General features: G+C 43.4%; 4 protein-coding genes across 6 annotated transcripts; 2 read left to right on the top strand and 2 right to left on the bottom strand.

The window, feature by feature from the left end:
- Positions 1 to 33,563: 33,563 nt before the first annotated feature.
- On the top strand, positions 33,564 to 44,892 carry ACOD1 (aconitate decarboxylase 1). The gene is made up of 5 exons (XM_054011526.1): positions 33,564 to 34,272; positions 37,104 to 37,265; positions 38,075 to 38,164; positions 40,736 to 40,941; positions 42,500 to 44,892. The coding sequence occupies exons 1-5, from the start codon at positions 34,261 to 34,263 to the stop codon at positions 43,449 to 43,451; spliced, it is 1,422 nt and encodes a 473-aa protein (XP_053867501.1). The 5' UTR covers positions 33,564 to 34,260; the 3' UTR covers positions 43,452 to 44,892.
- Positions 44,893 to 48,449: 3,557 nt separating this feature from the next.
- LOC128827631 (glutamine amidotransferase-like class 1 domain-containing protein 3, mitochondrial) lies at positions 48,450 to 55,599 on the bottom strand. Its single transcript, XM_054011581.1, has 4 exons — positions 55,397 to 55,599; positions 53,535 to 53,706; positions 50,495 to 50,699; positions 48,450 to 48,744 (listed from the first exon to the last, which is right to left on the bottom strand). Exons 1-4 carry the CDS (start codon positions 55,502 to 55,504, stop codon positions 48,552 to 48,554), a joined length of 678 nt encoding a protein of 225 aa, XP_053867556.1. The 5' UTR covers positions 55,505 to 55,599; the 3' UTR covers positions 48,450 to 48,551.
- Positions 55,600 to 66,524: 10,925 nt separating this feature from the next.
- On the top strand, positions 66,525 to 87,404 carry CLN5 (CLN5 intracellular trafficking protein). The gene is made up of 4 exons (XM_054011569.1): positions 66,525 to 66,837; positions 70,650 to 70,815; positions 73,750 to 73,975; positions 82,653 to 87,404. Exons 1-4 carry the CDS (start codon positions 66,725 to 66,727, stop codon positions 83,162 to 83,164), a joined length of 1,017 nt encoding a protein of 338 aa, XP_053867544.1. The 5' UTR covers positions 66,525 to 66,724; the 3' UTR covers positions 83,165 to 87,404.
- A 6,100-nt stretch (positions 87,405 to 93,504) lies between these two features.
- FBXL3 (F-box and leucine rich repeat protein 3) lies at positions 93,505 to 121,024 on the bottom strand. Of its 3 annotated transcripts, none has more exons than XM_054011558.1 (6): positions 120,839 to 121,024; positions 118,933 to 118,990; positions 116,381 to 116,747; positions 105,642 to 105,764; positions 100,608 to 100,779; positions 93,505 to 95,544 (listed from the first exon to the last, which is right to left on the bottom strand). In XM_054011558.1, exons 3-6 carry the CDS (start codon positions 116,744 to 116,746, stop codon positions 94,901 to 94,903), a joined length of 1,305 nt encoding a protein of 434 aa, XP_053867533.1. In that variant the 5' UTR covers position 116,747; positions 118,933 to 118,990; positions 120,839 to 121,024; the 3' UTR covers positions 93,505 to 94,900. The 3 variants fall into 3 exon arrangements, with proteins under 3 accessions (XP_053867533.1, XP_053867516.1, XP_053867524.1); XM_054011541.1 differs by having other exon boundaries at positions 105,639 to 105,764; XM_054011549.1 differs by lacking the exon at positions 118,933 to 118,990 and having other exon boundaries at positions 105,639 to 105,764.
- Between the last annotated feature and the right edge of the window lie 3,120 nt (positions 121,025 to 124,144).

The raw sequence follows: 124,144 nt of genomic DNA on the forward strand, positions 1-124,144 counted from the left end.
TTCTCTAGCAGTTGCACAAATTAATAAGTTATATTGCTCCCTCACATGCTACCCCTTATAAATGTTCATTGTTTCCAAACCTAGCACCTGCTAGGAAGCAGCATTTCACTGGTTCACTGTATCATTATATAGCACTGTTTTGAGTACATGGCACTGCACACTAAGGGATGGGAGTTGTGCCAGACAAATTTATCCAGATCTCTGCCACAGAAGGCTAACTATCTCTGGGTACAAGGTGGTAAAATACAGTAAAATGTAATATAAACCAGGACTTATGCAGAGTGTGGTATGGTATCTATAAAGTGAAGAAAGAGTCTTCTAAGGGGAAGCCTCTGCTAGTACAGACTGTATCACAAAATACTGGACCATGACACAAGTTGTGTTTGAAGCCTGTCTCGGTGAAATAGCGATCATTTTATGTGATAAATGTGCTTCACATCATGATATCTAGAGCTATAGACACAATTGTAAAGCAATGTCTGTTCAAAAATATTACACTCTCTGTGTATTTTCCAAGTGGGATTGCTTTCAGTTGTTCTAATATATCCTGAAAAGAAAGGGACAGTAGCTATTTCAACATTCTCTTCACTAGTTCAAGCTGGTGAATCTTGGGTAGGAATGGAGTATCATCATTTTCCATCTCTTCTCTCCCACTTTGAAATATTTCCATGAAATGGAATTGGATTCCACTTCAAATAACCTATTTTAAAAATGGATAACAAATACATCACATTGATATGGCAGATAAATATTCAGTCGCTTGGTTGCACAACGCTATCGTAATCTCAGTATTTTACACTCATTTCATTTTACGTAGGAGACACAATTAGAGTATTAGTAAATATAACACTCAAAATGCTACATTTGGAACAAAATGTCTTATTAGGAAATATACATCATCATTTAAAAGAGCTAAATATGGAGTAATGGACAGCCTGGGTTCTGTAAAGATAAACAAGTCTGCGAACTTCTATAGTTGTATAGTGACCCGTCATTTCCAAATGAGTAACAGTGACTTGAAAGAAGACCAGCAAGTATTTTTGTTTGTTATTGTTAGCGTCGTATCAGGACTGACTGTGCTATTTTAATCTGTGTTCCAATAATTTTACTGGTTACATTATAGGAAAGATGCAACACTATGTCAAGTGATATTGATTAGTTGGGGTTTTTTAATCCTTGTATCAGAGCTTAGAAGGATGTTTCCATCATGTTCCCCACCAATAATCATTAATAAAAATCAGTCTAATTGTATTCAGATAGCACAGAGGAAACTGGGAATCAAGATTAGTTTTCACTCAAAACAGTCTTCTTCATAAAGGAGATTCACCTATGATAGAGAAAGGGAGGCACCTAGTGGTATGAGATTTAAGTTGCAGCCAAAATGGAAGTTGGCTCAAAGGCTCCAAACCATTGACAATAGAACATCTATAGTAAAGAGAAAATTATAACCTTTTTATCATAAGAATAGCTGTAAATTAGCTAGTGTAACTACATCCAGAATTTTCCCCATTAGAATTGACAAAAAAATAAACTTGACCCTCTGCTCCTATACCAATATGGAGGTTAGTGTCTAATGTTTCACAAATAAAGATGTGTTGCATATGATTTTACTGTTTTATATTACTTTAATTAGCAGATGGCACCTTTCAATATGCTTGAATTGCTTCTGAAGCAAAATATTTAACTTTTACTAACTACAGAAAATGCTACTAGATGAATAGGGCTATTTACTGAACTGAAAGCTTATCAAGTGTCACTATTTTAAGCTTGACAATGCATGGTTAAAGAATGAAGTGGTGGGGATGACAATAGGGATTCCCTTATCTACTGCAGTTCATTCAGTAAGTGAAAACATGCACAGTTTAATTGCTAAAGCTTGGGGATTGTTAGAGTTTTGTATTTTGATGGTTCTGACTGTATCTGTGCTCTTGAGATATTTGAAGTTCTGTAGGTTTGACTTTTACAGTCAAAACCGCCCATTATCTTCAGTTGAATAGCACATTATCATCATCGGTAGTATTCACAGATGGCCATTAAGTATGCTGTTCATAAAATCTCTCACATTGTACCCAAGTGTTGGGTATGTGGTGGCAAAAAAATTGAAGTATAAGTTATCTGAACCAGAAAAAAATAAAATAGATCACTTCTTGCAACCCCCCTCCTAAACTGCTTTATATGGCTCCACAGCTAACATGGGAGTGTTTATAGATTTCACAGGAGCAATAGTGGAAGTTATCTGTATATTCATCCCCTGTGCATCAATAAAGAATGTTGTGAGAGCATTTGTCTTTATCTGATGGCATATTGTAAAAAGGCCAGACATTATGAAAAAATGTTTTACATAAGTCATGCATTGAACAGACCCCAAATATTTTTATCACAATTGACAATCACCTAGAACTTAATAGTGGTCTGGAGCTCTACCTTCCGTAGGTGAGGGTAGAGCTCCCACTGCCAATGTGGAGAGGAGGAGATGTCACCTCAGGAACATCAGCTCCTCTCAGAACCCGATGGAGAGGTGGAGAGAGGGAAATCAGTAATCTGCAGGGTAGCACTGAGAGCATCCAGCCACTCTCTGAATCACTGTCCCATACAGACCCACCAGATTTTGTGTGTGAAACTCTAGTCAGCAGTTAACACAGTTCAGAGTTGTATTAACTCCCTCTGAGTACCCTCAGTGACCACCAGACAGAATGGTAACTCAGTTCCCGGGCCCCAGTGAGATTTGCAAACTAGGCATTCCCCCATCTATCTTGCCTTTTGGGCCCAATCTAGCAGATGAGTGGTGAGGAGGCCCTGTTATAACCTTTAGCCCAGTGCTTACACCACACTCACCCAGGATGTGGGGGAGATGTCTACACTTCAGTTGGGAGCAAGCCTGCCTCCGTCCCTGGGTAGACAGACTTGCGCTAGAGGGGCTCGAGTTAGCGTACTAAAATAGCAATCCACATGTTCCAGCTCTGAAGTTCAGCCTCTCAAGCCTAGGGGGTCAGGTGGGCTAGAGAGCCAGAGTCTTCACCTTGGTGTTTGTATCACATATCTGTCTGCTGAGAGGCTCACTTCCAGCAGCAGTGTAGATATAGTCTAACAAATTCAGGTTTAATTCATTCCTCCACCTGAGGCAAGGAACTGATTTGAACAGGGATCTCCCACTGCTTATGCAAGTGCGCTAACAACTGGACTACAGAGTCACTCAGACTCTTGCTAGCGCAATGCATATTCATTTATGCACAGGGGAACAGTTTCAACAGGACAGACTGAGAAACCCATACCAGGATATCCCACCGGGGAGGGCATTCACTCAAATTCATATCCCTTTTCCACTGCCAGCAGAGAGGGGGAACTAAGCCCAAGTCTTCTATGTTTACAGTGCTGTAAACATTGGGTTACAGTTGTTGCTGCTGCTATGGCATTTCTTACAAAAGAACATCTTCGACTCATAACTCCAGGAGAAGGTACAGATTACAAATCCCAAACAGAGTTAGGCCCCAACACCTCTCATTTGCATTGGCTAGCTAGCACCTGCAAGTTGATGACAAAATTAAGATCACTTGGACATATAATTATCTGATATGTGGGTTCACTCAGTGAGGCATGTAAACTGTCTTAGCTGCACCTGTAAATAGTTGCAGGTGCAAAAAGGGAGGCCAGTTTGAGGATGGTCTGAAAATCAAGCTATGTCTACACTACAGCTTTTATGATAACTGATGTCGCTCAGGGTTGTGAATAAACAATCTTTCTGAGTGACATAAGTTACACCAACATAAGTGCTCGTGTGCACAGCGCTACATCAGTGGGAGAGCTTCTCCCAACAACATAGCTTCTGTCGTTCACAGAGCTGCTGTTCACAGAGGAGGTCGGCATACAGTGTCTTCATCAGACATGCTGTAGTGGCACTGCTGCAGCGCTGTATGTGTAGGCATGGCCTCAGACTCTTCATGCTTATATATACGTGCATGTACGCATGTCTATGATATGCGCCACAAAATGATGTTTGATTGTATGTCACTGCTACAGCTTATTAGCTTGAGGGTGTTCTGTTAAGGGAAAAGCTCTGTTTTATTTTAACTTTAAAATATTTATGTGAATGTTGTGCTTATGTAAATGCTGGACTGACAGCCCTGGAGAATGGAATCTTTTATTTAATGTCATTTTTAAAAAACTATGCTACACACACAAATAAAGCAAAAAGAGAAATCCATTCTTCTTAAGCCTTGAAACAGACTAGGGACATTAAGTCACACAGAGACAGGATGAGATTGCAGGATGGCTTCTGGTAAAAAGGAAGATTATCTAAAGGGCAGAGGCTGTAAATGAAGCCCGCAAGAAAAGTGACAAAAAGCTCAAGAGATAACAAAAGAGCCTCTTGTCAGAGCCAGAAAAAGAAAAGTTAAAAACAAAACAGCTGAGAACAAATCTTGTTGGGGTGGGGGGGAGGAGAAGGGAAGAAAAGAAACAAAACATAAAATAGAAACAGCAGCATGACTGTAGCATGTAGGCTACACACTCTTTAAATAAAAGAACAGGAGTACTTGTGGCACCTTAGAGACTAACAAATTTATTAGAGCATAAGCTTTCGTGGACTACAGCCCACTTCTTCGGATGCATATAGCTAATACATTTGTTAGTCTCTAAGGTGCCACAAGTACTCCTGTTCTTTTTGCGGATACAGACTAACACGGCTGCTACTCTGATGCCACTCTTTAAATAGTTAGCAAGCCCTCTAGTGGCTCTCACCGTCTTCTATGTTTCAAAAGCCACCAGAACCCTGCCAGAACAAGAGTATATGTATGTAGACTGGTCTTGCATACTGTATGTAGTTAGCAAAGATAGTTATTTCGATCTCATTGTGCTCTTATGGCTGCTTCATATTACTTTTATTGTATAAAGAGCAAGACACACAAAAATAACCCAAACACATGACCTGTCTCCTTCACTGTTCCTCTTTAAAGATCAACTTCTGCCCTTATATATGCATATGAAACTTCCCTTGACTTCAATAGGAAGTGAATACGTATGTGAGGGTAGAATTTGGCTCACTGTCTTTGGATAGAAGTAACTGGTCGTGTTTGTTAGAACTTACTGTTTACTTTTGTCAGACACTATTAGAGACAATACCTCATTGTTTTTATAGTGATAATAGCTTTTCGTCATTTAGAGTAAGCATATGCACTAACCTATCTATTTATCAATTAAGAATAAAGGATATAATAAGTGATGATAAGAATTCCTATAGAAGGAATGATGGAGGGGGGAGAGGAATGCTGTGTAATGGGTATCAGTAGTTAAAGTACACTAGGTCAGGGGTTCTCAAACTTCATTGCACCGTGACCCCCTTCTGACAATAAAAATTACTACATGGCCCCAGGAGGGGGGACTGAAGCCCAAACCCCACTGCACTGAGTGGGAGGGGGGGGGCATAGCCAAAGCCCAAGGGCTTCAGCCCCTGGCAGGGGGCTTGTAACCTGAGCCCCATCACCCAGGGCTGAACCCCCCATGCTCCAGCTTTGGCCCCAGACCCCAGCAAGTCTAAGCCAGCCCTTGAAACCCCATTAAAACAGGGTCAAGATCCACTTTGGGGTCCTGAGACCGCTGCACTAGGTCAATTCTTAGGCCTAGTGACCTTGTCTGTAGTAGTGCTGAATGAGGTATGCTTCAGGCAGCCAGAGTAGTAAGGAGCAAGAAGGTCCACAGAAACAGGAATAGAGAGCTCCCTGGAGCTAGATGGGAAGGGGAAGTCCTTTAGACAGCTATTCAAAGAAAAAAATGTTTTAATATGTTATTAATAGGAAGAGTTTTGAACTTTTAAAAGTGAGTTCTGCAATGGGTTGGCTATGTTTCAGTGATGCATAACTTGTATGTCAGTAATACGTTTGCAAAGCAATTTGAGATCCTTCAGGGTGGTATCATATATAGAAACTATGGTGACTGATTCTATAAGCCACATTTGGTAGCAAAAAAAGCACTATATGGCCAGTTTCCCTAAGCTGAACAGGATTGTTTCTCTCTGTGTAACCCTTTTACCATCCACTGAGCAAAGCCACAGGTTTGCCAGCATTGCACTTCTACAGAATAACATTTTGACTCACCCAAAGCTGAATACTGTCAGTAAGCATATTTAGTGTTTAAACCATATAGATCACACCAACTTAAATTAACACTCCTATTTAGTTCCTTTCTGGCACTTCTGTTTGTGTTCCTTATCTTGGGTTTTCCTGCAGGATTTAAACTTTTATTGTACTGTTCAGTATTCAGCCTTTCCGTTGACCCCAAACACCAATACCTGATGCTATAAACAGTGGCATGCCACTGTAATGAACCTAAGTTGAAATTTTCAAAGTCAACTAGGGGATCTGGCCACACAACTCCCACCAAAATTAATGGGAGCTATGTAGCTAAATCCACTAATCAGTTTGAAAATCTCAATCTTTGATTGTATAATGCAGAGATACCATAGTTACTTAGAAAACTCTTGCAGAGAATGAGAGTATAATTAATGAATTTCTACTCCTAAAGCATATGCTTCTGTCACTTGAGCTAAAGGAGGGTCTTCTGTTTGTTAGTCTGTTAGTGGTCATATACTCCTTCAAGCTATTCTACTGGCGAGTGAGAGAATAACATATTCCTAAACACATGAGAGAGCTTGATACATTCTGCTTACTAGTGCTGCACACGCACTTTCAGTAATTTAACAAGCATGACTGGTATGTTAACTTCCATCCCTCCATCTCCATGCTGCAAGTCTGAATTTCATAGTCACGTTTCCTATTACCACTTCATCACATATTCAGTGGTTTCTGGGTTTCTGGTTTTTTGGGGGGGGGTTGGTTTTTTGGGTTTTTTTTTTTCATGTGCATTTTGAGAGATGGGCAAGGCCTAATAATTTTAGCTATATTAAGAGAGTCACATTGTTAGGATTTTTTATTGTACTTTTGACTAGCATGAAAAGTTACTAGTGTCACCAGATCATGGGGTATATGTACCGTGTGACAGGTTGTCACCCCTGGGGTGCAGTTTGGGAGCCAGGGGAACTGCTGCACCCCTCTAACCTCCCAGCTGGGTTGGCCTTTCCTACAGTGCTCTGTAGGTGACTCACAGCCTCTTCAGGCCCTGTGGTCACCCATCATGACACTGGGTGACACTACACACCCAAACGGAACTACCTGAGTGCCTGACTCAGACAAGCAGGAGACAACGACCAATTTCCCAGCTCCTCCACCCTGCACTCTTGCTGGAGTATAAACCCCAAATTGTACCATCTTGCGCTGCACAGGGATCTGTACAATATAAGCTCATAAAGTTCACCCTCCCCTCGATGTGGGAAAGATATGCACTATACACTTGTGAAATTTTTCCCCAGACACTTCACTCAAAGGTATACTGGTTTAGATAAAGCAAAAACAAGTCTATTAACTACAAAAAAGATAGATTATAAGTGATAGCAAACAGGTCAAAACAGATTACCTAGTAAATAAACAAAAACGCAAACTAAGCCTAAAATACTAGAAAGATTGGATACGAATTAGCAATTTCTCACCCTGACTTATGATACAAGCAGGCTTGCAGATTCTTAAGGCACAAGCTGCATTTGCTTTGCAGTTTGGGCTCCCAACCCCTGTTCCAAGTCCTTTTCTTTCAGAGCTTCTCTCAGATGCTGAGTTGTGGGGAGTGAAGAACAGATGATGTCACTCCCTGCCTTTTATAGCTTTTCCATAGGGCGGGAACCCTTTGTTTTAAACTTGGTTCCCAAACCAATTTGTGGAAAAATACAGGTACCCAAATTGGAGTTCAGAGTCATGTGGCCTGGTCACATGCCCTTGCAAAGTCATAGCAGCCATTACTTACAGGCTGGCCGAAACGTTTACAGGAAGGCTAAACTATTCCACAGCCCATTGACTTTGTTGATGAGCCATTAGCACAGTCTGGCTTCTTCATTATTGTACCTGAGAGGCTGTCTGTGGGTGTTTTCCAGAGAAAGCCCATTTGAAATACAGATCCATAGTCAATATTTATAATTTCAGATACAAAAATGATACATGCACACAAATAGGATGATCATATTCAACAAATCATAACTTTTCCAATGACACCTTACATGACCCATCTTGTACAAAATGCTTCATAATTATGCCATAATCATATCCTACTAATATTACTATAACGAATATAGGGTGTAGTGTCACATACCCCATGCTGGCCCAGCAACCAAAAGGTTAACACAGGCACTGCCAGTGCTGGCTGATTGGCAACCTCACAGCAGCTCGGAGGATAAAAGGACTGGGAAGCAGACGGGGGGGGCAGCTACCAGAGGAGTGAGCAGCCTGGAGAAGGGAACACCCACCAGCAAGCTGCTGAAGAGCCACTCAGGGACAACACCCTAAAATGAGATGACAAGACCACAGGCTGAAGAGCCTCCAGAAACCCAGGGGAGGGTAGGAAGGAGCTCAGGGCATAGCTGGAGTCAATGAACCCTTATCTAGCTTGAGGGCCCTGAGCTGGAACCCAGTGGAGTGGGTGGGCCTGGGTTCTCCCATCAACTCCTTGATGGACGTAAGAGCAGAGAGGGTTTTCAGATGCCTGAGCATCAAGAATTAGACTAAGGGTATGTCTACACTATGAAATTAGGTCGACTTTATAGAAGCCGGTTTTATAGACATCGGTTTTATACAGTCGATTGTGTGTGTCCCTACATAAAATGCTCTAAGTGCATTAAGTCGGCGAACCGTGTCCACAGTACCTAGGCTAGCGTCGACTTCCGGAGCGTTGCACTGTGGGTAGCTATCCCATTGGAATTTTGGGTTGAGATCCCAATGCCTGATGATGCAAAAACAATGTCGCGGGGGGTTCTGGGTACATGTCGTCAGGCCCCTCCCCCTCCGTCAGAGCAACGGCAGACAATCAATTCACGCCTTTTTACCTGGGTTACCTGTGCAGACAACATACCACAGCAAGCATGGAGCCCGCTCAGCTCACCGTCACCATATGTCATCTGGGTGCCGGCAGACGTGGTACTGCATTGCTACACAGCAGCAGCTCCTTGCCTTTTGGCAGTGGATGGTGTATTACGATTGGTATCCATCATCGTCGTATTCCTTAGTGAGTTTGGTCAGAGGCACCTGGGCAGACATGTTTTGTCTCCTGGAGACTCAGTCCTGCCAGCAGTCCTATTGAACCGTCTTGACGATGATGGCTAGCAATCGTAATACAGCATCTTCTGCCAAGCACCCAGAAGATGCCGATGGCTATCAGTCATGCTGCACCGTCTGCTGCCAGCCTAAGATGTAAAAGATAGATAGACCAGATTTGTTCTGTATTCATTTGCTTCCCCCTCCCTCCGTGAAATCAACGGCCTGCTAAACCCAGGGTTTTGAGTTCAATCTTTGGGGGGTAGCATTCTGTGTGACAGTTGTTTGTTTCTCCCTGATGCACAGCCACCTTTGCTGATTTTAATTCCCTGTAAGCCATGTCGTCACTCGCCCTTCCCTCCCTCCGTCAGACAATAGTTTCGTGCCTTTTTTCAGCCCAGACACCATAGCACTGGGATCATGGAGCCCGCTCAGATCACCGCGGCAATTATGAGCACTATGAACACCACGCGCATTGTCCTGGAGTATATGCAGAGGCAGAACATGCCAAAGCAAAACCAAGCGAGGAGGCGATTGCGGCGATTGCAGCGCGGCGATGAGAGTGATGAGGAAATTGACATGGACATAGACCTCTCACAAAGTACAGGCCCCAGCAGTGTGCAAATCATAGTGTTACTGGGGGAAGTTCATGGCATGGAACACCGATTCTGAGCCTGGGAAACAAGCTGGTGGGACCACATTGTGTTGCAGATGTGGGACAATTCCCAGTGGCTGCGAAACTTTCATGGAACTTTGTGACTTGCTTTCCCCTGCCCTGAAGCGCCAGAATACCAGGATCAGAGCAGCCCTCACAGTTGAGAAGCGAGTGGCGATAGCCCTGTGGAAGCTTGCAACGCCAGACAGCTACTGGTCAGTCAGGAATCAATTTGGAGTGAGCAAATCTACTGTGGGGGCTGCTGTGATCCAAGTAGCCAACGCAATCAAAGACCTGCTGATATCAAGAGTAGTGACTCTGGGAAATGTGCAGGTCATAGTGGATGGCTTTGCTGCAATGGGATTCCCAAACTGTGGTGGGTCAATAGACAGAACTCATATCCCTATCTTGTCACCGGAGCACCAAGCCACTGAGTACATAAACGGCAAGGGGTACTTTTCAATGCTGCTGCAAGCCCTGGTGGATCACAAGGGACGTTTCACTAACATCAACGTGGGATGGCCGGGAAAGGTACATGATGCTCGCGTCCTCAGGAACTCTGGTCTGTTTCAAAAGCTGGAGGAAGGGACTTTCTTCCCGGACAAGAAAATAACCGTTGGGGATGTTGAAATGCCTATCGTCATCCTTGGGGACCCAGCCTACCCCTTAATGCCATGGCTCATGAAGCCGTACGCAGGCAGCCTGGACAGTAGTCAGGACCTGTTCAACTATAGGCTGAGCAAGTGCAGAATGGTGGTAGAATGTGCGTTTGGACGTTTAAAAGCACGCTGGCGCAGTTTACTGACTTGGATAGACCTCAGCAAAGCCAATATTCCAATTGTTATTGCTGCTTGCTGTGCACTCCACAATATCTGTGACAGTAAGGGGGAGACATTTATGGCAGAGTGGGAGGTTGAGGCAAATTGCCTGGCCGCTGATTACGCGCATCCAGACACCAGGGCGGTTAGAGGAGTACAGCAGGGCACGGTGCGCATCAGAGAAGCTTTGAAAACCAGTTTTGTGACTGGCCAGGCTACGGTGTGAAACTTCTGTTTGTTTCTCCTTGATGAACCCTCCCCCCCCCGCCCGGTTCACTCTACTTCCCTGTAAACTAACCACCCTCCCCTCCCCCCTTCAAGCACCGCTTGCAGAGGCAGTAAAGTCATTGTTACTTCACATTCATGCATTCTTTATTAATTCATCACACAACTAGAGGGAGAACTGCCAAGGTAGCCCGGCAGGGGTGGGGAAGGAGGGAAGGGAAAGACACACTGCAGTTTAAAACTTTAAACCTTCTGATGCTTGGGCAATCATCTGGGGTGGAGTGGCTGGGTGGCCGGAGGCCCCCCCCCCACTGTGTTCTTGGGCGTCTGAGTGAGGAGGCTATGGAACTTGGGGAGGAGGGCTGTTGGTTACACAGGGGCTGTAGCGGCGGTCTCTGCTCCTGCTGCCTTTCCTGCAGCTCAACCATACGCTGGAGCATATCAGTTTGATGCTCCAGCAGCCGGAGCATCGACTCTTGCCTTCTGTCAGCAAGCTGACGCCACCTATCCTCTTCAGCCCGCCACTTGCTCACTTCAGCCCGCGATTCAGCCCACCACCTCTCCTCTCGTTCATATTGTGCTTTTTTGCACTCTGACATTGACTGCCTCCATGCATTCTGCTGTGCTCTGTCAGCGTGGGAGGACATCTGGAGCTCCGAGAACATATCATCCCGAGTCTGCTGTTTTCTCCTTCTAATCTTCACTAGCCTCTGCGAAGGAGAAACATTTGCAGCTGGTGGAAGAGAAGGGAGAGATGGTTAAAAAAAGACACATTTTAGAGAACAATGGGTACACTCTTTCACGTTAAATTTTGCTGTTCACATTACACAGCACATGTGCTTTCGTTACAAGGTTGCATTTTTCCTCTTATATTGAGGGCCTGCCGGTTTGGTGCGCCAGGCAACAGAATTCGGCTTGCAGGCAGCCATGGTAAGCCACAGTCTTTTGGCTTTTTTAACCTTCATAACATGTGAGAATGGTTTCAAACAGCAGCGCCCTCATTTCCCATACCAAGCACCCGTTGGGTTGGCCATTTAAAATGGGTTTGCAATGTAAAAGGAGGGGCTGTGGTTTCCGAGTTAACATGCAGCACACACCCAACTACCTCCCCACACACACACCCAATTCTCTGGGATGATCACTTCACCCCACCGCGTGGCTAACAGCGGGGAACATTTCTGTTCAGCCGAGCAGGAACGGGCACCTCTGAATGTCCCCTTAATAAAATCACCCCATTTCAACCAGGTGACCGTGAATGATATCACTCTCCTGAGGATAACAAAGAGAGATAAGGAATGGATATTGTCTGCATGCCAGCAAACACCGGGACCATATGCTGCCATGCTTTGTTATGCAATGATTCCAGACTATGTGCTACTGGCCTGGCGTAGTAAAGTGTCCTACCATGGCGGACGGGATAAGGCAGCCCTCCCCAGAAACCTTTTGCAAAGGCTTTAGGAGTACATGAAGGAGAGCTTTCTGGAGATGTCCCTGGAGGATTTCCGCTCCATCCCCATACACGTTAACAGACTTTTCCAGTAGCTGTACTGGCCACGATTGCCAGGGCAAATTAATCATTAATCATTAAACACGCTTGCTTTTAAACCATGTGTAATATTTACAAAGGTACACTCACCAGAGGGCCCTTGTGTGCCCTCAGGGTCTGGGAGCACTCCTTGGATGAGTTCGGGGGTTACTGGTTTCAGGTCCAGGGTGATAAACATATCCTGGCTGTTGGGGAAACTGGTTTCTCCGCTTCCTTGCTGTGAGCTATCTTCATTGTCTTCATCATCATCTTCCTCGTACCCCGAACCCGCTTCCCTGTTGCGTGATTCTCCATTGATGGAGTCAAAGCACATGGTTGGGGTAGTGGTGGCTGCACCCCCTAGCATGGCATGCAGCTCTGCGTAGAAGCGGCATGTTTGCGGCTCTACCCCGGACCTTCCATTTGCCTCTCTGGCTTTGTGGTAGGCTTGCCTTAGCTCCTTAATTTTCACGCGGCACTGCTGTGCATCCCTGTTATGGCCTCTGTCCTTCATGGCCTTTGAGACTTTTTCTAATATTTTGCCATTTCGTTTACTGCTACGGAGTTCAGCTAGCACTGATTTGTCTCCCCATATGGCGAGCAGATCCCGTACCTCCCGTTTGGTCCATGCTGGAGCTCTTTTGCGATCCTGGGACTCCATCATGGTTACCTGTGCTGATGAGCCTTGCGTGGTCACCTGTGCTCTCCAAGCTGGGCAAACAGGAAATGAAATTCAAAAATTCGCGAGGCTTTTCCTGTCTACCTGGTCAGTGCATCTGAGTTGAGAGTGCTGTCCAGAGCGGTCACAATGAAGCACTGTGGGATAGCTCCCGGAGGCCAATACCGTCGAATTCCGTCCACACTACCCCAAATCCGACCCGGAAAGGCCGATTTCAGCGCTAATCCCCTTGTTGGAGGTGGAGTAAAGAAACCGGTTTAAAGGGTCCTTTAAGTCGAAAAAAAGGGCTTCGTTGTGTGGACGTGTCCAGACTTATTTCGATTTAATGCTGCTAAATTCGACCTAAACTCATATAGACCAGTCCTGACTGCCTTGCCTGGCTGAGTGAGCTCAGGTGCCATGCCCAGCCTGGCCAAAAGAGGGCATTGTTGCACCAATTCACACACCCTTAGTGGTTAGTTATTGTATATGCTACAAATTGATGATAACAAAGATGGGTTCAGGAAAGGTGTGCTTGTACCAGACCCTGTGCTAAATATTATATTTAATTGTAGAAATAGATTCTGAAGATTCTTATAAGCATCCATTGGACATTTATTCCAAGAGACTGAACCCAAACCTTGTCTATACAAACCTATGCACAAATTCACACTTCGTTTAAATATACTGGGTGAAATCCTGGCTTCACTGAAGTCAATGGCAAAACTGACTTAAATGGGGCCAGGAATCACCTACCATGCATGTCTAATTGCTTGCTTCGTGAATATTGCATGCATTTCTCTTTGTACGTTTCTCACTTTCCAGTTGTGTATCTCCTATGAGAAATTTTGAATATGCAACTCAAAGTCCATTTTCCCTATTCAACGTTGTTATTTTCCCTAAAATGTTTGAATAGTTTGTTTTTAAAGCAAGATTCCATTTTGCAGATCCATACTAACCACTGTCAATTTAAACATAATTTTTCTCATATTCCTGCTTTTTGATCCTGACCGAGGTCTCTAGTAAAGTCTCACTTAGCGGTCTTTAGGTCCCAGGTCTGCTTCTTAAAACTGTGAGGTTAACTCCTTTACAGTTAATGTTAGAGGGTCTATTTGAGCTGCCCTCCAGCAATGCTGCTACTTCTGAGTGCCCTTCACACTGAGTTAGCACTGCTGAAAACTGTGCCTCCTGTCCATCACAAACATGCATTACAAGTCCCCTATTTCTAGAGAGTTTTAAAATATTATTTTTATTTGTTTAGTGCCAGCAATGTGCTCTTTTACTATTTCCTTCTAAATGCTGTGAAACTTCCCATATGATCTTAGAGTGTAAACACTCTTCAGGCATTTTTCTGATAATGGTTGAATCTACTGTGATGTCTGCCATGGGCAATGCTTTGCAGATTTAAACTGGTTGTTCAGCTCTTCGATATATTATGGTGACAGATGCTATAGAAAAACCTTACACAGATTCTCACTGCTCGTTCACCTACTATAACATGATCTTGATTTTCTTTTGTATTCTCTTCCTTTCTGGCAAAATTACATTTTTCTGGCACTGTCCATCAAATCTTCCTTTGAGAATAGTTTTAGCAGTATAAAACATGAGCCTCATTCCTGGGAGGTGCTGAGCATACTCAAATCCCATTGATGGGGTTGAGAGTGCACTGCCCCTTAAAGACTACACATTGCACCGCAAAAAGTATTAATGTCTAGGTGCATTTCTAAGTGACAAAATAAGAGACAGAGAGGTTGCCCATTTTACTTCTGAAATGTTATAAAGGACTTTCCTGATGTAGAATTTGTCCCAGGATGTTTGGCAAAGGGCATAGTTGATATTTATTGTAATCGTTAAAGTCTGATAAGGGATTCCTACTGTCTGTGCTGGAGATTTTGTTTAACTTGTGATTCTCCTGGCAAGAGGAAGACCAATGCTTTTTGAGGACAGTAGGTGGCAGTGTTGTCTCTGTTCCCAAGTGTCAAAGCAGTGAACTATCACAGCTCAGAGAAGCCATTTCATGCAATATGCTAAGGGGTAGGCAACCTATGGCTGCGGCACGCGAGCTGATTGTCAGTGGCACTCACACTGCCCAGGTCCTGGCCACCGGGCTGGGGGGGCTCTGCATTTTAATTTAATTTTAAATGAAGCTTCTTAAACATTTTAAAAACCCTCTTTACTTTACATACAACTAATAGTTTAGTTATATATTATAGACTTATAGAAAGAGCCCTTCTAAAAACATTAAAATGAATTACTCGCACGCAAAACCTTAAATCAGAGTGAATAAATGAAGACTCGGCACACCACTTTGGAAAGGTTGCCGACCCCTGCAAAGTTCCAGCAATCATAGGTACTTCTGCCCACAAGCAGTGGAAAGATTCACTGGAGTAGCTGTCAACATCCCCTCCAAATTTGGAGTGAAACTATATAAATGTTTTTAACCAGTGACAGCTTTGGTATGTTTTTGCTCCACTATGTAGTGTTTTTGTGTGTTTTTATTATTTGGATCCTTCAGCTTTTAAAAAGGGAAAATATTATAATGCTCGTATTAATTTTATTTTTAATTGTGCTTTTCTTTGCTTAAAAAATGAGGACCTTGAACAGCATTAATCATGCTGCTGACTCCCCTCTTTGGCAGCTGGTTAGTTCCAAACTCGCATCCTTTGCCTTAAGGTGAAGATCCCTCCTGGACCCTTTGGGGAGGTAGGAATTAATTCAGAATCAGTCCAACGCACATCTGTTACAACACATTTATCAGCATAGATTGAATCACAGCATCCTTAAAAGCAACAGAATTAAATAATTATTCCTGCTGTAGAATTCTATAGAGTGGTTTTTAAAAAACCTATAGAAAGGGTATAATTTATTAAATATATGAATTTTAAAGTAATTTGTATAGACTCCTATTACATTTCTATAAAACAGTATTGGTAATGCATCTACTACATACACTATAGGGTAAAAGCCTGGCCCCATTGAAGTTTGCCATTTATTTCAGTAGGGCCAGCATTTCACCCTAGGATTTTCCCATAGGGGAGTTGTACAAAGTTTGGTTGTTTAAGAAGATAGTGGTGGTTGATCCACAGAGTGCATGTGAAGAAACATTGATAACTGCACTTACTGAATGAAAAAGCTAAATTAACTTCAATGTTTTCCAAGTCTGTTTCACTGGTTCTTAGCATGTCATTTCTGGATAAGGCGTAGGCGTGTGCATGCGGGTGCATGCGTGTGTGTGTGTGTGTGTACGCGCGTGCCTATGAAGTGAAAATCAGTGGTCTGGATACTATATTAATTACACTGGAAAGCATGACCTCTGTGCTAGCTGTGCTAATTCAGAAAGTGTTTCAATGTATGAAGCAGATTATGAAAAGGAGCCTGTGGATATAAGGCTAAAGCTGTCTTTCACAAAATATTGGTTAATCTGTTCAACAATGTGATTTTTTTTAAAAATCGCTGATTATGTACAGAGAGAATCCTAGAATGTACATCTTTCATTCAGTGTCTTGTTACAGCTCCTCCTACAGGCACCAAAATCCTGTGACACAAGATCAGTTCTTGCACTGCATCACTGCCTTTCCCTGGCTGCTGAGAGGGAACTAGTGTGACCAGACAGCAAATGTGAAAAATCTGGACCGGGATGGGGGGTAATAGATGCCTATATAAAAAAAAGGCCCCAAAATCGGGACTGTCAGGACATCTGGTCATCCTAGAGGGAACGCCCCATCCCCACCGCTACCCTTAGGCTAGGGGAGATGCCATCCAATCCCTCCATCTCCCACCTACCCCATCACTGTCCTCTGTGCCCACTCAGCCTCCCTCCTGCACCCCATATCCCCCTGCACCCCATATCCCCCTGCTCCCGCTCACTCTCCAAATCCACCATTCACACACTCTGCTGCTCCTTGCAGTCCCTGTGTCCTGTCCATCCCCCTGAAACATAGAGATAGACACCTAAATTCAGGCACAGGGAGGTGCCTACCTCTACTAGTGATCCCCAGCCAAGAATCCCTTGCCAGGAGTCAGGCGGCTTAAGTGCTTAAACTGTTTCTTGTGAAAATGTGTTAGCTACCTGCCTCACTGCACCTGAAACAGCACTGAGATGAAGAGGTGATTGTGCCCATCTTAGGACTTCCAGCCTAGTGGCTAGTGCACTCCCTCAAGATGGAGGAGACCCAGGTTCAATTCCCCCCCTTTGCCTGGGAGAGGGAAAGGATTTGAACAGTCGTCTCCCACCTCTCAGAAGCATGCTCGAGCCACTGGGATATGGGATATTGTAAGTCTCCCTTGCGCTCCCCTGTTGAAGCTATTCCACTGTGGATAAATAATGAACAAATAATTGGACTAAAGGGACCTGAGTCTGAGTCACCCACTTCCTGGGTGGGTGCCCTAACCACAGTCTATAGAGTAACATTCTCTCTCTCTCTGGCCTGAGGACTCTTGAAATGGCAAAAATATCTCAATTGAGGGCCTCCAATTTGTATAAAGTTCTCACCACTTCTAAAACTAAATTTCTCAGAACCATGATGATGTGTGAATAAACAAACTTTTCCTTTGTAGAAGTTTACAAACTGTTACCAATTAAACGCAGGTGAAAACTCAGCAAAATCTGTGAGCAGGTAACTGAAAATGGCACTAATGGTGTTCTCTCCTGATTTCTTATAGTCTTGCCCTGTTTCTCAGATCATAGAATCATAGAATATCAGGGTTGGAAGGGACCTCAGAAGGTCATCTAGTCCAACCCCCTGCTCAAAGCAGGACCAATTCCCAACTAAATCATCCCAGCCAGGGCTTTGTCAAGCCTGACCTTAAAAACCTCTAAGGAAGGAGATTCCACCACCTCCCTAGGTAAACCACTAGTGCTTCACCACCCCCCTAGTGAAAAAGTTTTTTCTAATATCCAACCTAAACCTTCCCCACTGCAACTTGAGACCATTACTCCTTGTTCTGTCATCAGCTATCACTGAGAACAGTCTAGATCCATCCTCTTTGGAACCCCCTATCAGGTAGTTGAAAGCAGCTATCAAATCCCCCCTCATTCTTCTCTTCTGCAGACTAAACAATCCCAGGTCCCTCAGCCTCTCCTCATAAGTCATGTGCTCCAGACCCCTAATCATTTTTGTTGCCCTCCGTTGGACTCTTTCCAATTTTTCCACATCCTTCTTGTAATGTGGGGCCCAAAACTGTACTGACACAGTACTCCAGATGAGGCCTCACCAATGTCGAATAGAGGGGAATGATCACGTCCCTTGATCTGCTGGCAATGGCCCTACTTATACAGCCCAAATTGCCGTTAGCCTTCTTGGCAACAAGGGCACACTGTTGACTCATATCCAGCTTCTCGTCCACTGTAACCCCTAGGTCCTTTTCTGCAGAACTGCTTCCTAGCCATTCGGTCCCTAGTCTGTAACAGTGAATGGGATTCTTTCATCCTAAGTGCAGGACTCTGCACTTGTCCTTGTTGAACCTCATCAGGTTTCTTTTGGCCCAATCCTCTAATTTGTCTAGGTCCCTCTGTATCCTATCCCTACCCTCCAGCGTATCTACCACTCCTCCCAGTTTAGTGTCATCTGCAAACTTGCTGAGAGTGCAGTCCATGCCATCCTCCAGATCATTAATGACATCCTCCAGACTTTACTTTGCAGTACCTTGTTACTTTTTAATATTAAATTGAAACCAATCCATCTTAATCAAACTCTTATGTATACTGTGTAGATTATGAAACATTAGCTTCAGAAGTCCATTCTTCAGATAAGAACCCAATGCACAATTTAATGAGGGAAATCTACTACTGTCTCTTTTTGTCCTGGCCTAAAATATTTTTTTCTTTACCTGGAGGAGATTTGGATACTGATATTAATAAAAAACTAATGACCACTAACAGATTCATTTGCTGTTAAGAAGTAGGCAGCATGGTAGAGTGGGCACCCTGATTTGTTCTTGGAGTGCTCACGGATTTTTTTTTTATCTGGTCTTCCATATAGCTGCTATCTTATTTTCTTAGGATTAAGGAAGTAGCTATTTGTCACAGGGTAATGATGTGGCATAGCATTTCTTTCAGGTCATTCATAATTGGCAGATTTTAGAAGAGGGGGAAAGTCATTGGTTCATTGGTTAGAGCTCAAGACTGAGAGTCAGGAGATCTGGATTATATAGTGTGACAGACCCAGACCAGTGGGGTACAGGAGTCTGGTAGAGGGCAAATATACTGGTCACTGGATGAGTAGTTTTCTGTTCCCTGAGTGACCAGAGCAGGGGCTGCACTAGAGTAATCAGGAACCTGCTAGAACCAGTTAAGGCAGGCAGGCTAATTAGGACACCTGGAGCCAATTAAGAAGAAGCTTCTAGAATCAATTAAGGCAGGCTAATCAGGGCACCTGGGTTTTAAAAAGGAGCTCACTTCAGTTTGTGGTGTGACTGTGAGGAACTGGGAGCAAGAGGTGCAAGGAGCTGAGAGTGAGAGGGTGTGCTGCCAATAAGCGCAGGACCCACTAAGATAGAGGAGGAACTTTGTCACAATACCTATTATGATACCAATTTGCTGTGTGGCACTGGGGAAGCCAGTTAACCATTCTGCACCTCAGTTTCCCCATCTATCTAATGGGGTTAAGCTACATCTATTTTACAGGAACATTCTATCGCTTAATTAAAAGTTTAGAAATGTTTTGAGACTCTCAAATGGAAGGCACTATAGAAGTGCAATGCATTGTTGTAAAATGTGGGGGATTTAAATTGAGGAATGTTTGAAACTTGTTATGCATTCAACTGTATGAACATAAATGATCCAGAAGAGAGCATAAGCATCTATAGCTCCACAATTGTTGTGTAATTTTGCACACATTTGCATGCCCAGTTTGTGTATAAAATTACTTTGGTTGTGCATGCAGGTGCATTAACTGTGGTCATAAGATAGGCATGTAAATGTGTGCATGCCATCTTGAAAAGCTAGCTAAAATAGGAGACTCATTCATGATCTAATATTGTGATCTTTCCTGTGCTCCTGCTCATGTGCCCATCTAATTACAAGGTTTCAGTTTAATTTAAGACAAAGTCAAAATTTGAAACAAACTTCAATCAAAGCTCTACAAAGGAGGAGAACTTGATTTTCTTCAACTTCCCTTCAGCTTTTCCATGCAACTACACTGACATTATTTGGTAGTGTAGCCTATGACAAGCACAGAGGCAGCCCTAAAGCTAAACTGAACTCTTTCTAGGCTGACAATCTAACACAAATATTACTATGCAACCAGCTACTGGGATGAAGCTTAAAGACCCCTGAAGTATTTAGGTTCCAGAGTTCCAGAAGCTTGACCATGTACTTAACACAGCCCGCTAATATATTACAGGCTTCCTTAAGTCTACTCAAGTCAACAGCCTCTGCATCTTTGTAGGCACTGTTCTACCTGATATATGTCAGGACATTGCTAGTAGAGTAGAGCACACAAGGCAATGCACAAATCCAAGATATCCACTATATGATGTAACACCGATGCTGAGTCAACTGAAGTCACGTCAAAGTTTTCTTGCCACTGTTAAAATTCTAATGTTCTCACCCAAACAGACAAGGATTCAGTTATGGCAAATGAGTTGAGAGCAACCCTGTAGCCTGTACACTCTGGCTCCCACCAGTTGAGCACCTACCCTCTTGTTCAGATCACCCTGGACTATATGTCATCGCCTTAATCTATTCCACACTGGAGTTGGCCAGTCTAGAACCATGACGATCAAGTGGGGTTACATCCCTGGGCCCTAATATCTGTTAATCCAGCAGAGAGCTTCAAAATATGAAGCATCTCCTGCAGCGTGAGCTGCTTGAGCGAGAAGACTCTTCTAGTGATCTGGTGGAGTATAATCACTGGGCAATGCATGTGTACAGATATGGCGAGAAGCAGTGTGAGGACACAATAAGTGCTGCTGGCGTCAGAATCTGATCACTAGTGATCAGAGAGCAGAGAACGTGGCCTACCTGCTGGAGCCGTGAAATTAACAAGAAAGCCGGGCCGTCACTGGCACAGTTGGGGGGCTACAGCTAGAGCCAAGGTGCCCCCCAGGCTCCCCGCTTCTAGCCCGGGTGCACCCATTCCGCTTGGAGCCGGGCTGTACCCCACCTGCTTGGAGCCCACCTGCTGCCTGGGCTCCCCACAGGGAGCCTGGCTGCTGCCTGGAAGATCCTGGCTCCCCACCAGAGCCCAGGCGCCACCTGGACTCCAGGCACAAAGCTCCCCACCAGGAGCCAAAGGGGGCAGCTGGGCTCCCAGTGGGGACTGCATGTGGAGCTACACTGCCCCTCTTCAGTAGGTGAAAACACTCCTGGTGAGGATGCACGCCACCAACCCCAGGAGGGTAGTGAGGACATCAACCACCACAGTAGTTACTGCAGTGGCTGTAAGTTGACCTAACATAGGTCGACTTAAGTTTCTAGTGTAGACATGCTCTGTTTCTCACAGATATGATCAGCTCATCAGAGTGACTTTAACGATTGTAATATCCCTGTTGGGTGTTTCGTGGGCTGAGTGTTGCTATTCAATATCCTGCAGTGGTATTTCTGTTGATGGAGTTCTAGAATGAACCAAAACATTCCAACTCTCCGGCTTTTGCGGCTTAAATCAAGCTCTTAATAAAGCAGATACAATAGAAATATGGCATCTTCTCCTGAATCTTATTAACAATTAATGCAAAACATAATGATCAGCGGGGCTAATCATTTTAAATTGCAACAACACCAATACTACTTGAGTTGCTTGAGTTTATCATTTCTGCATTTTTAAAATCTGATACTCTTTACTAGAAATAATGGTTCATGTACACTGTAAATATAAAAGGGGGACAATGTTTTAATGCTTTGGAATGATCCTGTGTGTGCGCTGGTTTGATTAATACAGAGAGCCAGATAATGGAGGCTCGGATAAATGGGGCTCTACTGTATTTGCCTCAAATGTAACCTTCCTTCTAATTTTAGCAGTTATTTCTTCATTATGCAAATATTTGTCTAATGCTGAATGTTTTCTCTTCAGAAATTAATACTTAGTATGACTGACTTTCCATAGTGTGAATTATGATCTACAACACTAATTCTTTAGACTATTCCTAATAACAACCAAGACATGTCATGTTATTAAACCATATCTCACACACTGTCAGTCTTATTGCAAAGCAGCCTGAAAATAAAGCAAATATTGCTTGGGGCATTTTTATACTCATCCAAAGACTGATAACATATAGGCCTCTGATGTTAGTACCTTAGACATGTACATTGCCTCATACCATCTTACCATATGTAGTTGCAGAATGCAACTGTGACATTATCTGATTAAAATATGACCACAGATCATTGTTGCCACCGCTGTTCTATATTTGCAACAGATCTTGTACAAAGGTTGTCAAGTGAGGTGTCTGTGGAAAGGTTATGACTCACTGAATATAATTCTGCTATTTGTATGCATGTATCATATTTGTATTTGAAGTTATAAGTATTGGCTCTATACCTGGATTTCAAATGTTTGCTCCTGGGGTAACGCCCACAAGGTAGTTAGCCAGCACATCTTGGAGGGACTATTCAAATTGAATGGCCCATCAAAAGAACATTTAACTGACAATGAACCATGGGAGATGCCTGTTACACTTAATGGAATTTCCTGCTGTGACTAGGCGAAATGCATGGATATGTGACTTGTCCATGTGACTCCAACCGCCATCTTGTTACTGTACTTTTCCACAGTAAGAACAATGGGTTTCCCTCCACATGGCAGAAGAGATAAAGGGCCCTGGAAACTCCTCCATTTTGCCTCTATCCTGCTGCAGCCTTTTTCCTGAGCAAGCCTCTGGTCTATGAACTTATACTAATGGGAGCATTCTAACCAATGGACTGAGGACCTTCCAATGTTTTGGAAGCAGCCAGAGACTTGACTTAAGCCAGCAGTTTATTCCATCACTGCTACAACCTGAACCAAGAACTTTGCAATTACTGTATGTATTTGATTCCTCTCACCTCTTTCTTTCTTTTTATGAATAAACCTTTAGATTTTACATACTAAAGGATTACCAACAGCATGATTTTGGGGTAAGATCTGGGTGTGTGGCTGGTCTTTTGGGATCAGGATAACCTTTTATTTCATGAGACTCGTTGTAAAGAACCACTCACCTTTAAATCCATTGTTTTTGGGGTATGATACAAGGACTGGAATACCTAAGGAAACTGCTTTTATGACTTCTTGTTAGCCAGTGTGGTGAGACAGAAGTTTACTTTTATTGCTGGCTCGGTATATCTTATTGAAAACTAACTGCCAGTTTTGGGATGTAGCTGCCCTATTTCAAGCGGTTTGTCCTGTTTGGTGTTCTCAGTTGTGACCCACAAAGAGACAGTTACAGCAACAAATTTTCTTTTTCTCAAATTACTTGAATGTACCTGGACAGACCACAATGTACAGTGCTTGCAATGCTTTTATGGTGTTAGGCTGTATATTGTACATGGAGCTGCTTCTGGCATCTCATTGAGAAAATGTTTATGTTCAATAAATGTTGTTGTCCTCAGTGTACCAGAACCTAGAGCACATGTAAAAAGACTGACTTCAGCAATGTACCTACTATTGATACTAGTCAGTATATTTCTTAAGACTAACAAAGAGTTAGGACTTGATTCAAGAGAGTTAGGCCTAATTAGTATTAATTATCTGCACCTTCTTTAGAGAAGATCAAGAAAAGGCCATATATATATATAGCTGAAATTGGGGAAGTAATTTATTATGATCAAGTACAACAGTTTAAGTCAGTAAGATTTTCACAGGGTTGGGTTGGAATTTCATGGAATTGTGGTGTCACCTTTTGTTGTCAGTCACTGTTCTCTCAAGGCAAGTCATACTGTTCCATTAACACTATTAAATGGGTTCTCTTGTTAGTCCAACAATGCATTCTTTGGCTCACCTCAAACACACCTCTGTTCCTAAGTGAGAACCAGGTATCCAGTTCATGATATCCTGTTTTAAATCTGCTGAGATTATTGCTCAGTCCCCTTTGGGCAAGATGCTATGCACAGAATGTTACAGCCACATCTGGTTGCCATCTGTAAATTAGCACTGGCTATCTCATAGTTAGTGCTAGTTGTAAATTTAAATCCTTTTTGAAAGATTACCTCTTTATATATATGTGCTATTTCTAAAGAGGAAGGAGAAGAACATATCCTGGACTTATTGCACTGACCTCGGTAAACACTTACTGGTATAGGGCATGGTGATTCTGATATTTGTTTTGAAGAAGTTGGAAATGGGAAACTCAGATGTTGCAAGTAACTTGTAGATTTTGTTTCAGTTGTCTTCAGTTTCGCAACTGAGTGAATAACAGAGCTACAAGTAAGGGAAGTTTTCCTTCAACATTTCACATGATTTCAAAAGTTAAACATGTCAGGTGGTCCTTTGTGGTGTAATCAGTGCGGGTACCTCTTTTGCTATTCCCTTCTGCGGTTGTCTGCTTGAGCAGGCTAACTCAGCAGTTTCTCCTTAGTACTACTGTGAAAATGGGAGGGCTGTCTGTGACATGAATTAAAGAATCCAAGGATTTATAGCTGTAAGTCTAACTATAGACTAATACAGCTAATTCAGATCATTCACAGAGACTCTATCTGAGGAGAAGGCCAAAGTGTGGCAACATTCCTACCCCAACACCATGGCTAAAATGTCCTCGCAAAGCCATTAAACACACCAACATGTAGCAACAGAGCATATAAGCATTTGCTTCCATGTACTCCTGTTGTCACAACCAATGAACAGAGACAAGTACGTAGGTAACCTGGGGCAAAGCAAAATTGACTTGTGTATTTTATGCCAAAAGCATAAGATTCAGGGGCCAGATTCTGCCTCTATTATCTACATGCAATTCCCACTGACTGTATGTTTTGTACCTGTGAGCAGAGTTCAGCCCTAAGTCAGCAGTGTTAAAATGAAGAGTAAACAACTTAAAAACAAAATGTCAGTAGGAGACAAGCAACTATGGGACATTGGCAGCCCAAAGCCTCTGTCTATAACAGGGATTGGCACCCTTTCGCACGTAGCCCATCAGGGAAATCCGCTGTCGGGCCAGGACGGTTTGTTTGTTTGTGGGAAGCAGAGGCCAGCATATCCCTTGGCCCATGCCACTTCTCGCAGCCTCCATTGGCCTGAAATGGCAAACCGCGGCCAGTGGGAGCTGCGATCAGCTGAACCTGCAGACGCTGCTGGTAAAAAAAAACCGTCCCAGCCTGATAGTGGATTTCCCTGATGGGCTGCATGCCAAAGGTTGCAGATCCCTGGTCTATAATTAGCATGTGACTCATGTATAGCTGTCTGTGCTGTTGAACGTTGAAATTAAACTATGCCTTCAGTCTGACGAAGTGGGCATTCACCCACGAAAGCTTATGCTCCAATACATCTGTTAGTCTTAAAGGTGCCACAGGACCCTCTGCTGAAATTAAACTAGTGCATTTTTGCCTTTCCGGTTTGTTCACTTCTTAGCAGTTTTCAACCAAAACTGCAGAACCACTTAAGGTTTAAAAGTCCATTTCATATAAATGGCTAAATCTGTTCCTGGTATAACTCCACTGAAGTGCTGAACAATGTATCCTACCAGTGATCTTACAGAAGGAAGGTAAGTTATATCAGAAATCAGTGTGACTGGAGACCAGTGAAAAAGTTTACCCTGTGCCAGAGGGCCAGCACAAGGCTTATGCTCCACTTAAGTCCCATTTAAACCCTATTTTGAGAGCTTAAGTGGTGTATAGGCCTTGTACAAGCCTCTGCACAGGGGAAAATTTCACCCTTTGCCTGAAATTACAGGTGTTTGAAAGTATTATGCAGTAATATTGCCTTATAGGCTGTAGCTTATGATACTTATCTTCCTTTGTAAAATCCTTCTGAGAGTCCATAGAGTTACGCTTAGTATATACCCACAGGCTGGGATTCTATGCTGTGCCGCCTGGAGACACAGCACAGAAGATGCAGCTCACCGGGAAGGGGGGCAATGGTGGCTGACACTCTTGCACCATCCCAGTTTGGGCTTTGTTCCCTAGCACAGCGGTGCACAAATGGGGTCATGCCCTCTGGGGGGGTGGGGTGGGGTCAAGGGTTTCTTGGGAAGGGGGGCCATGAAGAAATATCAGATTTTGGCCCTTTTAAAAAACAAAAGTGATATTTGTGTTTCACAGCACTTACTAGTGCCCCTTGCCACCCTTACTTCGGCGCTGCTGCCTTCAGAGCTGGGCAGCTGGAGAACAGTGGCTGCTGGCCAGGGCATTCGTGTTGTTTGCGGTACGGGAGGATCATATTTTTTAATCCTGCTCCCATCTTGCCCCGCAATACCCGCTCCCACATTGTTTGTTGAAATTTTTATCCCACTCCCACTATTATGGCAGCAGGTCCTATGGGATCCCAGTCCCAGAGGGGAAGGGCATGACAAATTCTATCAATGATAACGGGGGGCATGACTGGAGAAGTTTGCACACCACTTCCCTAGCATAAATGAGAACAGTCAGGAGTGGCTCTACTTTATGGTCTTCTTCTGCCCAGGGCTGCCTATGGACTAGTCATCTGAGTTCAGTATGAAGCATTCCCCTCATGACCATGGCATGCCCTTGCAATGGAGTCATGAGGAGAACTGCACAGTGACTGCACTGGGGAAATTCTCCCCCATGTGGCTGTGGGGCTTTTATTGTTAGTCAACACCCTTTGTGCTGGCACAGGGGCATAGAGAGGCCATAGTGAAAGCTAGAATTTCACTTAGATCAGACTCTATCCCAGATGGAAAGAATGAAAATGAGATAAGAGCATGGGGATTAAAAATGTCAAAAGGAAAAGGAAAAAAAAAAAGAATGACACACATTTAAGGTTAATGACCTTTTTATTTAATTCAAGCTCTTACATTTTATTGTATATTCCTGGCAGGAAAGTGGGAATTGAAAGAGGAAGAAAAGTGTGGATTTTATTAATTTAATCCTCATAACATCCCCTTTTTCAGTCTTCTGCCATCTTGAATAGCTGACAGAATTTCTCTGTTACCATTTGGCTTGATAATTTTTGTCAATTTTTGAAAATAAGGCTGATCCAGTTAGATGAGGTAGGGTGATGTGATTTGCAAGGTCCAATGTTAGGACTGTAAGGACCCCTCATCACGTTAAGTGGCCCATGGGAGGATATGGATGACTGTGGTGTACTCTGGTATATTTAGCTGGTAACTGTTCTGGCTTTTTTTTTTTTTAGTCTACAGAGGCAGCTATCATTTTGTAGGGCAGAAGTGATGCACTGCACTACAGAGGGGACATACATTGTTGTCACTTTACATGTATTCATTCTTTTGTTTTGTTGTTTCCATTTTAGCCAAAAGAAAGTCATGTTGTTCTTTGTATACGGAAAAAAAAAGCTGTCAATTAATCGCAGTTATCTCAAACAATTAACATAAAACAAATTAACTCATTTAAAAAATTAATCACGATTAATCACAGTTTTAATTGCACTGTTAAACAATACTAGAATATCAATTACAATTTATTATAAATATTTTTGGATGCTTTTCTACATTTTCAAATATATTGATTTCAATTACAATACAGAATACAAAGTGAACAGTGCTCACTTTATAATATTTTTGATTATAAAAATAATGTAATAAACACTGTAATAAAGATAAACAAAAGAAATAGTATTTTCAATTCCACTAATACAAGTACTGTAATGCAATTTCTTTATCATGAAAGTGCAACATACAAATGTAGAATTCTTTTATATATATAACTGCACTGAAAAACAAAACAGGGTAAAACTTTAGAGCCTACAAGTCCACTCAGTCCTACTTCTTGTTCAGTCAATTGCTAAGACAAACAAGTTTGTTTACATTTACAGGAGATAATGCTGCCTGCTTCTTATTTACAATGTCACCTGAAAGTGAGAATAGGTGTTCGCATGGCACTGTTGTAGCCGGCGTTGCAAGGTATTTGCATGCCAGATATGCTAAACATTCATATACCCCTTCATGCTTCAACTTGTAGATTGCACTATATTTTGTTTATCTTTTTTTACAGTGGAAATATTTTTAATGGTGCAATTAAAACTGCGATTAATTTTTTAATTTTTTGGAACCCTAAAAAAAAATACTAACAAACTATATTCCTATATTGCTGTTACTTAGAAAAATGCAGTCCCAAATTTTCAACTGACCTTGCACATGATGCATAAGTTAGGACTCCAAGCAAAACTTGCTACACTTTTTTAAGAATATTGTGATGGGGTCTGCTTACCCCGCACTAGTCCAGACAGGGTTAAGCTATTATTATTGACAGCGGAAGTCACGCCTCCCTGGCGATACTGGGCATGCTCCAAATGCTCTAGCAGTATAAAGGAGGGAGCCCAGCTCATTCTGGGCTGGAGGCCTCAGGGGAAGGACCTGTCTGGGAAGCTCCTGCGGAGGGTCAGCCACAGCCCCTCACTGCACTGGGAATCAGAGCTGCCATGGGCCCGCCTGCACCCCGGCGACTGGAGGAGCCATCAGAGGCGAAGAGCCCCGCTGACCACAGAGAACCCGACATCTCAAGGGAGACCCCAATGCAGACTCTGGTAGGAAGTGACCCAGGTAGGGTGACGGAGTGGTACCTCCCACCTCAGCGTGTTTTGGTAGGACCCCCCGACTGAATCAGTGGCAAGTTGTTACACCACTGTTAGGGCCCTGGGTTGGGGCCTGAAGGAGTTGGGTGGGCCTGGGCCCCCCTACTGGGGCTGCCACACCCCTTGGTGGGTGCCCCCAACTTTATAGACTCTGGCCGCTAGGACATGCTGCCCTGCACCAAAGGGCCGCTTTACAGACTCTGGCTGTTAGGCCATGCTGCCCTGACTCTAGGGGCGTGGACCGTCACAAATATATTAATCAGTCCTACATGAATGAGCCCAGCAATTTGGGTTCATATGTATCAGTCAAGAGTCCACTTTAAATTTCCTATACTTTTAATTAGTAGAAATAAGGGTTTTGTTTATAAAATAGTGTCTTGTCTTCATTTTGTTCAGAAATTATTTGTAACCATATTTGTTTCAATTGTCACCATCCAGTATTTTGTTGATTTTTTTTTTTTTGTAATGATTTCAGTAGTAATTTGTAATATTGTGTTATAGCTCAGCATCATACATTTGTAATGTAATAAAAAGTGTCCTGGGGTATTCACCTTAATTACTTTTTAACTTGCAATGACACATCATATCAAGTACCCCATATAAAACAAATTGTATTCCACTGTGGTTCAGATTTTCTGACTGCACTTGAAGCAAGGATGGTCTGAAAACTTATGCTTTGTAAACTGTAATAACACTGGACATTATAACAAATACTGCAGTAAATAAATGCCGCACAGTCAAGTGGTGGATCCCCAATGGCTGGAAGCCACTGGACAAGATTTGCAGGAGGGCAAGGTGCCAGCAGCCATTGTAATCCCACAAATTTATACAGGATCATTTTAGGGGTTAAGGCAAAGATGCCACATTTATTAGTAATACATGTATTCATTAACACTGTATTATATGCATATAATATATTACACTTACACTCACACACACACAAACACACTCCGTCTTGCTGTTACCAATTAGTTGCTCCCCTTAACTTCACTGGCCAGGTGAGTTAGATGGAGGAGGGGGTGGAGCCGGGCTTCTGCCGATACGGATCGATGCTCCCATGTTGACAAGACGAGACCCGGGGTCCTCTGCAAGACACCTTACTTTTATAGCAGCTTTTTTCTTATGCAAATCTATACCAGATTCAAACTCTGTGTTTGTGTCCATTGGTCCTTTGTGCTGCTTTCTTTTGAGTGTTGTCCCAATGCTGCAAAGAGGGTGTTTCCAAAAGAAGGTGCTCGCTTCTAACCCCCGAGGCCGTCAGTATGTCTGCTTGTCTTTAATGAGCCCACTTGACACGTTTTATTGTCCTTGGGTCTGGCTCCCAGCCCCTCTCCAACAGTTGAGGCTGTCTGGAGGTGCTGCCTTTTATGCCTTGCTCATCCACACCTCATTCATTCAACAGGGCAATTGTTTAAGAGTGGGGGGAGAGCTCTTGTTCTACTGCTAGAAGAAAAATTTATTTTTGCTATCTTATTCTATCCTTAGGGGCTATAATATTATACCAAGAGTAATGCAAAGTTTCTAAATGAGGCTTTGATACAAAGTCCCATGAAAACAGAGGTCACATGTGGGTAGGCCCGCCACAAGGTTATATGAAGAGGCACAATGTAAAGTCATATGAAAATTATCAGAGATTTATCTACATTGTCCCCCTTTTGACCTCTCAAGAACAATTCTTGAGTGGTCACCATATAAATTTTTTGTATTTGTTGCAAACAAACCAAACAATTATAACCAGGTGAATATAACTAAAACCATTACAATTGACTAAACACCAGATATAACATAAACACAAATGCAAACAATTATAATTATAATAATTGGAAATACAACAAAACCATTACCATTACAATAATTGGGTACATTGACAAACAAAATGAGGCCCAAGTTTGATGCTGCAATAGCCATCAAACAATAAAAGTCACTGAGGTCAGGACCTTCTTAAGCATACACAACAAATAAGATTTTGTAGGAGTACCACAGTTGTTATGCAAGGTTAAGCTGATTTGGACTTAAACTAACATTCAGTTGCTAAAATGTTGTAGAATTTCCTATTTTTAACAGTTGTTTTTAGAGGTTTCTGGGGACCTGAAAGATGGGGCCATACAATTATGGGCCAAGGTTTTACAGGTTATGGGGGCCCAAGAACTACCCTTCAGGGCTTAGGGAAATAGAACCAGAGTGCATAGAGGAAAGTGTGGAATTAACAATACAATCAAATGTAACTAACAATACAAATGTATTAATAACAAAAATTAACAACAAAATGACTATTAGAGAACCTAACAAAAAATAAACCTGATGCATTGGGGACCAAAGTGTTTTGGACACAAGGGGTGATTGATAAATTGGATGGACATGGGTAAAGTAGAGAGAGGAAAAGACATTTGCCCTGTCTAGTGTAGTAATTCCCTCTCTCTCTGGACCAAATGCTAACACAGGACACCACTAGAGACAGACACAGAACATGCAACACCGAACACTGAACACAGACTTTCTCATGACACTATAACCATGGTATTTTATAACTCTTCAGCTGGTACCAGCTCTTCTGATGTTCTGGTTCAGAGCCTGAAAGATAGAAGCTTGGAAACAAATTAGCACAGTGCTTTTACCCTGGCAGAACCTGCTTAGTCTCTGCCACAGTGTGTTTGGTACTTGGGGCTGCACAAATGCTAATTAAATGGTGCATTTTTTGTGAGTGTAAATTCTTCCTTTCTTTTAGTAAAAGGGCGTTAACACCTCATTTAGAAAAAAAAATTTTGTTTTAAAATCTTCAGCCATTTTGCCATGGCCTGGAGATCTGAGGCAGAAGCAGGCACTGTTGTTAACTGTTTTAATGGCATTTTGGCCCTGGGAGGAGGAATTTACCCAAATATTTCAAATATCCCCCTTCCCAATCTCCAGAGGGGTCCCAAAGGTCTGCCCCCTTCTGGGGTCTTAAATGTTTCTTCTCCTGATGTTACTGCTGCTGTAAGATTTGAGAGTGCTGTTTTAACTTTCTGTACCCAACCTGTTTTTCAGTTTCTTTATTTATTGCTTGCCTGGGCCCGATTCTGCTTTTTCCAATAAACAGGTTTTTTTTATGGGCACAAGCCTTGTTTCACTACCAATTTAGCAAGGAGGGTGGGCTTTCCAACTAGCCCCCACCCTTCCTGGTCCCATTCCTTAAACATTTTTTTAAAAATTGTGAAATTACCACAATATTACTTACAAAAAAAAAAAAAGAAACCAAACCAAAACAAACAAACATACACCACACTACACTGCCCAAACTCCTATATTCTTCAGAGTTTGGTTTAACAGAATAAGATCTGTATTTTATGTTTTTAACCCACTCTGGGCCAGAGGGAGAGACGCTAAGCCTCCCTCTGTATTACTCGGTCTGCTACCACCGAGGGTTTATACACCAATTATACAAATCCTTCCCCGGATCAGAGTGAGAAACACTAAGTTCTCCTCTTTAGCTCAGTCTTGCTACGGCTGAGGGTGTATGTACCTTTATAACACAATTTAAACCTAAACTCCTATATCCTTCAGAGCTTGGTTAATCCTTCCCCGGATCAGAGTGAGAAACACTAAGTTCTCCTCTTTAGCTTAGTCATGAACACAATTTAAACCTAAACTCCTATATCCTTCAGAGTTTGGTTAATTAACTGAAAGTTTACACTCTTTTTCCTATAGTGCCAGGCTTGCTAAAGCTGGCGGTGTGCACACCAGTTTTATAATAACTGTGGATTCTATGCTTGCTCCCCCTTTCGCATTCTCCACCAAAATGTAATCCCACAAACTTATACAGGATCATTTTAGGGGTCAAGGCAAAGATGCCACATTTACTAGTAATACATGTATTCATTAACACTGTTTATATGCATATAATATATTACACTTACACTCACACACACACACACAAACACACTCCGTCTTGTTGTTACCAATTAGTTGCTCCCCTTAACTTCACTGGCCAGGTGAGTTAGATGGGGGAGGGGGTGGAGCCGGGCTTCTGCCGATCCGGATCGATGCTCCCATGTTGATAAGACGAGACCCGGGGTCCTCTGGAAGACACCTTACTTTTATAGCAGCTTTTCTCTTATGCAAATCTATACCAGATTCAAACTCTGTGTTTGTGTCCATTGGTCCTTTGTGCTGCTTTCTTTTGAGTGTTGTCCCAACGCTGCAAAGAGGGTGTTTCCAAAAGAAGGTGCTCGCTTCTACCCCCCCCCCCCAGGCCGTCAGTATGTCTGCTTGTCTTTAATGAGCCCACTTGACATGTTTTATTGTCCTTGGGTCTGGCTCCCAGCCCCTCTCCAACAGTTGAGGCTGTCTGGAGGTGCTGCCTTCCATGCCTTGCTCATCCACACCTCATTCATTCAACAGGGCAATTGTTTAAGAGTGGGGGGGGGGGGGGAGAGCTCTTGTTCTACTGCTAGCAAAAAGAAATTTTTCTTCTATCTTATTCTATCCTTAGGGGCTATAATATTATACCAAGAGTAATGCAAAGTTTCTAAATGAGGCTTTGATACAAAGTCCCATGAAAACAGAGGTCACATGTGGGTAGACCCGCCACAAGGTTATATGAAGAGGCACAATGTAAAGTCATATGAAAATTATCAGAGATTTATCTACACCATCCTCTTTCACTGGTATTGAACCAGCCAGTGCAGCCTAGAAAGTCAGCAAGAGTCGTAGGTTTGGCCAGGGCAGCCAAAAGATGCCTTTATTCAAGCCATCTTCTGAACAGCCTTGACTACCAGGACTCCTGTAGAACCTTGGAGCCCCCTACCCAGGTTGAACCTATGAAGGCGGTGATGTCAGGAATGGTCTAGTTAATACTTAGCCCTGTCTTAAATGCAGGGGACTGGACTAGAGGACCTACTGAGGTCCCTTCCAATCCTATGATTCTATGGAATGAACAATGCCTGCCCTTACCTGGGGAGAGGAATCCTTGTCTGGGGTGCAGCAGCCCACTTGGGTGCAAGGGGGTAATACCCATCCCCACTGCACTCACTGTGATGACTCAATCTGAAAAAGGGTAGTTTAAATGCAAACAGCTGTCTTAATGCAACATTCTGGATGAGCTTCTAATTGCACAAAGCTCAGAGTACCAAGTTACATAAAGTACAAAGCCAGAGGAATATAGCAGGACAAAACGTAACAGGATTATGTAAATTATGACTATGACAGGACCTGATTCTCCTCTCACATGTTTGACAGTAATGTAACTGCACTACTTTCAAGTTGAGTTACTCATGATTTATGCTGATGGAAGTGAGGTCAGGATAAGGCCGACACACATTAACTGACATCTTCCATGGGCTCCAAGCGTAAATTACCCCAATTTATACTCGTATGCCCATATAACAATGTAACATATGCCAATTTGGACATGACGTATGAACTTGCCCCACACTGTGCTGTAACCAGGAGTCTCAGCAATTTATGGTGTGGAGGAAGTTAGTCAAGGAAGACTGGAAGTTATGAAAGGGGGAAATTTCTGGGTAGAAGGAAGTGGGTGGGTCAGGGTGACAAGTACAGAAGCCCAGAGCTACTTATATATAAAGAAAGCTTCCTACTAGCTTCCCCATTGCCGTTCCTTTGATAGCATCACTCCAGGGACTAGTTGTCATCCATTGCAACATGTGGGCAAAGGTATTGCTTTGTTTTTCTGCATTTTAAGTCTGTCTCTTCATTTTAACCTTTTGTATCTTTGCTGTACATTCTTCAGTAGGCTCATGTGGGGCTTGTAGTTCATCTGCTTTAGGTTTCTTGTGTTATTTAACAAAGAAAAGAAAAGATGGAGAAAATCACACAGATTTGATACACAAGTGTATTCCTTCTTCGTTCCATCAATATATTAGCCAGAGTGAATCCTGTTATTCCGAGACATGGATTTCTGAGAAGATAGTGGGTAAGAGGAGTAATCAGGGAGCTGCGGCTGTTGGGGGATTTTGCTCTGTTGGTGTAATGGGGAATTCTGCTCAACTGAATGATTTAATCATTATGCTGTAAATTAGACCCATCTTGGAAAACAAGGAACCCTAATCAGAAATATTTTTTGCAGCGTTATATTTCACCTTTCCTTTTTAAAGTATTTTTTAATGACTATAACTCTTGGGGAAGGTACCAGGGTGACAGCCCTGGTGAATGACGTACGCTATTTATTCTCAAAACATCAGGTCCCCAGAGACAGCAGCAATGGAAGCCCATCCACAACACCCTCACAATGTCAGTCCTTTTCTGGAAAGAACACCTCGAGGGTTGAAAAGTGTCTGTGCATTTTATCACTGGTCTTTTCTACTACAACTGACCAATAGGGTCTCAATTCCTACCAACTGTCATGATGGTTTCTGTGATACAGACAATTGGCCTCCAAGATCTGGACTGATACCACCAAACTAGTTTCACATCTATCTGGTAGTTATAGCCCCGGTTACCAGAGTATCTGAGCATCTCACTATCTTTAATGCATTTATCCTCACAACACCCTTGTAAGGTAAGGAAGTGCTATTCATCCCAATTTACAGATGGGGAACTGGAGCACAGAGAGACTAAGGCCCAGATTTTTAAAGGTATTGAGATATTGCTCTGCTCAGCATTACAAGGTCCAAGTGACTTAGGGTCTGTCTATACTGCAGCCAACATTGTAAATTCTAATTCAGGCAGCCATGTGTGCACTAGCTTCCATCGCACTCTATCTGTGGCAGTGTGGGCAGCTGGGTATAGGAGGAACCATGAAGAGCATCTGTCCCTCTGATAAAGTGCATTTTTTCAGAACTATTGATCCCGCTCTGAAAAGTATACATCGTAATGTGAGAATTTCTGTCTGAAGTACTGTAATAGCATTGAGATGCTATTGACCCAATGGCTCGTGATGGGCAGCTGCACCTCCATGCCAAGACCTCTTGTATCACCCAAGGTTCTATCCTCACCCCAATCCAAGTTAACACTGGGGGGAGATTCTGAGGTGTCACTGATTTCAGTGCCAGCAATAGCTGGATGAAGCCAATCTCTGCTTGGGATGTTGAAGGAAATGCAAACAACTCCTACCTCTCCCAGTGCTAGAACCAGATTAACACCTGAATTAAGACTGAAACTAAACCTGGGCAAGATAGAGATGATGGGCTGGAACCTCCACTCTGCTTATGCAGTGCAACGTGAACTTAGACAGCCTAGAGAAACCCCCTGGAGAATTTGCTAGGTGTAGGGAGAATCTCCAGCTGGTATAAAGCAGGCAGAGGGGGCTTTACTTTCTCCGGCACAGGCTCTACCACCCACTATGACACTTCCTCCACCAAAGCTGCATTGTCTGGCGTAAATGGAGGAGGGGCCATGTTGTGGGCAGGGAGAGGGTGTGTTGGCTGAGGGCAGGTAAGGCGTAGGGCAAAGGGAACGAAGGGGTCAGGTGAGGAGATATGCTGGAGTGAGGTGCTGTTGCACCTGATTCTCTGTTAAAGTTACTCCCCCTGCAGCCTAAAGTTATGCCAGGGTTGGACAGAGCAAAATCAGGGAGCTGACATCAGATCCCTGTCAGCCCCCCCCTCCACCCCACCCCCAGTCTGTCCTGCACCTGAGCTTTGCTTGGGCACAGGGGAGAATTGAACCCATTTCTGGGATGGGGGGGGGGAGGGAATATTTTGAAGAACCAGCCAACATCATAATCTCACCCTCAATTGAAAGGTCTACCCTAAAGATGGCACGCAGGTTTACAGACTCTCTGTTATTAGATGCACAAAGACCAACAACTACTAGAAATTCCTCCTTCCATCTAAAGCTAGCCAAGCAACTATGTTCTAGTTTGACAGATGCAGACTTGACCACAGTGATTTATGCAATCACAACTGGTTCTCTTAACCACTCTGGTGCACTGAGAATGAAAGCAGGGTCCTCATCACCTCAAGGATTAAATTTCTATTTCGTCTCCATAACTTCCCCACAATAAAACCCATCACCCAATAAAAATAACTAACTAAAGGATATGAAAGGGACAAGGTGGGTGAGGTAATATCTTTTATTTGGCCAACTTCTGTTGGTGAAAGAAATGAGCTTTTGAGCTCCACAGAGCTCTGCAAAACTTTCACAAACAGAAGTTGGTCTAATAAAAGATATTACCTCCCCCAACCTTGTCTCTATTATCCTGGGACATACATGCCTACAACAACACTGCAAACATACATTGAAGTTTGACAATGAGAGAAAGAAGGAAGCAAGAATGGGTGTTGGAAGTAAGAATACTTACTGGAAAAGAGGGGAAGTGAATCAAAGCTCAGCTATCTTAAACCTTTGGTTGACTTTATGTAATTTGTGTAAGTCAGTCATCTACAAAGTGATGGAGCAATATAAATTATTGGTGAGTAAAGCCAGAACATTAAAAGTGCCATATTTTAGACTTGAAAGAATAAAAGCAAAACAATTTAGTAGAAATAAAATGTTGGAGTTTTTTAATGTTTTCTTTTAAATTAAGATCTCTATTTTTTCCCCAGACCGTCACTGAAAATTTTGCTAATGTTATCCATGGTTTGAAAGCGAGCCACCTGACAGATCTAGTCATTCAGAGAAGCAAACGGATGATCCTGGATACTCTGGGAGTGGGGCTGCTGGGTACCAGCACGGAGGTCTTCCACAAAGTTATACAATACAGTAAAGTAAGATCTTTGAACTTCACATTATAGAAAAGTTGTGGCTAAAAGAAAATTGAGGAAAAAGTAAATTTAAGATATTAAGGAAAAATTCCCAGTGGTGAGCTCTATTAGATAGTGGAATAGTTCCCTTGGAGGTAGAGAAGCTCCATTGCTTGAGTTACTTAAACTTACGCTGGACAAAGCACTAGAAAGTATGCTATATGGTAAATCCCTGCACAGAAAGCAGAGCCTGGGAGTTGTGGCCGGTGGAGCTTGATGGAGAAGATACCAATGACTAAAGACACTATGGAGGCACAGAATTTACATACTGATGGCCCTGGCCTCCTGTGATCCCCTGAGATCTACAGGGTAGAGGGGTAGGTCCCACGGTTTAGTTTGCAGGACAGCAAACTTTCTCACCACATCTCCTGATTGAACACTGTAGTGGAGTCACAATGAGGCAACATTCTTGGGGATTTCCTCTCCCATGGGAGGGTGCAAATTCAGTCCCAAAAGATCAGATTCTGATGTTAGTTACAGCAGCATGGATGCAGATTAACTACATTACTAAAACTAACTCCATTACCAAAATATTCTATTACCTTCAAGGAAATTACTCTGCATGTAATTTGGTAATCTGGTGTTACTGTGATCAAAATCTGGCCCTATGTTTCTGCACCCTTCGGTTATTCTGATTATTCCACGGATTTAATCTCAACAGCTGGTAAAGATAATTCCCTTGTAAATAATGAAAACAGTAAGAGTGAGGCACAATGTATTGTCTTATGCTTGAGCTCAGTATTTTGCAGTAAATGATATCAAATTACTCCCAGATCTACCGTTCAGATGCATCCAGCACGGTTTGGGGTCACTCGGATTTCAGACTTCCTCCTCTGTATGCGGCTTTTGTGAATGGAGTAGCTGTAAGAAACATCTTCTTTCTCTATTCTACATCTGCTTTTATATGCTATATGCAGTGATATTTTACATTTATTTTCACTACATTTGTTAATTTACTTCATCCTTGTGGCTGATGCCAGATTTACAGCCACTATAAAACACCCCTAGACTGTCCTACCAATGTGCCTCAACTTTATTCCAGGGACCAATTTTTAAGGGTGAAATAGGATACTTCGTTGTCCATCTTATGACACTTATTATTGTGGTAGTATGTAGGGGCCATAAGCAAAGGTGAGGACCCCCATTGTGCTAGGCACTGTACTTACATGTCACAAAAAAAAAAAAATCTAGCTCCCATTGATTTCAATGAGACCTAGATTTCACACACAGCAGGCAATAATATAGAAATACATTATACACACACTGTATCATAACAATCACAAATATATACAAGAAAATATTCTAATCTTCAGTCACACATGTTGAGAAAAACTATATATTTTGTACATACTTCATTTTATCAATAAGTAATGATTGGCTCCTCAGAAATTTAGCCCAAATTCAGACCCAATCTGAAGTTAATGGCATTCCACTTATACCAGATTTGAATTAGACCTATTTTGAATTATACAAAGCTAGTGAAGGTGCCAGTCTGGGGAAATGGTATATTAGGAATGCCCAAACTAGTGTGACAATCAGGTCATAAGTCAAATCAGACCTCTCATTTCAAATGGAGGAAAAATTATTTTTGAAATGACACTTAGCACCTCTAATGGTCTAGGAGGTATTCAAGTCTGACAGTTAATACATTCAGAATGTCCAAATCCTATATATGATAATTCCTCATGCCTCAAGGTCATAGGTCAAACATAAGACCTCACTGAACATCAAAGGAAAATTGCTTTACCAGTAGCATAAGGTATAACCTTCAGCTCCCATTAGGACAGGATGTTTTCATAGCTGACCTCAAAACTCTTCAGGGCAGGAACAGTGTCTACTTCTGTTTGTACAGCATGTAACACAACAAGTACCTGACAGGCTCTCTGTGTTACCATAATGATAGGGGGCATTGGTAGTGACCCCTGTATTTGGATTGCCTGACATATTCCATTATAAAAGATTCTTGCCACCTTTCTTGAAATGGGCTAATACAGCCTTTGTCTGCAGCAGGCCTTTGGAATGTGGCAAGGTAATAGCCCGCAAGCAAGAGAAGTGTCTTTTGTCCCTTAAATTCTGTCCAGGTTTTGCTGAGATATAAATTATTAAAAACATCCTTTCCCTGTGTGGCTGAAGTTCCTGAGGGAAAACTTTGGCAACCTGCCAGAATAATAACTGAAGACACAAACATTCTAAAGTACAGGACTCATGCTGCCGCTAAAGCAGCAGCAACAGCGCAAACTGTACCTGGGAATACCTGTGAGCTGCCAGGGCAGCTGGAATGGGGTTGAGGAACCAGGCCAGACTGCGTTGGACCCTCCCCTCCTCAGCCCCAAATGCCCCATGGATGCAGCACATGACCCTACGGGGCTAGTGGCCCATCCTAACTCTGGGATAACAGCCTTCTCCTGATACCAGCTGTTGCTCAAGTGGTAGAAATCTGTTGTGAGGGGCTGAAATCCCACTGATTATACAAGTTGGGGAGGTTGCTACAGTTACACATAGCAGGTTTTTTTCACCTTTTCCCCAGACCTAAGCAATTACATAGAAAAGGCTACATTGTTTAGAATGCAAAGCCAAGCATTCATGAGCTAGGAGATGCCAGATTACAGTTGCCCATGCCATTTTAATTCTAGCCTTTATTCATAAACATGATACAGTCTTTCAGTGCATGGTCACATATTATTCTCCTACTAAAACTCTGCCTCCTTCAGTGCACAGAATGAATTCACAAAGGGACAGAAATACGATTGCACAAGGCAACTGTAAATCTGACATTTCCTAACTTTCAAGTGTTTTGAAACTGAAATAATATTCTTTTGGTATGTAATATAAATATTACATAAATAATGTCTGCATTCATAAGCCTACTTCTGTTGTCACTTAGGGCTGGTCTACACTAGAAACATTTTACCGGCATAGCTATGTCAGTTAGGGTTGTGAGTTTTTATAGATATACCAGTATAAGCTCTAGTGTGCAAGTAGTTATATGTGGAGTCCATCCCTATACTTATACAGCTTATTTCACTTCCTGAACCAAAATAAGCTATGCCAGTATAAGTAATTTTATACCGGTATAACTATGCCCTCACAAAGATTTTTTTTTTTTCTGCTTAAATTATACCCATATATTTAAACCGGCAAAGCTTTCTAGAGTAGACAAGCCTGTAGAGTTATATTGCTTTAAAGCTGTTGAAATCAAGCCCCCTCTCTGCAATATATATATATATATATATTCTCATTTTTCATGATCATTTTTGTGCATAGCTCAATAAAAAGAAAGCATAAGTAAAAATAAAGATTATCCTGAAAGAAAATTAAATTCTTCAATGTTTATATATATTTAGTTAAAATCTTTTCATTTGGGATTAGCTGATCTTGTCAAGACAGACAGTGAATCTCTGATTACAAATCGAGGCCTCTCGCTTTCCCACAAGGTTCACTCAATGGATTTTGATGATACATGGCATCCAGCCACACACCCATCTGGCGCTGTGCTTCCTGCTCTGCTTGCTCTATCAGAAGTCCTGCCTCAAAAGCAAAAATTCTCTGGCCTCGACCTGCTCTTAGCTTTCAACGTAGGGATTGAAGTACAAGGCAGACTTATGCGCTTTTCCAATGAAGCCAGCAATGTTCCAAAAAGGTATGTAAAAGATATTTGAAATATAGTATTTGGGTTGAATGGAGATGCTATATTTATTCATTTTTTAATATAATTAAGACTAAGAGGTGAAAGCAATGCTCATTTCCAATCTCCAATTACTCTATCAGAAACTTCTCCCGAACTGCCTTTTTGTGACACTTTTTTCAAAGTCTGAATAAATTAATTTCTTTCATAGCTAGAGACAACTGGCCACTATCATCTATTCCACTTCAGGATTCAAAGTCATGAAAGTTGCACAGCTAATCTCATTTTCTATGCAGTTCCATCCAGAAATTCAAAAAAAGAATTGAAGCCAACCTTTAAAAACAAAACAAAACAAAAACACTCTATTGTAATTTTTGCCTTTTTGAAGCACAATAAATGGCATTGTCTTTTTAGTGTGGGGGCACTGTTTGCTGTGCAGTCAGTGTGACATTTGAAAAGACTCCATTAGCCTTTATATTGATTCAAAATGGTGAAAAAAGAACGATGCTGGGGAGGGGGGATCTCAGTCTGTCGGTTTTAATCGGACATGGGAATGCATCTGATCAGGTCTTAATATGCAAACAGAAGACCATCGCTTGCTCCCACAAATGAGGATTCATCTCTCCCTAGGACAAACCTTGGGCTCAGTATAATCCCAGAGTAAACAGGCTATAGACTGAAGATGGCCTCAAAGCAGTTCAGGGACAAAAAAATTCCCTTCCACCAGGATTTACGCTTTGCTGTTGCTACCACAGCCTTAGAGTTCTCTTGCTGCTCACTACACACGGAGTAGGAGAGATAGTGATATATGATAAAGCAGTCACAAAGGGCCACATTCATGCAGGTACTTAGGTGTTGGCCCTATGCACTGGGCTATTGGTATTCTGGACACAGATGGACACACTTTTTCATGAGAGATCCAAGCCTGTAGGCATGTTCTGAGAATGCCTACAGAATTGGACCCCATTGGCAAGATTGGATGAGGGGACAGACCTAGCTTGAGAAGTCTGCTTCAGTGCCTTGGGGCTTCTGCTTGCACTAGGGCTCCATGCAGCTAATTAGCTGTTGGTGGTGTCAGGACTTAGTTGGTTTTTCACATGCCTGTCAGTGCTAATTCAGATGCCTGCAACGTAAGTTGGCATCTGAGCACAGTTTTTTTAAGAATGCCAGTGGTCCTCAATTTTGGTTAGATGCCTAAAGAGGCAGCTAGCCACCTCAGTACCTTGGTGAATCTAGTCCAAAGCCATTAAGCCTGCCCTAAAGACTTTTGTGTTCTTCCACCCCACAACAGAACTGCACTCATTCCACTGTGTTTGAAGGTTCTGAAGAGCTTTGCCTCTGCATTAATAATAATAATATACAGCATTTTGGTTCAACATCTAGGCAAAACAGGAGCTTCTCTGGAGTTAGGGACTGGACCCTGAGCTTTTAAATATATGTTGATTTATGGTCTGATCCAACTCTTACTGATGTTAGTGGGAGTTGGGTGAGGCGATTACAGTGAGTTATTTCCTAAAATTCATGTCTCTCCCTCTGAAATCTGGTAATGAAGAGCTGTTTTTTGTTTTCTCAGGTTTCATCCACCAGCTGTGGTTGGTACCATAGGGAGTGCGGCAGCTACTGCTAAATTGTTAGCATTTGATCAGTTTAAATGTAAAGCAGCTTTGGCTGTTGCTGCTTCTTATGCAGGTGCCCCAATGGCTAATGCAGCAACACAAACCAAACCCCTCCACATTGGCAATGCAGCTAGGCATGGCCTGGAAGCAGCTTGCTTAGCGTCACTGAGCCTTCAAGGAAACAAACAGATCTTGGACATGGAGTCAGGGTTGGGTGCTTTTTATACAGACTATACCCCCCGGTTTCTGCCAACTTTACAATCTTATTCCTGGCTCTTGGATCAACAAGACGTGGCCATCAAGCGCTTTCCTGCTCATCTTGGAACACACTGGGTGGCAGATGCAGCCTCTTCACTGAGGAAGCACCTCGTGGAGAGTGATGACTTAGTCCCCATTAGTAGAATTAAGAGAATTGTTGTCAAAGTCCCAGATGTTAGATACGTGAACAGACCTTTCCCTAACTCTGAACACGAAGCCCGGCATTCTTTCCAGTTTGCTGCATGCTCTGCTCTGCTGGACGGCAGTATCTCCGTTCAGTCATTCAGTGATCAGAACATTTCTAGGCCAGAGTTAAAGGAGCTGCTCAGCAAAACGAAGCTAGAGCATCCTGCTGATAACAAGCCTAGCTTTGATAACCTTTATTGCGAGGTGAATGTCACTCTTCAGGACGGTAAGGTGTTTAGTGAACGCTGCGATACATTCTATGGACATTGGAGGAAACCCTTGAGTACAGAAGACCTGAAGAAAAAGTTTCACTCCAATGCTTCCAGCGTGCTCTCCGTGGAAGCTACAGAAGGCATTATAGAGACTGTAGATAATTTAGAAAAAGTAGAAGACTGTTTTGTGTTAAGTGCATTTCTAAAAGGGACCCAGTCAACCAAAGTACTTTCAAAAATGTGCTTACCTTGAAAAACAGACATTTATTGACAAACATCCTCATAGTTACTCCTATGCGCTTAAAACAAATCAGGAATAGAAAACTCCTATCATATTGCACTCCTGTAACGTGAGCAGCATTTTAAGTCCAATATTGTGGCTCAAGTTACAAAGATTGTGTTCTGCTGTAGCTGTGCCTTGCCCCTGGCTGGAAGGAAGATCCTGTGCTGGCAGTGTCCCCCTTGATTATCCTTATACCATTAGTAGAAAAGTGTTGTCTGCAGGCTCCACAGAGTACACTGCTGCTGTGGGATTCCTGTTACCAAGTTCTCTGCTATCCTGGTGCCAGAAACAAAAGCCTCTTCCTAAATATCTTGCTTCTATCAGAGGATTTGGTAGTGCAGACCTGAATTTTGGAGGGATAGGGCAGTGACTGCTTCTGGGAGGGAAGCAGTTGACAGAAGGTCAGGTAGAGAATAAGCAATTTATAGCTAAAATATATAAAAATTCTATCTATGCCAAAAGAAAAACCCAAGACACCAAAGTTGGTGCTTTGTATTCTCCAAGAAACATCGCTATTTCCCCATTAAACTTGGTCTTTGTATAAGCCGGGTTGACAATCACATCAATGGTAAACAATAAGATACCTCTTTAGTTTCCATATTTGGCTGCTCTAAAAACATAAGGACTCACTTTTGACAATCTGTTTCTTACTGTAGCTGAAAATTACACTCCTGTTTCGCAGGTATGTGGCGCTGGCTCTTTGTAACTCTGAGGTTGCCTTCACTATACCTTCCCTAACATCAGTCAAGTCACATTTCTCCAGCTGCAGTGTAGCTGACCAGACTTGTTAAGGAATGTATCCTTACGATGCTTCCCTTGTCATTCATTGTCAGTACACAAGACTTGCATCATTGACAGGGACTGCCTAATCTGTCATTACAGGAAAGTTTTAGAGGGGGGTTTTACTTTTAAAAGGACACAATCAAGATTTAAATATTTTAAATTAACATAACACCGCTACTCATACATCCTTGCACATTTTATACTGAAGTCTATCAAATCAGATTTGTCTTTCTCCCATACAGAAATGTACATTTTAAGTCAGTGACTGTGACAATGCAGGCAGATGGATAAGATCTTGGTTCATGTGCTTAACAGAGCTTGTGCTTTACTGAAGAAGTCATGTGCACCATCTGTTTTCTGCTTTAAGGGACTAATTTGCATAGTTGAGGATCTAAAAATAGGCATCTAGAGCTGTATTTAGGTACCTGTAATAGCATTTGAGTCTAGATTGCATATTTAGGTATCTACATTTTAAAATCAGGCTAGTTTAGGAGGAATGTTTGATACGCTCTTCATGTTACTGTTACATCTTGAAAAAGGCGTGGATGTTAATGTGTCTGTAGTAATACAACTTTTAAAAGCTGTAACTATTTGTATGATTTTACTAAATATAACAACACTTTCTGTGATGTTTAAATTTTATATATGAGCTATTTCTTCATAGGGGCAGATCTCTTCCACCCCTCAGCCACTTTCATATCCAGCCTGCACTGATCACTCACGATGTTATGCCTTTTGGAATTAAAGCCTGTGTTTAAGTAGATTTTGTTATGGTAGACAGAGGCCTTTCAGCACAGCTACCACCACATTAGAATCTAATCACTTATTATACTAAAAGAATGACCAGCTTCTGTGTATCTACAGTCGGCTCAGCTAGATGAGTGACTTCTGCAGGGCACCATACAAATGGCTGTTAGAGTGCACATCACTAGTTACATAAGCCTGGATCCACAAAGGGACTTAGGCATTGCAACACTGAGTGTTGCGGCATCTTTTAGGCACCTAGGAAAAAAAAAAAAAAATCCACAGGAACACCATGGTGATCCACAAAGCCCAAGTTGGGCACCTGGGCTCCCTGTACAATGAATCGAGGGAGAGAGGAACCTTAGAATGTGAGCCTTAAAAGCCAGCACACTAGGCCGGGAGCTGCCTAAACTAGGCAAGATGGCAACGAGAGGTATGAACTAAGCCCCTCCTCTCTCTCTCAGAGGGAAGCATCTATCTCTGCTTAGTAACCCACACACAGGAACCTGTCTCCTGGAATAGGGTGGCTTTGGTGCCTAAGCGGTTTCTTGAAGGAATGAGAGAGGTGCCTGCTTTGCTGGAGGAGGCAGCAGTAGCATCTCCCACCTTATAACTCAGTGGTTAGAGCGCTTACCTGGGATGTGGGAGAGCCTGGTTCAATTGCCCCCTCTCTGCCATGGGGAGAAAGAATTTGAACATGGGTATCCCACTTTCCAATAGAGTGCTCTAAGCATCTGAGGTGTAGGCTATTCTGCTGTGGGGCTACTGTTACAGCTTCAGGGTAACTGCACCTGTGTGACTCCTCTGTCTCTGGAAGGCACCCACATAAGGTTTCCAGCTCCAGCTGTCACCTCTCTCCAGCCTGGTCATGGTTTTAAGGCTGCACAGCTCCCTATCTCATACCATGATGTGCCCAGCAAGCCACTCTGCCTAAGGGCCAGTGCCTGTGTGTTGCTTTCTCTGAGGGCTATGAACAGGGTGGTGCCAGCCAGTTACAAGTGACCACACTGCACCTTCTAAGCAAGCACCTTTGTTCTTAAGGGAAAAGCATTACAGAGAAAATTATTAAATAACAGAAGTTTCTATACACATGCTAAAAGCTTACTAGAGGTTACCAGTCTGTCTTATGGGTGCTTGAAAGCCAAAGGCCTTCCACCCCTTCTGCAAAGGTTGGGGCTCTTGGACAGAAGGTCCTGTCCATTTGCTGGATCAGAAAGAAGGTTCTGAGTCTGCCTAAGCAGGCCCTTTTTAAGGAAAAAGCCCTTTCTTTCAAATTTCCTAGTCTCTGGGAACTCAGCTTGAACAAGTATCTGTGAACCTTTACTAGGAGGTACTACCTTCTGGGGTGTCTATAATGTCAGTGATTCGCCTTAATCTCCCCCTCCAACACACACACACTCTCTCTCTCTCTGAGAGAGCTGCAGTAACCCTCCTCCCAGAGAATAAAACACACTCAACTAATCCCTGGCCCACAGTACTACAATATACAACCACCTCCCCCCAAAGATACTGCATGTGGTTGCAATACTTGTCACAGGGCTCCTTCAATCTCTCGGTGAAGCTGTTCCTCTGTGGATAAATAATGAATAATTGCAGCAGGGGACCAAGATCCTGGCTCTCCGGTGGCCCAGCTGGGTACCCCTACCTCCAGGCTACAAAGTCATTCTGTCTCTTCCTCTGTGGCCCAATGACTTTTCCCCTGTGGATAAATAAATACTTTACAGTAATTAAGTATTTATCCACAGGGGAAAAGTCATTGGAGCAGAGAGAGGGGTGGTTAGGGCACCCACACAGGAGATGGGCAACCCAGGGTCCAGTCCCCCTTGTCCAATCACTCTTTCATTATTTATCCAAAACAGTTTTAACATGAGATTGAGGGAGATCCACATCAGAATAGCTCAGTGATTAGAGCACTCTCCTGTGAGTTAGGAGACTCCTGTTCAAATACTTTCTTCCTGTCAGGCACAGGGGGAAATCGAATCTTTGTCTCCCATATCCCAGGCAAGTGTTTTAACCACTGGGTTAAAAGGTATAAGGTGGGCACTGCCCTCTCCTCCAGCTAGATTGTGAAAGGTGCTGATCTGGTAGGTGGCCTCAGCACGCCTGGCTTGGCCCTGCCCATGAGATAGGCATCTGCCAATCTTCCCCAATTAGTGGATTGCTCTAGGGCTTAGGCTAGAGATAGGGGTCCAAATACCTAGAGTTAGTATGCATGCTCAGAGACTGAAACTTAGGTGTCAAGGGAACTTTCACCAAAAAACTTGGGTGCTGGAGGAATTTAGGCACTGAGAGGGTTTGACAGCAGTTTTGTGGATTGCAGTAGAGCCTAAACATGAGACTGAGGCACTTAAGTACCTTTGTGGATTGGGGCCATGGAACCCAATCGGGTCAAGTTTTTAGTGCCCTCAACACCTACTGAAGTTAACATCTCTTGAAGGATTGTGCCTAGAAGAAATGCTGACTTCTGCCCCCACATCTTAGATGAAAACAGATGGTTTTGAGTTTTTATAATCCACTTAGTTGAGTAAGTCTTGCCCTTGCAATTTGTGTGTGCAAACATCTATAACTGAATTAATTCCTCCTAACTGAATCCTTCACTATTTCATTTAAAAACAGCAAAGATAGTGTAACTTGACTGTAAAATAAAGATGATTTTCAACAAAATAAATTGTGTTAAATTGCAAACACATCATCCACGCATGAAGCTAGTTTGTCTTGCTCAGGGGTTCTCAAACTTCATTGCATGCCACCCCCTTCTGACAACAATTACTATATGACCCCAGGAGGAGGGACCAAGACCTGAGCTTGCCCAGGCCCACCATCCCAGGCAGGGGGCCCGAAGCCCATCTCCCTGGGTGGGGGAGCCAAAGTTGAAGCTCAACGGCTTCAGCCCCAAGCAGGGGGGCTGTAATCTGAGCCCCGCCACCCAGGGCTGAAGCCCTCTGGCTTTGGTCCTAGCACTGGGAGGCTCGGCTCGGGCTTCGGTCCTGGGCCCCAGCAAGTCTAATGCCAGCCTTGGTGATCCTATTAAAATGGGGTCGTGACCCCACTTTGGAGTCCCGACCCAGTTTGAGAACCGCTGGTCTAACTGGTGTAACAAATATTAGCGTTAGGCTTGTTTAAAGAGTCACAGGAACACAAATCCCAGATTATTTCCCTGTTTTTGCTATACTGATTTAATTCTTCTGCCTGATTTAAATCTGTCTGTCACACTTTCAACCTAGATGAGTAATTCACTCATCTTTTCTGCTGTCACATTTTATTATACTTGGGTATTACAAAAACCCATTTAGGCAAGGAGGATTCCTACCCAAGTCTCTGAGCACATTTAGACTCACAATAAAACTCAAGAGATGCTGTCTATATTTCAAATAAAGGAAGAAAAAGTGATAAAAAGTTCTAGAGATGGTGTGACGTAGAATTTAAAAATCAGACTGAAGCTCACTAACTGCATTATTTTATTAATATAGTTAAGTACAGGTAAATGTTTTATATTTACTGGTAGTCATTTCACTGCAGGGGACAGCAGACGTCAGAGTTCCCTCAGCTGAGTTTCAGGACTTCTGCCACCATTGTTCCTACTCCATCAAAGATTTCATGCAAAGGAGCTTTGCACATGAAAGCACAAGTAGTGACTATTTTGTTGGTGGCATCCACGTGGGATTCAGTTACATCTTTACAAATGTGCTTGCATCCAAGTTCTACTATAGCAGATGCTGTTTCAGCATCAGGAAACCTGTTAACATTAAACAGAAAAACATTGCAGCCATATGATTTTGGCAACCCACTTCAGTGAGAGAGTTACAGAAATAGTCAAACCATTTCTAGCAGTGATGACAAAGGCTGTGATTTAGTTACAGAGGTTGTGGAAGTCATGGAATCTGTGACTTCCAGTGACCTCCATGACTTCAGCCTGCTGCAGTTGGGAGCTGCAGGGTGCCCCAATGCCGGGGTGGGGGGGGAAGAGGGGCAGGGAGCTGCAGCGTACCTCTTCTGCCTGGCAGCCCCCACAGCTTCAAGCCACTGCAGGAGGTGGGAGGGTACCGCAGCTCCTGCCGCCGCAGGAACCCAGAGCTGAAGGCGGCAGGGGAACCCCTAGAACTGCAGGCAGCAGGGGAACCCCGCAGCTCCCAGTCATGGGCGGTGGAGGACCCTGGAACTCTGACACTCAACCCATGGTGAGGGCCCCCGGAGCTCCTAGCCACCACACAGCTGCCCCGGTGCAGGCAGTGTGGGGACCTGCAGATCCCCATTTCTTCACAGCTATTTTTAGTAAAAGTCATGGACAGGTCACTGCTTCTGTGAACTTTTCTTTATTGCCCGTGACCTGTCCATGACTTTTACTAAAAATATCCATGACAAAAATCTTAGCCTTAGTGATGACATGAAGGGATCTTGGAGAGCCAGATTTGAGATTTACAGAGACTTCAGCAAAGAACAGTACTCCTTCTCCACACCTTATTTACCACTGATCTGATATATTGCCAGATCAAGATGTTTTGCCATCTACAGTACAGATCCATGATCTGAATAACTGCAAAACTCTAACAACAATCTTTTGATGAATTTATGAGGAGATGCCAATCATAACAACGTTTGGCACTCAGAAGTATGTTCTCCTGAGGGGCCTGGAGGAAAGGTTAGGCTCCCAGCAACTTTAGATCCTCTTCCAGTCTAGACCTTCTACCACATCTGCAGGGAACTGATTTTGTTCTAAGGAGAGGGATGAAACAGCTGGTTTGCCCATCATCACTCTTGGCTGGCTCTATAGAATTCCATTCAGATATCCTATCTGAGTTAACATTACCTGAAGAAGCATTAACTTCTGCTAGGTTTCCTTCTCAGCTACTACCTGCCCATGCCCAGGCCTTCAAAACCGTCCAACCAGAAACAGCAATTAAAACAATGACAGCAAGGAGAATGGCAAAGGCATGATATGGGCCTAAGATTCTGTTAAAATTATTTAGTGTTATCATTTGGATGTCTGCCAGCAGCCAAGTTTAACATCCTGAAACAGAGAACTGCCATACCGAATCAGACCAATCCAGCAGTGGCCCAGTAGCAGATGTTTTAGAGAAGACACAAGAACAATACAAACTGTACAATTCTGGAATATCATGCCAAGAGGGGAAGTTGCTGTCTTACCATAGGCACCTAGTAACCTGATTGTGCTCTGAAGCATATATCCCTTAGACAGAATTAAAAAAAACAGTGTAACGCAACTATGGAAGTTGTTAGCAGACAAGTACCGGGCCAGTGTATTTCTTGATTAGGGGTAAATTACTATTCCCCCTCAAGCGTATGACAAGCCAACCAGCCTCAAACATTCAGCCCTCTTGCTCCAAAAGTGAATTTCCTACCGCTATTATGAAATGGACAGCGTAAAATAAGAAAGGATGTGACTAGTGCATTCTCTGGGAATGCTGACATCATAGGCCTGTGATTTTTTGTGCACATAAAATAAAATGTCTGTAACCCTTTCTTACCTTCCATCTACATTTTTATCATGGCCAACTGTGACTTCACAACCTGGGAAGACTTTAGCTGCCAGCACTGGGGATATACAGCACAAACCAATGGGCTTCTTAGCACTATGGAAAGCCTGAAGAGTGGACTTCACAAGCTCATTGATGCTACAGTTCTTTCCATCTACTGCCCAGGAACACAGATTCTTTGCTACACCAAATCCACCTTGGGGGGGAAAAAAAAGGCATACCTTCACATTTAAGGAAGTCTGAAGAGCGATTAGCTAGCTGCTACAGCACCAGAAGGACACTGCACCACCACCACCCCTTTTTTTTAAGCCAAAGCAGAGTTTTTAATCATAGCCTTATCTACATTTTTTGAAGTTAGTGGGCTGTAACCATTCAGCATGCAAAATGTGATGGATTTACAACATTAACAATTGAAATCCTTGATTGTATAGACAGCAGGCATGCAAGCACTCCCACATGTCCCAGCAAGGAGGCTCAACCCTCTTCAGGAGGTGAGAGAACAATTTAATCTTCAGACCCACCCAACAGAGGCCTCTCCCCACTAGGTTTTACTACTTGATCTGCACCTACCAACACATAAGAAGGAACTAAAAAACAAGAATGATGATACATTAAACCAAGAATTGGACAATACTTGTGTAGTTCATGAGTATAGGGGGAAATCAAGCCTCCATTCAGCTTATAAATATGATTAAGCATTCTTGTTGTGGGCTAGGCTACTTTATGAGGCAGGAATCCTTTGTCCCAATCCCTGCTGGTTTTCTTTGGTACAAGAAGCATGAGTCTTCTAGACATTCCAGATGAAGAAAATGGAGATTGATGAAGCCAATATATTTTATCCCCCAAATTTCTTTTGGAAGTTTTAGTTCAGGATATAAACAATTATAAAAAATGTTTTTCTTTGAACTCTTTCCGGCCTTTATAGTTTTTATTGAGATAACCCAGTATGTCTCATTTTTTTTAAAGACACTGCAGTACTAGGAGCTTTGGGCTGTATCTCTTGTGAATTATAAAGCAATTTGCTATTATAAAAAAAAAAAAAAAAAAAAAAAAAAAAAAAAGACTGCATCTTTGGAGATACGCTATAATAAGCAACCGTGTCTGCACTTAATCCTCATTTCTTGGTAGAAATAGATTAAATTTTACTGCATTTTCATTTGCTGGATTTACACTAGTTTAAATTATCAAAAGTAATAAAAAGTTATTACCAGGTGTAATCATCCAGTAATATTTGATTCATTGTGGAATGCACACAACCATTGGCATTCCTATCATAAATGATGATAGTGCTGCAAGAACTATTTTAAGGGACAATATTTTAATTTCTTGCTTTCAGCCTATTCCCATTATTCAAAACAGTGAGTATTATCTTGGAAGTTCCAAAGAAATATTTTAATCTTAAAGTTTACATTGTTTCCCTTTGATGGTCATTCTTCCCAGCCCCCTCCACCAGGTTTCTAATGGAGCAATAACTTCATATGGAATTTGTTAACTTGCCTATGCACCTGCAGCAGTGATGATGTTACCAACTCACCACAGCCCTGGGAAATGGGTTTATTAATACAGTAGAAGCTGTCTTATCTGGCATGTTGGGGGAATGGAGGGTGCCGGTAAGTGAAAAATGCTGGTGAAGTAAGAGGGAGGGAGTTTGGGTGCGGGAGGGAGTGCGGGACTGAGGTGCAAGCTCTGGGAGGGGGTTCAGGGCAGCAGGTTGGGGCACAGGATCCGTGGTGCACTCACCTACACAGAGGCGTGGCAGGCGGCTCTGTGTGCTGCCTCTGCCTGCAGGCGCTACCCCCGGGGCTCCCATTGGCCATGGTTCCCAGACAATGGGAGCTGCGGAGCTAGCACTCGAGGCAGGGCGGGGGCGTGTGGAGCTGCCTGCCGCGCCTCCAGCTAGGAGCAGCCGGGACAGGTTGCTGCTTGCGGGGAGTGACCCAGAGGTGAGCGCCCCCCAGCTCCAGCACCCCCTCCCACGCCCCAACCCGCTGCCCTGAGCCCCCTCCCAGAGCTTGTGCCCCAGCTCTGCACTCCCTCCTGCACCCAAACTCCCTCCCTCTTAGTTCACCAGCATTTTTCATTTACTGGCACCCCCCATTCCCCCAACATGCCAGAGCCCGCACTCCACATCCCCTCCCACACTCCAACCCTCTGCTGGCCCAGTGCCAACTGGACTATAAACTGGAAATTCCATGAAGATCAGAAATGCCGGTTTATAGAGCTTTCTGCTTGGTGAAGTGCCAGATAAAACAGCTTTTTCTGTACTGTATTATACTTGTGCTCCCTCTACTGGCTCTACTGCAGAAAACGCTATCATGATTTAAAAACAAATACTGCTAATGGCCAATTGAGGTGCTAGTACTTTAAATTTTGTTGAAGTGTTTCTGGAAAGTGATCTTGAGCAAGTCACATAATGTTTGTGTGGTTTGATTTCCCCACCTGTAAAATGGAAATAATAATTACCCACATTTGTAAAGCATCTTAAGATCAGTGAATGAAAGAAGTTATACAGTGCTAAGTGTTGCTTTGTCAGCAGCAAAGTGGAGCTATAATTTCAACAAAATGTCAGACAGGGAATGTCATCCAGCTCGCAATCACAGACACTCTGGCAACCATTTTAGTCACTAAAGTACAGCAAGTGTTGCATAATGGCAAGTTCTATCATTGCTCTGCTCTTCCTCTGTTCTTGTCCGTAGGAAGGGAATTGGGAGTTTACAAGACTTTTAGGGAGAAGGAAGGAACAATGCGACGTGTATGCTAACATTAAACCCAGCATCCTGACACCTATACATTGGGATAACAATACTTGCCTAACAATGAGGGCTATATGGAGTAACTTTTATTTAAAAGTATTTTGAGACCCTCTACAAAATTCACGTTTATAAGAAAGATTCTCAAGTTGGACAGGTCTAAAATGTCCTTTATTTAAAGGGATTTGTAAAAAATTAGCTACAGAAAATTAAAATAATTACTTGTAATTACAGTTTATGGGGGTGGGGCATTTTCTGTTTATTTTTAAAACAAAACTCACCTGGAAAAATGACTGCATCAAATTCACCAACTTTCAGTTCAGCCAGATCTTCAATGTTGCCTCTTGCTAGTCTGGCACTTTCAACTAACACATTTCTCTTCTCTTCTGTTGGACCTCCTCTTAAATGATCCACTACATGCATCTGCTCTATGTTAGGTGCAAATATCCTTACCTAAAATACAGATACAGAACAAAATAGGTTGTATATAGAAACAAATTAAGTCTAGGAAAGCATATTGTAGCTGCAAAGCTACAGGGATCATATCAATTCAACAACTTCACTAACAAACTAGAGACACTTACCCAAGAATGTTGGATTGGGAGAGAGACATGTCTGAGAATCAGACCACAAAAGCCAGCATGCTAGGAGGGGAAACACCTAAAATAGCCAATGGGTGATGCAAAGGACAGGGGTGTGTCCAAAACCCCAACCCTTTCACAGAGTAAGGTACTGGGCTTCAGGGAGCTGTCTCTCTCTGTTTGTGATCCACAGTTGGGAATCCTTTCCCAGAGACAGGCAGCTTAGGTGCCTGCCTCACTCCACACCAAATGGCAGGAGGAGGAAGAGAAGAAGGAGAAGTGGTCGTGGTGCCCAATTTATAACTTTTAACCCAGTGGTTAGAACAGTCACCTGTCATTGGACCACAGAGAATGGCTCTATAGCTGAGTGGTTAGGGCACCCACTTCTAAGAGGTGGGGGGACCCAGAGTCTAGTCTAGTCTTTGCACGGCTTCCTGCAGCTTCTATTGTCCGGGAATGGCAAACCGCGGCCACTGGGAGCTGCGGGGAGCCGTGCCTGCAGGCAGTCAACATAAACAAAATGTCTCGTGGCCCGCCAGCGGATTACCCTGATGGGCTGTGTGCCGAAGGTTGCCGACCCCTGTATTAGAGAAAAAATTTTAAAAATGTTTCTAGAAAGAGCAATTTTATTGGCTGATATTTTTCTGCTTTTCTCTGTCTGAAAATGTGCTTTCTACCTCACAGTCAGCTCACTGCCACAGGAATTGCATTTTCATCCAGCAGCCTATCTTTTTGTTGAAAGATTAAAGAAGAAGAACAAAATGGTTTTAAAAGAACACATTTCTTCAACAAGCCTTTAGAAGTCAACATGAAAAACCATGAAGCCTCAAAAAAGTGGCATATTTTTACATAACTGCTATTTACACCTTTGATCGGTTGCATTTATTGCATTTTGTACAACCGTGACAAATATCTAATTTTTAGTCCATTAATTGGTCTCAAATCTGTACCCAGGCCCCTGATTGTGATGGACTCCCAATGCTGTTGCCTAGGCCAGGTACTTTGTTATCTGTTATGCACAACTGAGATGGGGCCATTCTCTGCTGTCTGAATACAGCAGTGGGACCCAGGCACAAAATTTGGATCAGGTTCAAATGGCTCCCAATAAATCTGACTTAGCCCAAGATAAAGGCTAGCAGCAAAAATTGGATCCAAAGTTGGGGGGAAGCAGGTATTTGGATCAGAGTTTTTAAACGCAGGCCCACCTCTACTTTTCACGCTCTTTCTGTACCTGGGCCGGGAAGGGGGCCATGAGAGGAGGAGGCAGGTGGCAGACAGGGGGACTTTCACTGCAGTCCCCTGGCTCACCACAGCTGAGCGTCTGCAGCGTGCAGGGAAGGGTCCCTGTGCCAAAGGCCCCAGCCAGAAGTTACTTTGGACTGAGACACGAAGGGTCCCACCCGCGCTGCAGCAGCAGCAACTACCCCGGGGCTCCCGTGGGGATCAGGCCCCGCCAAGGGGCGGCGGCCGTTCCGGCGTAGCGGCCTGCAGCCCGGCCTCCCCCGCTGCGGGGCTGCTCCAGAGCCGGGGACCTGGCCCGTGCAGCGCGGCTCCGCTCTCACCTGCGCTCCGCCCCTGCTGAGGTGAACCAGGGCGGCCGAGGCCTCGTGCACCTCGCTGCCATCAAACACCCCGCAGCCGGCCAGCACCAGGGCCACCCGCTTCCCCATGCCTCGCTCGGTCAGAGCTGCCCGGCTGCCTGCTCCGCGCCGCCAGCCACCCGCGCCTGCTGCAGGCCGCTTCGGGAACTGCGGGCGCCGGAAACCTGGGACGACACGCCCGGCGGTGCAGGCAGCAGGTCCCTGTACGCCGCCGTGTACACACGCTGCTGCCCGGTGGCCCTTGTGTTAAGCACTGCAGGGGACGGGCAGGGAGCGGGGATTTGTTGATTTGGAGTCAAGTCAATAGGAAAGGACCAACCATAATGTCCGTAAAGGGACTATGCCTGAAAAGTGCGTCACCCGCTTCTGATTGTAATCACGTTATCGTTTGTATTCCTGAAGCAGCTAGCAACGCCAAAGAGCAGGGCCCCATGGTGCCAGGTGCTGCGCAGAAAAGTAGCAAAGAAGCTGGTCCCCTACCCTAGAGAACTTAACATCTACATGTCATGCAGTGCTCAACAGGTGGCCCTTAACAGTGTTATGGGCGCTGTACGGTCTCTATCTCATGTTACACAAACTTGTTCCCTGAGACAAATTATGAGTATCCAGCTACAGTTGATGCTCAGTAAATATGCATAAGCCAATTTTTCAAAGGGCTTCCAGTTTTCATGCACACACAATCCATGTTCATATTATGGCCCTGATCCTGCAGAGATTTATGCTCATACTGATTTCAATGGGACTACACAGTGCTTAAATTAAGCATGTACAGGAAACTTTACAGGATTAAGGCCTATATGTGCAAAACTGGGTCTTTCCAGTTATAAATCAAGTACCTGACTGCCTGATCTGCTACGGGACAAATGGGTTTTGCATGTGAAAGAGTGAGTTTTGTAAATGAGAAATCCTTTAGAAATATGCCCATAAAGTTCTTTTCCTGGTTACAAAATTAGAATTAAGGCAGGATGCAACCTGGTTTATAGTATTTAACCCTTAGCTAGGGTTACCATATAGCAGTCCTGGAAAAAGAGGACACTCCAAGGGCCCTCGGCCCTGTCCCAACTCTGCCCCTTCCCCAAAGTCCCCGCCACAACTCCGCCTCCTCCCCTGAATGCTGCTCCCCCCTGCTCCTCCCCCCGCCCCCTGCTTCCCGCAAATCAAATGTTCGCGGGAAGCCTGAAACAGGCAGGCAGGCAGCAGGTAAGCTGGGGCAGGGGCGTGAGGAGGCGCGGCCCAGTCCGGCCCCCTGGCCAAGCGGCTCCCTCCGGCCAAGAGGCTCTGGCCCCTGCGGCTCCGGCCTGGCTTGGATTGGGCCCTGGCTGGGGCGCTGGCCCCGGCCGAGCACCCCTGGTCCCGGCCCTAGCGACTCCAGCTCGGCTCGGGTCCTGGGGCACGGCCCTGGCCCCGGGTGAGTGGCTCCGGCCCTGGCTGAGCGGTGCCGGCCAGTGGCCAAGCACCCCCAGCCCTGGTCGCTCCAGCCCGGCCCGGTTCGGGTCCTGGTTCCGGCTGAGCGGCTCCGGCCCGGCCACCGGCCAAGCACCCCCAGCCCCGGATACAACCTGGTTTATAGTCTTTAACCCTGAGCTAGGCTGCCCAGCGGCCCTTGTGTTAAGCGCTGCAGGGGCCCCCTCCAATCCGAGCCTCAGGGGCTGCGGGGACGGGCAGGGAGCAGGGAGTCGGCGGCCGAGCACCCCCAGCCCCGGTCCCAGCAGCTCCGGCCGGGCTCGGCTCGGGCCTCGGTTCCGGCCAAGCAGCTCTGGCCTGGCCCCGGCCGGCGGCCAAGCACCCCCAGCCCCAGTCCCAGTGGTTCCAGCCCAGCTCGGGCCCCGGTTCCGGCTGCTGCGCTGGGGAGAGCGGCGGGAGCCGGGAAAGTTGGAGCCCGGGGAGGAGGTGGTGCCCTTACCATGCCTCCCTATTTTCCCGGACATTTTCCCGCTTTTTGGAAATTCCTCCCGGACGGGGATTTGAGGACCAAAAAGCCAGACATGTCCGGGAAAATCCAGACGTATGGTAACCCTATCCTGAGCCCCCATAGTGCTGGTGTCCGACGTGATGTCACTTTTCATTAAGATGATGCTGGCGGATTTAAATATTATACCTTTAATTACAGACTTTGTAGACAAATTAAATTTCCATTCTACACGTGGCAACAAATAATTCTTACTATATGATTTTTCCACCTGCTGTGATGGAGTGAAAATAGAGAATGAATCCAGCTTTTTGTAAGAAAAAAAGAAATTATGCTCTTTTCCATTGCATTTATGTTCACACTTATAGAATAACTCTATCAGTATGATAAACTATTACCTGAATCAACTTAAATGTATGACTGGAAGGAGGTAATTAAACTCATAAAAGGATTGATCAGTATTGTCAACTAATGGGTTCTTTTTGTAGCCTATAGGAAATTTGCCTATAAATTAAATCATGTCTTTCTTTGGCAGACATACTTTTCATGGTAAATCAACACACTTGCCCAAACCATTCCAATCCTCCTGACCATGTTCTTATAATATTGAATAAAACTATGTATATAATAATGAGCATGATCCATGCACTGTAAATAGATCTCATTTTTTTACTTTTCTTTCTTTGTTTGGCTTATCACAATATACAGAAAACGCTAAAGGATTTGTATTTTGATTAGCATGAGCAGTTTACATTACTACAATATGTACATGTAATATGTACATACTCAGGTGCTTTTCAGTGTGGCTCCACTACCAAAAACATAGATTCCTAATTTCAGTTCAGTTTGAGTTAATATAAAATGTCACTGGCAACTAGGACTGAATAGCTCCGGAATACCTGTTCCTTTGGTTCTATATGAGAAACACTTCCATCTTTATTTATTCTGCATTCCTTGTCCAACCTTCTCAATACAGTGGGGTGGTAGCACCACTAGAGTTAAGGCTGAGAACTTTTAACAATTTTTAGCCAGTTTTCCTAGGTGCTGTAAAATCCATATTATTATTTGGATTGTCTTGAAAATTGTGGTGCATCTTGAGGTCTGGGGTAGGGCTAGTGGCCCAAATTAGAGGTTATTTCTGAGATACAGCTCCAAGGTAAAACAAATTTAAGCCTCTCAAAACCAGGAATTACACAACAACTCCATGCCATAACCTTAACTCTGCCCTGCTGGAGCAATGCCCCAACCTGCCCCTGTCAGACATCCTTCTAGATATGAAGCACTGTGCAGACATAACACATAGGAGAAACTGTCAGACTGTGCCCTCACTAAGGCAAAAGTTGTCTGTAGAGTGGGCTTTGCAAACACCAGCTGGATATGCCTGGCCTAATGTTGACGACTTCACCTACTCTTCACAAACCACCCAAGAGTCACCAGATGTTATGACTCCTTGACCATTGTCCTAAGGATTCCTTTTGGAACAACACCTGCACTTACACTTCTGCATCATAGTGCACTGTCAGGTGTGCTTCGAGGCTGCTACAATCCCCGTGGCAAGAATAGACTATTTTGCTCCCCTTCTTGCACAACCAACATAACTCAGCACAGAAACAAGAGGTTCATGACCCCTTTGGCTGCAGATGCACTTCTCATATCACTGTGGCAGGTAACCTGCTCCAGGTAATCCCTTTACCAGTCAATGCAGCTGTCCCTAACACAGTGAAGGGCCATTGGAATGCATGCAGAAGAATAAGAGAATACAATTCTGTAGGACACACCATACCACATAAAACAGCACATTTACTTAGTCATTCTTCACATCTGCTTATTATAGGGGATCCCTACCTGAAATATACCGGTACTTACAGTATACATCATTTAAGAACAGATTCTCAAAGGTAATTAGGCCTCTAAAGATGCAGATAGGTGTCTAGTGGAATTGTCAAAAACACTTAAGAAGGTTAAGCACTAACCCACTTAGGTGCTTTTGAAAATCCCAGTAGGTGTATATCTGCTTCTTTAGGCTACCTTTGAAAATCTGACCCTTCATCTCTTTTTGCCTCAATTCTCCTCACCATTAGGATAATAATACTTTCCAACTCCTTGTCCATCTTGTCATATGTATTGTAAGCTTTTTGAGGCAGGGATTGTCTCTTACTATCTTGATACAGTGCCCAATACAATGCAATCTCAATTGGGGCCTTTAGAAGCTACTATAATATAAATAATAATACAAATAATATATTGTACTCACATAGCACTTTTCCTCCAAGTGTCTCGAAGCATTTACAAACATTAATGCAATACTCTCAACATCCCTCCGGGGCAGATAGATATTGCCACAGACTTCTTGCATGATCCTTGGGCAAGAACATCACTTAATCTCTCTGTGTATCAGTTTATCATCTATATAATGGAGTACTCTTACCTCCCATGGCCTCTCTTGACAGTTTAGATTGTAATCTCTTCACAGCAGGGACTCTCCCTCATTATCTGTATGCAGGGGACCTATCACAAAGAGACCCTGATCTTAGTTGGGCCATCTAGGCACTGCAGTAATACCAATGATAAATAACAAAATTACGGTAATATTTTACATGTGGGGAAACTGAAGCAAAGATTGGTTAAGGCTAACATTTTAAAACTTTTCTGCCCAGTTTCACATCTAAATCAGTAGTTGGATACCAGAATGAAAATAGGGCAGTATTCAAAGGAGTTGAGCTACTGTAGTTCCCATTGACTAAAGTGATAGCACCTCTCAAAATCAAGAATTCTTTCAGATGCTGAATCTGGGCTTATATTTCCCATCTTGTCTAGTCTCTTGTACTCCCCAATGGAGTTGTGTGTTTTGTTTAGTTTCTTTCTGTTCATTGGCAGCAATCCTGAAGAGTGTGCTTTAGAACAAGTCTTTTTTTAGACTTTCTGCTACTGGTATATCTTTACAGCTATCCAGCTATGTCCCTGACTACTGTAAATAAACTAGAAAGGGCTTGGTGTTGCATGATCGGGTAAGAGACTTCCCATCCTCTTTTATGTGATGGTATAATTTATTCTGGATTTATTTTACTGATTTTTCATGTTACTAAAAATATAAGACAGAAACATAGGTTTGACTTTTCCTCACCTAGCCTCTAAAGTTCTCTTTTGTGCACACATGCAACCTTATTTGCATATGCAAATACTGAATTCTGTAGTTCAGTAAAATAGGGTCACCCCAAACTGTATGTACATTTAGAGGCTAGGGACTGAAAATTTAGCACACAGCACAGTGCTAGGATTTTGGATCAGCAGCAACAAGCTGTCAAGACTCTGGCATGAAGAAGTGCAGACACCATAGAAAATGTGAGAGACTGGGAAAATGCAGAATGTGTATTATAGTGAAGAACAGTGAAATTTTGTTTTAGCCTAAAATTGTGTGCCCTGAGCATGCAAACATGGGGCCTTTTTTTAACAACATGCTTTCTATGCTTTCCGTGTTCTCTCATTTCTTTACAAACTATTTATTTAGTTAGGAAGTAATAACAGGTTTTATAAATCATTGCCATGTAACTATCAGAAACAAAACAATAATCATTACAAGAGTGACCTTATTTTTTGTTTCAAGAAACATTATTTTATAATATAATCATCTAATCTATTTAATGGGGTGTTACCAGATTACAGAGTGAGCCTCTTTACCCCATGCATGATGTGTTGTTTCTGCTGATTTTATTAAATCGAGTGAAACTATTGACTCTACTCATATGAAATCAGGCATGTCTATCAAAGGTTAATATTTTAAAAAGTTGGACAGTTGTGTTGGGTTTTTTTTTTAAGTAAAATGTACTTTTAGTACTGAAAAAATGGTAAACACATATCTAAGCATCTATTTTTCCTCTGTCTATTTTGCTGGGTATGTAACCACTGCAATAGTTTTTCTATAACAACCACCTCACATATGTTTTGGAACCATTCTTCTAGTTTTGGACTCTTTATTTCCAATGAGAGCCTGTCACAAGTGCTCTCATTTCTTTTATCTGGCGACTTGAAGTCTCAGTCCTTCATTAAATCATTCACTTGGGAATAGTAATAACAAGCACCAAATGCAAACAGGCACATCTTATTTCCTTTGCTATATTACTTCAGTATTATAAGTGAAAATGTGTTGTAATCTGCATGGTTCTTGGAATCTTAGATCTGCTTTTATATAGCTGTAGAAGCTGTTGTGTATTTTCCCGAAATGAATCCAACTGAGCTTTGAATTAACTCCCATGGAACAATCTCTAAATAGGTCACTGTTTCAGTATAAGATGATGGGAGCAGTCAAACTACTGGCTATCAGATCATCAGCTGTGATCCAGCTATACTCATAACTTTCTGATTGGATGACATATTGTCTGTTTATATGCTGACAGATGTGTACTTGAACATAAGTATCATGCAGAGAGGTTTTTGCAAAGGCAGTTTTAATAACATAGCAGCTGTTGCTTCGTTATCAAGAGTCTCTTCTCTGTGACTATTAATGCATTTTTTCCCCCTGCGGCTTTATACGGTCACACCTCATCTAAGGATTCAGTTGCTGCAGAAGTTCTATCTTGCCTCTTTCTTTCTTTTTATTCCTTATAGCCTCTGGTCCTCTGTCATGCAGAAATGGGAAAGGTGCTGGTTTGTATTGATAAGTCACAGAACATCGATTAGAATTTCTTCAACAAAATTTTTAAATGTTATTAAGACACTTCCAGAGACTGAGATCAAAAGAGCAGTCTAACAAGCTCCCAGAAGCTGATCTCTATAGCTGCTCCCAGCCCTTCTGCATTGCTTGTCTGCTGACAGAGGATCTGATTCCACTCCATTTAAGTCACGGGGAGTTGCATGGGGCCCTCAGTTAGGTTCAGACTAATTAACTAGACTCAGCTGCAGACTCAGAAATAGTCATTAACGTTGTAGTTCTTGGATTAAAATATTGTGTAAAGTACATACATGAAAAGGCAGAGCATGTAACTGTCAATATTGTCTTGGACCTGACTTCAGTGCATTCTGTGCAACAATCCTGCTGCTGGGTAAGACTTTCAGTAGTCTTGCCATCTTATAGTTGTCTTTTAAGAACACCCTCAGCAGCTGTGTCTACTTAATTTTAATGTTACACTTGGTTATTATTTTGATTTGTAGACAATCCATGCTCACTTACTGTAGGGCAGAATGGCCTAGTAGATAAAGCATTGGACTGAGACTCAATCAGGAGACTAGTTTTTTTTTATTTCTAGCTCTGCCAGTGACCCATTGTATGAGCTTTGGCATCTCACTTCACCTCTGTGCCTCAGTTTCCTCATCTGCAAAATGGGGGTGATGATGCCTACACCTTCCTTTGTAAAGCACTTTAAGATCTACAGAGAAAAGTGCGATACAAAAGCTAGGAATTAGTACATTCAATAAAAATATATGCCTTTCTGGACAAAGGAGTTAACATTTAATATTACAATACTAAATGCAAGGTAGGAAACAAATCTGAATAAAATAACAATTTATTTATAGCATCTAGCTACGAAAACAGGAGTTCCACAATAAAACACACACAGATACAAAGATTAAAAACATAAGATTAAAACACTAACAGTAAAATTGGTATCAACCTAAATATATCTGTATAAAACCAGAAATAAAATCAATGTGCCATGATGACGGCCTTCTGAAATCTGAACATTTTACAGAGGCACAGGATCGATCTGGGGACCAGTTACAGGATACAGACCCTTTCACCTCTAATTTGCTGATTTAAATTTAGCCCAAATTAGTAGCCATTCTAAATTGACACCATCTAATGGTGCTTTGTGGTCTATGTGAAGAGATTTGGTAGTGTCCCTGTGGGTCCTGATGGACAAGGGTCCATTTTACAACACCACTGCAAGCATCACCAATTGGCAGTTTTACTAAAGAAGCCAAGGTCTGAAATGGCCTGGCCACTGAACTCAGGCTTGTGAGGCCTGCAGTTCACCCAGACATTTCTGCAGACTCTAGAATGGGCAAAACTAGAGTCACTGTGGGCTTGTCTGCAGCTTTTACTGACAAGGTTGTGTTGAAGGGGCAGTTGGGGGGAGAGAGGGTACGAGGGGGCCCTGGCTGGGGCAGTTGTGGGGGAATGGGGGTCTGGCTGGTGAAGTGGGATGGAGGAAGCACATGGGGCCCTGGCTGGGGCAGTTGGGGGCGGGGCGCACAGGGGCCTTGGCTGTGACAGTTGGGGATGGGGGAAGCGCACGGAGGCCCGGGCTGGAACAGTTGGGGGGGGCACACTGGGGCCCTGGCTGGGGCAATTGGAGATGGGGGAAGCGTACAGGGGCCCTGGCTGGGACAGTTGGGGGGGGGCACACTGGGGCCCTGGCTGGGGCAGTTGGAGATGGGGGAAGCGTACAGGGGCCCTGGCTGGGACAGTTGGGGATGGGGGAAGCGCATGGGGGCCCTGGGTGGGGCAGCTGGGGAGATGGGGGGGGGGCATGTCTTTTGTTTTTATTTTTTCACTATCAATGCTGGTTCATACAGTGCCCCACCACCGACGAGCACTTATCCCTGATGAGGGCTAGTCTACACTGGCGACGTTAAAGCGCTGCCGCGGCAGTGCTTTAATGTGGCTTGTATGGTCGGGGCAGAGCGCTGGGGGAGAGCTCTCCCAGTGCTCTAAAAAAACCACCTCCACGAGAGGCGTAGCTACCAGCGCTGGGAGCACGGCCAACACTGGCACTTTATAGCACTGAAACTTGCTGCGCTCAGGGCTGTTTTTTTTCCTTTCTTGAGCAAGAAAGTTGCAGCGCTGTAAATTGCCAGTGTAGACACTTGCCTGCTTGGCTCGGTCTGAGGTGGTAGGCCAGGGGCGTCGCCGGTAAGGGTCAACAAGCTGTTTGCATGTAATCTGTGCTAGGTGCAGCATCGCCTCGTCTCCGCAGGTGGCTCTTCCCAACTTGCTGGGTCTTACGCACATGCCCGTTCAGAGCCTGCCTCCTGTGAGCGGCCCCAGGTGAGTTAGGAGCCTGAGACAAGCAGCTGGAGCCGGAAGTACTGGGGCGGAGCAAGCCTGCAGGTGCGTTTGGGCTCCTGGCCTCTTCCGACCAGGAAAACATCCTCAGCCTTTCACATGAGAGAGGGAATCACTATTGCTTTGCAGCCCCGCATTGGCTCTGTGCGGCTGCTGCTGCTTCGCTGATATGCAGCCGCTGCTGCTGCCTTGCTGATATGCACCCTTCAACGTGAATTTTTAGCTATTTAATGGAGGGCAAAATCTGGTACCGGCCAACCCTGTTCCCTGTTATTCTGTACTTTTTGCTATTTTGGCTTAACCTCCAATTAACCTCCCCCCTCTCAAATGAGAAGGGGTGAGATTGGCCAGACACTTAATTTGCTATTGAGCCCCATGTGCCTTCACCCCAACTGCCCCTGCCAGGGCCCCACATGCCTCCTCCACCCCACTTTCCCAGCCAGACCCCCATGTCCACCTGCCAGACCCTCATGTGCCTCCACCTCAACTGCCCCAGCCAAGGCCCCATGCACCCCCAACTGCCCTCCCAGACCTCCATGTGCATCCACTAGGGTTACCAACTTTCTAATTGCACAAAACTGAACACCCTAGCCCCGCCCCTCCCTGAGGCCACGCCCCCTGCACCAAGGCCCTTCCCCCTGCTCACTACATTACCCCTCCCCTACTTCCGCCCCCACTCCCACTCGCTTTCACTGGGCTGGCGTAGGGGGTGGAGAGGCAGGAGGGATGAGGGCTCTAACTGAGGGTGCGGGATCCAGGGTGGGGCCAGAAATGAGGGTTTCAGGGTGCGGGAAGGGGCTCCAGGCTGGGGAGGGCTCCGTCTGGAGGTGCAGGCTCTGGGATAGAGCCAGGGACGAGGGGTTTGGGGTGCAGGAGGGGGCTCCAAGCTGGGGGGTGGGGAAGAGGAGTTCAGAGTGTGGGAGGGTGCTCTGGGTTTGAGGAGGCTCAGGGCTGGAGCAGGAGCACAGGCTTACCTCCAGCTAGGGTGACCAGATGTCCCGATTTTATAGGGACAGTCCCGATTTTTGGGTCTTTTTCTTATATAGGCTCCTATTACCCCCCACCCCCGTCCCGATTTTTCACATTTGCTGTCTGGTCACCCTACCTCCAGCAGCTTTAGGTCAGTGGCGCAGCAGGGGGGCTAAGGCAGGCTTCCTGTCTGATCTGACTCCGCGCTGCGCCTGGAAGCAGCCAGACGGTCCAGCTCTTAGGCAGAGGGGCGTGGGCCGCTCTGTGCGCTGCTCTCCTCTGCAGGCACCACCACCATAGTTCCTGCCCAATAGGAGTGTGGAGCTGGTGCGTGGGGCGGGGGCAGCACGCAGAGCCCTGTGGCCCCCTGCGTAGGAGCCGGACCTGCTGCTGGCAGCTTCCAGGGCGCAGTGCGGAGCCAGGACAGGTAGGGACTAGCCTGCCTTTGCGCCGCAGCACCGCCAGCCAGACTTCTAACAGCCCACCACCCCTGCCAGGGCCACCATAAACCCCCCAATGCCCAGCCAGACCCCCACATGTAATCCCCCCAGTGCGCTGCACTGTCCGCCCCCCAGGCTCCCCCTGCATTGCCTCAAAATGTAGATACCCCACCTACAGCCTTCATTAGACCAAGATTCTGCCCCCCCCCCATTTCAGACTCTCCCCCCGAAACAGGGTCCTTTAGCCCCTCCCCCGGGATTTCCCCCATCACATTGCCCGGGCCTCCATATCCCCTCCCCCGCCCCACTCACTCTCTGAGGTCCCCCTTAGGCGACACCTCTCAGTGCCCCTCCCCCACACAACCCTCCTTAAGTGTCCCCCCTCGCAGCCCCCGCTGGTGCAGGTGCACCACCACCAGAGATGCACCCCAACACCAAGAAAGAGGGACCCACACACAGCTGAGCTTTTAATACAATACAAAATTATTATTATTATTATTAATAATAAAATAATAGTAATAAAGCGGCGCCCGGCCGACGCAAGGTACAGCCATAATACAACCAGACCCCTCCCCCCGGCTGGTGCATCACACCACCAGCCTGGATGCCCAAAGACTGACCAACAAGTTGGCAGGGGCACGGTGCCACTCCCCCCGCCCCCCGCTCTGCTCAGTCTGCTACCTCCCCTCCCAGTCCGCAAACCACAGCCCCGCCCCCCGACTTAGTCAGCCAGCCACGTGGTGGAGACGGGTAGCGGGCGGCAGCCTGAGCCAGGAGGAAGGAAAGGAACCCGAAAACGAAAGGAAAATCGAGGCAGTGTAATTCCCCCGCCCTTGCCAGGGCTGAGTCACGGAGCCCATGTGACGGGCAGACTCCAGTCAGCTGCTTCATCCCCACCCGGGACAGCTTACTGTGGTCAGGCGTCCGGACCAGCGGCCAGGGGCTGTCGGCGGGGGCTGCGCTGAGGGATGAGGGTCGGTTGCCACCGGGAGCTGCTGTTGCTGCTGCTAGTGGTTGGGATGCCTGCCTCCCTTGCAGGATCCCAGCCCCAGCAACAACGCAAGTGGCCTGTGCCTTACAGGTGAGTTAGTAGCCTGCACAGGAAGCAAGGCTGGCTCACTGTGTGTGTGTGTGTATATATATCACTCCCACTTTGGGGTTTTAGACACTTAATTCAGAGCCTCTTTCCCTCTCCTCTTTGGGTGAGTGTGTGTAAACCAGAGATCATGTTAAAGCTTCCTTGTTCAGGGGATCACACGGTTAAAAAGGCCTAGGTTGAGTGTCAGCCTGCAGCACTACAGTGACCCCTGGATTTGATTGCAGAAGTGGCTAATCATAGATACACAGCCAGGAGGAGTCTCTGTCCAAGTAGCTCTTTTTGAAATCAAAGGGCTGACTTGTATCAGTAGGGACTATACAAGTGAGTAACATTTTGCAAGTTGCAGTTTTGGTCAAAGCCTTAAAAAACTTAAGAATGGCCATACTGGGTCAGACCAATGGTCCATCTAGCCCAGCATCCTGTCCTCCTACAGTGGCTGGTGTCAGGTGCTTCAGAGGGAATGAGCTAGTTGGGCTAGATCAGGGGTCGGCAACCTCTGGCACGCGGCTCGCCAGGGTAAGCACCCTGGTGGGGCGGGCCAGTTTGTTTACCTGCCGCGTCGGCAGGTTCGGCCGATCGCGGCTCCCACTGGCCGCGGTTTGCCACTCCAGGCCAATGGGGGTGGCAGGAAGCCACGGCCAGCACATACCTCGCCTGCGCCGCTTCCCGCAGCCCCCATTGGCCTGGGACGACGAACCACAGCCAGTGGGAGCCGCGATCGGCTGAACCTGCCGACGTGGCAGGTAAACAAACTGGCCCAGCCCGCCAGGGTGCTTACCCTGGCGAGCCGCGTGCCAGAGGTTGCCGACCCCTGGGCTAGATGGACCATTGGTCTGATCCAGTAGGGCCATTCTTATGTTTTTCTGTACAGCACATTATAAATCAAGCCATCTCTGAACTGTTTAAGCATAGAAACTGCAACTACTTCCCTTTTTCTGCCTTTAAAAGGTAGATTCTTAAATAAATACAAAAAACCAGGGGCAGTCTCTGAAAAGAAGGTTTCATAACTCCAGGAAGTCATTGGGCTTCACTGGTTTGAGTTGGCAAAAAGTTTTGTGAAATATTGTGTAACTAATTAAGATGGCTTTTTTGGTTTTTGCTTTCAAAATTCCAGTCCAGATTAGGAAGTTTGTAATGAGTCAAGAGCAAGCCTGAAAATTGCAGAGTGATGAAAGACGTTGAGGTCGCCATTGATTTCTTTTCTACAATGATTTTCCATCTTCTAAGGGTATTGTTTAAGTGCCCTAAAAATTGGAGCATTTGTGTCAGGACTCCTTGAACCATTTTAGTAATTTTTTTACTAGTTCTAGTACATTAGTAAATCTAGTTTGCCAAAGGACTGTTTAAGTGAGACACCTGCTTTTTTCTAATACCTGTTTTAGTTTGGTAGACTCCATCCTCACATTTCATTATTATACATAATGAGATGTTAAGAGTGATAATAATAATTGAAGTTTGGGACTTCTTTTTTAAGCCATTCAGAGTAATTCCTTGTTTGTCAGTGGCATCATATCAAATTCTCAATTTACAAGAGGATAGGTCCTGTAGACTTGACCTGGAATCTGAAAATCAAGCTGTGTTCTTTCTAACTGGTGGATCTTGGCCACAAACAGTAATAAGTGCCATAATTTTATAATTTAATTCTTATTGTAGTAAGCAGGAGCTGCAGGTGCCTGAGGCCTCAGAAAATCAGGTCAAAATATGTTGTAATTGTAACTTATTTAACAGTCGTTATTGATGCGTGAACTGATATAGAATCCTGTTCTATGGTTGTATGGAATTTTCAGTGCTAACAGAAGTTAATTGTGCCATAGAATTTTTTTCTTTAATTTAAATTAAAATTAAATATTCAGTGTTATAAAGTGAGAAGATAAGATTCTGAATACACGCAGGGAGCTGATTTGTTGAAGGTGATATTTTTGCATAGCCACTTTTTGTTTTTTCTAGGTTGGCCTTTGAGCATCTGCAGCCGTTTTTGGTGAACCAAATATGTTAAATGTTTTCACATATGTGCTCTCTCTCTCTCTAATACATGCGAGCTAATTAACTTTATTAAAGGTAGATACATAAGATTCCAGTCCTGCAAACACACATGCTTAACTTTAATGCCAGGAGTTGTCTCACTGATTTAATTGTATTAAGCTATATGCAGTCCACAGAACAAATTTTAATCTGGTTGATTATTTTTTTTATTTTAAATTAACAAATACAAAAGCCTCAAAGAAACTCTGCAATCAAAATTACAGTGGAAGAATATTTAGAACTCAATTTTGTATTTCTTTCCCTTCCTCTATAGCTGGAGCTTACTACTGAACACAGATGAAATTCTATGTCTGGTAGGAAGTTTCAATCCTGCTCCATAGCCTGTACATTTAATAAACAAATGGAATTGTGCATGTGATTGTAGGAGGATTTGGGAAGAAGGGATAGTAATACAAGTAGAAGTTTTGTCTGGCTTATGTGGGGAAGGACTTGTGGGAGGGGGGTAGAGAGGGGTGTTAACTACATCTAGTGAGTGTATGGGGGATGGACGTGGCAGTGTGTTCCTAGTATCAAAGACTGATTACTGAATGCTAGAAAGGAAACAAAACACATAGTAACTGAGGGATTGTTCCTTCATCCACTGAAGTCAGTGGGAGTTTGCCGTTGACTTCTGTGGGTGCAGAATTAGGCCCTATAATTTCAAACTTGTTGAAACAAAACCAACCCTTATAAAGCATATAGAGGCCTGATCATCTCATATCTTTATTGAAATAAGCATATTTAATATCTTGCTCTTGTAAGAGGGGGGAGAATATTTAAGTTGTATGTTTGGATGCTGTTTATAATTTAATGTGAGGAGGAACAGGACCTAAGTGAAATATAGTGAATGAGTTAGAGTAGAATTTGAAGGTCGTTGGAGAACTTTTGCAGTGGAGAAATCATGGTTTTATGTTCTATATTGATAGTACTGTACATGTAGAGTCTGTTTTTTCAGTTATTTTGAAAACAAGGTATGATTACCTAGAATGAGGTTTAATGGGAGAGCTGAAAATCTCTGGAAAAAATGTGTGGATTTTAGATTCTTAGGCTTTCTTTATATGGGGGAAATTGACTGGCATCATTATTCCAGAATAGCTGTTGTGGTATAATTTAGCTATTCCAAAATAACTCCCTTTTATCGACACTCTGCTTCAGAATAAAAGTGATCTAATTTCTGAATAATTACTCCACTTTGTGAGGAGAGTAATTATTTTGGAGTAAAGTCACTTTTATTCCAGAATAGTGTCTACAGGGGTGCTGTATCCAGGTTCTGGAATACTTATTGCTGAATGGTTATTCCAGAATAGCTATTTCCTATGTAGAAAAACCCTTGGGACCAAATTTTGAAACAGATCTTAAACCAACCTCTAATCTTGTGACCACAGTGTAGTGTGTGCAAGTTACTTGGGAGTGCAAGTACATTACAGTGCAATTAACATTGTTTCCCACATTAGACATCTAAATGTTATTATTTGCACTCACATATTGAAGATGCAATTTTAAGCCTCAGTCCTACAAACATGCACCTGAGTAATCCCATTAACTCATTTGTGTACATGTTTTCAGGGTTGGGGTCTTACGACTTTTAAAGGTGCTGCACACCCATAGCTCCCATTGACTTGAAGGGGAGCTCCAGGTATTCAGAACTTCTAAAAATCAGGCCATTAGAGGCTATTTTGGAAAGTGGCTCTTAAAATAAGTGTCTTTGTGTCATCCTACCTTTCCTCCGAAGCTACACAGAAAGTTTTCCATGCTTTTGTTTTTAAACGTAGGCGTTTTGATTACCGTCCGAAAACAGATCCCTATTGTCAAGCTCGTTACACTTTCTGTCCTACTGGCTGTCCCATTCCAGCAATGAAGGATGAGGATGTCATTGAAGTCTATCGATTACAAGCTCCAGTGTGGGAATTCAAATATGGGGATCTGCTTGGACATTTGGTAAGGTGATGTTTTCATTTAACAAAAATGTATTAGTTTCAAATCAGTTAAATTTAGCAGCAAATGTCAACAGTAGGACTTCATTCATTATAATATTTAAGCATAGTTGTGTGGAATATTGGAGGCTATGGGCTAGAAAACTGCTAACCTTGAAACAAGAGTTATGGGAGTAATTCAAGACAGATTAGGAAAAGAACATGATGTGGTGGACCTAATATACCTGGATTTCAGTAAAGCGTTTGATACTGTACCCCATGAGGAATTATTGGTTAAACTGAAAAACATGGGGATCGATATGAAAATCCAGAAGTGGATAAGGAATTGGTTACTGGGGAGAATGCAGCGGGTTGTATTAAAGGGTGAACTGTCAGGTTGGAGGGAGGTTACTAGTGGAGTGCCTCAAGGTTCGGTTTTGGGACCCATTTTATTTAATCTATTTATAACTGACCTCGGAACCGATTGCAGGAGTGGGCTGATAAAATTTGCGGATAATACGAAGGTGGGAGGCGTTGTAAATTCGGAGGAGGACAGGGATATCCTGCAGGGAGACTTGAATGAGCTTGTGAATTGGAGTATCAGAAATAAGTGAAATTTAATAGTGAAAAGTGTAAGGTGATGCATTTGGGGATGACTAATAACAATTTTAGTTACAAGATGGGGACGCATTGGTTAGAAGTTACGGAAGAGGAGAAGGACCTAGGGGTTCTTGTAGACCGCAGGATGACTGAGTCGACAATGTGACGTGGCGGTGAAAAAAGCCAATGCTGTCTTGGGATGCATTAGGCGAGGTATATCTAGTAGGGATAAGGAGGTCCTGCTTCCGTTGTACAAGGCGCTGGTGAGACCTCATTTGGAGTACTGTGTGCAGTTCTGGTCTCCCATGTTTAAAAAAGATGAACTCAAACTAGAATGGGTGCAGAGAAGGGCCACTAGGATGATCAGAGGAATGGAAAAGCTGTCGTACGAAAGGAGACTAGAGGAGCTTGGGTTGTTTAGTCTGACAAAGCGAAGGCTGAGAGGGGATATGATTGCTATCTTTAAATATATTAGAGGGATTAATACAAGGGAGGGAGAAGAATTATTCCAGCTTAGTACTAACGTGGATACCAGAACGAATGGATACAAACTGGCCGTGGGGAAGTTCAGACTTGAAATTAGACGAAGGTTTCTGACTGTCAGAGGGGTGAAATATTGGAACGGCCTACCGAGGGAAACGGTGGGGGCGACAGACCTGTCTGGTTTTAAGATAAAGTTAGATAAGTTTATGGAGGGAATGGTTTAATGGTAAAACATAGTAGTCAAGGAAAGCCAAGCAATGGTGGGTAAATAGTATAATGGCGAACGGGGTCGGGCTGGAGACTCTTGCCTATATGCTCGGGGTCTTACTGATCGCCACATTTGGGGTCGGGAAGGAATTTTCCTCCAGGGCAGATTGGCTGAGCCTCTGGAGGTTTTTCGCCTTCCTCCGCAGCATGGGGCAGGGATCTCTAGCAGGAGGGTCTCTGCCGATTGAAGTCACTAAAAACAGGATTGGGGACTTCAACAGCAGAGTCCAGGGAAGGGGTAGGGACGGTTTTATGGCCTGCAGCATGCAGGGGGTCAGACCGGATGATCATAGTGGTCCCTTCTGACCTTAAAGTCTATGAGTCTATGGTATTTTTGCCCTTATATACCAAGGATTGGAAATGTATTGTGTGTACGTTAACTTGTATTTTTTTGCATTTTTGCATTGACTTTAACATCACTTACAAAGAACACTTTGAATTGGTCCTTTATGACAAAATATCTGGCTAGTGTGTAAGAAAGATCTTGTTAATCTTATACATCTACAGCTTTGTTTTTTAAAATGAAGAAGTAAGATCTCACAGTAAACAAAGTCTGATTTGAATTAAATTTTGTATGAACATGGATATCTGTCTGATCTGAAAAACAAGCTGCAGTCTGCCCTGTGGATCACTCACTGACAGTGTTGCCAACTCTTTCGACTTCTATTATAAGTCTCACAATATATGGTGTTTCTCTTAAAGCCTCAGCTCCTGGAATCATGTGAATGCAACAGAATCTCAGCTGCTTTTTTTTAAAGTAAATATCTAGTCATCAGGTTGTAGAGGGAAGCTTAAATATGCGCACTCTAGAGCAGTGTTTCTCAAACTAGGTCCGCCGCTTGTTCAGGGAAAGCCCCTGGCAGGACGGGCCAGTTTGTTTACCTGTCGCGTCTGCAGGTTTGGCTGATTGCGGCTCCCGTTCGCCGCTGCAGGAAGCGGCGCGGGCCGAGGGATGTGCTGGCTGCCCTTCCTGCAGCCCCCATTGGCCTGGAGTGACGAACCGCGGCCAGTGGGAGCCGTGATCGGCCAAACCTGCGGACACGGCAGGTAAACAAACCGGCCCGGCCCGCCAGGGGCTTTCCCTGAACAAGCTGCAGCCCTAGTTTGAGAACCACTGTTCTAGAGAGTAAAAAATGAGAAGGCAAATAAACTGAATCCAACACTTATTGTTAAAAGCATGAGTTTTAAGGGAGTTCCATGATTTTTTGGGCCTTACTCATGATTTTTGAATGCTTGTAGATGGCAACACTGAGGTTTTCAAATGGTTTACATTACTTTGTACAGGATTGAGTCCACAAAAGGAGCTTCATTTGTTGATCCTTGGTCCACAATTTGGGAGGTTGGAGGGGGTATATGCAGAGATAAGAGGAAGTTTGATGCCTAACTCCAATTGAATATCTAACTCCTAATTACCACTACTACAGGCTGCAAATGGAAGTCGGTGCAGGATACAGATAAGTATGATGTGAATCAATATTTGTGTAATTTAGTGTGGTACATCCCGTTTTACAGAACCCTATTTTCTAAACTACTGTACAGTAGGTAAGTAATGCAAAGTGAAGTTGGCCCTACAAAACTGTTTTTCTTTGTGTTCATGACCTTTCCTCAGAATATTATGCATGATGCTGTTGGCTTCAAGAGCTCTCTAACTGGCAAAAACTACACAATGGAATGGTATGAACTCTTCCAGCTTGGGAACTGCACATTTCCACATCTCCGGCCTGACATGGATGCACCATTCTGGTGTAATCAGGGAGCTGCATGCTTTTATGAAGGAATAGATGATGTACACTGGAAGGAAAATGGGACCTTGGTTCTGGTGACCACTATATCAGGTAGATTTCAGAATCCTGTGGTGAGACTAATATCACATTCATGTCAGACAGTATCTTTCCACTTACTTTTTGTGAGTCATTTGCAATGCAGAGTGATTAAAGCTGTTAATTTGAAATTGAAATATTACTCTTCTAATTTTCTTAATATAGGAAGTGATATGGTAATACTGTCCTTTGAACAAGCCATGCTAAAAAGATGCTGTTAAGTGAGAATTGCTTGGTATGTCACATGAGCACCTCTGCAAGAATAGTGGAGTCTTTTGAGTGTAAAAATAGCCTCTTTTTATACACTTGCGCTGGAACACAACCTCCTGCTGTGAAGTGACAGATGAATTTTTAAATGGAAAAAATTGAGAGAATTGTGTTGTGCTCTTGAACTGATAAGTAGGACATAACAGGAAATGCTCTCAAGAACAGCTACAGTCACTCATCTTTTTTTTTTTTTCCAACTGTTTTATCATAAAACTGCAAATAATCCCAGTAGCAGTAACAGGCCTATCTATCACATATTGCAGGACAAGTGGTGTATTTATTATACTTAGTCTTTTTGTATAGCTCACCAAAATAGCTTCTTGGTTCAATCTACATTATGGGCTCATCACAGCTCCTCAATGTGAAACTGAAATGCTAGAATAAATACTGAACAAATTGCATGCAAAGCTCATACAAGAATCTGCTGCCTTTTAAATAACATGTATAGAAGTATTCAGTATGTTCATCTAGCCTGCTAAGGCTCTGGCACACTCTACAGGCTGCTTTCCTTTCTAAGCAGCAAAAATCAGATTAAAACTACAGACTTATGTGTTTCAAATGCTAACGTGATGTGTTATTCTACCTAAGTTCCCTTCCATTTTCATCAGTTTGGCACCTCAACCTTTGAATCTGCAGATTCCATCTGACTGATGCTGCTAAGAAATAAAAAGCAGCCCATATAACGTGACAGAGCTGTAACTTATTAAATATGTGGGCCTCCTCCATATTGATCAGACGTCCACACCAGTTCTTTCAGATCTATTGGTAGCCTCTGGTACTGTTGATCATAATGTATTTTTGACCTTTCCTGTGGGTCCTAGCAGGAGTGGTTAGAATATTACTTGTGAGGTACTTTCCTCTTGGGGAGATGCTATAGTGTAGTTTTGGCAGGTTGCTCATTTTCCCAAGGGACTTTTGTGAAGTGTAATCCTTGACTCCATTCCATTTTCCCTGTTCTCTGGCACATATGTGAATCTGCTTGGGGAAAAAGTCAGATGGTTTGGGTTGTACTGCTGCAGCATGTTGATGACACTCATACATCTTTGACCTGAATCTCTCTTACCATGTGTCTTGTATAATCATATGTACATGTGCAAATTGGGTGTAGATAGGAATTGCCAGACAGGATCAGGTCCATGGTCTATCTACTCCAATTTCCTATCTCTGACAATGGTCAGCAACAGGTGCTTCAGAAGCAGGTGCAAAAAACCTACAGTAGGGAGATGTGGGATAATCTGCCCCTCCTCCCCCGCCCATTGATGGCCTCTTACTTCCTAATTCAGGGATTGGCAACCTTTGGCACGCGGCTCGCCAGGGTAAGCACCCTCGTGGGCCAGGCCAGTTTGTTTACCTGCCGCGTTCACTGGTTCAGCCGATTGTGGCTCCCACTGGCCATGGTTTGCTGTCCCAGGCCAATGGGGGCTGCAGGAAGCTGCGCGGGCCGAGGGATATATTCCTTCTGAGACTCTGCTATTGTTTCCTTATGCCATATCTAAGGATTTAACTGCCTTTACTTTTGACTTTAGGGCATTTTTGACTAGTCTCCTCCTTTTTATTGAAATATTCCTTTCTAAAGTGTAGTGTAATTATGTTGGGTTTTGGTACCTGACTTCCCCATTGGATGTTGAATCTAATTGTATTGTGGTCATTACTACTTAGTGCAGGGGAGGGCAAACTATGGCCCGCGGTCCGGATCCAGCCCATCAGGGCTTTCAATCCATCCTGCGGGACTGCCAGCCCCGTGGCGCAGCAAGGCTAAGCCAGGCTCCCTGCCTGCCCTGGCCCTGTGCTGCTCCCGGAAGCGTCCGACACCACGTCCCTGTGGTCCCTGGAGGAGGGGAGGCCGAGGGCTCTGCGCAGGCACTGCCCTCCGCAGCTCCCATTGGCCGGGAACGGGAAACAGTGGCCAATGAGAGCTTCGGGGGTGGTACCTGCAGGCGAGGGCAGCGTGCAGTTAAGCCCCACCCCCCAGGAGCCACTTCCGGGAGCGATGCGGGGCCAGGGCAGGCACGGAGCCTGCCTTAGCCCCGCTGTGCGCCGCTGCCACCCCGGAGTCGCTCAAGGTAAGCGGTACCGGGCTGGAGCCTGCACCCCAAACCCCTCCTGCACCCCAACCCTCTGCCTTGAGCCCCGTCCTGCACCCCAGATGCTACCAGTGTGGTGCTCTGCTTTCTCCTGTTGATATCACTCGGCTGCGTGCGTGTGTTCCCTCTGTGTGCTGCCCCAGCTCTGCGCAGATAGCTGACCCAGCAGACCCGAAGAGAACCCCCAATAACCACAGAGTCTAGTAAGATGCAAAGCCACGTCGAGTAGGTTTATTGCGATCTCGGACACAATGGCAGTTCCCTGTAGATTACTTAGTCTACCGGGCATACTACGAGAAAGTGCCTCTTGGCAAGGACCCGGCTCAGTGGCAGGACTTTCCACTGCCCCCCCGTGGCCGGACAAAGACACCACCCCAGGGATACATTTTTATACACAGGATAAACAAGTTACACATCACTGCTGATGTATTGAGGTGCAACCCCTCTACGTAGCAAGGTACAACCCCTCTACGTAGTAAGGTGCCGCCTGTCACCTTGTACATGTTGGTTTGATCAAAACAACTCTATCCATCATTTTACCCTTTTGCCCCTGTCATTGGGATGGGTCGGCTTGTTCCTTGAGTGTGGAATGTACAAGTATGCGAATGTTCTGATATCTGGTGTTCAGTACCTTTTAGGTATGTCTCTTTTTGCAGCATCATCCCTTTCCTTGCCAGCTTCTGTGAGCAGGGCCTCCCTCTGGCTCACGGCTTAACTTTGCTTTATGTTAGCAAAGTCATGACCATTACTTTAGTTCAGGCCTTAGGCCTCACACCGGGCCTCTGATACCAAGGTTTATATCTCAGGACCTCCTCTTACTACACCCTGCCCTGAGCCCCCTGCTTCACCCCCCATCCCTCCTGCACCCAACCCCCTACACTGAGTCCTATTCCTCCCAACCCCCCCCCCCCCCCCCCCCATATGCAGAACATTGCAGAATTTTAATTTTTTGGTGCAGAATTCCCTCAAGAGTACCAGGGTTCTGTGTGGCACAATCTGGGTGCAGGCAGCTTGGTGCGGGGTTCTGGATGCAAAGGGAATGGGACTCTGTAGGGGAGTCCAGGTGAAGGTGGTTAGGGCTCAGTGTGTGTGGGGGGGGGACGGGGGGGGGAGAGAGTGGTGCCTGGGGGGGGGGGGGGGGTCAGGGTGCAGCTGTTCAGTGGGATGACCTGGACCCCCGCATCCAGACACACACACACACATGGTGCAGAGCTTCCTGCAGCCAGGGGAAGTTTCTGGGGTTTGATCTGACCTAGCCCCGGCTGCTCCGTGCAGGGAAGGGGGAACTGCATCTCCGTCCTTCCCCCGTCTCCTCCCCCAGTTGAGACTAATGTCCCTGGGCGGCCAGGACATCCCAGATCCCCCCTTCTCCCAGTGACAGAACAGAGGCATCTGAGCTTCCAGGGAGGGATGAGTGAGTACTGGTGCAGCTTCTTTTTGCTTCCCCACAGAAACTATTTTCTGCAAGGAAGCAAAGAGAATCTCTGTGTGGATTTTTCTGCTGTGCCGCAGTTGTGCAGAACTTCCCCAGGACTATCAGTTCTTTCAACCTTTCTTCACAGATCAGGTTTTCTAAACCTTTTATCGTTTTTGTTGCTCTCTTTGGACTTTCTCCAATTTGTACATATCTATCTAAAGTGTGCTGCGCAAAACTGGAAGCAGTACTCCAGCTGAGGCCCCACCAGAGCTGAGTAGAATGGAACAATTACCTTCCAGGTCTTGTATATGACACCTTGTTAATATGTCCCAAAATTACATAACCTTTTTTTTTGCAATTGTCCCATTGTTGATTTATATTCAGTTGTGATATAGTATAATCTCCAGCTCCTTGTCTGCCGTGTTATTGCCTACCCAGTTATTCCTCATTTTTGTATTTGTGAATTTGAATTGTGAAGTTTAGTACTTTGCACTTGTTTTTTTAGATAATTCCATCTTATTGATTTCAGACCAATTCTGCAATCTATCAGTATCATTTTTGAATTCTAATCCAGTCCTCCAAAATGTTTACAACCCTTCCCCCTTGGTGCCAGCCACAAATTTTATAAGCATAATCTCCACTCCATCATCCAAATCATTAATGAAAATATTGAATAGTGTCAGACCCAGGACAGACCTCTGTAGGACCTTCTTGTAGGTTTTGGTCTTGATGACCTTGGGGCCCAATCCTGCAAAAACTAAGCAAATCAGCACTACCAAGAGTCTGCAGTTTTGGGCTCCTAACACCACAGAATTTCTTGTGCAATTGTGGCTTTCTGGTATTTTCACTGTGATAGGAGAATGCTCTGGAAATCACTTTCTTCCTTGCTCTGACGACAGAGTGTGTTGACCTTCAGAAAATACTGCATGGCACTTTTACTCCCTGAGACCTTAACTTAGTAAGAAACGTGTGTGGGTTGAATTTCTTCAGCGGGTAGGTTTGAACGTTTTTTGAGTAGCTTGTGCCAGTTTTGGTGATTTTACATTTTGTAATATTTGAAAATAATTTTAAAGGGGCACAGAGTTGTTAGTAAGGACATGTGTTTTGAAACATTAAAAAAGTAAAGAAGATAATTTTATAATTTCAATTGCATGCCCAGTTCGTGCATAATCTTTTAATAAGTTGTTTGTTGCAGCCAGTGTTTTTTATTTAACGATAAAAATCCCAGTCTTGTGAAAAGAAGGAAACGCCATCCCAAGATATATACTGCAGTACACTCCAAGAATATGAAGTGTAATTAAAATTCCTCTCTGTGCAGCATACAATGGCAGGGTGGTTGTTAATACAGGATTTATGACTTGCTGTATTATGAACCTGAACATAGGCAGTTCCAAAAATTCAACCAACAGTGATAAAAGAATAGGATTGTTGTTGTTGTTTTTAATTGCAGCTATGGAGCCCCAGTTATGCCCCAGGAGGACCCCATTGCTATAGGTGCTGTACAGACACAGTACAAAAAGACAGTTCCTGCCCCAAAGAGCTTCCAATCTAAGTACAAACAGGAGAAAACAGGTGGATACAGACAGATGGGAGTACAAGGAAACACTGAGACAATATTGGTCAGTATGATAGGCAGTGGTCTCAGCAAACTGTTGTCAAGTTTGGGGCAAAGGTGCTTTTTTAAAGGAAGGATTTGAAGGAGAACAATGAAGTGGCTTTTTGGGTGTGTATGGGGAGCCCCTCTGAAACAGTGAGGGGCAGCATGGGAGAAAGCACAGGTGCTTATTTGAAAATTTAACAAGTAAGTGATGGATGCTGGCATCATGGGCCAATTAGAGGCTAGTGAATGACTGATGGCTAGGTAGAGTAGGGATAGACAGTTCAAGGCTTTACAAGTGAAAATCAGCAGCTTATATTTGATGCAATAGAGAAAGGGGATGCAGTGGAGGGATGGAAGAGAGAGGTGATGTCTGTGACAGTGTACCCTATAAGGCTTTATGGGGAGGGGGTGCTTATAAATGTATGGATGACATAGCTGGAATATGTTTTGTGCTGCCTGTGCCATGTAACATATCTCCGTAAAGGTTCTGGTCTATTATATCTATTCATCCAATTTGTACATATATATCATTTTCTACTCGAGGTTAAGAATATGGGCTGTATGCTTGCTTGATTTCTAAGTAAGCTTTGTGAGGCATTTGGTCAGCTTCTTTAGGAAGGAATTCGCCAGGTTAAGTACCTGATCAGGAGACACTTAGGGAACAATGCATCTTGGAATGCTCCAATCCACATGAGAAGTCTTCCTGGAGACATGCAAGATGCCATGTGGACAATGGCATCGGCCTGCAAAGACTGAGTCATGCAGGGGCATGTGACTTGCCCAGGTGACTCCAAAACTCCATCCTGGAGCTGGACTTGGCATAGGAGGGAGGAGGGGGGTCTCCACCCACAAGAGAGAGTCTATTTAAACCTGTGGGAGACCCCTCCATTTTGTCTTCAGCTGGCTAAAGAAGGAGCCTCTCCACCCCCCCCCAGGATACTTGAAGGAGACTGAAACAAAGGACAGTAACTGCAGGGGGTGTGAGTGATTGCTGGACCCAGGCTAAAAGGAGATTAGCCTGTAAAAGGGAGCACTCTGGAACTGGTGAGGAAATTATCTGTATTCAGTTTGATTAGGCATAGATTCGCGCATTTTATTTTATTTTGCTTGGTGACTTACTTTGTTCTGTCTGTTACTACTTTGAACCACTTAAATCCTACCGTCTGTATTTAATAAAATCACTTTTTATTTAGTAATTTACTCAGAGTATGTATTAATACCTGGGGGAGCAAACAACTGTGCATATCTCTCTATCAGTGTTATAGAGGGCGAACAATTTATGAGTTTGCCCTGCATAAGCTTTATGCAGGGCAAAACGGATTTATCTGGGTTTAGACCCCATTGGGAGTTGGGCATCTGAGTGCTAAAGACAAGCACGCTACTGCGAGCTGTTTTCAGGTAAACTTGCAGCTTTGGGACAAGTGATTCAGACCCTGGGTCTGTGTCTGGAGCCAGACAGGAGTGTCTGGCTCAGCAAGACAGGGTGCTGGAGTCCTGAGCTGGCAGGGAAAACAGAAGCAGGGGTAGTCTTTGCACATTGGGTGGCAGCTCCCAAGGGGGTTTCTGTGATCCAACCCGTCACAATGTCATCAAGGAACAGGCTAGGAAAAGGATCTTTTGAATAGATATGAGAAAGGCAAGACTGCAGCGGCAGCCGATTTAGCACAGTAGTGAAGACAAGCCCTTAGAGTTGTGTAAGGCATGTGACTTGGCACCATGTGACATTTTGATTAAAAACTAGAATGATATAAAATTAATGGGGCACACGTTAAATTGATTAGAAATTGTCTAGTTGATAGGTCTCAAAATATAATTATAAGCAGGAAATCATCATTGAGTGGGTCTGTTTCCAATTGGATACCACAGGGATAGGTTCATGGCCCTACACTATTTAATATTTTTATCAGTTACCTGGAAGAAAACATAAAATCATCACTGATAAAGTTTGTAGATGACACAAAAATAGCGGGAGTGATAAATAATGAAGACAGGTCACTGATTCAGACTGATCTGAATTGCTTAGTAAGGTGTGTGCAAGCAAATAATGTGTGTTTTAATATGGCTAAATGTAAATGTATACATCTAGGAACAAAGAATGGAGGCCGTACTTACATGATGAGGGAAGCGGTGACACCGGAAAAGATTTGGGGTCATGGTGGATAAACAGCTGAATGTGAGCTCCCCGTGTGATGCTGTGACCAAAAGAGCTAATGCAATCCTAAGATGAATAAATAGTGGAACCACTATTTTTATAACCCTATATTTTATCTCTGTCTATATCCCTGTATTCTATCTCTGTATTTGGCACTGGTCTGATCACTACTGGAATACTGTGTCCAGTTCTGGCACCCACAATTCAAGAAGGATGTCGACAAATTGGAGAGTTCAGAGAAGAGCCATGAGAATGATTAAAGGATTAGAAAACCTGCCTGATAGTAATAGACTCAAAAAGGTCAATCTATTTAGCTTAACAAAGAGAAAGTTAAGGGATGACAAGGGGAATAAATGTTTAATAACAGGCTCTTCAGTCTAGCAGAGAGAGGTGTAACATAATCCAATGGCTGGAAGTTTAAGTTAGACAATTTCAGACTGGAAATAAGGTGTAAATTTTTAACAGTGATGGTAATTAATAAGGCTAAGATTTTGTTATGAATATTTTTAGTAAAACTCAGACAGGTCAGGGGCAATGAAGAAAAATTCACAGAAGCCCATGATCTGTCCCCTGACTGTTACTAAAAATATCCATGATAAAATGGGAAGGGGCTGGGCAGCTGTAGGGTGGCTAGGAGCTCTGGGACCCCACCACCCGTGGGGCAGAGAGCTGCAGGGTCCCCCTGTCCCCTCCCCAGTAGCAGGAAGCTGCGGGGTGCCCCCGCTGCCCATGGCGGCTCAGAGCTTGGGGACCCACTGCCTCAGGTGGTGAGAGTACCTCACAGCTCCCTGCCGCTGCGGGAGGCAGCAGGACCTTGCAGCTCCCAGCCGTCAGGGCTGAAGTCATAGAGGTCTTTGGAAGTCAAGGATTCCATGACTTCTACAACCTCCATGACAAAATCATAGCTTTAGTAATTAACCATTGGAACAATTTACCAAGGGTTGTGGTGGATTCTCCAGCACTGGCCATTTTTAAATGACGTTTGGATGTTTTTCTAAAAGGCATGCTCATCGTGAATTATTTTGGGGAAGTTCTATGGCCTGTGTTATACACGAGGTCAAACTAGATGATCACAAGGGTCCCTTCTAGCCTTGTAATCTATGAATTGTATGGATTTGCCAGTATTGTTTTCCATAATGCTTATGGACATATCCTATTTCTATTTTTTACAGGAACAATGTTTAACCAAATGGCAAAATGGGTACAATATGACAACGAAACTGGGATATACTATGAAACCTGGACAGTTCGAGCAAGTCCTGACAAGCATGCGGTAGTGTGGTTTGAATCTTATGAATGCTCGAAATTTATATTAAGAACATATCAGAAGTTGGCCGATTTAGGGGCTGTATTTAATAAGATACAAACAAATTATACCAGCATTACTTTGTTTACCGGAGAACCCATTTATTTGGGGAATGAAACATCTATTTTTGGACCTCTAGGAAACAAGACAGTGGCTGCAGCCATAAGAGATTTCTACTATCCATTCAAATCTCATCAGTCTATTGAAGAGTTCTTCTTAAATGTCTTAAAAATAGTAGATCAGGTTGTCTTAAACCACCAGTTTTACCTCTTTTACAACTTAGACTACTGGCTTTTACCTATAAAGTTCCCTTACATCAAAATAACTTATGAAGAGATCCCTTTACCTAATGAAGACAATACATGGGTTGGTTTGTAATTATTTCATTAGGTGTAGGTTCTGTGGATATTCATTGACTGTTCTGCCCTGCCTTGGGTGAAGAAAGAGTCCCCTTTCTTGCTAGCTGCATTACAGCCCCAGAATTCTCAAGGGGTTTGGACCTGTCATTGGCCACATGGTTGCAAGTCATCTGCTTCTTCTTAAAGAGGGGAGTCTACAGGAGCTGGTTACCAGCAGACACAGTGGCTTGCTAGCTTGACTCCATCAAAAATGTACCTTCTACCCATTGGAACACTGTACATTTCATATTTGATGGAACTGGGACCAGTTGTCCTGGAACATGATGAAGTCAGCAGACATGGAAATGGGTTGAGAGTTGTTGGTAGATTACAGCTGTCATGCTGATGACTCCTTTGTTAGAAGGTGGTGGCGGTGGTGTTGTTTATTTTTGTTTTGCTTTTGGACAGCCTGACACCTTACCAGAATTACTAAACAAAGCACAGATAAGGCTGGCTCCCCTCAGATCCAACATAAGTCTCTTACACAAATTAAAGAAGGATTGGAACTGACTAGCCAACACAAATCATGCTAGGGCCCATAGTCAACATGGTTTCTGTAAAGGGAAATCGTGTCTTACTAATCTATTAGAGTTCTTTGAAGGGATCAACAAACATGTGGACAAGGGGGATCCAGTGGACAGAGTGTACTTAGATTTCCAGAAAGCCTTTGACAAGGTCCCTCACCAAAGGCTCTTATGTAAATTAAGCTGTCATGGGATAAAAGGGAAGGTCCTTTCATGGATTAAGAACTGGTTAAAAGACATGAAACAGGGTAGGAATTAATGGTAAATTCTCAGAATGGAGAGGGGTAACTAGTGGTGATCCCCAAGGGTCAGTCCTTGGACCAATCCTATTCAACTTATTGATAAATGATCTGGAGAAAGGGGGTAAACAGTGAGGTGGCAAAGTTTGCAGATGAGATGAAACTGCTCAAGATAGTTAAGACCAAAGCAGACTGTGACGAACTTCGAAAAGATCTCACAAAACTAAGTGATTGGGCAACAAAATGGCAAATGAAATTTAATGTGGATAAATGTAAAGTAATGCACATTGGAAAAAATAACCCTAACTATACATACAATATGATGGGGGCTAATTTAGCTACAAGTCAGGAAAAAGATCTTGGAGTTATCGTGGATAGTTCTCTGAAGATGTCCACGCAGTGTGCAGAGGCAGTCAAAAAAGCAAACAGGATGTTAGGAATGTTAGGAATCATTAAAAAGGGGATAGAGAATAAGACTGAGAATATATTATTGCCCTTATATAAAATCGATGGTACGCCCAGATCTCGAATACTGCGTTCAGATGTGGTCTCATCTCAAAAAAGATATACTGGCACTAGAAAAGGTTCAGAAAAGGGCAACTAAAATGATTAGGGGTTTGGAACGGGTCCCATCTGAGGAGAAATTAAAGAGGCTAGGACTCTTCAGCTTGGAAAAGAGGAGACTAAAGGGGGATATGATAGAGGTATATAAAATCATGAGTGATGTGGAGAAAGTGGATAAGGAAAAGTTATTTACTTATTCCCATAATACAAGAACTAGGGGTCACCAAATGAAATTAATAGGCAGCAGGTTTAAAACAAATACAAGGAAGTTCTTTTTCATGCAGCGCACAGTCAACTTGTGGAACTCCTTACCTGAGGAAGTTGTGAAGGCTAGGACTATAACAGCATTTAAAAGAGAAAACTGGATAAATTCATGGTGGTTAAGTCCATTAGTGGCTATTAGCTAGGATGGGTAAGGAATGGTGTCCCTAGCCTCTGTTTGTCAGAGGATGGAGATGGATGGCAGGAGAGAGATCACTTGATCATTGCCTGTTAGGTCCACTCCCTCTGGGGCACCTGGCATTGGCCACTGTCGGTAGACAGGATACTGGGCTAGATGGACCTTTGGTCTGACCCGGTATGGCCGTTCTTATGCTCTGGGGAGTGAGGAGGGCCACCGAGGCCATAGCCCAACCACTTTTGGCTAGACCAAATGTGAGTGGCCAAGTCACAACTCCACTCGCTCATGATGGGCGGGTGGCTGGGCTGCACATGAATGGAGCTGCGACCTTACACACAGGGTCTCAATGCTATTCACTCAGATTGGACAGGGTGGGGATCATGGTTCAGTGTGATAAGGCGGGAGGTGGGGGGAGGGGAAAGAGTAGGTAGAGGGGCACCTGAGAGGGGAGAAATCTCTGACACCCACCACATACACACTTTAAATGGTACTCCATGGCTCCTGCTAGGGTCCTTCACTATCAAAAGGCTATAGTAATGATTATTTTCTTCTCGATTTAACCCAAAGTAAATGAGATTTTTCAGGTCTGTGCTTGAGATTTATTTCCACTTAAGCTTGCTGTTTGTGAAGGAATTTGGCCAGCTGTGATGCCTTCAAAAATCCATATTCACAGAGTTAAAAAATATGAAACAAAAGAGCATTAATTCATTTTTGTAAAAGAACCCACAACACCTTCAAGAATAGGTACAGTTATTAGTGGCTGTCAGAGTACTGCTAGAAGTCTTAATTCATAATCTTACTACTTAAATTCTAACATAACTCTTTATGCCTAAATCAGGCTTTTTTTTTTTTTTTTTTAAATAAGATCAAGATCAATGTACCATAGTCCTAAGGACCACAGCACTTGTATGGCTTTTTTAAAGGTATTATACTTAAGTATTTTTCATATGCAAGAGATGGATGGTCTTGAAGAGAGCTGTAGGAGCTATATTTAGCTAAAATATTGATAAATCTTATTTAACATTATTTTTTATAAGTATTAAAGGTACTAGTGCTTTTTAATAGCCTGCCTAATATGCATGTCACTGACTACACAGGCTGCAGTGGACAGATACCTGCATTAAAAGTACCATTCCAGTTAGAGCAGTGAGTATTAAATGGGAACAGACCATTATTTTGGGATATCCAGCAGTAGGTCCTCTGCAGCTCTGGATTTGCCAGTGACTGTAGAGAAGCTTTTACAGCTGTAATTCTTTAATAGCTAGGGCATTGTTTCCAGTCTAACACCTTGCAGCTGCATCATCTTTTTTAAGTGTGCAAAATCTGACTGGTTCTAGGGAGTTAGCGGCTGAATACTTGGCTGTTGGTAACCTGCTGAGGTGATGGGTATTGATGGAAGAGGAATAAGCACATCTAATTTGAGCTTGCAGTCGGTTTGTGTAGTACTAGGATTTTATGGTTGTATTTTGTATAATTTAGAATGAAGGATAAAGCATGTATTATATGTATTGATGCATGATATGATTTGGTTATATTCTGCCAGCCACCCTTTCTGAAACCAGAAAGGAATGGCCTAGTGTGCCATTGGTAAAGATGCATCAGCCAGAATCTTGTGTCTGAAGCTGATTTCAAGGCAGTACTAGACCTTTAGAGTCACCACTTTGTTGTAGGTTTAAAATTAGCATTTTGAAATAAGTAAAAGAATGCAATGATTGTTTTCTCTTGCATTGCAATTTGATGTTCCTGTTCAAATGTTCTGTGTAAATCAATCCTGTTTTGTGTGTGAATGAGGAAAGTGTGTGTTAGAAGGTAAGTGTGAAGGCCATCACCAGACCAGATGTTCTTGGGAGGAACCAAGAACAGATGTAAAGGTGCCAGGAGATTGCAACACACCCCTATTGAGATGTCAAAGGAGGGCAGATTGATAGATGCCTGCTTCATCTTTAGAGTCGTCAATCGGGACAAGATAGCTATGATCAAAACCAGCATGGGGTAACTCCCCCAGAGACTGATGAAGGAACCAAGATAAAGATGAGAAGAACAATTTAAGAAAACAAGCACTCGTCAAACGGCGATAGAGTACAGCATGACGGTGCAAAACTCATTGGTCCCAATGAAGAAATATTATTATATAAACAGGGTGCTTTGCCATGAAACTTGGGGTTCATCCTGCCAAGACTTCCCCAGAGGATCGTGTTGCGACCAACAGAACCCAGCTCCTCCCTACCCGTCATCAACCTAGTGGCCGCTAGGTTGCTCCGGACTCTGGACTGGTAACTATAACATCGACTGGCGGGAGAGAGAGTGTGAGTGTGAGTGTGATTGAATGCATATGCTAATTGTATCTCCAATAAACGCAGCGTATTGCCTTTTCCCCTGAAAAAGATCCTGGGTGCTTCTTAGAAGCATAACATTTGGAACAAGTGACTGATTACAGAAACAACATCAAAACTTGTAAATTGTTAATAAATATTAAAATATTTGGTTTAATAACAGTGGGTAGCATTATTCCTTTCATGTAAATGAACACTCTGCTATGGAATATGCTAACATAGCAGTGGTGGTGTAGGGATATTAAAAAAGGTACTAACAGTGATTCCCCCAAGAGACAGTGACCCCCTCATAATTTGGCCCCCACACTTTAAAATCCAACAGTTTCACCAAGTACAAAAATCTCTTGGGTCTTCTGTTAAAACTTGTAAGCTACTGTCTGTAGAAACCATTGATTATATCTATCCTGTGACTACTATGTAAAACTTACAAACAAGTTAACTGACTTTGTTATACAATGTAAACAAACACTATAAGCTGTTAAGTGTCTTTCACTTCATTCAACTGCTCCTAGGACAGACCCCCACCCTCTGTGATTAAAGGGCCGGGAGTCTCAAATGAATTAGCACACACTCTGAAAGTGGTGGAGACAGTAAATTAAAATATGGTTAAGGGATGGAATGTATGCTGATGAATGCTTGATATACATGGATGGTTAGGGAGGTGCCAGCCTAGAAAAGGAGTATCCATCGGCCGAAGAATGTGTCAAGTGGATAACCAGAAACCCCCGGAGGGTAAACTGGGACCCACCCCATCACCTGGAAGGATGAGAAACACAAACTTTGGACAGTGTGGAGCCACCAGGAATGTGCCACTTTGGACAGGAATGTGCCATCTGCTGATTGAGTCAGCAACAGCAGGATGAAACAGCTCCCATAGACTAACATAGGAATTAATTCCTATAAGAAGGGACTCTAAAGACTGATGACTTTGAGTCTCTGGTTCTGCTGCCAACCTACAGAGACTGATAGCTAGAATTTTTGGCCCATAGGAGGAAGTTGCAAGCCCAAGGTAGTTGATGTTTGGTATATGGAAGCACTGCATTTGGGGGGGGGGGGCAGGTTTGGAGTGGGGCATGTTGATTCCAAAGTAGCTGCTTCACTCAGTATCTGCCACTGCCTCCAATAATAGTACAGTTAGCTTGATGATTCTACTCTAGAGACTAGCAAATAAAAGTTAGTGGTGTCAACTATGTTCAGTAGACTCTAGCATGAATAGGAGCAATTTTAGAGCTATTGTCTAAAGCTATACATAGAAATAATTACATTGGGTAACATTTTGAAGGTTATGTTTTAAACTATAAGATAATGTTTTCAAATTGCGGCATGAAGGCCACAATCAGGTGGGACATCACTTGGTTTAAAGTAGCTGTGTCCAGTCCATTGCCCACTGAGGGTGACAGTTTAAGAAGAAAATATGTATTTAAGGATGAATTTAAAGTGTGTTCCTTGAGCAGTACACTATTACTTTTAAACTCTTATATTTAAATCAGGTGTGTTACTAGGGGGAGGAACAGCAGACATCTCTCCTCACTTCCATTGCTTACCAGCCTATAGGAGCCTCAAGGAGAACAGCTTGACTGGCTCTGCCTGAGCTTAAGGGAGCTTCTAGCAAAGGATGGCTTCCTTCTGTATGGAACTGCCCAGGAAAGGGGAGAGGTTGAGAACCAACAACCAGTTATAGATGACTCCCACATTATCCACCCCTGCCTTTCCTCTCCTTTGATCTTTCAGTTTGTCTCCTTTGTTTAGGCCTTAAGGGTGATTAGTGCTAATTTCAGCAATATAGGAACGTAGTATAACAATATAGTTGTCAGACTAGTGGTCCACCTCATCCAGTCACTTTAAAGGCTAGTCCCAGATGCTTCAGAGACACCCTGCAGCAGGCAGCTATAGGATAACCAGCTTCCTGGAAAATTCATTCTCCCCTTGAGAGGCCTAAAGCGTGAGGATTTAAATCTCCTTGATTAAACAGTAGCATTTACTGTAACTACTCTGCATATTCTTGTGAGCCACATAAATCCTGATCCTGTGTCCAACAAGCTGTGTTTCATCAGTGCAAAACCCTATTGTGGATAAAGGCCAAGATTAAAAAATAATGGGAGCCTAAACATAGGCTTCTAAATAACACACATGATTTTCCTCCCCTGCCCATCAATTAAACAAAAGCCAACAACATACCTGGCCAAGGAAAGCTTGAAATATGGGGTATACTCTGCCAGTGAAGATCATGGGATTGTTCTGAGCTGAGGGGTGAAAAAAAGAAGTAGCAGCAGCACAGCTACACCACTTATTGAAATTAGGCTAGATAAGACCTTACTTCAGTTTAGTGAACTGAATCTTTAGTGAATACTTTCTTTTGTTTGTAGGCAAACACCAAGAATTCACCAGTTTGAAACTCTACTTTTGCCTCCCTGCCTTTCATTAAGTCTGGTTTGAGCAGGTTAGGCTGGAAACATGAACATTTCCCTTGGAGTAAGGAAGGTCACAGATCCATGATGGTGGGAGGGTCTCTGCTTTATGCAGCTTTGGAGGAATATCTGACCGTTCAGTTAGTGGCAGGGCAAACCTGCCAGCTGAGATGTTTCCACAGCCTAGACAATATCTAACGACTCTATATTTCACCATGTCTGCACTACAAACTTTGGTTGATACAAGTTACATTGGTGTACAGCTGCCAAAGTTAGTCTAGAGCTTATTGGTGTGCATGCTTGGCTGATTGCATCGACACAAGCACTCCTGGTAAGTACATGCCGGGCTGAGCCAAAGTGTGATGCACCATGGGTAGGTAGCCCAGTGTGTCACATGCCACCATTTGGCACAATGCATGGCAATTGCACTCTGGAAGCTTTGAACGCTGGCTTGCTTTACTGAGATATAGTCCAAAATGACCAAAGCTTTGCTTTGCTTCATTAACTAGACCTACTGAAAATACAAAGAGGGCAAGTTTAATGCTGTTAATTCCAGCAAAGTAAATGGAGTTGGTGAATTTAGCTAACATGTCCAAAACCTTCAAGTTACAGATAATAGTGATATGACAATGTAAGAGACATTTTAGTGTTGCTACAAATTGACCTAGATTACTTAATATGCTAGCATTTGAGTATATGCAACTTGTTTGTAAATTAAACAAATGTTTGCAGCATTTAAGTCAACTCCTACAAAAAGTAAACTTGAGGTAGAAGTTTGAAGTAGTCACATACACTTTGAAAGTAGCAGAAAATGAGCCTCAATATTGCTTAAACCAGATTATAAACATCTTCAAAGGGAGTAGGGCTTGTCTCCCAGGAAGTCTACTGGAAATGTCGCTACTGATTTTATATTGAGGTATGGTGTTTTTTTGTTTTTAAATGAGTTGATGTTTCAGGTGGGTGTGTTTTGGGGGTAAAAGTGTGGGTAAATATGTGAATTTCATACTTATGGGGGAAGACTGTTTTGAAAATGAAAGTTTTAGTGTTTCCTGAAGACAACCAATCAGGGAGCCAGACATGGCTCAGATGTAACTGAGAATGTTTTGTCACCACTTTGACTGCGGGCTGAACATTTTCAGTAGAAGCCCTTGGCTACTTCAAAGTGTTTCCCTTTTTTGACCAACATTGCTTTAAGATTGATACTATTACAATACTAAAATACTATTCATCATTTTTATACCAATACTGTTTGATTTTGATAGAGATAGGACACTAGCTGGAGTGGTTTTTGTATGCATTGTTTTATCCACCTTCATTTAAACAAACCAACCCCTCCCCCCCCCCATTTCACACTTCTCTTTGTAATTGCATAGGATGAAAAATTAACTCAGCTTGGAGGCAATTCACTTTTAATTATACTTTTGGAGCCTCCCTCTGCTTCAGGGGTGGGCAAACTTTTTGGCCCGAGGGCCACATTGGTGTTGCAAAACTGTATGGAGGGCCGGGTAAGGAAGGCTGTGCCTCCTCAAGCACCCTGGCCCCCCAACCCCTCCCACTTCCCACCTCAGAACCCCCTACCCATCCAACCCCCCCTGCTCCTTGTCCCCTAACCAACCGCGCCCCCTGCTCCCAGTCCCCTGACTGCTGCCCCCATCCACACCTCCGCCCCTTGATAGCCCTCCCACCCCCAGGACTCCCACGCTTATCCAATCCCCCCCATCTCACCACCCCCTGCTCCCGGACTGCCCCCACCCCTTATCCAACCCCCCTGACCCCCTTACCATGCTGCTCAGAGCAGTATATCTGGCAGCCACGCCGTGTGGCCGGAGCCAGCCACGCTGCCAGGCAGGAGCGCGCAACCGCGCTGCCCGCGCAGCAGCAAAGCTGCGGGGGAGGGTATGGGGCCAGCCTCCCTGTCTGGGAGCTCAAGGGCCAGACAGGACGGTCTCGCTGGATGTGGCCCGTGGGCCGTACTTTGTCCACCTCTGCTCTACTACTTGCATCTTTTCTCCTCAGGATCCAATAGTCAACAGCACGTATGAAGCAGAATGATGAAGCTCAAATGGATAAATTCCTAGTGATGAGGCAACACTTTGAGGTGACTGGGGAGTAAGTTAATTGCTTTACTTTCCACAGAGAGGTATTCTCAGCCAATGCAGTAAGTAGTGGCCAATACCGCTTATCATAGTCATACAATACCAGCAGGATTTGGCCCTACTCCTGCATCGCTAACCTCCCCAAACATGGCTGTAGTCACATTACTGGAAGAGATTCTGCCACATGCATGCTTGAAGTAATCACTAGTAACAATTATTCTCTAGAAAAATCTTGTAATGGCATTCTAGGATCACCGTTCAGACTGTGACCATGTGAAGTACCAGTGTCAAAGACCATTTACACAAATAAATGCAAAAAAAATCAAAGTATTAAAACACCAAACTTAACATGTTCTTTTACAAAGACTAAAGTATATTGACACCTTTCTACAAATATATTTTAACAAATTCTAATACAAAAAAATTGCCTACTCAATAGAATGATTCTTAATCACAAGCCTCTACAGAAACATATAGCTTTACTGTTAAGATGTCAGTCCACTGAGTAATGCTTGCTCAAAAACATTATAAAGTTAAATATGCCCATATTATAAATTTTACAGTTTATCCTCAAAGTATACATTTTGTGATAAAGTTCCTCCTCTATCTTGGTGGGTCCTGCGCTTATTGGCAGATTTTCTTGCCTCAGAGATTCACCATGTGGGTTGGGGAATAGCCCAGAGACCTTCCCCTCTGGGAGAACCCACAGTCCAGGTCAATTGGGAGGTTTGGGGGGAACCCGGGCCCACCCTCTACTGCGGGTTCCAGCCCAGGGCCCTGTGGACTGAAGCTGTCTATAGTGCCTCCTGTAACAGCTGCATGACAGCTATAACTTAGGGTTACCATCCGTCCGGGTTTACCCGGACATGTCTGGCTTTTTTAAGCTTTAAATGGCCGTCTGGGGGGGATTTCTAATAAGGTAGAAATGTCTGGGATTTCCCCCTTCCCCTCATGCAGAGTGCGGCGCGGCTGATTGGACGGCTGTGCCTGATTGAAAGCCGCTCGCAGCCACTGGGGCCTCTAGCAGCCAGAGTCCTTCCCCCTGCCCCGCAGAGCAGCGCCCTGCACGTGGAGCCCACAGTTCTCCCTGGGCCTGGTGGGGGGGCAGGCAAGGGCCAGGGAACGGGGGGGGGGGGTGTTAGATTGGGCGGGGGTTCTCGGGGGTCTGGCGGGAGAAGTGGGTGTAGAGAGTGGTTGGGGCAGTCGGGACAGGGAGCAGGGAGACTTAGATGGAGGTGGGGTCCTGGCAGCAGTTGGGGGGGGCAAGTAGGGGGTAGGGGCTGGGGTGGGGCTAGGGCAGCACCCCATGTCCTCTTTGATTGTTGAAATATGGTAACCTTACTACAACTCCCTGGGCTACTTCCCCATGGCCTCCTCCAAACACCTTCCTTATTCTCACCACAGGACCTTCCTCCTGGTGTCTGATAACGCTTGTGCTCCTCAGTCCTCCAGCAGCACACCCTCACACTCGCACCATAAACTGAAGTGAGCGTCTTTTTAAAACCCAGGTGCCCTGATTAGCCTGCCTTAATTGATTCTAGCAGCTTCTTAATTGGCTCCAGGTGTCCTAATTAGCCTGCCTGCCTTAACTGGTTCTAGCAGGTTCCTGATTACTCTAGTGCAGCCCCTGCTCTGGTCACTCAGGGAACAGAAAACTACTCATCCAGTGACCAGTATATTTGCCCTCTACCAGACTCCTGTACCCCACTGGTCTGGGTCTGTCACAATTTGGAGCAAACTAAACATTAGAAGTAAACAAAATCTACTTAATTTATTAAAAGAACTAACTGTACAACCCAAAAATGGAAAGCATGCCACCAGCGAAGTTCACTGTAGGCTAACATTTTCTTTGATCAAGACAATTTATAAGTTGTACTTTTGTGAAATTGTACATCTAATTTCTGCATATTGCTCTATTTCACACAGGTTTGATGCTCTGAGTTTTAAATATGAAATGAAACTAGTTGAAAGAAAGGAATACAAAAAATGGATAGCTATCAAACATTCACTTCATATATGAACATTTCTGAAGCGAGATTGACAGAATAGCAATTTATATAGTTTAGGCAATTTAGTTACAAAGCCATTTTTCTCTTAAATTTGCAAGCAGTTAATGGGTCTTCTATGATTTTTTTTTTGGTCAAATGGCTCCTTAGACTCCTTTTAAAAAGTTCAGTGTTCACTCCACTCTATTTTCTTTACTTAAACAGCCATTATTACATTCAACATTTCTCTGCACATTTTTAGCTTCCTCTTATCTAGAAATATATACAGTACTCCAGCTAATCAAATGCTGTAAGGCTGGTTTTAACTTTTGAGAAAAGCCCGTCAATTCCAACCAGTGTCAAAATATAGTACATCTACAATTTCTTCCAGAATGCTTCAGCTTTCTGAGCTGTAATTAATATTTTAAAACAAGTTTAGAAATGGCTCTGAAGACCCTAGAAATGTCAAGTTTACAGTAGAAAAATGAATAGAGGAAAAAAGCTTTTGGTAACCCTCATCTATAAAATACATTGTGTGCAAATTACTAATCAGAAATTAAATAAATAGCTAATTTAATATTTTTAAAGTTTCTAAACAATACTTCTGTTGTCTTGCCTCTTAATTTACTACTATGTAATGTATGAGTTTCATAGCCTACTAAATGCTCCATGTAATCTTAAAATTCTGTAGTTCAGGCAGTTCATGTCATTTAAACACTAGGTAACTGCTATAATCTGCAGTAAAAGCATTCAATCTCACCTCCCTTTGTAAGTCAATACAAATCAGTCTGTTCACTATTAATATCTATATCAAAGTAACAGAAAATATTGTAATTCGGAGTTAATATTTTGCAACCACAACTTTTAAATATGTCAAGGTTTTCAAATTTTATTATTTACATAAATTTAGGGTCATTGTCAATGGCAAAGTGAGAAAACCTAAAACAGACTAATTTTATTAGAATGAAAGTGGTTTCTGGAATATCCAGATTTAAGCATAAAAAAATGTGGATTTCAGAAATTAGTGCTAAACATGGCATCAATTTTCTAATCAATTGAGTGACATTACAATACAAATTATAATATTAAATAAGCTTGTGATAAGTTGCAATATGGTATTCTCAAATGTAAGGTGCTATTTCACATGCCCTGAAGTCTTTAAGGACTTTACCATGTGGGCATCATGTCTGGGAACCAGACTCTACCAAGATGCTTTGACACTTCCCAATGAATCTGCTCCAAGCTGTACTTCTGATCAGGAATCAAGACTTCTTCCATTATAGACAGCTGAGAGAGGCGGCCACCACACATCTTCACAAACTCAACAAAGGCACTGCACGAGACTTCACACTCCCCTAGGCCAATAGCTGACAGATTCTTACAGCGTTCTGCAATACGAATAAGCTCTTCATCTAGTGGCCGTAATCCATTGGCGCACACAACCAGTTCAACTAATCGAGGACATGACATTCCAACACGACCAAGTACATCTTTGCTTACTGACCTCCCAAAGTAAAGGTGGGTGACAGGGGTTTCATAACGGAAGAATGGGTCAAACTCCTCTTCGTATAAGAAAAAGTACATGACTAAGTTTACTTTGGGAGAATGCTTGATGAAAGCATCCCAGCTGCTCTTCTGAATTGTGTGGAAGTGAGTCTGTCCAGGATTCTCACTGACTACATCAATGCGCAAATGTTCTAATCTGACATGTTTCTCAGAAGATAAAGCAAGCAGAAGCTCATCACTCAAGAGATGGTAGTTCAGTGCCAACTCACGTAAACCATGACAATGGTCAGCCACACAAAGGATACCTTGAAAAAAACAAAGTGTTAATTTGTATTCATGGAAAATGTCTTATAAATCAAAGCGAGTTTTCTTGAATTTAACCTCAAACAAAAATTAGCTTTTGCATGTCTAAAAGAAGCAGGCGTTCTGAAATGCAAAATCCAGAGTAACCTAGAATATCTATATTATGAGTTACAGACACTGAAATAAAATGATCTTAGATAGGATGCTGATAAGCATCCTTGTGCGTTATTCATTAATCTCAAACTCCAGCCATAAATCCTTTTCATGATTGTATTATAATGTATTCTCTGTACATATACAGTAAGGCATATATGCACTAATGACTGAACATCTGCTTTCTTTTACACTTGCAAATCATTCTTTACTACACCAAATTGTATGTTTTGTTGTAACATGCAATTTCAGTGTGTCTAATGCATTCATATTATGTACTGATGTTTGCTCTATGCAGTGTCAAAAGTTCAAGAAAAAAGGTACAGTAAGTCTGAACAGATGGATTATCAAGAATAAAATGATGTCCACAGCTCCATAACATGTGCTCTGAAATGACTACTGCACTTCTCCCTGGCCTCTGACATCTCAAGTAGTAATACATTTCTACATGGAATTTGACTTTGTCCTGCCAAATTGCTGTATGTTGTGGGAAGGAGGGTGGAGGAAGCACTGAGATCAACGTACTCACCCCTAATGCCCTCAGTGGAGGTGGGGGGAAAAAAGAAAGAATCTTTCCAGGCAGACAGATGTTAACCAGGAAAGAATTTTAAAAAGACATCAACACACAGTAGAAAACAATTCTCCCTATTAGTTTACACAGTTGTCAGCCAGGTAATGGTAGCTTGTTGGCTGAAGAGTCTCTCCTTTCACCTCCAGCAATCACTGAGTGTTTTGGGATAGTTTCCTAAACAAAAACAATGGAAATATGGAGCTCACAACCAGCTTTAGAAAGACAATTGGGAGGCATGAAGTCTGCTTTCTGCAGGATTTGGGAGTATCAAGTTCCTAGTGAAGAGCTAGGTTGTTAGGGGATTTTTTTTTTTTTCTTCTTCAGTGTAAGACACCTGTTTCACACTCTGTCCACTTAGGACATTACTACAGCCCTTCCAAGCCTAAATAGCTGTAGCAGTGTAGAAAGTAGGGAACTGAAAATTGAAGCCAGCAACTTCCAGAGTGGCTGTTTTACTGTGATTTTTTTGGGGGGCGGGCTGCAGAGTTCTCACTTCTTCCTATAAAGCAGCAGCCTTGCCTAGTGGTTAAGTAGCATGCAGACAGTGCCAATAAAAAAAACAAAAAAAAACCAAACAAACAAAAAAAAACCACATCTTTATCACCACCCCATGATATATGAGGTATTCCCTATACTTTGTATTTGCAGTCCCATTCTATGGTAAATTTAAACTACTACAGTTGGTAAGGATCTTTTTTGTTTTGTTTTGTCCTCCCCCCCCCCCCTCCAATTCCCACTATATACAGCCTTCTGAGTTTTGCATGCCGCAGAATGCAGCCTAAAGTTTAGGCTGGGTATGGTTCAGTTTTGTTTATTTACAGGAAACACTTAATTCAGAACTGAAAATTTTAGCTGAAAAATGAAGCTACAAATTTGCAATAATTGGAAAAAGAAAAAAAAACAAAAACCACACAGTCAAACCGCTAAAGAATTTTCATTTAAGCGCTACTTACTCAAAACATTGATCCTAAAAATGTAATGATTTCTTCAACAAAACTACAACCTCAGGATCAGAAACATTAAATGTAAAACAGTGTTCATTATATCAATAATATTCTCCAATCTGTCACTTTAATGCTGCATTTAGTGTATACCAGTTACATTCATTTCAATATCTTACCATTTAATTCTGTTGCATAACTAAAGTGTCTTTTCTATTTAATTTCCTGTACAAATAATGAAAATATGAACATTGATTTTGAGAAAAAAAGACGACAATTTTAAGATTAAACTTGAGTGAAATTCTTCAGCTTCCTAAAGACTGAAGTACAAAGTAAAGAAACCCAAGAGCTTAATTACTGAATTCCAGAATATTATGCAATTTACACACAAATAGAGGTGTCAGATGTCCTCTTCCCCAGTAACCCTGTGGAAAAACTGAAGTGATACATACAGAGATACTACAAGACTTGGGAGTAAAAATTGTTCATGGTAACATTACAAGTGTTCATATTTTTGTTAAAAAGGAAAATGTTTCCTAAAACAGCACTCAGTGAAATGTAATCCTTTCTGAAGTATTACTTTTGAAAGGAAAATATGAAAATCATAATAAAAACTCTAGGTGACTGGTAACTATGATGGTCAAGTGACTCACTGTAATTCAAACAATATAAACTGCAGAACTCAACCGAAGAGCTGTGACTGGTGCCTCCATAACAAATCAGAGAGGAAGGAAGGTCCAGGGGCTAGAGCACTAGCCTGCAACGTAGGAGATCCCTACTCCGCCACAAACATCCTGTGTGACTCTAGGCAAGTCACTTAGGATTGAATGCTCAAAAGGAATTAGGCACTGTGAATTCAAGTTTTTTCAAGTTTATAGCAATCTGGTAAGTGGAACGCTTTCATGCACAAAAACAAACAAACAGTAAGCCTGAGTACTCAAAGTTTTCTTATTTTCTTCCACATATTCTTGCTTCTGTTGTCGTTTCCCTGCTTTGGAACTCAAACATAACATGAAGCCAACTGTCTACATGCTAGCTCATTTCCAGTCTGTTCCACTCTTTGTTTTCTCTAGCCAGCCACACCAGACCTCAGCTATGGCTCTCAGCGGAGTTCTTTTCCCACTTGCTTAGCACAGTCCATTGTTTTGTCACTATTTCATTTTGCTCCATTCTACCACCTCACAAAAAGGGCAACAGTAGTTTTCTCTATTTCTTAAGGAAATGACATTTTCCACCTAAAATCTTTAAATTTAAACCAGGCCATTATAATATAAATTGGCACAACATGATTTTCTATGTTCATGAAAACAAAGTATTGTCAACTACTACAAACTTAAGCAGTAAACCGGGGGGAGGGAAGGGAAGGGAAGAAAAACTGAGTTATTTTAGTTATATGATAGTGTACAAGTCAATGTCTTGTTGAAAGTAATTGTGATTAAAATGTTTTAAAGATACCAGCACTCCACTTAGCATTCCACAGATTTCTCCATGTTAAAACAATATATACCCTTATTTGTGAAAAGCTACACATCCAAATACCACCAAGTAAATTTATTAGTGTGTGAGTTCTCATCATACATCTTTACTCAGCATTGTGCTGCTAATTTTTATATGTAATTATTAAAATTACTGTTTCATTCAAGTTTTTACATTATATGTATCACTCTGGTGTCCAACTATCTTCCAAAGATAAATTAAAGAAAATGAATAGATCTCATGTTTGGTTCCTGCGATTTTCTTTTCCTCTGGGAAACGTATGTGTCATTTTTAAGCTGATGTGCTGTTATTTGTGAAAGCAAGCTCAAATCATGCATTGCTTTTGGGACAGAATATAGTGAAATGTAAGGTAGTTCTACGGTCTTGAACCAGCTTGAGAATGCTCTGTTTACTGCACAAACTAGCTTCACCCTTGCCACAGACCCTTTCATTGTGTTACAGAAGTAGAACTGTGAGTGACAGAAGATGTGTTGTACAGCTCAGGTCCTTCACCCCTTTGATGTTGTGTTGTCTATTTTCTTGTTTTCAATTCAAGTAAAGGATAAAATTGCTCTTTCAGAACAAGGAAATCAGCCACTCCATTATCCATGGCACTCCATAATTCAAGTCATAGTCATAATGAACTGCTTTGGAGAAACTTACATTCTGAAATACCTGAGAATGTATTCTACTTCCAGTGAAGCACAAGAGAGTTGTCAACCCATTTTAAGTCATCAAATTGGATTCAGCCTTTTAAAAGTGATTCCTCCATCCCCACCCCACCCATCCTCCTCCAGGGTGGACTGATTTAAATCAACAAGTAGAAAACGGAATTTAAAATCACCGGGTTTTAATTTTGTTGTGTATTTATACTTGTTATTTTCTTAAAGAAAAGTTTATTCTCATTAGTTGGTAGCCATTAAAACCATGTTGATTTGCAACTATATAAAAACTTTACAACGAATTTGGTACTTTTGATTATCAGGAGGATAACTATAGCTATGCACATTTATTTCAGCAATTATATAGCATATATAGATTCTTAATTTTTACTTTATGTTAGAGAATGGTGAATGATGTTCTTATTTACTAGATTAACTTTTTATTTGTATCATGCTCTATTTGGATGGAAATTGGAGTTTATTTAAAAAACACTAAAACAGCATTTTAAATTTGTATTGGTTAAATGAAACTGCCTTTATGTGATGGAAACACAAAAACTTAAATGCAAAATATTTTTTATAAAAACTGATTTATTAAACAAAGGATGCATCATCTGTAGTTAATGAACTAAACTGATTGTTTCTGGTCACCATGTCTTTTAAAATTTTAGAATTAGTCGATCTCATTGGCTCACACTTTGTTTTTATTCTTAGACTGGAAAAGGAAAACAATTCTGTTTTTTTCAACTCCAAATAGGGTTTTTAACTTTGAATGAACTAATCATTGAACTGAACAAACTGGAACAAACAAAATATTTATTCTGCACTTGCAGAAGAGGATACCCCTGTCAAAAGCTGGTTTAGCACTTCAACACACTCTGGTTTTAGGTGCTTAGCCAGTTTAACTTTCTTTAAAGCTGTAGCAGGAAACAGATACTGCTTATGTTTAAAAAAAAAGTTAAAATAAATTTTCATCGGTCCCCGTCCCCCCCCCCCCCCATTTTTTTTTTTTTGTCCATGATGGTCAAAGACTATGTTTCAGTACTAGTCAAAATAATTCTAGGCATACAGTTTTAATATTCTTATGAAACAAAGACAGTGGAACAAGTATTAAAACGTCAGAGGCTGTAAATACTAGCCAAAACCCCCAATTTTTCAGAAGCTTCCTGGAAAGTTCACACTGTGTAACCAAAAAAAACCCAAAACAAACCCACAACAAACACACCCACCACACATTTTTAAACACACACAGGGTAGCTCACCTGCAGGAGAAACATGAGGACAACTGCTCATTTTTAACAGCTTGAGTGTATCACTGTTGTTAGCCACTAGTACTTTGAGGGATGGATCATCTACTGGTGTATCATCTATTTTAAGTGAAGAGAGGGATTTGGAGTTTACAAACACCACTGTCAGTGCAGAGATAAAATGTGACTGCAGAAAGGAGAAAAACAGTAACAGTGAAACAGGGATGTGAAATATTCCAAATAGATTTTCAAAACCAATGTTTCCTTACATCTTCACATATAGATAGTCTACACCAGGGATCGGCAACTTTTGACACATGGCTCGCCAGGGTAAGTCCCCTAGGGGGCCGGGTCGGTTTGTTTACCTGCTGCGTCCGCAGGTTCGGCCGATCGCGGCTCCCACTGGCCGCGGTTCGCCACTCCAGGCCAATGGGGGTGGTGGAGAGCAGCGGCCAGCACATTCTTCAGCCCGCGCCGCTTCCCGCAGCCCCCATTGGCCTGGAGCGGCAAACCGCGGCCAGTGGGAGCTGCGATCGGCCGAACCTGCGGCTGCAGCAGGTAAACAAACTGGCCTGGACCGCCAAGGTGCTTACCCAGGCGAGCCGCATGCCAAAGGTCTATACCTTCCTTTAGTCTAACACCTACTGCAATAGTCAACATTACTGTATCCATTTTATCTCAACTAGACAGTAAAACATTTGACCAAGTGTGCTTTATTTATTTTAAAAAGATCAAGTATTTAGTTTTTGTTATAAATCCTTGTCTATGAATCATCATTGATAATATTCAACATTAACAGAAACTCAGGAACTGGGACAAAAAAAATGCAGTGCTCTAAAATTCACAATATCCTATACAAGTGCACAAATTGACTAGTGAACCTAAAAGTAAGCTCTGAAGATTACTTGCAAATTGCACTTCCAAGGCAACATCCTCCAGACTCAGACATGAGGGTAAACTGCAATATGTAAAATCTGTTCTAAACACTTTATCTACATACAAAGACTAAGTTTAGCAAAAATGCAAGTCTGAAATTTAATCAAAATTATTAAAATAAGAAGATGCCTAAGAGGAGGAGCCCTTTCAGCTTTTAAAGATCAGTGGTCATCTCATTTCTTATAGGCACCAGTGAATGGGAACTGTGTCTCCCTCTCAGAAATTCTTCTAGGAGAAGAGATGGCATGGTCTGCAGGAGCATTCATAGATGGGGTTGATCCACCCAGTGAGTGTATCAATGGCTGGGCTCAGAGGGAGGATGCAAGACAGCCTCCATTATGATGCAGTGAAGGCTTACCTCTGTCTTTTTTAGTATGGGGCTTGAAATCTCTACAAACTTGGCACCGGTGAGAAAGGGGCCCTCACTCAGACACTTCAGGCACAGAGAATGAGTATCACTAACGAACTTTGGACTTCCTGCTTTCAGCACAGGTCTTAAAACCTGGGGACTGAGGCATACCCCACAGTACCAAGTGTTTGCGCCTTATTTCATAAGAAGAGATCTGACACTAAGTCTAAAGACAGGGAAAAAAAAAAAAAACACTATACAATAAACTACGAGTACTATTATGCTAACAAATATAAATTAGCTGTTCACAAAGGAGAAACTTGTGCACACAAGCACAGACAGTCCAATTAATGATCAAGGGCAGTTAAAAGGAACAGAGAGGTTGGGGTGGCCACACCCCATTATACTGCAGCTGGTAGCACAACAACAGGTACAGCTATGTGAAAAACATCTCCAGCTCTGGTGTATTATATGCACACAGACCTGAAGTGTAATGGACACATGCAATCACTTGAAGAACCAGGTATAATCCAAAGAGTGCTGCATTCCTAAATCTGCAGACAGCTCCAGTACCTTTGCTTATCAAGCAGCAGAATGAAAACTGACTAGTCTCAGTTTTCACTGCTGTTATTGAGAACCCTGTGAGCAGCCATGGAAACAAAACAAGATTCAGATTACTTTTAGTATGCTGCTGCAACACCACAATCAGATAGTAATGCTGTTCACTGAAGAGGAAGACCTACCTGACACTGAGGAAGGATAGATTAGCTAACATCCATACAAAGAAACTGCCAGAAAAAAAAATTAACTTTAGCAAAACTATGTATTTTTCCTTAACCTTCTCAGGACAGTTTTTTGTTGAATCTTTCAAAAAGAGATTCAGCTGAAGAGCAAGCATGGGTATTTTCAGCCCAAACAATTAGTTTGGCAAAAGTTATAAGTAAATAAACATAGGTTTCAGATTTCAGAGTAACAGCCGTGTTAGTCTGTATCCGCAAAAAGAAGAACAGGAGTACTTGTGACACGTTCGAGACTAACAAATTTATTAGAGCATAAGATTTCGTGGGCTACAGCCCACTTCTTCGGATGCATATAGAATGGAACATATATTGAGGAGATATGTATACACACACATTTTGAAGTGATAATCAAGATAGCGCAGTACAGATAGTTTGATGAGAAGTGTGAGAATACTTACAAGGGTAGATAGATTCAATGTTTGTTATGGCTCAGTCCTTATTCAATCCACCTGTTCATGGTGGGTGGGTGGGTGTGGGCGTGCGCTCAATATATGTTCCATTCTATATGCATCCGAAGAAGCGGGCTGTAACCCACAAAAGCTTATGCTCTAATAAATTTGTTAGTCTCTAAGGTGCCACAAGTACTCCTGTTCTTTTTCAAGAAACATAGTAGATCAAAACAGAAGTTTTAGGCAACTTTATCTGTAGGAATCATTACCAGTGCCATTTAGCTACTGAATACCTCTGCCTTTTATGCATTTTATATTATATATGCGTGCGAATACATTTGTTCTTTTTTGGGGGGAGGGGGGGGAAGAGAGAAGGATGATGTAGACACATCTACCAGTCAGAAAGTAGTAAGTAAGTAGGAAGGAACTACCAAAGTTAAACATTTAAAACTCTCGTGTCAAAGTTATCTGTTCTTAGATGTTAAAAGATTTGGCTGAGGAGCTCCAACTCATTGATGCTGATATTTAACAAGTCTTGAAACACTTGCAAAATTCCAGAAGAACGAGCTAGTCTAGTGCCTGTATTTTATAAAATGTGCACAGGATGGATGGCTCAGGTAAAAATAGGCCAGACAGTCCTGGGCAAAGTCAGAGAAAGCCTGATGAAGTACATAATCAGAATTAAAGGATGGTTGCATAATAAATGCCTTTTTTTTTTTAATAAAGTTACTGTGATGTTGCAGTCTATATTGTTTTATAAAAATATGATAAGTGAATATAATGTAACTGTAACAAAAATTGTAGGTCCCAAAGATGGGGGACTGTATCTAAGTAAAAAGAACAGGAGTACTTGTGGCACCTTAGAGACTAAGTCTCTAAGGTGCCACAAGTACTCCTGTTCTTTTTGCGGATACAGACTAACACGGCTGCTACTCTGATATGTATCTAAGTAATGAATGAGACTGAATGGTGCCAACACAAGCTCCCAGTAAAAATAGGTGATCTGTGAATGTATAAGCAGGAGAATTCAGAGTAGATGAAAGGACAAATTATCATCACTATATATGGCATTAATAAGGCTGTGAATCTGCGATGGAGGTCACGGATGCTGTGACTTCCATGGCTGCAGCAGCTGGTACAGCTGACCCCAGGACCAGTCCAGCACCAACTACTGTTCAGGCCCCACAGGGGCAGCAGCACCTTAGTCGGGGTATTTATAGTGAAAGTCATGGACAGGTCATAGGCCGTTCATTTTCATTTATTGCCTGTAACCTGTCCATAAGTTTTAGTAAAAATGCCCATGCCTAAATCTTAGCCTTAAGCATTAGTGACACGGTTACTGCTGTATTATGTCCACTTCTTCTGGTGTTCATCCTTCAAAAACGGTGCTGAAAATCTGGAAAGGGGTCAGAAAAGAGCCATAAAAATGATTCAAGGTCTGGAAAATCCACTTTATAGTAACATACTAAAGAGTTTGATCTAAGAAAAGGCCAAGATGTGACTCTGATCACTGTCTATAACAGGGGTGGGCAAACTTTGTGGCCCAAGGGCCACATCTGGGTGGGGAAATTGTATGCAGGGCCATGAATGTAGGGCTGGGGCAGGGGGTGTGGTGTGCAGGAAGAGGCTCAGGGCAAGGGGTTGGGGTGCAAGAGGGGTGTGGGTGGGCAGGGGCTCAGGGTTCCCTATTCCCAGCCAATGGGAGCTGTGGGGGGTGGTGCCTGCAGACGAGGGCAGTGCACAGAGCCCTCTGCTCACCCCTACCCCGGGCCACAGGGATGTGGTGCTGGCTGCTTCTGGAAGTGGCGCAGGGCCAGGGCAGGCAGGGAGCTTGCCTTAGCCCTGCTGCACCATTAGGCTGACAATACTGCAGGCTGGATCGAAAGCCCTGATGGGCCGTATCCGGCCTGCGAGCCGTAGTTTGCCCTCCCTGGTCTATAAGCATCCCTATGGATGGGGAGATTTCCAGTAATGGAAGCTCTTTAATCTAGCAGAGGCACAACAAAATCCAATAGCTGGAAACTGAAGCTAGACCAAGTCACACTAGAAATAAGGTGCAAAGTTTTAACAGTGATGGCCATTAATCATTGGAACAACTTACTTAGGGACGCAATGGACTCTCCATTGCTTCAAGTTATGACATCAAAATCAGATATATTTCTAAAAAATATGTTCTAGCTCAACCAGAAGTTATTGGCTTGATGCAGGAATTACTGAGTGAAATTCTATGTCCTGTATTATGCAGGTGGTCAAACTAGATGATCAGAATGCTCCTTGCTGATCTTAGATCTATTTTATATACAGACTGCGCACGTGCGCACACACACAAATATTTCACACTGAAGCCAATGTATGTTGGGAAAAGATTTGGGAAGTTAAGCAAGTACTGTAAACACCCACAAGTTCTAGTCAAATTTAAGTACTGAGTCTCAGTGCCTACATGTTAAGAGCTCCCAGGAGCAGATGAAGCCACAGAGAACCTACTGCTTTAAATCTATATACTTTCTAAATTATATCAGTATCATGCTTACCACTGCAATCATTCAATAAATAAATTAAAACATGCACAAGCTACCTTAGGTAAATCCATGAAGCTTGGTCGAGCGGTTGAAATCAGTCCAAGAGTTTTTAAAGAGCAATTCACAAGTTGTGATAAAATATCACAAGCTGCTTCTGCTGATTCCTTGCTGCTGTCCACCTTAAATGGAAACAAACCATTTACTAGTCCAGGAAAATACCACATCAAGCCAAACAACTTTGCAATAAAGAGGTCAAACAGAACAGCTTTCCTTTAATTGCAGTTCTACTCTGAAAAAAGTGTAAAAATCTGTGTGGGGTCCCATGTGTGTCTTACTAAATCTACACTGAACATTCTCAATGTCTTAAAAAAGGTGCTTATCAAAGTTTCAGTCATAGAATCACAAGAGTGGAAGGGACCTTGAGAGGTCATCTAGTCCAGTCCCCGGCACGCATGGCAGGGCTAAGTATTATCTAGACCAGTGGTCCCCAACCTTTTTCATCTGGCGGGCACCAGACGAGACACAAAGGACCGTGGCGGCGGACAAGCATCTGCCGAAATGCTGCAGACAAGTGGCAACGTCAATAGGCGTCGCCGCCAAAATGCCGACGACAAGCAGCAGCACCATCCAGAGGCATCGCCGCTGAAATGCTGCCAATTTTCACGGCGATGCCTCTGGATGACGCTGCTTGTCGATGGCATTTCGGCGGATGCTCGTCCGCTGGCCAGTAACATGGGCACTGCGTTGGGGACCCCTCATCTAGACCATCCCTGACAGGTGTTTGTCTAACCTACTCTTAGACATTTCCAATGATGGAGATTTCACAACCTCCCTAGGCAATTTATTCCAGTGCTTAGCCACCCTGACACTTAGGAAGTTTTTCCTAACGCCCAACCTAAACCTCCCTCGCTGCAAATTAAGCCCATTGTTTCTTGCCCTATCCTCAGAGATTAAGGAATAATTTTTCTACCTTTTATGTATTTGAAAACTATTATGTCCCCTCTCAGCCTTCTCTTTTCCAGACTCAACAAGCCCAATTTTTCAGTCTTCCCTCATAGATCATGTTTTCTAGAGCTTTAAATCATTTCTGTTGCTCTTCTCTGGACTTTCTCCAATTTGTCCACATCTTTCCTGAAATGTGGCACCCAGAACTGGACACAATATTCCAGTTGAGACTTAATCAGCGTGGAGTATAGCGGAAGAATTACTTCTCGTGTCTTGATTACAACACTCCTGCTAATACATCCCAGAATGATGTTCGCTTTTTTTGGAACAGCGTTACACTGTTGACTCATATTTAGCTGGTGGTCCACTACGACTCCCAGATCCCTTTCCACAGTAGTACTTCATAGGTATTTTGTATGTGTGCAACTGATTACTCCAGTTAGGATGGAACACTTTGCATTTGTCCTTATTGAATTTCATCCTATTTACTTCAGATAATTTGTCCATATCATTTTGAATTATAATCCTATGCTCCAAAGCACTTGCAACCCCTCCCAGCTTGGTATCATCTGCAAATTTTATAAAAAAAGTGTACTCTCTAGGCCATTATCTAAGTCATTGATGAAGATATTGAACAGAACAGGACCCAGAACTGATCCCTGCGGGACCCTACTAGTTATGTCCTTCCAACATGACTGTGAAACACTGATCATTACTTGCCATTACATGGAAACTTAGTCAATACAATAAAGCACCCAAGCCAGTCTATTCTCTTACAAATTCAACTTGCATCAAGTAATAAACAAGCCAATACCCATACAGCCTCAAATCCTATCCCATTTCCTTTATATTCTCCTCCTCATGGAAATTCCTAGAAAACATATGAGTCTGACAGCATGCCACAAAGTCCAACAGATGTGGGCTATTTCAGATCCAGGGATTAGAGCCACAAAAAAAGGAAAAGAATTCCAAATCTGAAGGTGTGCCTCATTGTGAATGTCCTACTGGTAGCTCTCTCCCATGATTACAAAAGGAGAGAGTCAGTCTGAGCACCTCTGCTGATCTCATCCGTGGGAGTACTGCTTCATTTCAATTGGGCAGATATCAGGGTCAGTTAGGACCTTGCAGGATGAAATCCAACACCTAAATTGTACTTGAAAGTCAGTTAGCAAGTAGCGTGGATAATACTGGGGTCAAATCCTCCTGCCAACACCACCATTTAGTAAGTGGGTAGTTGTATTATGTGACCGTTTCATCTTCCAAAAGAGACTTATATTGCAGTGGTTTTCAAACTTTTTTTCCTGGAGAAAACTGATACCCGTGACCCAACGGAGCTGGGGATGAGGGGTTTCGGGTGTGGGAGGGGGCTCTGGGCTGAGGCAGGGGGTTGGGATGCAGGAGGGGGTGAGGATGCAGGCTCTAGGATGGGGGTGGGGATGAGGAGTTTGGGTGCAGGACGGGCTCTGGATTGGGGGGGGGGGGGGGGAGACTCAGGGCCGGGGCAGGGGATTGGGGCACAGACTTACCTCCGGCAGCTCCTAGTCAGTGGCGCAGAGGCAGGCTTCCTGCTTGTCCTGACAGCTCAGACCATGCTGCGCCTGAAGCAGCCAGCAGCAGGTCTGGTGCCTAAGCGGCGGCGCACAAGCGGCTCCGTGTGTCTCTCGCTTGCAGGCACTGCCTCCCAGCTCCCATGGGCTGGGAACTGATCAACGGGAGTGTGGAGCTGGTGTTCAGGGTGGGGGCAGCGTGTGGAACCCTGTGGCCCCCCTGCCTAGAAGCTGGACCTGCTGCTGGCTGCTTCAGGGGCACAGCATGGTGTCGGAACAGGTAGGCACTAGCCTGGCTTAGCTGGGAAGCACCACCGACGGGACTTTTAACGTCCCGGTTGGCAATGCTGACCAGAGTGACCCAGTGCCTTACATGCCACGACCCAGTACTGCGTCGTGACCCAAACTTTGAAAAAAAATGCTGTTATATCATAAGACCAATCTAGAGAACACTACAGTAATCTTACTTCCAAGTAACAGACATAATATCAAGAACTGCATGTGAAAGAAGAGTGGATCCTCTGTCAAGTGTAGATAGGAAAAAGCTCTCCTGGCCACAACTGCTATTTGATCATCTAGATGTAGCTGCTGGTCTCACCAAATTCTTAAATTAAGAATTTGAAAAACAATGGGCACACATCCTCAAATTAACCAAGCTGATAAGACTATAGCTTTCATCCCCCTCCCCCAACCTATCCACATCAGTATCTTATCTGTATTAGTCCCATTTTGTTCTTCTGCATGCCATCAGACACTGGGTAAGAGACTCAGTCTCCTTTGTCTGAGATCAAGTAAGATGGAGACAAAGTTGACTATAAACACTAACCCATACCTCAGCCTCTCAATAGCCCTATACACACACCACTCTTTTTAGTATGTGTGTATAACAAGATAAAAAACTGTGGCACCTCTGGTGAGAGGACCCTCATACATTTACCCAGTACAACCACCTGGGACCTCTCAGCCATGAAGGAACCAAGCCAAACAAGTGCTGACCTACCCATCCCTGCATGTTGCCTGAGCTAAGGCAGCTCCACCCATCAAGCAAAGTAGTAATTACATCAGACACACGTTCATTATCCACAGCTAGGAGAATATAGGATCAGGGAAATGTACAGCTGGAAAGGACAATTCATTTGGTCTACCCGCCTCAGCTAAGACAGGATCAAGTATACCTAGACCGTTCCAGACAGATGTTTGTCTAAACTGTTCTTAAAAACCTCCAAAGACAGAGATTTCGCCCCATGTAACCTGTTGCAATGCTTGATTATTCTTATAGTTGGAAAGCTTTTCCTAACATCCAGCCTAAATCTCCCTTACTGCACCCTAGACCCCGGGTGGGCAAACTTTTTGGCCCGAGGGCCACATCGGGGTTGCGCAACTATATGTAGGGCCAGGTAGGGAAGGCTGTGCCTCCCCAAACAGCCTGGCCCCCGCCCCCTCCCACTTCTCGCCCCTTGACTGCCTCCCTCAGAACCTCCAACCCCGCCCCCGCTCCTTGCCCCCTGACCGCCCCCTCCCAGGGCTCCTGCCCCCTATCCAACTCCTGTCCCCTGACTGCCCCAACCCCTATCCACACCCCTGCCTTAAAATGCCCAGTTCTCTCTCAACTTTTCCTCAGATGTTTTCTTAACTTCTTATTTTTGGACTTTCAGTTTGTTCACTTTTCTTACAGTGTGGTGTCGAAAACTGGACATAGTACATCTGAATCCTCACTAGTGCCAATCAGAGTGGCAACAATTGCCTCCTGTTTCTTACATACAACACTCCTGTTAATACATCTCAGAATTAAACTGGGATTTTGGAATGATTTGTTTTTGACAAATCCATGTTGTCTATTCCCTATCACTTTATTATGCTCTAGTTTTGAACAGAGATGGTCAACAAATGTAACAAGTAGGTTTGTACATCTTTATTTGCATACCAGGCCATCAACCTACATGGCAGTTTACAAAGCACATTAAAACAAGTTAAAAGACAGTCCTTACCCCAAAGACCTTGCAATTTAAACTGACTAGAAAAACGTACAGAAACACAAAGAAGAGGAGCGTTCCCACTCATTAAGCCTCTCCCCCAGTACAAAGAAGAGATGTATAACCATTAACCCTCTCCCTTAACAAAGATTTCAGATACAGGTTATGTCTACAGTTCAGTCGACTTAATGAACTCGACGATCATCCACCACTGTAATTAAACTACTTTTGTATGTCCACACAATGCTCCTTGTGATGGCAGAGCGCATCCACCGTTGGTGCTCTTGCATCGAGAGAGCAGCGCACCATTGGTAGCTATCCCATTGTGCAATTCACCACCATCTGCCGCTGGATGCTCTGGGAAGGGAATCACAGTGCCTCATGGGGGCAGGTTTACCATCCCATGATGCAGTTTTTGCCATCCCATCATTCTATGGGCTTCTATGTTTTGCGCTGTTTTTCAACCCCAGTAAATTGTGTGCCCATTATCTGTCTGAAAGCATGGATCCCGCACAGCTCTCCTATCTTGTGATGAGCGTCAACGCAACACAGCTGATCCTGCATTATTTCATGAGCTGCAAGTCAGATGATGACGACACAGTGGTGTCTGCCTTGCTGCATGCAATGGAAAGAAACAATTCAAGATTGCTGTTGGCATTCAAGGAGCAGATGTACATGGTGGACCATTGGTACGGGTCTTGGAAAATAAGCTCCGAGTGGTGGGATTGCATCGTAATGCAGGTATGGGATGATCAGCAGTGGCTGCAGAACTTTCAGATGTGCAAAACTACCTTCCGGGAACTGTATGCTGAGCTCACTCCTGCCTTCTGGCCCAAGGACACCAAAATGAGAGCTGCCCTCACTGTGGAGAAGCGAGTGATGATCACTGTGTGGAAGCTGGCAACTCCTGACTGTTACTGATCACTCGCAAAGTCCATCATGAGGGTTGCAGTGATGCAAGTGTGCAGCACCATTAATTGCCTCCTGCTCAGCGTCACAGTCCTTCTTAGCAATGTACAGGAAATAGTGGATGGCTTTGTGGCAATGGGATTCCCTAACTGCAGGAGTGCAATAGATGGCACACAGATCCCCATTTTGGTCCCAGACCGGCTTGCTAACACAAAAGAGGGCTACTTTTCTATGATATTGCAAGTGCTGGTGGATGACCATGGTTGTTTTGCCAGCATCAATGCGGGATGGTCAGGGAAGATGCATGACGCACACATCTTCAGGAACACTGGCCCGTATAGAAAGCTGCAAGCAGGAACTTTCCAGACCAGAAGATTCCAGTTGTGATGCTGGGAGACCCAGTCTACTTCTTGCTGCCATGGCTCATGAAGCCTTACATCAGAAACCTTGACTGCAACAAGCAGCGCTTCAACGACAGGCTCAGCAGGTACAGAATGACCGTTGAATGGGCCTTTGGCAGATTAAAGGGTCACTGGTGCTGCCTTTTTGACAGGTTAGACCTCAATGAGAATATATTCCCATGGTCACAGCAGCCTGTTGCATAAATTATGTAACATTTGTGAAGCTAAGGGGGGGAAAAAGTTTCACGGGGTGGAGTGTCAACGTGGATTGATTAGCGGCAGCTTTTGAGCAGATAGATACCACGGCTGTTAGTTAGGGTTACCATATTTCAACATTGAAAAAAAGGACACTCCACAGGGGCCCTGGCCCTGCCCCTGCCCCAACTCTGCCCCTTCCCCACCCTCGGCCCCGCCCCAACTCCGCCTCAGCCCCGCCCCTTCCCCAAAGTCCTCTGAGTACCCTGCATTCCCCCTCCTCCCTCCCGCTCTGATCTTGGTTGGGGGTTGCTAAGTGCTTCCCTGCTCCCCATTCGCCCTGCAGTCCCTGCACCCCCCCCCCGCCTGCTCTGCCCCTGCACCGCCCCCACCCCTGCAGCCTCTACGTCCCCACCTGCCCTGCTCCCCCGGCAGCCTTTGCCTGCTGGGGGCTTCAGACGCTCGGCAGCGCCAGTCCCTGCAGCCCCGGCCGCAGCTTCCTTCCTGCTGCCGAGCATGTTCACCGGCCTGTCTGTCCTCACCGGAAACAGCTCCCGCGGCGCCGGGTTCCAAGCTGCGCAGGGCAACAGGAAGGGTCCCCCAGTACCCGAGCCCCCCACCTGAGCATTGTAGCTGGGGCGGCTGGGCTGCGCACCCGGTGGATCGTGCTGGGTGGACCCTGGCTTATGCCTCCCTATTTCCCCGGACATGTCCGTCTCTTTGGAAATTCCCCCCGGACGGGGACTTGAGCACCAAAAAGCCGGACATGTCCGGGGAAATCCGGATGTATGGTAACCCTATGTTAGTGGGCCTCAACAGGGGGCTACTCGAATCAGGGAGGCTTTGAAGGAGCATTCTGACAAGGTGTCTTTCTGTAATGCTTTAATCCAGGCATTGCTTTCTTGCACTGTAGTATGACCCTTGAAATGACTGCTATATGTGTGTTAATTTTACTCTGCAAATGCACCGATTGCTACTGAAATTCATACAGTGGCAACCACCATGTGTAAGAGACAAAGATTCATTTTCTTTTTATAAGTTAATAAAAATGTAACAGCTATACAAATATTTCTATTTTCCACAAGGAACATGAAAATGAAGAGCACTTTTTGAAATGAGGGTCTCACAGCTGGGTATATGTCCAGTTGTAATTCTGAAACGTGTCCCTAAGGGTGGAGTGCAACAGCCCTGAAACATGCAAGGAATGTGTGTGGGGATTTGGGAAGGGCATGGAAAGCAGTTCTGCATGGGCTACATGGGGAGGGGCAAGCAAAGAGGTGTTCCACCTGCAGCACAATCAGGGAACACTCGTCCAGGTGTGTGTGTGTGTGTGTGTGTGTGTGTGTTTAATGTCGGCATAGGAGAGTTAAATCGGCAGGAGAAGCATTGCAGTACACCTTCACTGTTTTGTTGACAAAACTGTAGTGTACACACTGCCATAGACCATTCTATAGCTGATCTCTCCTCATTCTCAAAGGAAAGAGGAGCCTGGGAGCTTAAATTCATAACTTTGTCTCTATTTAGTCCATGATTTTTAGTGTCTAGCATTGTTGTAGTAAGCCATAAATCCCATTTATAAACTCCTACTAACCCCCAATCTGTCTTCTCTCCCCTCCCTATGACTGGAGGAGGGTTACCTTTATTTTTGCCGATAGCTAACTGCACTTCCTGCCAGGATGCTAATACATACTCTCAAAAGAACTCCTGTATATGGTCTGGGAAAGACCATATAAGAAGTGTTTACCAGTAACCGTAAAACTGATATTTAACAGATAGGACAGCAGCATGTAAACAGAGGGAAGGGGGAAGAAGAGGGAGGCCTGAATATTTTTTGGTAGTGTTATTCAGTTCAATAAAAAAAAAAAAATAGCTAGGGAAGCAAAAAAAAAAAAAAAAAAAAAAAAAAGCTCTTGCTAGCTTTTTGTAAGAATATTTTAATAAAATGAGCATGTGCTATTTAAAGGTTGTCTATCACATACAGTACTTTTTAAAAATTGGCTCAAATTTCTTGAAAATGACTAATGTCCCTTTAACTCAGCATGACTGCTTAGCGACCTCTAAATCGGAGAAGCCTAGTATAGATATAGCCAGGGGTTGCCAGACAAGATTGATACACAACAGAAAAAGCAAGAATTGCCTACTCCCCCCCACCCCCTTTTTTTTTTTTTTAAATTAGTGTTGAAAATGCAATTATTCTAATCACCAGTTGTCTAGTTTTCCCAACTAATCTCACATTTTTGTTTTTTGGAATATTACTTAGATGATCCTTCTGCTTTCACTATTTGACTATTAGTGGTCTTTACCTAAGCTACAGCCAAAGCTTCAAACACAGTCCAACGGGTACAGTGCACGTGACTAACTAGTCTTCCTTAATTCTCCTTAGCCTTATTTGGAAGGAATGCAGGCAGGCAAGAAAAACAGCAATCTCCCATGGATTCAGAGCTTGGGCTCTCAAGAGGTAAAATCATCATCATCTGGGAATACATTAGTGGCGCAAATTAAAACACTGGCCTTTGCTTTTGCCCATTTAAATTAAACTCAAATACGAGTGGCTGTTAATTGTCATTTTGGTGACAAACTACAGAGCAAATATGTAGTGATAAATGTATTATACAGGCTAGAGCAGGGATACATAGCCAAAGTTTGAGCAAGTTTCCTCCTGGTACTCTGCCAATACATCACAATTTTGACTTGGAACCGTGCTATGTTCCAATTCATATACACCTCTACCCTGATATAACACGACCCGATATAAACACTAATTTAGATATAACGTGGTAAAGCAGTGCTCCGGGGGAGTGTGTGTGTGTGGGGGGGGGGGCTGCGCACTCTGGCAGATCAAAGCAAGTTCAATATAACACAGTTTCACCTAAAACGCGGTAAGATTTTTTTTGGCTCCCGTGGACAGCGTTATATCGGGGTAGAGGTGTACCACAGCAGAAACTGCAAATACTGAACTGAGCCGAATTGGGTGTTTTGGTTACTACCCCAATCTAGGTCAAAAATTTACTCAGTGCCAAGTTTTTAAATTTTATTTGTATGAAAAGAAGGAGAGGCAAACTACACACAAACACATCCACATGCCATTTTGAATGGGATTGGGGAAGAGAAATATGCCAAAATTTTAGGCAAAAGATTTGAGTTTCTTGTGGCTACCAATCCAGTTAATCTTCTGTAGATAGTCTTAGGATGGAGATATATTATGGTTACTAAAGGAAAACTAAGGCTGCACTCTTAGACTATACCTACACTAGCAAGCTTACAGCAGCACAGCTGTACTGCTACGGTTGTGTCGCTGTAAGATTTCTTGTTTAGCTGCTCTATGCCGACAGGAGACAGCTCTCCCATCGACAGAATAAAAATACCTCCCTGAGCAGCGGTAGCTATGTTGGCAGGAGAAGCTCTCTCCCATTGACACAGCCCTGTCCACACCAGCACTTCTGTTGATGTAACTTATGGTGCTCAGTAGAGTGTTTTTTCACACCCTGGGCAACATAAGTTACACCAACAAAAGTCGCAGTGTAGACATGACCTACAGTGGCACTGCTGTAATGCTGCTGTGTAGACACTCACTACAGCAACAGCAGGGGGTTCTCCCATAGCTGTAGTTAACCAGCCTCCCAGAGAGTGGTAGCTAGGTTGATGGAAGAATTCTTCCATTGACCTAGTGTGGTCTACAGTGGGGGTTTGGTCAGCATTGCTATGTCTCAGGGAAGTGGATTTTGCACACCTCTCACACCTAGCCATGATAATATAACGTTTTAGTGTCGACTAGCCCTAAGTAATTCCTCTGTTTTTGATTCACCTTTCCAATTTCTAGGTCTTCCCCTTTCTTTTATATTTCATTCCTGACACCTTTTCTGCCAGTCTCTCACTCATTTTTGCATTTTACTGCCAAATCCCCTATTTCACTCTGTTCCTTTTTCCATTCTCATTTTCCCCATCTGTACGCATTTTTCTTTCTGTTTCAGCCACCCTCCTTTTCACGCTCTGTCATATGCTTCTTCCTTTCCCTGTTCATCTATTCATTCACCTCAATAGGTCAATATATCTGCTACTGTCCAAGCACTTCCTGCTTGGGCTAGGTCCCAGAAGAAACATTATATGCAGAAACCCAAGTGTGATTTTCTGTGGCCGCAGGCCAGAAAATAAGGGGGGGGGGGGGGGAAGAGAAAGAGAGGAATACATATTCTGATAAATCCACCAATTACTCCTTGCCAATTCTCCACACCAAATAATCTCCTCCCTGTAATACCACTACAGAAACTACACCTTTCATTTGACAAGTCAGTATATACTTTATGTTATTAATCCTTTTCCACTCATGTTCTTTTCTTCAGAATGTTTCCTTGTAGAACAGACACACAAAAATCACAACTACTCATACCACTTTATACTGACAATATTCTGATTAGGATGGTCTTTTAACTTTGCACTTACAGGCATTTAAAATAGAAGTTGCTCTTTTAAGTGAATTAGGAAAAGTCATTATGCTAAAATGCTTTGTTTACAACTATGTATAGTCATTGTTCACTTAATCAATAATGCTAAGTTTTTTCAATTATTGCTTCTTGGATAAATGAAATCTCTTACAACTCATACTATAAAATTTATCTAGATAGCTTTCATAGTTATCTTGGAGTATTAAAGAAATACTATTTTGTTATCTTCAGCCATGTCATAGAAATAAAAAGGAGTTTTAAGAATTCTTTAAATTAAATAGAACTGCAGTAAACTTGTTCAATTTCAAACCTTATTTGAAATGCAAATCAATTTTTTTTAAAAATGTACTCATTTTCAAAGATAAGAATGTAAAAGATGTTACCTTGAAGCTAACATACTGTAGATGATTGGAATGCCTTTTAATAATCTGATTGATAAGCTCAGGATGCGTAGCCCTCAAATAAGATGTAGCTGGTTGATTCAGTTCAAATTCAAAACATCTCCAGAGATCAGGCATATGAAACACCTGATTCCATCTTCGGCAGACTTGTGATGCATGAGCACGATCAAGAAGAGGCAAGTACTGAAACACCTGCAGTATAATGTCTGGAAGGAGGTTACCCCAATCAGGACTCAGAGAGATTTCAGTGGATTCTTCATCTGCAATCTTTTGTTTCTTAGATTCTCCTCCAATCTCTTCCTCTGATGAACTATTGTTAGTCTCACTACTTTTTCTTCCTCGTTTCATTCTATCAAAATAAGAAAAATGTATTACTCTACAGCCATAGAATATAAAGACATTAAGTACTTACAGCACAATAGGGTCCTGGTCCCAGGCACCATGAAAATACAAATCACAGGATATAATTTTCACCAGATAATAGTTTCATCCTACATCAATACGAAGACAAAAACTAAAAAAATGTGGAAAATGCTAAGGTGAAACTGATTTTTTTTTTCAAAATAGGAGCTATCAATCCTGTGACAGCTTATTTCTATGCTACCTAATGGGGCTTCTTTTCTTTTGTAAGCCTGAAAGAGAAGTCATCTTGAATATTATCTTACCATATGAAAGCATTGTACCTTCTACTGTTATAAGTAACATTAAAAAGTAACGAAAAGATTAGAGAAAAAACTCTTTTCAAAGTGTTTAATTCTGGGTTTGATAGCTAATTTCCCCATTTTGTGAAAGGTAAGTTGCGCTTTATGTCTCACTACTAGCATGAAGACATTATGTGTGTACACTTCCTCAGACCCTACAAGAGACACTTTATCAGCAAGAGCTGTTGCTCTTGCAGATCCCCTCCCACATCAACAAGTCTCAATCCTGACTTCACCAATACATTTTACGGTGAAAAAAAATAGTTCTGGTTCCAGGTCCATTCAATCGCCACCTTCTTTACTGAGACTAAGAAGGGTGACAATTAGTGCTAACTTCTAAACTGCTAAATAGCTACATTTCATGAATACTAGTGAAGTTTAATTCTTGGGCTAAACATCTGGATAAGCATCACAGTTTATATTCCAATTAGATCTTCAAAATTGGATTCTATTAAGTTGAATAAATGTGATATGGCAAACAGGTACCCAATTCTCAACTGTATGCATTTCTTCTAAAAACATGGAGTTATGCAAGTTCTACCTTGCTTTGCTTATTATGGGGGAAAATAATAAATTAAGAAAATAAGTTGTTATGGACAGGGATAAAATTTAGGGTCAGATTTTGTAAAGCCCTTTTAAAATGAAGATAACATTTAGGATGTTTTTATGAGTTAGAAATGTCAGCTTCAAAACCAAAATTAAAACCGTTTGTGCCCATAAATCCTTTACTTTAGTGCTTTGATGTATTAGGGTAGCATAATGAAGTTACACACACACACACACACACACACACACCATTTGTCACAAATATCAAGTCCTGACTTCAGCAGTCTTTCAAAGACTTGGAACATGAGATCACAGTAAACTTACACAGCTTCATATAATATCCCATTCCTAGTCCTCCATATACAGGGGCAGTCCTACAGGAAGAACTTGGTATTTATAACCTAAAAAACCCCAAACCCAAAACTTTCTGTAAAAAGACAGACATCTTCATTCAGAAAATGAATATTTAGGTAGTATGGCTAAGGTCAATAATATATTGTCAGTTTGAAGCTTGTAAAGTTACTTGTGCAGTTCCCAACACATTTTCATTTGCTAAATGTTTCACCAAACTGCATTATAGAAGAGCATTATAGCTGACAAAAAAAGTGAAACATTTATCACAGTTGCTAGATGCCATATTTTACTTTATTAATCCTTTTGTGCTAAGGAATATTCATCGCTCCCTTAACTACATTTCCTAGCTAATCTCCTCTTCCCATCATAACCCTATTATTCATATAGTTATTTTTGAGCATGAGTCAAAGTAACAGAGAGAAAGTATGGTCAGATGCTCTATTTGTAATATGAAATAATCAAATTTGAACACATACTGACAATTAGCGTTTCCATGTCCTTATCCTTTCAATGTCCCTGTTCTATCCCAGAACTGGCAGCATTCACAGCACAAGCTTATTTTGATAAAGCATCGCTGCATGAGAATGTGTGTGTACTTATTTAATTTATCCATAAACTCATGAATATAAGTGTGCAGAAAGTCATTACTATTATGCTGCAATAGGCTATTCACCTGAAATTTCTGACCAAGCTGCAGATAGCTTTTAATTGTACAAAAGGAAGCAGCATAGTAATGAATAATGTATTGGCATCCAATCCATAGGGGAGCAAAAACTTGCATTCTGCAACTGTATAGACAGGTTAATTAAAATTCAGGTCCAATCAAGGTTAGATTAACTGCCACAGAAGTATCACATAGTTAACAAGGCACTTCTACTAGATTGCCTGAAGTATCTCTATATAGAGAATATGGTTGAGTGCCAATCTACTCACTGGAGGGGCTGATGGTGCTCTGATTCTCTATTTTCCAGCCACAAGTGTACACTTGAATCTATATGCCAAAGACAGGAGTGGCAAAAGGAAACAAAATTAAATTCTGAAAACTCTCAATTACTAAAATCTATGGTGCACACAGAACTGAACATAGACAGTAATCATGATTTTGCACTTGAGCACACAGTTCATTAAAAGAATATTTTTTGAAACAACAGAATGTAGGAACAGATATAATTTTCATTTTACACATGATTAAGATATCAGGACTTTAAGTAAGTGTAGGCTGCAAAATGGAGACCAGTTCCAACAATAAATTAAAAAAAAAAAAAAAAGTAATTTATCCACAAAAAAGATCCAAAGCCAAAGAGGATGCCATTAAGGAAAACAAGGCCATTCTTCCTGCAGACTAAATTTAAAAAAAAAAAAAAAAAAATTAAAAGAGTCAGGTAATTAACCAAACTTTGCCTTGTGTTTCTGAAATACCAAACATTCCACCATATTGAATCCTGAAACAATTACAGATAACAGCAAACAGTGAAAGGCAACAGTGGACACAGCGGACAACATTTTCACAATAAAAAAATAAAAAAAAAAATCGCAACATGGGTGTCACCATTTGACTATACATTAATAGATAAACATTTTCCATATGCTTAAAGTACCAAACCTTACTAATAATACTCTCCAGGTTGCCTAGGACACAATATGTCACTGACAAGTTCTTTCCAAATCATAGCCTGTAATGAACTTGGCTGAAAAAGATACACCTCTACCCCGATATAACGCTGTCCTTGGGAGCCAAAAAAAAAAAAAAATCTTACTGCGTTATAGGTGAAACCACATTATAATCGAACTTGCTTTGATCCGCCGGAGTGCGCAGCCCCGCCTCCCTGGAGCGCTGCTTTACCGCGTTATATCCGAATTCATGTTATATCGGGTTGCTTTAAATCGGAGTAGAGGTGTATGTAGTATAAAACCAGCCATAACAAAGTGCAGCTATAGAAGAAATTTAACTTCATTTAATACTTTTCTGCTTATCTGATTCATCAAGAGATTTTCTCAAGAGATTTCTCAATATAGATTAGTTTATTTGGCACCCGCGATTTTCCCAAACGTCAAGTTTGGGCATATCCTACAATGACTTGCTTGCAATGCAATCATACTCCAAAACAATTATGCAGTTCAGTCACTAATTCAGATGAGAAATAAGTAGATGTTTAACTTTCAAGTTCTGAATGTTGGGAAAGGTACAGACACAGTACAAGCCGACCAACGATAGTTAACGTTTTAATGCAAGACTACTTCTTTCATATGAACAAACCGAACAGATGCTCAGCCGGCTGTTTTGCCTGCATTTGGGATGAAGCATTAAGAGTGCGTGGAAGAGAAACAGAACAAGGGCTGGTGCGCTAGCGTCTGGGTCCGCGACAGTCAGGGCTTCATCTCTTAGAGCACCTACAACTACAGCTAGGGAAGTTTATTGTTGTTCTTCAATAGGAAGCAACATTAGTGTACGGGACGCTTTGCAAATAAACAGAAAAGGGGCCCTGCCTTAGCTCGCTTATAACAGCTTCTAGCCGGGCTGGCGGCCCACAGGTGTCCGTGTGCATCACCGGGATGCGCGTGTTAGGTACGGCCAAGCGCGCCCCGGAGTCCCTCTGGCTGAAGGCAGGACGGACCGACTGACAGCGAGCCCGGGGGGGGGGGGGGGGGGGGGGGGCGACCAAGCTACGCTGCGCCAACTACGCTGCATCTCCGCTATGTGCGGACTCACACTCGGGGGGCGGGCAGAAGAGGGACCTGCCAGCACCGAGGTCTGGCTCGCTCTACCCCCTTCACTGCCCTGGGCAGCTGGGAGAAGAGACAGCCCATCGCCCCTCCCCTCAGGCCCCCAGCCCCTCACCTGGCAGCGGCTCCTCCCTGCTGCGTTTCACGCTAACCCGGGCCCGGGCCACACTGGCGCCTCCGCGCCCACCACATCAGCGGCTCTGGCAAGCAGCGTCGCCCCGCCGAACAAGCGTCCCGCGGCGGCTCCGACTCCGTCCTTTCGCTCCCTCCGCCCCCTTGTTTATTTCACGGCAGCGGAAGCTGCTCCACACGGAACCCAAAATGGCGGCGGCTTGCCCTAGTTGCCTTGCGCGGCCTCGCGAGCGCGCCTGGCAACAAGCCCCGCCCCCCGGGGTGCTGTGGAGGAGCGAGCAAGAGAGAAAGCCCGCGGGTGTCGGTCGGTGGGCGCGTCACTCCCTCCCAACGGCCGCCGACGAGCCGTTGCCCGGGTAGCGGTCTGACTTCGCTGTCGCTGCCAGTCCCTTGGCCGCGGAGCCCGGCTTGGCCAGGGGCTGAGCTGTGGCCTCCCCTATAATGACCCCTTGGGAGTCATTATGTTAGTCTCAAAGGTGCCACAGGACCCTCTGTTGCTTTTTACAGATTCAGACTAACACGGCTACCCCTCTGACCCTTGGGGTTTATAACCAAACCGTCCTGCAGGCCGCCAGAAGCCGTGAGCTGGGCCTGGAAGCCGGGGCGGGAATTGGCTTGTGCTGCAGTTTTGCTCTCGCCCTTATCATCTGAACCACTTCTCCTGGGTGTTGACAACGGCGTCACCCACAGAATCTACGGGACGTGACCAGACAGTGCCAGAGCGGCAAGGGTGCGCCCCCGCTGGGGTGGTGCGTGCGAGGCGATTTGGGGCGTCACTTTGAAGAGTGCGCTGCCCTGCACCTGCCGGAGTGGTGGTGGTGGTGGTGGTCTCTGCGTGTGATCACAAAGACACATTTCGTCTCACTACTGGGCAGGAGACAAACCATAAAAAGACAGGATGGTCCAGCTTAAAACCAAACCAATGGTCCGCTTGCCAGTGCGTGCACCTGTGGAGTGAGGTGGTTTTGACTCTTGCTGCAGGAGTTTTCCTACCTGTCCCCCATAGCTCACGGCCCAGCAATTGATTCTGCCTTGAAACCCCAAGTTAAGCACTATTATCGGTATTCTAGTAGTGCCGCTGAGGAGGCCCAGTCATAGATGAAGTCCCCATTGTGCTAGGTGCTGTACAAACAGAACAAAGGCACAAGCCCTGCCTCAAAGAGCTTCCAGTTCAAGATGAGAAGACAGATGCAGGCAGGCAGATAGGTGAGCATAAGAAAACAGTAGAATAATACTGGTGAGAGGGCATGGTTACAGCAGCCAATCCTGCCCCCTTCTCCCACCATGCCCCTCCTGGGGCTTTCACCCTACCTGTACCAGGCTGGGGGAAGGGCTTAGGAGCCATCCTGTTGGTTGTGAGTGGGGGAGAAGGGAACAGAGTTACCCTGAGCTGCTGGGCTCTTCCTGCTTGGTTTAGAAAAAGGGGTAAACTGTGAGAAGGCAAAGTTTGCTGATGATACAAAATTAAGATAGTTAAGTCTAAAGTACACTATGAAGAGTTACAAAGGGATCTCACAAACTGGATGAGTGGGCAAAAAATGGGAGATGACAATCAATGTTGATAAATGCAAAGTAATACACATTGGAAAATATAATCCCAACTATATATAAAAAATGATGGGGTCTAAATTAGCTGTTACTACTCAAGAAAAAGATCTTGGAGTCATTGTGGATAGTTCTCTGAAAACATCCGCTCACTGTGCAGCAGCAGTCAAAAAGCTAACAATGTTAGGAACCATTGGGAAAGGGACAGATAAACATAATGCCACTACATAAATCCATGGTATGCCCACACTTGAATACTGCATGCAGTTCTGGTCACTCCATCTAAAATAAAAATGGAAATGGAAAAGGTACAGAGAATGGTAACAAAAATTATTAAGGGTATAGAATAGCTTGTATAAGAGGAGAGATTAAAATAATTGGGACTATTCAGATTGGAAAAGAGACCACCAAGCGGGGATATGATAGCAGTCTATAAAATCATGAATGGTGTGGAGAAAGTGAATAAGGAAGTGTTATTTACCCCTTCACATAGTACAAGAAACAAGGGTCACCCAAAATGAAATTAATAGGCAGTAGGTTTAAAGCAGACAAAAGGATGCACACACAATGCACAGTCAATCTGCGGAACTTGTTGCCAGCGGATGTTGTGAAGGCCAAAATTATAACTCTATTAAAAAAGAATTAGATAAGTTCATGGTGGATAGGTTCATTAGTGGCTATTAGCCAAGATGGTCAGTGATGCAACTCCATGCTCTAGCTGTCTTTTCTTTTTATTCAGCGATTAGCATGCACTTGCCACTGTTCCACTGCACAAATATGGAGGTCTGCAGTGGGTGGCAGACTGCAAGAGGAAAGGAGCACGTATGGGGATGGAAGTATTAAGGAGGGAAAGGGATTACCACAGGGGTGGAAGTAAACGGGGTAGATTTGCCCTATCTAGCTGCTGATAAGTTGCAGTTGCATGAGACACCCAACTATGGAATTGTCCAACATGTTCCGGTTATGTGGTGCATGTTACTGTGGAGGGGAATCAGGCCATTAGCAAAAGCAGCCATTCAAACAAGTCTTTCTGCTGTGCTCTGTCCTCCTCTGTATACCGATGTTCCTGTTCCAAGAACTACAATGTAAGTGTCTGATCTAATGCTACAGTTCTGTTCTGGATCTCTGCAGCCTGCTTGCTTCGCCACTTGCTGTGAAACCTCTCGATATTGTATGCACTTGTTGGCTTTGTCCAGAGTTTCAACCATAAATTCATGGACCAGTCAGTTATGATACTGAGACCCAGCCTTCAGCTGGAACGTGTGCAAACTGCCAAGATACAATAGCCTGTGGAGGTGCCTGCAAGCTGACATGAAACAGAACATTATTGTCTCAGTACTTCTCAAATGATTGAGTGCATGAGCACCAAAAAAAAAAAATCTTTGTGGAATTTCAAGGACAAAAAAATTATACTTTGTAAAATTGAACTTCGGTATATTGTGAGAAGAATGCTTCAGCTCCTAGAAGCTCTAGGGACACAGCTGGATTAATTGCAGTGAAAAGAATATATGGAGAATGGCAAGTTAAAAAAGACAATTTTATTTAAAAGTTACAGACTGCTTTTGGGAAAGGGGGATGACTACAGCATACTACATAAGCCTTCTCTATCTTTTCAGACATTCCACTTTTTAGAGAACATAACAATTCTTGTGGTTCTTGCATGGCAAAGAGATTTTATTCCAAGCATCCAGGGGCAAGTCAGCTGTACATGCCACTGAAATATTCAAATTTATGATGACTGAAC

This window comes from Malaclemys terrapin, chromosome 1 (assembly GCF_027887155.1).
Source record: "Malaclemys terrapin pileata isolate rMalTer1 chromosome 1, rMalTer1.hap1, whole genome shotgun sequence".
NCBI classification, from domain to species: Eukaryota; Metazoa; Chordata; order Testudines; family Emydidae; genus Malaclemys; species Malaclemys terrapin.

Coding starts and splice junctions, on each gene's coding strand:
- ACOD1 (XM_054011526.1), top strand. Junction 37,266..38,074: donor AAGTTATACAATACAGTAAA/GTAAGATCTTTG, acceptor AATTACTCCCAG/ATCTACCGTTCAGATGCATC. Junction 38,165..40,735: donor CTTTTGTGAATGGAGTAGCT/GTAAGAAACATC, acceptor CTTTCCCACAAG/GTTCACTCAATGGATTTTGA.
- LOC128827631 (XM_054011581.1), bottom strand. CDS start 55,504: ATGGGGAAGCGGGTGGCCCTGGTGCTGGCCGGCTGCGGGGTGTTTGAT. Junction 50,700..53,534: donor TGATGCAGTCATTTTTCCAG/GTGAGTTTTGTT, acceptor TTCCCCCCCAAG/GTGGATTTGGTGTAGCAAAG. Junction 48,745..50,494: donor GATAAAAATGTAGATGGAAG/GTAAGAAAGGGT, acceptor TAATGTTAACAG/GTTTCCTGATGCTGAAACAG.
- CLN5 (XM_054011569.1), top strand. CDS start 66,725: ATGAGGGTCGGTTGCCACCGGGAGCTGCTGTTGCTGCTGCTAGTGGTT. Junction 70,816..73,749: donor GGGATCTGCTTGGACATTTG/GTAAGGTGATGT, acceptor ACCTTTCCTCAG/AATATTATGCATGATGCTGT. Junction 73,976..82,652: donor TCTGGTGACCACTATATCAG/GTAGATTTCAGA, acceptor TATTTTTTACAG/GAACAATGTTTAACCAAATG.
- FBXL3 (XM_054011549.1), bottom strand. CDS start 116,746: ATGAAACGAGGAAGAAAAAGTAGTGAGACTAACAATAGTTCATCAGAG. Junction 100,780..105,638: donor TCATGGATTTACCTAAGGTA/GCTTGTGCATGT, acceptor TCCTTTCTGCAG/TCACATTTTATCTCTGCACT. Junction 95,545..100,607: donor TCCTCATGTTTCTCCTGCAG/GTGAGCTACCCT, acceptor GTTTTTTTCAAG/GTATCCTTTGTGTGGCTGAC.